General features: G+C 46.4%; 1 protein-coding gene across 5 annotated transcripts; it reads left to right on the top strand.

The window, feature by feature from the left end:
- Window positions 1-25,600: 25,600 nt before the first annotated feature.
- Window positions 25,601-123,035, top strand: LOC119164705 (saccharopine dehydrogenase-like oxidoreductase). 5 transcript variants are annotated; one of them, XM_075874037.1, is made up of 13 exons: window positions 25,610-26,050; window positions 44,466-44,572; window positions 52,030-52,110; window positions 52,569-52,698; window positions 57,962-58,011; window positions 59,309-59,451; window positions 61,139-61,256; window positions 65,471-65,590; window positions 67,841-67,897; window positions 85,899-86,022; window positions 103,122-103,203; window positions 104,362-104,480; window positions 122,180-122,311. In XM_075874037.1, exons 1-12 carry the CDS (start codon window positions 25,873-25,875, stop codon window positions 104,462-104,464), a joined length of 1,293 nt encoding a protein of 430 aa, XP_075730152.1. In that variant the 5' UTR covers window positions 25,610-25,872; the 3' UTR covers window positions 104,465-104,480; window positions 122,180-122,311. The 5 variants fall into 5 exon arrangements, with proteins under 5 accessions (XP_075730153.1, XP_075730150.1, XP_075730152.1 ...); XM_075874039.1 differs by lacking the exon at window positions 104,362-104,480 and having other exon boundaries at window positions 122,180-122,358; XM_075874036.1 differs by lacking the exon at window positions 122,180-122,311 and having other exon boundaries at window positions 104,362-104,768.
- The last annotated feature ends 21,144 nt before the right edge of the window (window positions 123,036-144,179 follow it).

The following is a 144,179-nucleotide window of genomic DNA, read 5'->3' as shown; positions in this document are numbered from 1 at the left end:
GTCTTAAGTTATGACATAATAATTATCATGAATGCATCCCTACACTTAGCACATCATTCACACTAGTGAATAATGTGCTCAGTGAAGGCATTTGACTTCATAGTTCATAATATACTATTAGGTCTGTATAATTTACTCGTCTGTATATTTTACTCCTTGTAACATCCTTTTATGACATGATAATAAACTGATTGATAGGTAAACTCAACTCAATAGGTGTCGCCGGTAGTGCGCAGGAGCTGGTTAATAGCTACTTATCTAATAGACAGCAAGCTGTTTGTGTTTCTAACATCCTCTCCACTTTTAAATTTATTGACAAAGGTGTCCCGCAAGGATCCATACTGGGCCAGCTATTATTCTTATTCTATATTAATGATCTAACCTCGGTTTTAACACACAGTCAACCTTTCTTGTACGAAGATGATACAACTATAGTTGCTAAAGACAAGTCCATCTATGCGCGAACTAATAAATTGTCCTCTGACTTCTGTAACTATCAGAACTGGTGCACAGCTAATGGTTTAACTATTAATGTCAATAAAACACACTTCATTGTTTTTCATTCTATAGTCATAACCCTCTTTCACCTACACCTGCTATTACTATCAACGGCCACAGTCATCTTAGTACTCCTAAGTGCACATTCTTGGGACTAGTTCTAGATGCTCATCTCAAGTACCATCAACACATTTCACTTATAAGACAGAGGATCGCTCATGGTATCAGAACATTAATTAAAGCACGACCATTCTTCAATTTGCAGACTTTGCTTAAACTGTACTACGCCTTCATCTACAGTCATATCACGTACTGTATCACGGCATGGGCGAATACCTATTCATCTCATATCCTTCCACTACAGCGTCTCCAAAACCAAGCCATTCGCATCCTAACATTCAGTTCACCAATTACCAGCGCATCCCCACTTTTTCACCAACATAATGTACTAACAGTGTGTAGTTTATTCAAATATAAATTGGGGATTCTTGTATTTAAGTGTCTCAACGATACCACAACAGTCAACGTTTTAGATAAATTTCAATTGTTGAACTCTAATTCTACCAGGTTTGCTTCAAACAACAACTTCTTACTACCACATGTACACACTAACTATGGCAAACATACTACCATATTTGCAGCTATCCAATTTTGCAATTCAGTACCAATAAGCACGAAACAATATTCATTAACTGCTTTCAAAAAAAAACTTAAACATTTTATCTTGGAATTATAACACATTTTCGTTTTTATATAGGCGTTCGCTTAGATTTACAGCTATTACTGTGTGCGTTATGTTCACATTTATTACCCATGCACAAAGGAGGTGTTTTAATAGCTGTATATCATTAGTTACGTGATTTCGTTCCCGATTCTACTGCCATTTTTATTGTGTGTTTTGTTGTTTTCTTAGCACAATTACTGAACATTGTTTTGTTACCATTTTTACTCGCATTTTTTATTGCATGTATGCGCTGTTTTTATTACTATCAATAATTACTTCATCGCTTTTTGTTGCCATTTTGTTTCACTTAGCAACATGTCATTTTTTAACAGGAGGTCCCCTTTCAGCCTTGTGCTATGGGACCTCCTTCTGTATATACTAACCCCAATGCGTGTATATTTTTTGCGACAAATAAAGATTTCATTTGATTTGCTTTGACTAGTGGAGCCAGCTCTGCCTATGAAGGCCCAAGAGCGTAGGGACGAACCATCAGTGAATCGCACCAGGCATGGCGGATGTTTTTGAGTGACCTTTGACACACGCCTGCCCTCACTCTAATATGCACTACAATAGCCACAGAACAGAAGCATGTCTCTGCCGGAAACACCTTTGCGTTCATTGCAATTAAGTTGAGGTGCACAAGCTGGCGAACTTGTAAACTGAGTAACAGCCCCAGCACCGCTAAACTCATTAGTTAAGACAAGAATAGCTAGGCTAATCCTTGCTTACCAGCGTTCTTGGATCATAAGTAAAGAGTTTCTCAAAAAGAAAGAAAGAAGGCTATCAATCTCTCCGAATTTGAAAGTAACGTGTAATCAAGTGTATTTCATTAAACAAAATTCAACCGATGCTCTTCCCGTACGCCTGTCTGTGGTGAGGCGACATACCAACGCTATGTCACACCTTGTGGATGAGAGCACTGTACGAGCTTCAAACTGCCCGAAAACACACGCCCGGCAGGGCCCGTGGGCCAGGCCGAAAGCGGGTATAGTAGGATTTACAGTGGACTCTGGCCGAGCTCGGGCCTGAAGCTCCGCGTTCAGGATCTGGGTTGTGTTTGAAGTGCCCGGCTTGGGTCGCGCTGGGCTCGGACATCGCTTAGTTTTTAGGATCACAATAAAGTAGAGCATTGAATTAGTTTAGACTAAAAACCTGTAATCTGAGAATGTCACATTGATAGTTGAGATGATCCAAGTGAAAGCTACATTTTATTATTTTGAGCTAAAATTACTGCTCATGACATCGCGGATTTTAAATTGTATTTGTCGCAGTTCAGGTGAAATTGGCGGTACAAAATTTTCTGAGACTTGTAGGGAAGTGTAAATGTATAGGCTCTTTTCCTTCGTTATAGGTACATAATAAATAAAACAAACAATAATGCCAGGGAATATATAGTGGGTGTTTTTAGAAGTAATCATAATGCAAATGTGAAGAAAGAAAAGTGGACCAAAATATAATTTGCCACCAGAAGGGACCGAATCTGCGACGTGCACGAGTGCCTGCACATATGCCACCCAAGCTCATTTGTGGCACTTTTCAGCTTTCTGATACTCCCGCACATGTTGTGTCAAGTCGGTCTATAATTCATGATAGCACATCGCCAAATTTGCGTGAACCCATCCGAGATAATGGAGAATGCCGGGTGATGGAAGGAGATGCGAGTAATGCAGTTGAGGCGTTTCCTGAACCCGATGCAGTACATCTCACCCAGAGCTAGTATGCCAGACATTGGTAACAATCTAATCTGCCTTAGTGGCTTAGCCGTTATTGCAGTCGACAACTCACCCGAAGGTCGCAGGATCAGCTCCTGACAACGACGGCAGCATGCCTATTGAGATTAAATGTTTGGGACCGATGTATTTGAATTTAGCTGCACATTTTAAATAAAAGATGGCCAAACTTTCGAAAGGTCTCCCATACGGCGTCCACCATAGTCATGTCGAGATTTAGGGGCGAAAAACCTCGACCATGATTATTGTCACCAGTAACGATGCGTAATTTCGCCAAGCTGTAGGTAAGCTCAAGTATGTTATTGTGTCACATATTGAACGAGCATTTTATTATTGGAAACATGGTAGGTATTATGCATGGTGAGCTGTATATTTTTTTTGTCATTTGTGACAATTGAATTTGCAGAAGAGACGTGGTATAGATATTTCTATCATTTACTGGAAGTTGTCACGTTTCTTAGTTGAAGGCATATGGTTACAAATATCTTATGTGATGCTATCAGATTTACATATCATAGTATTCTCCCGCGTCATTACTTCACGAAGAGCGAGTTTCGGCGTGAAATGGCGGAGTGGTGCTCTCCTTCCGCTGTGACGCCCATCAGTATTTGCTCAAGTCTTTGATCACTGGTTTCCCACACCAGCGAGTAGACTAGCGAAGTTCCTGCCAGGGCGACAGCGCTAAAGAACCAGCACAGCCGGAAAAGCCCACCGTTGCTTTCGTTCCGATCTGGGGGTGGGGGGCATATTTTCGATTGGGGTGGAAACGCTTGAGCGCCTTGTACCTTGATTTAGGTGCAGATTAGGAACCCTAGGTAGTCGATATTGACGGAGCCCTTCTCACGGTGCCCACCATAATGTCATCATAGTTTTAGAAGGCTGAACACACACTCATTATCGAAGTAGTTTTTAATGAACCATCGGCACTTTGATTATGAATGTCTGCATATTTATTGTTAAACCTGTCTTTGGCTCAGTGATTTTGTGGTAGTCTTCGCAACCTGATCTATACTTCAATTAACACACGAACCCGTGAAAACTACTATGGCACGATTGATTTTTGAGAAATTGAAAGAGATGTGTGTGCGCAACGTATGTCATGAATACCCTTTCAACCAGTCATGTGTGGCACCGGCACGAGATGGGTTGGGCAACACGGGGTGTGCGCCACAGGGTTTTTAACACGAAAGTGCTTTTGTGCCCGGATCTATCACGGCTCTGCTGATGTACTCCCGTCACGGAAGTGATGTTAAAAATATATTTGCTAAAAATTTCAGAGCAAAAAAAAAAAAAAAGACAGGAGGCAAGCGCATGTCTCTCAGGATCGAACCAGCGACCTCTCAATCCTCAACGCATGGCGCAAACCACAACGCCACGGAGTGTGCTATGTCAGGAATGCAAACGGCAAGCCATTGCCAGTCCTCAGAAATTCGAAACTTAAGTGCGTTTTTTGTTATCAGTGGCAAAATGGCATGCCGTGCTCTCGTTGGGTGCGCTAAGGGTCGTATCGTGCACGAAGAGCCGCCTCCATTGAGCGTGGTCTCTCCTGTGCGTGCGCTTATCCTCGTAATTCGGGAGAGGTGAAGGTCACTTATCACGCTGTCGCGGCTGCATTTACGAAGGGAGTGCTCTGCTGACACACGACGCATCAAGAATTGTGACAGGTGCTCGTGTTTGTTCTGTGTAAAACTGTGCGCTCATTTGGCACATCTTTCTTTCTGTGTGAACATGGCGATATGTGTCGAGTTGTGACAGTTGTTAGTCAGCGATTGCCCTGTGCATGCTTACTTCATGCGTGCTTTCTGCATGCTGTGTGCTCTGGAAGTTTCGTGCTGCTTGCCGTTCTTAATGTGACTTTGAAATTTGTTACTGTTAATGAAACAATGCACAGCAAATGTTCAACTTTCTCTTTAAAGTCGCTCTTCACTTTCTTGTTATAACAATTCCTATAATAGCGAAAGTTGGGCTAATTGGTGGTTTATACTTGGGAAGAAAAAACAGCGCAAAAATCTAGACAAGGACAGAGGAAGAGAGTTCAGCGTAGTGTCGTCTCTTCCTCAGTCGTTGTGTATATTTTTGCGTTGTTTTTTCTTCCCAAATATTCATTCCTGTATTTTGAGGATCAGCCACGTTTTTTAGTTCTTTTTCCAATCTCCCTAGCCATCTATTTATGCAGGCATGTCTATAATAAAGACTCAGACTAAAGAAATTTCAAGTTTATGCCAGTTCAGGATCAGGAAGAGCTAGAAGACTTCAAGAATATTTACCAAAAACTTAAAGGCCTTGGTAGGGCGGAAAATTTAGTGAGACTGGTACTATGGAAAACGAGTGCCAGGCTGAATCAGAAGCTGTCGGCAAAAAAGTATCGGTTTCGATGCAACATTGCGCATGCTTCTTCGTTTTTGAAGCGTAGAATAAAGCGTACTGTTTTCCTATGCCAAACGAAAAAACGTACATACCGTACTTACGCGCGTAATTTGCGCCCTCACATAATTTGCGCTCCCCTAATATTTTGCCAGCTTTCCGGAAAAAAAAATTACTCGCATATTTCGCGTTCCCCGACCCACCCGAGCCAGCTCGCCTCGCCGGCGCACGCACCTTTGTACCTTTTGATGCATCGGCCGGGTGCACGCCTCGCCGAGCAGACGAGCACAGTCGAACAGGCTGCTAGTGCGAAGTCCCTTCTTTCGCGGGCTTCCCCCTAACTAGGGTCCCTAGAATACCGCAGCCGAACACAAGCCTGTTGAAGGGTTACCGGAACTGCTCGAGCGTTTGCCCTCCCCCTATCTCCCAATATCTACCACTGCGACGCACGCTGGCGTCACCGCACGAAGGACTTTCTGCATCAAAGGCTTGCGAGGGCCTGTCGCGCCAACTGTTCCCTTCGTTCTGAGTCCGTGCTGCAACGCACGCTTGGTCGACCTCAGAAGTTTAGGTTTTGCAATCCGGCTGAAGCGTATTGACGCTTCCCTTGTGATGTGCTACAGTAATTATATATACAGCGAAATCAAAGGTTGCTGCCGCAAATTTTGCCAAAAAAAAAAAAGGGAAGCGTGCCGACGCAAAGCACTTCAAGGGGACGTACTTAAACGTGACAACCAGCACGATCGGTACGCGAGAAAGCAGAAGAGTGCGCGCACGCTAATGCAAGATTCCTGCCGTTGAAGGAGGCCTTTTCAATTATTTGCGGAAGCTTAGCTCTTCCGGTATCGCCATGTCTTGGGACGTATTTTTCCCAGAATTGCCGAAAGAGCTTCGAAAAAATAGGGTGTTTGGACGCGCTCGATGGGACCGAGGATGATGCGCTTTGGAAAGGTGGTGGCAGCGCCCGCGACGACGATTCCCAATCGCACTTCGCGATCAGTGATTCCCGCTGGACCGCGTGTGACCGAATCTGACAGGTTAAAGGACGCGCTAATTCGTTCAAAATGAACGAGTACGCTTCGTTTGTGCTCCAAGTTATTTCTTCTTTCTTTCAATGCATACATTGCGCGCGTTAGAACCGTGACAAAATATTTCTTATACGCCCGCGAAATCTCAGCGTAATTGGCGCACCCCCTTCTCGGGGCCTCAATATCGCGAAAAAAAAGTGCGCAAATTATGCTAGTAAATAAGGTAGACTAAACTACCTGGTGCATGAACACAAGACTTTAAGAGCACAACAGAACACTAACAAATAATGTTTACTCTCACACTTGATTCCATACATGAAAGAAAAAAAATAAGGCGGTATTGCTTAGAATGTGATGGCACGCCACTGTTTCCTGAGGCTGAAATACTTCTCAATTACAAGGGTCACCTGACCAAAGATGTTATCTAGGCCTGCCAATTCAAAACAAACTAGTAGCGAGTGCAGCGGCTCTCTTTTCTCTTTGCTTCCATTTGTTCCTTGTCTTTACGCGCTACATCACAAGTAAACATGTACCAAGTGGATGGTAAATCAATACAGAACGATTATCAATCAATATGCTGAGGAACGATGCAGAAGTGCAAAGGAAAGGCATAAATTCACACTAGTGTTCGTGAAGGGCGTGCCCAGTCTACAATAGTCGAGTTCACTTGGGGGACCACCACTCCACCATGATTTATTAATTCGCCTCTTAATGCATGGGGACAACATAACTTTGTTATTGTTGCGGCTGTTACACCATGAGCGTTTATTCTATTATCACTTACTCAGTGCCTCACATGAACTGTAGGGAATTTCGTAAACAAATAAGTTAGTATCAACACTGCGCAGTCACCCTGGTACTAAAGCCACAACACCTTCACCGCGACATTAAACACGCTGCTAACTTGTTTTGGGCAAAGAGCAAATAAACAGCCTGCTCATATTATTAACTGAAGCGTAAAACCAGCTAAACCAATTTTTTATTAATCCAACCCTTCATTAGCAAAACTCTATCTTGAAACGTAGAACAAAGTGCTAATGATGGCTAGAGTTCAAAGGTTTTTTTCTGCCTCATGACGTGCAAAAAAAAAAACATATCTTACAGTATATCATCACAGTGAATCAAACACAAATCAAATAGGAAGAGAAAAATAGGTTGCCTGCGCTCTTGCAATGAATAGCGTGCGCTGAAAATGCATCTTGTCAGAGTCGTTAGGACGTCGAAGCTTTCAAGCTCTCACATTTTATCTGTACAACTCATGGTGGCGCAATTTATCGCACACACTTTTTTTTTTGCGATACATATGCTCCCTGGTGGGCTTACTATAAAAGAACTGCGTAGCCAGATCCACGGTGACAGAGCAAAACTCAGTCTTCGCACCAGTTGCCAAGGCGGCAACAAAGTCTGTCTTAGCCACAATTCATCTTCAGGCAAGATGTCAGCTTTCGAATACACCCTGTCTGGTTTCGGCGACTTCTTGGAGCGCCGACAAGTCACCTTCACAGACGCACTGCCGAGTCGTCGAGTCTGTGGCACTTGCGGCATCGTGCCATCCCGCACGCTAATGGCGTCCTGCGGTCAAGTTTTGTGCGAACCTTGTAGAGCGCAGATAAAAGACGAAGAACGCTGTCCCTTCGACAACGAAGATTGCCTCGAACAGGACGCCATACCACTGAGTTTTACCTCATGTGAGCTCAATCAGCTGACAGTTCTCTGTCCCAACAGCTGCGGCTTCACCTGTAAAGTGTCCGAGCTAAAGGAGCACCTCGTGAACTGTTGCTCCGACCGAGTGAAGTGCCCCAAGTGTTGGAAAACTGTGAACCGCAACGTGGCAGTTAATCACAGACGACACTGTTCCGGAGTCTCTCAGAAAGTACGGACAGCGAGTGTTGGGGAAGCAAGCAGCAGCCCCATAGAAGAGCTACGGGTCATCAGAAATAGTCTAGAAGTTCTGTTTGGATTGTGCAGTCAAGAACTTCATAACGAAAACGAAAGCTCGGCAGCGCCACTCGTGCCGATTTCTGAGCGGGTCTGCAACAAGGACAAACAAGACGATTTAGTCGTGCGTCCAGACAGCAAGTCTATGACAACCACGGCGCGGGAGACTCGCGCAATGACACCTTACCGCGCTGCTTCTCGGCCGAATGTTTTCGTCACTCTCTGCTCGTTCTCGAGGGTCTACGAGACGCTTACGTCACTACGCAAAGACGCCGCCGACCGCATTAAGCATGCTACGATCGTGTTGGGTGGTTACTCTTTCGAAATTATGTGCGTTTTCGAAATGGACAACGACGGGAATGTCGACGTGCACTTCACACTTCGGCTTCGGAGTGGTCCCTGGGATAACCGCTTGTCCTGGCCGTTCGACAGAGAAGTAACTATCATCCTCTCGCACCCGACGCATCCTGGCAGAGACGTCAGGCTACCGGTACCACTTTCGTACCACACAATGTCGAGGAAGCCGGCACCTAGCTCAATGAATGACCATAACAGCACCGATGAAATTCCTTGGACGGACATTGAACGTGATGGATTCGTCGACGACGGCACTATATACGTGAATGTTGAGATTGCGTAAGTAACAAGTGTTAGCCCTCATCTGAGTGCTTTGTTCATTGACGACGTTTAGATGACGCAACCAACCGAGAAATACTTGGTTGCAAGTTGCGGAATGGAATTTTGCGTTATTCATGTTGTTTTAGCCGGTGGTTTTATCAAAGCTAGGGCGTAAATGTGCTCTTCATTAGGTTAATACTTCCGGCACTGCATATTCGAAAACATTCGCAGCGCACTTGGCGAGCACTTGTTTTAGTTTTCCATTTTGCCCTGACAAAGCAATTTGTTGCTGCTGTATAATCTAATAAAAGACACATGTTCATCACCTAAAAATCTGTGTTTTCCTTTTTTTTTTCAAACGAAGCAGCTTTAGATAATTATAGTGATGCCAGTTAGCGATGGCCGCAATAGTGTCCAAGCGTCAGCAGAATTACAATAAAATAGGTTTTGGGGCTTTTTGCTGCTTCCCAATAATTTGGGAAATGGGCCGATAATACTAGTAATGTCAGGTATAGCGTCCCAAAATCACCATGTGATTATGGGAGGCGCCGTAGTGGAGGGCTCCGGAAATTTTGACTACCTGTGGTGTTTTAACGTGCACCCAAATTTGAGCACACGAGCCTACAGCGTTTTCGCCTCTATCGAAAATAAAGCCGCCGTAGCCGGGATTTGATCCCGCGACCTGTCTGTCAGTAGCCGAGTACCTTAGCCACTAGACCACTGCGTCGGGGCGTATTCAATGTGGGGTGCCCAAGATAGGTTCGTCGTAATAAGAACACCCAAATGTTTATATGTTTATATATATGTTTATATATATGATCGAGCGGAACGTTGATTAAGTAGTATGTTAGCGGGGTGTTGGGCGATCTTGTTACGCGCATTACCTAACATTTGCCAATATTTAAGGCCATTCGTCATGTGCTGCACCAGGCTGCTACGGTGTTAAGATCAGATTGAAGGAAAGAAATGTCATTACCACTTGTTGTTTCACGAAAAATAACGCAATCATCTGTGAAAAGGTGAATGTTAGAAGAAATGGAAGATAATATAAATAAGGAACAGGAGTGGGCCAAGGACTGACCCTTGCGGTACTTTTGAGTGGACCGCAGCAGATGACGAATAGTGATTGTTAGCAGTAACTTATTGAATTCTGTTCTCTCGGCTTTTTATCCTACTCGGTTCAGCGTTCTAGGTCTGCAGGGCCTCTGAATAATAATATGCGCCCGTTGTTAAAGCAGTGTCCACTCATACAATATGAAAAAAAAATTGGCCACGTATTTGCAATTAATCTGCAAATGCCGTCGAAAGACGATAGTCTTGCATGTGGAAAGAGTGAACAAGATATTTATTTGATGTTCTGCGCAAGAAAATCGGTGAATGGTATTCTGGAGGCGCTGCGTTAGAGTGCCTTGAGCGTGCAATGGGGAGGCGAACCAGCGCATCCAGTCACGTCACACGTGAGACATGAGCGCCATCTGGCAGTCTTGACAACCAAACCATCACGTGTTGTCACAGTGCACAAGTGCAAGGCTGAAAAAGACACGCAAAGCAGGACTCGGATGAATTGTCGGGTCTGATTGGTTCCTGCGACCAACTTCTTGTGGACTGATGGAGGCGGAAATGCTTTAGGCCCGTGTGCTCAGATTTGAGTGCACGCTAAAGAACCCCAGGTGGTCGAAATTTCCGGAGTCCTCCACTACGGCGTCTCTTGTAATCATGTGATGGTTTTGGGACGTTAAACCCCACATATCATCATCCTTGTGGACTGTTTCGCTAGCATAAAACGATGATTAGTAATGCCACGCATGCGTTCATCTGTATTTTTCCGTGACCGGTCCCCCACTCGTTTAACAGCTGAATTTCGAAAGCCGCCGAGTCGTCTGCGATTCCGTCCGTCTGTTCATTTTTGCTTCCGTCCGCCCGTGCATCCGTCTGTGCGTTGGCCCATCCATCCGTCAGAACAGCCGTCCGTGCGTTCGTCCATGCGTCCATCCATGCGTCCATCCATGCGTCCGTCCATGCGTGTGTCCGTCTGTGCATGCATCCGTCCGTCCGTGGGTCATACAGACTGACTAACAGCCAGACGACGGACTGGTGTAGCCTGCGGAGGATTCACGGTTTGCCGATAAAACCCTCTGAAGCTTCGCCCCACTTATCATCACTCACTCCGCGGATATGCTGTGAGGTAGTTACCACATACACGCATACATAGAGGTGGTGACCGATCTACGCCTTAAGAAGCTTCGCCCTAAATATCACACCATCTCGCGCTGAAGGGAACCATGTCTAGATGGGAAGCAGTTGGCGCTAGCGCTTAGATTGGCGGCGACGTTGACGCTGCTGTTCGTTGCAGCGTTGCGCAGGAGAGAAACCTGCGGAGGCGCAAAGCATTCAGTGATGGACCGGCGTTTCCTACTGAAACATGCCGATCACTGCTAATGGGCAATGAGAGACAGTAGACTCCGATTGGACACAGAGACCCGCAGTTCGCTTTTAGTTAGCGCCCACGCTGCGATTTTTTATTGATCAACAACGTACAGAAAAAATTACACTGGCACTATCTTGGGGTAAACATCCAGTGAGCGCCATATTACAGGGTGGCCAGTGAACAATTGGCCAGCACGAGCAGTCAGTTTTATCAGTCGAAAAAATACCGCCTATTGACGATATACTCGTTAGTGTGGAGAGTGTCCTGACGTCACTTCTTAATTCAAATACCAAGAAATTTCCTGGTATTGATGAAATACCAGATGCTTTCCTTGTGCGATATGCTGAATGGTGCGCCAAGTATTTAACTTTGTTATATCCTAAATCACTCGTTCGTGCGGAACTTCCAGGTGACTGGAGATATGTTAAAATTGTCCCCATACCAAAATCAGGGGACCTCCACTTTCGTCATACAGGCCTATATGAATGTTATGTACTTTAGTGAAGCTGGTTGAACATATTATATTCAAGCACATATCTGCCTTTGTTGAGAGCAATAATTTATTTGATGATCGGCAACACGGAATCCGTGGAGGGGTGCCTACAGTTACTCAACTAGTCTTAACAATGCATTACCTTTCTTTAGCCTTAGACAGACATAATCAGGTAGATATAATATTTCTAGACTTTGAAAAGCCTTTGATCGAGTATCCGACTCTAAGCTCATACTAAGCAGTGTGGCCTGGATTACTGCATACCTGTCGTAAAGGTGGCAATGTGTAATCATTCATGGCACGACTTTTCCTTGAGCTCCGGTGGCATCTTGTGTTTCTCAGGACTCCATTCTCGGTCCCCTATTTTTTCTGCTATTCATCAACGATATTGTTCGGAACATAGGTGCACAAATTCAGCTGTTCGCAGGCGACTGCGTAATATACCAAGAAGTATCTAGTCCTAATGACCGGGTGCTACTAAATAGAGCATTAAGTACAATTGAGAACTGGTGTAGTACATGGCATATGAATATTAATAGCAACAAACACTAGCAATGACCATAACCCGCAAGAAGCAACCACTTGAACTCACGTATTTCAGCACTAACCAGCCTACATGTTTTGTGCACAGTTATAAGCATTTAGGAGTAATCATAGCCTCCGATTTGCGCCGGCATGAACATATAGTGTTTACTGCTAAAAAAACCTACAGACAATTAGGATACCTTCGGCACAAGCTGGGTCATTCAACACCAGCAATAAAATTATTAGCCTACAGGCCGTTTGTAAAGCCCATATTGGAGTATGCTACGGTGGCCTGGAATCCCTGGGCAGCCTCTAATAAACGGAAACTGGAGGGTGTCCATAGACAATCTGCAAGGTTCATATACAACAGTTATCGTTGGAAAACATTCCCGTCACACCATCTACAGAAAGCAGGACTAGAGGATCTTGAAACAAGGTGCTACCACGACAGGCTGAAGCTTTTTTATTTATTGTATAACAAAATGCTACAGGTTCATCCATCTTAATTCGTAGCACCTGCCATTGGCCTCTTAACTCGGTCTTATCACACAAAAAAAGTGGCTGAGCTGAAGTGGAGCACGAACACTTTTCTGCACTCTTTCTTTCCACAGACAATCGTCGAATAGAACGCCTTACCTTCTGATGTGATAGCACTGCATAACGTTGATTCTTTTATGCATGCGATAATCGATATGGCTCCGTAGGCGCTGCGGCTCTTGGTGAGCGTGATGTGACGTCGTGTATTCCCTTGTTTTGCCATGTTCGAATGAATGCTGAAACTTTTTTTCTGTGCTATGCGAGTACGGAATCAGTGCTTGTGTGGGCTCTATGCTATGTGGTTTATTGTAATGTGGGTCGTTTGGGCTTTGTGAGCGCATACTGTGACAAAGTTTGTTTGATCTTGTTGTTTTTGCATAGTTTTCGAGGTCACTTCTTCACAATATAATACTTAATGTACTTCTTTTTTATCCTATTTTCCCAACTTGTGTTGTGTTACTTATTTATGCTCCACAACTGCCCAAGGCCGTCATGAACAGCCAGCAGTATGTAACAATGTAAATAAACAAATGAATAAATAATTCTATAAACTCGGTAGCAGACGCTGCCTTCGTCGGCGTTGTGAGTCATGAGAGGGGAAACGCAGGCCAGAAGAGAGGAGGAAGCGCATGCGCAATGGCGATGTACATGCTGCATGTAGGAGTGCCTATAGAGGAGGCCCCACCGCGGTGGTCTAGTGGCTAAGATACTCGGCTGCTGACCCGCAGGTCGTGGGATCGAATCCCCGCTACGGCGGCTGCATTTACGATGGAGGCGGAAATGTTGTAGGCCCGTGTGCTCAGATTTGGGTGCACGTTAAAGAACCCAAGATGGTCGAAATTGCCAGAGCCCTCCACTGTGGCGTCTCTCATAATCATATGGTGGTTTTGGGATGTTGAATCCCACATATCAATCAATCAGTGCCTAGAGGAGAGAGAGGGGACGCGACGTTATGTTATCAGGTGCTCCCTGCGTCAGCGTTGCGAGGAGAGGGGGAAGCGTAACACAAGCGAGAGAGAGGAAGCAGATGGGAATGCGCAGTAAGGGTGGTCACGCCACCCGCCGGATTGAGCTGGACCCTAAGCAGCGTCACATGCAATATATCTTCTTGTTTATTACACAGATTTAAACAAACGGGTCTATGTTTTGGCACCAGCCTACATGAATCCTCACTTTAAATGATAAGACAGGAATGGTGGACTTGATCGCTAATGAGTACAGTAATAAATTTGGCCATATTCTTCGTTTCCTTAGTTTTGGCACTTCAAGCCAAGATGTTAGGCTTCAGTGGCGCTCATCACCAATCACCGTTGACGAAATGTCGAAGTTGAAAACGTGCTTGAATCGATAATTGTCGAGCAGAGCACCGCGTGGTGACAATATCGATCAATAAATTGCTATTGAGAGTTCGTGGCACAATATTTGGAAAACAAAAAAAAGGCTGAACCAAAGTAGCATCAAAATGTGAATGTTTTTTCGTAAAGCAGAGAATGCTGAGCTATGAAATTATATGGGCTCTTTTTTACGACCCCTGAACCTTAGGGAAGGTAAAATAGGGGGTGAGGAATACGCAAAGAGAGAATATATATTTGGGTAAGTATGGAATTGTGCGTAATAAAAGAAAAGCTCCCATGCCTTAAGTGGGTTCACCTATCATGACTCAAAATGTAAAGATAGCGGCGCGGCTAAAATGATGGGACAGTCTTACAACCCGTTTTAATAAAGCTATCTTCAAGCGCTCACTTCACCTACAGTTTCCAAATATACCAAATAGGCCACACACATAATGATTTCATGAAATAGCAAATTATTACTACGTGCCTCTTTAAGGTGCTGATGATGATGTAAAAATAAGTGAACATAGGGCGCAGGAGAGGAAGAGAAAGACGAGGGATGCGCGTGGCACGGTGGTTCTTGGAACGGGAATGTGTGCGCGGCCGTGCAAGATTTTGTTGTACAGTCTATGAGATTTACCTAATAACCTCAATACCAAAATGTTTTCAATTAACCCATGTAGGCCATTGAAAAATTTCCTTTGATATCAATCATTTATTGCTCAGTCAGTAGAAACTAATTCATAAAAAAATTTTGTCAACAATAATTTACAAACACAATATTTCTGTTAATTTTCTGTCGCCAGTATTTATTTAATACATTCGTTTTTTTCGGTAAGGTACCTGATTTTCGGCCGATTCCCCAGGGTGGGTGTGAGCCCCGAGTTTAGGATCCACATCTGCATCTACGCCGCCATAAACGAACGTCGAGACGCTCTTCTTTTCATATCCAGGTGTATTAGTCCTTTGAACCCGGTTTTTCACGAAAGAAGTCTTCAGATTTTACATTGGTGCCGAAACCCGACTCGATTTCAAGGAGGACCATAGAACGCCAGCGAAACACGAGAGCAGCTAGACGGTGACACAGCACGAAGATCATCAATGCCGTTGATGAGCTTCTAGCCTCAAATGAATTCGACTTGGCGGGGCTTCGCAGCATTCTTCAGCGCCTCGAGAAAAGCACCGACGAGCTGGCCAAGGCTAACGAAGCACTGCACGCCCACATATTGGATGACGAGGTGCTGGCGTACATGGACTTGGTGCTAGAGTACGAGGACCAAACTGCAGGGAGCGTTGGCCTTCTTAAACATCACATCCAGGAGCTGGCTGTCCGGACATCAGGGCCAGTCATGTCCAACGGTGAGTTGCCAACCGACTTATCTATGCCGCGTCAAGCAGCCCCGTCAGATATTTCCGCCGGCACAGGAGCAAGGCTTCCTAAGCTAGACCTAATAAGATTCGACGGCTCCCCCACGAAATGGCTACCATTTTGGGACCTCTTTCGACACTCCGTACACGAACACGCGCGTCTCAATAACGTCGATCCGTTTGACTACCTCCGATCTCTTCTCGGCGGCCCTGCGGCAAAGACTATTGTAGGCATAGTCACAACCGACAACAGTTATGAGGACGCCGTTTCTATACTTAAGGAGTGGCTTGGAGACGTGCGCATGATTGAGCAGAGGCATCTTGAAAATCTTCGCACTCAACGTCCCGTAACTACGTCGGCGAATGCTAGTGCACTGAGAAGCCTTTGCGACTTTGTTCAAATCAATATAAAAGGGCTCAAAGGCCCCAGCGTCTCAGAGTCCTGCTACTCTGCCATGTTGTGCGAGGTGCTAATGAAAGCGATCCCACAGGAAATAAGGGTGGAATACCACCGACTACGACAATATGAAGCGTCAAATGTGAACAACCCGCAGAGCTTGGAAGAAGAACTTAGACAGTTGCTCAAGTACCTTATGCATCGAGGTCGCGAGCAGAGAGCTGACCAGCTACCAGCGACGAGTTACTTCTACCATGGATCAGCCGACTTCCGGCAGCCGTAAGAATCAGCCGACACCATCAGTTGCAGTCCTCTACAACAGTGCCGTTACGAAGGACGAGGCTTTCCTTTTCCACTAGAAGTCTCACTCAACGCTGGACTGCGACGCGTAGCTTCCTGACTCGGAGAAAAAGCATCTTCTGTCGACGGCTGGGTGCTGCTTTAGATGTGCCACAAAAGGACATCGAGCAAGAGATTGTAGACGGAAGGTGAGCTGCTCACATTGTCAGGGAAGACACGATTCTTCGATGTGCTCTAGACAGGCTAGTAAAGATCTTCAAATAATGACGCCACCACAGCACACTACGAGCAGTACCTCCATGTACGCTGTGTCAGATAGCAATAGGAGCCCTGACACAATACGATTGCAAACATTCAGAGGATGGATAAATGGTGCGAATGGTTCGTGCTATATTAGAGGCATTCTAAGTAATGGTAGCCAGCGCTCTTTTATCAAAGAAGACGTTTCCAGAAAATTGAACCTAAAGTTGCTGGGAGGAATTGACTTTATTGTCGACGTGTTTAGAGCCAACCTTGGTGGTTGATGTACACGTGGAAGACTAGTTCAAGCTACTTTGCAAAGCCAGTACGATGATGTTCAGCGTTATTGAAGCCATTGAAATAGGACACATCTGTGAAGCCATTATTGAGGTACCCCAAAGTCATCAATTCATCAAAGGGTTTTAGGTCAACGAGTGGCTGATGCCCTTTGCTTTTCCCACATAGCTCAAGAACAAGGCATCTGCCTATCGATTGGCTCACACCAATTGTGGAATGTCCTTGGAAGAGACGTCAGTTTGCATGACGACCACAAAGGTCTCTTTTTCATTGAAACAACACTGGGTTGGACATTCCAAGGACCATTAAGCGATGAAATTATTCATCCACGCACAAATACAAACGTTCGTGTACTTCGGACGGATTGCTGTATGAACGATGAACAGATGCAGGAACATGTAGGCTCTAATCTGAGAAAGTTTTGGCAGCTATAAAGCTTAAAGACCACTAATTCAGATGTACCATCTCCTTACGATGAAACGGGTTGCAATGCTTTCAACGAAACCGTTGGCTTGTGCGATCAAAAATGCAAAGTGTACACACCTTTGAAGGTTCTACCAACAGACCTGCACAATTATCGCACGGAAGCGTTCGAACGGCTATACACTTGGAAGGAAAATGCTGCGGACATAGTTTCCTGAGACACGTAAATAAAGTCGCTTGCACACAGGGAGAATCGGTAGCAAAGACCAGTTTGGTTGGCAAAAGACGAAGAATGGTTCAAACACTTGACCCCCAATCCGAGTGATGTTGAAGACGATGCAAAAGAAAATGCGGTAGTAGACACCGTTACCCAAAAACAATCATTCGGCCTTGAATTGGCAGTCTTCCAGGTTGAGCGAGATCTACCCAAGGCGTCGACGATTCGGGATTTGCACCCATTTCTTGCAGAAGAGGATATATTGCTGAGAATTCAAACATTGTTCAGGAGCGTCGAGTACTACGAGGACATGAAATACCCAATTCTGCTTCCTGGTGACCACATCGCCATTGAACTCATCGACACCGGCTTATACCAGAGGCTTTCGCACGCAAGAGTACCAACAACTATCGCAGAACTTCTAGAGCACTTCTGGGTGACGAAATCATACATCGTGCTATTAACTTGCGCGGTAGTACGCGCTGTTCATCTAGAGCTCGTTTTACGCTCAACAGCAGACAGTTTCTTGGAAGCCTTTCGGGGTTTCACTGTACGTTGTGGATTCTCCTCAGTAATTGACTCTGACAATGCTTTGTACTTTAAACGTGAACGTTTAAAGCATGTTTCTCACGAACTTTGTTCTGTGTATGACACTATCAGAACAAGTGAGGTCGGCGATAATCTGTCTGCTCTTAGCATCACGTGGAAATTCTCTGCTGACCATTCTGCTTGGTGTGTCAGATTTTGGTTTGGGAGCGTATGGTGAGGTCAGCGAAAGACAATTTGAGAAAAGCTCTAGGAAGGTCTCTTCTAGACTATGGTCAAATGAGCACGGTCCTAGCAGAAATTGAAGCGATCATAAATAGCACACTGCTGACGTACTTGTATTCTGCACCAGAGGAACCAGAAGTCTTAAAACTTGTCCATTTTTTACATGGCAAGTGATTGACGGTGCTCCCCGACTTGCAAACTGCAAGCGTGATGCCCAGCTTCCATACGGGGCTTCTTAAATATTGGATACAGCGACAAAAGCTACAGAAAGACTTCTGAAGTTGCTGGATTAAAAAATATTGATTACTCTTTAGAAGCGCTCAGAATAGGCCAGTGATAAACATTACTAGTATTTCGTAAGGCAATATAGTGATAGTGCGCGATGATGCTCTGCCCATGTTGTGTTGGAAACTCGCACGCGTTCTGAAGAACATAACAGGACGTGACGGCATTGTTCGTGCATGTCGGCTAAAGCTAGCAGATAGCAAAATTGTAACGCGTCCTATTCAACATTTTTGTTTCCTAGAAATGCGCGCGCAGCAATTCGTGGGTCGGGAGTGTTAAAAAAATGGCAGCATATCCACGGAGTGAATGATGTAGAGGGGGCGAAGCATCCGTACGTCCATTCTTTCTTGCTTCCGTCCGTCCATGCGTCCGTCTGTGTGACCGCCCGTGCGTCCATTCGCCCGTCCATGCTTGCGTCTGTTCGTGCGTACGTACGTCCATCTGGCGTCAGTCCCGGCGTTCGTCCATGCATCCGCCCCTGCGTTCATTCATGCGTCCATCCGTCGGTGCAGCCATCCATGCATCTATCTGTGTGTCCGTTCATCCATCGATTCAACACTCCAAGTACTACCATCTCGCATCTTTTCATCATATAATCCGCATATGCACCGCCATCCAGCGGACATCCCAAGGACTAAATTAGAGGTGGCACACGCATACTTTGTTACGGCTTGGGCTTCGTGTCTACTTCCCACCAATAACCACCTCGAGTTCATGGTATATACTAGTTCACTGTATTCATGGCACTGCGGCCCAACACTCGCTAAACCTTTCTAAAACCAAGGAGGTTATGCCCAGCGAGTATAAAGTAGCAACCCTTTCTTGTCAGATAGTGCTCAATATACATGCCAATGGCTGCTTAGGGGGAATGAGAGACAGGAGAATTTGGCTTCAGTTAACGCGCACGCTGCGAATTTTTCATTGTTCAACAACGCACAGACGAAATCTCTCACCGACACCACCTTGGAAGTCAAAATGTAAGACTGGTTAATCACTACGACTACTACTATGACTACGAGGGACGAACAGGTGCCGCTATATATAAGGAGTTTCGCTCCTAAAGGTAGCCCAAAAATCATGTGCTGTGCCGGCCGCTTAAAAAAGGTGTGTGACCTAGTGACAAACAGCTCTTCTGATTCAAACACTGCTCGTCATTTACGTCAGCTGTCGAACAATCGTCACGATTCCTCGTGTGACGAAAAATGGCAGCATATCCACGGAGTCAATGATGGATAGTGGGGCGAAGCATCCATCCGTCCATTCGTTCTTGCTTCCGTTCATCCATGCGTGCGTCTGTGTGGCCGCCCGTGCGTGCATCTGTTCGTGCTTCCGCACGTTCATCTGTGCGTCCGTCCCTGCTTTCGTCCATGCATCTGCTCCTGCGTCCGTCCATGCGTCCATCCGTCCGTGCAGCCATCCGTGCATCTGTCCATGCATCTGTCTGTGCATCCTTTCGTCCATCTATTCAACACTCCAAGTAACACCATCTCGCATCTTTTCATCTTATATTCCCCATAAAGATGCACCGCTATCCAGCGGACCTTCCAAGGACTAAACTAGAGGTGGCACTAGTACACTTTCTTTCGGCTTGCGCTTCGTGTCTACTTCCCACATTTAACCAAAACGTGTTCACGGTATATACTAGTTCACTGTATTCATGGCACTGCGGCCCAACGGTCGCTAAATCTTTCTGAAACCTAGGAGGTTACGCCCAGCGAGTATAACGTAGCGACCCTTTCTCGTCTTCTGTGCGTTGTTGAACAATAAAAAATTCGCAGCGTGCGCGTTAACTAAAAGCCGTATTCTCCTGTCTCTCATTCCCTCTTAGCAGCCATTGGCATATACATTGAGCACTATCTTTCATTGTTCAACAACGCACAGAAGAAATCTTTCACCGGCACTACATTGAAAGTCAAAATGTTATACTTGTTACACACTATTACAACGGCTACGGGGACGATCTGGTACCGCTATAAAAAGCTTCGCCCCTAAAAACCTGTATTGCGACAGCCCTTCGAAAAGCGCGAGTACAAACCTGTGTATGAACAGATGGCGCCTGACAAAATGCCAACTTGAAACTACGCGTGTGAGCTCTTTGTACTGTGCACGACTTCCACATATGGCATGAGCTGTTCAAAGCAACTAATGCTTTATTCTGTGCAGCTTCGTAGTCCGGAAAATATACTCACACCTGAGCAACGTTGAGACGCGCAGCATACCGAACACTACATATGAAAGCTTTGTGAAACTAGTAGTTGATATTGGCACAAAACGAAGTGGTCCTATTGACTCATCAGACACTGATACCACTCACATAGAGGTGACTACGAATAGGCTTTTAAAACGCAGTAAGCTTCAACAAGCTCAGAAGACGTGGGTTCGTTAGCGGGGACGTTGAACACTTCCTTTATTCGCTGTCGCATTAAAAACTCATTTTCTACGTGCGTGATTGTACTGTAAAATATAATGACGTTTTAGAACAGCTCTGGGACTTCTGTGAAGGCTTGTTTTACAGTGTTTGGGAATTTATTTGCGGAGTAGTGCGATTAGAATTGCTGAAGACGTTTTTACTGAGCAGTCGGGTGTGTGTTTTAAGGTTGTCGAGTTTTAAGCGAAATCAATTGGAGCAGATTTGACAGAGAAATCGTATTAGACATAAAAGACAATGCAGTAAGTGCGTTTAGGTGTGCGAATGATAAACTTATTTTTGTTGATTCATGCAAATGTGTCAGCGCCAGATTAGATGATCTGAAACTTCAAAAAAAGGTGGAGGGGGGGGGGGGGCTGGACTAAATTTCATCTTCGAGGTTCCGGAAAGAAGCTGCCATGAAGTTTCTAGATCTGATTATTCGGTTGGATCTCTGGTCGTACCACTCCAAGTTAGTAAAAATTGCGTTGCTACTAGATTCTTCATTGACCGAAGCGTTGAAGAAAACATGCCCACACCTTCTTGCAGAGAGCATTACTATAAGCAGCTGTAGCGTCTTCGGGAGGCTCACTTTCGTGCCGCCATTCAGACTCGTCTAGGCGAAAGGACTCTGTGCAGCTGAAAATCTGAGTGGGAAGGTTCGGCTAGCGATGTTATGGAGCCTGATGAGAAGGTGCTCGTCAGCATTCCCTGTCTGCATGGTGTATTGTGCCTCCCAAAGAAGGTGTGAGCAAAGTACAACGCTCATATAGTTTTTTTTCTACCAGGAATAAGTTATGCAGAATATTCGGGGCTGTTGATAGAAAGATGGAGGGTAATGCGCAAGAATGCTTCAAGCGTAAAGGCAAACGCAGGGACGCCCTACCAGGCTGTCACAAGGGAACCATACACTGTGCCCTCCTTCTTGTGGCAACAATTATATTGGCCAGTGCGGTCGTCATGTCAGCGAAAGGTTTAACAATGTCAGATTATATATGAACGGAAAAGTTTCCACTAACCTGCCAATGCATTGTCGTAAGTTTAATTGTAGCCAAATTTCCGAGTAATCAGAGTCATTGCGAGGCACAAAAATTGTACCACTTGTGAAGTTGTTGAAGCCTATTTTATTTTAAAAGCCGAAGATACTTTTGTCACCAAGCCCTCCGTGGTATTGTAGGAATTACACATTGGTTATCTGGGTGCACAAATGTAGGAGTTTTGTGATTATGCGCGTGCAGGTTTTCTACATTTTCTATTATAATAACATTATAAATATGATATGATTTTGACAGACGCCCTAGTAGATCTCTTCGGAAATTTCGACCATCCGGTGTCCATTAGGCTGCACTGACAGTGCACACTACACGGAATTCTACCACTTGGCCTCCATCAGAATGTGAACCGCCATGACTGGGATCGAAGCCGCTACCTTCGGGTTAGCAGCCGAGAACCACGACCACTGCTCCACCACGGCGGACTTTTCATCCTTCGTAATCTTTGTGTTTTCAATAGAACTCTAAGGGTTTAGCATGGGCTTGCGCTCTTCCTTTCTCTCTTCTCTTCCTCGTTTGTGACACAATTTTCTTCAAAATGAAATACCAACTCACCCAATAGTTATTTTTTCTTGTCGTCTTGGTTGAATCCCCTGAGTTTGTTTTCTCAATTCGCAAGAGCAATGGCAACTTATTGGCACCATGTTAATTGCACATTCATCATGAGATACCCAGAAAAGTGTGGGACTTCATAACTTTTTTTTACATAATTCTCTACAGGCTCCCCATTTGTTTCTTTGGTATTGTTTAATGTAGCTTCGGCGCAATATTGCGACAACATTTCTTACCCCATACGCAACGATGAGTTTAAAATGCGAATGTCACCACGTGGAAGGAGACGTGGAGGGGTGGCTGAACGCGCCACAGTTAAAAAAAATAGAAATATCTAACAGTGTGGGGTTGTGTAGAGGCAAACTTGTAGTGTGCAGCTCAAACACAAAAGATGCAATGGCTATCACATTTTAAGTTCGAGCTTGATCTGCGTATATTTGTGCCTTCTTATCGGGTGTCCTACTTTGCGTGGGAGCAGCGTGTCACGTGCGTCCGGTTGTCAAAGTTCTCATAACTTGTCCTGTGTGTGTTCTTTTCCCATTTCTTCTGTGCCTGATTGTCGCGTTCCAAGAAGATTGAAACCGCTGGTCATTTTTTGTGCTTCTTATCCCACTCTTTGTTCTGCCACTGTGCCGCAGGTGTGGCTTTTTTTTTGCTAATTGTGAATGAACGTCTGCAAAATTTGGCACTTGTATGTAAGCCGTTGTGCACGTTTCAATATTTGTACGTAAGATATGTCGTACTTGAATATTTTTTTCAAATATTATATCATTTTTCCTAACTGAAACCAGTGTTTGGAGTTAATGATAATAGCGCGTCTTTAACTTTTCTCTTTTTTATTGCTGCCAAGTACGTAGAATTATTTCACTCTTTTGTCATTTCCATTTGCGATATGCGCATGTACTTGGTTTTATTGCTTCTTGATTTTTAATTTTATTCCCTAATTTTTCATATGCAAATCAACTTTACAGCCACTGCTTGCTGTCCATTTGTTCCAAATTAGGGAGAAGACCTGCTCATCAGTGTGCTGTTTCGCTAGTTCACAATCTCGGTCTTTGCATATTTCTTTCCTATTTCATTTCAGTCTTTGTTGCATAATCACTACATTATCATCGATTACTAGATGATTGCGCTTCACGATAACATTGTGTGAAAAATATCTCTAAATGAAACTGAACTGAGCGACACGAAGTCAACGACAATGCGCACAATGAACACTGATTGCGCCACGAAACTCTTCATAGTTGAACGGGCTGTGGCACAGGCAAGAGAAGAAGAATGGGACTGCTACGGCGTGCAATGCGTCGTCCCTTATCTGTTCCGTGCTGTGTATTCAAAGAAATATGCTGAGGAGCGCACTTCCCTAGTTATTCCCATAGACCAAAAGTTGGTTTACAATAGCTCACACAAGTCGTATAACTCTTAAACTAGACTGCTAGTTATTCTCATAGACCAAAAGTTGGTTCACAATAGCTCACACAGTCGTATAACTCTTAAACTAGACTACTTCGTTCTTCAGACAATCTGTCGCCATCGGAGTTTCAAACAGTTTGTTGGTTTCGCGTTTTTGTAACTCCAGAGCTTTGAATGCCTCATGAATTATTGGTGCATTTGTGTCCGGTGTTGCGGTTTCGTGTTGTTTCTCCGTATGTCGCATGATCTCAAATTTCATCGTATAAGCAAAACACACTGACTTTTTCAGTTTTCATAAACTCTAATGCTTTTATAGCCACCGTTTCAGTCCATTGTACAACGTGATTCGTGTGCAACATCACGCAGCTTTTCTACCAGGAATGTAATGTGTCCTCCGCACGCGTCATGATGGCTTTTCTATTCATCCACCCCTATTTTTAAATTTATGCTCGTGTTATTTGTGTGAGTGCACATGCGTCGCTAGAATTCGATAAAATAATATGAAAGCATGGGGCGTTATCAGGTGGGGGCCAACCGAAAGCGCCGTGGGGTCACTTGGCTTGCCCTGTAACGCAACCACTCTAGCTCCGCGCCCCGGAGCATGTGCGCCTACTCAAGAAACGAGCAAACTGCCAGGGCGCGAATAGTGAGCAGGTCAGGCGAAGGAAAAAGCGTGCGAGAAATGCCGCAACCTTGTTCTCTTTTTCTCCTTCCTTTCAGCCACCTCTGAAAGGTTCATCGGCCATTTCGTCGCGAGATGTCCCAATCTACTAAGCCTGCCAACCAACTGCGTATGTTTGAGAGGAAAAAAAAAAGAAAATACTCAAGGCCGCGGTGAATTATTAGCGTTCATGCCTTGGCCTTGTTGCGGCGTGGCGGAAACTCGATGATAGCTACCTCTTGCTGTTTTTATTTAAGGACGTGCAAATGCTTTTGCGGCATCGGTTCCGTGAAGCGATGTTTCTGAGCCGAGATTATTTCGTTCCTGCATGGCTCCAAAGCTGCTTCAACGCCGTTACCGCGGTGTTATCGCGCGACTGTAGTTAGATTACGGTAGCAGCCGCGTGAGCTCCGTTTCCCGCAAGAAACTCACGCCCATGCCAGCGATGTTGCCGTTTAGAACTTAGGCAGGTTTCAGAATTGCATATCATGCTGGCGCATTACGCGCGAAAACGTGCGTGACACGTGACATTGGGACACTGTGAATCGATTTCGACTGAGTGGCACTGCCTGATGGTAAGTTTTATCGAATCACAAAAGGATTTTCGGCCACATAATAGCATGGCATAATAGCCTGTTAGAATAGAAGCATAACAGGCACAATAGCCTGTTAGAATAGAAATGAACAGCGTAAATCCACTGTAGCTGAGGTGTTGCAGTGTCTCGGGCAAGAAATAAAAAATAAACATAAGAGACTCCAAGAAGAAAAGAAATGATAAAACTAACCAGTGAAAGCAACGAGATATTTACAAACGAAAGACACGAAATGTATTTCAAAATGCCTATCAAAAGAAAATATTTGTTACCCAGTAGTCTCTGAGTTTGCGGACGTTTTTCTTTATTGGCGATATTCCCATGTTAGTTCCTTTGGTCACATGATAGTGTTATGAACATCCGTGCGATAATTGAGCTCCCACGAGCTGTCGCTTCAAAACTGCTCAACAGCACTGGTCTCTACTCTGCGCAGACGCGTTAAGCCAATGATAGCCTCAGTGACGGAACTTTGCGAAATTGGCACACCTATACTACATACGTCGGCCGATTGCCTTCTTTGCGGGGTTCTACCCAAACATGCAACCGCTCAGACATTCTCGTGTGGAGCAACACTTGCGCAAGTGAAAGGTTGACGAGCGAAAAGTGGCGAGGACGTTTTCCGATCACAGGGAGTGACACGTGCCAAGAGCAGACGGTGTTGAGCGTGCGCAACGGCAGGATGTCTGCGTCGAGGGAGCTGGACATCGTCCTCTTCGGAGCCACCGGTGTGACGGGCACTTACGTGCTTCAGGAGCTGCACCGCTCGTGCGAGGGTCTTCGCTGGGGCGTGGCGGGACGCGACGCCGACAAACTTCGGCGCACCCTGCGCACGGCCGCCTCAGACCTCGACTTGAAAGGTGGGAGGCTAGTTCTACGCAGAGCTTCGCAGACTAGGCTGTTTTTTTGACGCAGCAGCGCACGCGCTAACATAACGGGACCGAACACTGAATGTTCCAAATACTGGTTACCAATGTATGCTGCCAATTACCCGCCATGGTGGTGTTGTAGTGTCGGTGCCTGAATGCTGAGTCGCAGGTCGCGGGATCGAATCCCAGCCGTGGCGTAGCCCCCTCCCCTCTCCCCCTCAGAAATTTCTTTCTGCCGCAGGTCACAGAGCATAAAACGCCACACGATCACCCTTGCCTGTCCGCCCTTCCATTCGGGACAATAACCACGTATTCCCCCCCTCTCCGCCTGCCATTCCTAAAGATGAAATTCAGTCCTACGCACTGTTTCAGTGAAGGCGGAATGATGAGGAGACCCCGCGCTTAGATTTAGATACGTTTATTGAACACCAGGTCGCCGAAATTTATCCTTTCAATTGTAGTTGTTAATATGTTTAAATCTTCAGTGCCTTAGATGAAAACAACTAGATTTATCTTAGTGCACCGAGGACTAAGCACAAGAACATGTACCGTATTAGGCTTGCGTATAGGACCAAAGGTGATCAAAATGAACCCAGATAGAGCCACTCCCACTATCCAAGTACGGTGTAACTTCGGCAAGTGAAACCCCACTGAATTATCCAAAGATGACTTCCTGCTTTAAACTGAACGCTCATCTTATAGCCGCTTGTTGGGCCCCAGAAAAAGGCAAAAAACAAAACCTTGGTTCAAATCCCCGTCATATAGGAATCGGTATATATATATGATGATATGTGAGGTTTAACGTCCCAAAACCACCATATGATTATGAGAGATGCCGTAGTGAAGGGCTGCGGAAATTTTGACCACCTGGGGTTCTTTAACGTGCGCCCAAATCTGAGCACACGGGCCTACACCATTTCCGCCTCCATCGGAAATGCAGCCGCCGCAGCCGGGATTCGAACCCGCGACCTGCGGGTCTGCAGCCGAGTACCTTAGCCACTAGACCACCGCGGTGAGGCGGTATATATATATATATATATATATATATATATATATATATATATATATATATATATATATATATATATATATATATATATATATATATATATATATATATATATATATATATATATATATGTGACGCTACGATGAGTGGGCGACGTGGCCTGGCGCATACCCCATGTTTATTCCGTTCTACTTCTTCCTCCTCGGCTTCTACCAACCATCGCTACCTTCATACGTCACATGATTCCCCCTTTCCCCGAAAGAAGGCATGAGTTACGGCTTACAAACAAGAAAAAGTAAACAAGGAGTGGCTTGGAAGTCACCAATGTCAAAATAACAAGGCAGTCTCACAAATTTTAAAATGCACGTGTTGTCTTCTTCGTCGCTAAGACTTGAGGGGAGAGTGTGGCAGTCCGGTGATATCAATAAGAAATAAGAGATCTGGCGGGCGAGGCTGATGGTTGCGTCCTGGATAACACAAGAATGCTTTGGACGTGGAGACTGATGAAATAGCTGGCATTATTGCAAAGAGTGGACGCTGTTTGAAAGCGTTGCAGTAGATCGGTCTTCGGCGTCGCTGTCTTTGCTGCGTGCGTGCTCGTTGTCGTAAACTAATGGGATGGTGTCTGAATCCTTGCGTGGTGGAACTGGGGACTTCTTGTCTTGTTCGGTGTTTCCTGAGGTTTCGGAGCTGTAATCTTAGGCGCAGTCTTGATTTTTTGTGCCAAATGCGTTTCTGGCGCCGATCCCTTATGCGAAGATGCCTGGCTTCTTGAATTTGTTTTAAGACGCTTGCTTTGCGTCGTCGTCCTTGTTGCTGTGCCCGTTGGATTGTCTGCGATTCACGGACTTGCTTTTGCTGGTGTTGCTGACGTTGCTGTGGATCGTATTGTGGTGGAAGCCCTTCTTGAAAATCGCGCTGGTTTTCATGACAACCTGATGGGGTCTCCAGTCGGCAGCTGGTAGTCTGTGAGCTGTTGTCATGCAATTCAGGCAGTGAAGATGATGCTTCAGAGTTGATTGAAAGTTCTTCAGTAGCTTTTTCTACACTGTTCACTACGAGAAGCTCTTGCGCATGGCAGCGTGTGGTGTTCGATGCGCCTGGCCCTTCGGTGTTGTTTCGAGTGTCGAGTTTGTATGCGCCGGACGGTGATGCATGAACCCGTGCGGAAGGAGCATGGCTTGACAGGGTATTTTTCCGATGCGTCAACTCGTCTATCGTGAACACGGTGTCCTCATGGGGCAAACGGTGAGCGTCAGGAGCGCTTGAAGAGCCGCGTGATGGAAAACCGGGTGGTGGACCACGTATGCGAGACGAAAAATGAAGTGCATGAGGTGGGTAAGCAACGTCTCGTGTCGTGTGCTGGAGCGACGACTTTGAAAATACCGGCTTTCGGGAAGGGAAACCTGGTGGAAAGCTACGTTCCTTGAGAAATAAGCGTGGACTGTGACGGCCGCGTGTGGTTGTATGCAGATGGCCGGTAATAAGGAAGTCCTTGTCGTAGTCGTTAAAACGGGCAATCATCTCTTCTCGGATCTTTTGCCATGATTCGTCGTTTTCGAATATGTGTATCAGGTAAAACTTAAATGCCTCACTGGAGATGTAGTCAGTGAAGTTGGTGATCATTTCCCGTTCCGACCAGGATGCAGCGGTGGCGTGGACCTCGAATAGGTTGAACCAGTCCTGTACGGGTCCGTCGTCCACTGATCCGGTGTACTTGGGGATGTCGAGGTCAGCCGATGGTTCTGTCATGGTGCTGGTCGTTGTCCTTCTTGGCGATGATTCGGTAGTCAATGTATGGTCAGGGTGTCTTCTGGGGAACTGCGTTGATGATGAGTGACTGATGAAAGGGCAGGCAGGTCTCCATCCTGTCGACTCGTGTGACGCTACGATGAGTGGGCGACGTGGCCTGGCGCATACCCCATGTTTATTCCGTTCTACTTCTTCCTCCTCGGCTTCTACCAACCATCGCTACCTTCATACGTCACATATATATATATATATATATATATATATATATATATATATATATATATATGGGAAAGAAGTGTATACCTAAGGGCTCGTTTTTGTGTGTTTTTTTGACACAATATTAATTAGACCTAACAAACAGTAATGCCAAGGATTGTACAGGGGAAGTTATTATAACCAATGAAATGTAAATAAGAAAGAAAAGTGGGTGAAAAAATAACCAGCCGTGAGCAGGACTCCTGCTCACGGCTGGTTATTTTTTCACCCGCTTTTCTTTCTTATTTACATTCCATTGGTTATAATAACTTCCCTTGTACAATCCATGGCATTACTGTCTGTTAGATCTCATATATATATATATATATATATATATATATATATATATATATATATATATATATATATATATATAACAACCACAAGAATATGAGAGACGCCGTAGTGGAGGGCTTCGGCGATTTCGACCATCTGGTGTTCTTTAACGTGCACCCAAATCTGAGCACACGGGACTACAAATTTTCCGCCTCCATCGGGAATGGGTATATGATGAAAGCGTGGGTGTATCTTCGCGGAAGTATAGCTGACTCTTCAATAAAATGCTAGCCTTATTGAGATCGTTTCGCAGCAGTTCCGGTGTCGGCGTCGTTGGTCGTGAGCGTTGTCCGTGAGGCAGAAATCCCAAATGGCGCAAATAAAATAATAAAATCGTTCAGTTCGTGTGAGAATCGAACTCGGAACTGCTCTATGCCAAGGAGGTGCTTTAGCCGCGACCTACTCTATAAACACGCGCTTAAAACACCACTCCAGGTGTCGCCAGTTTTTGTTCTGAAAACTCGCGCGGCCCACCCTGGCGCCACAATCGTCATCTATCCACACACCCTGTATGCCATTATAACAGCGCAGCAGAGGGAATGCAGTGAAAGTTCAATATATACGTTGACTGCGACGACGCCGTGAAGTTTCTTGGGCGGATGCCAAGCGCGGCCGGTGAACTCAAGCGCCAAGCGTATCTCTGACCTTGGCCAATTTTTCTTGTTTACGCGCCAAGCACGGGCGTCCCAGCAACCGTGCCCAAGTTTCGTCAGTCGCCTCATCGCTGCAGCATTGCCTCGTTTCTCTCGAGACGTTCTTGTTTAGGATATACAAGTTCGTATTGTAGAGGGGTCTTTCTTTATACGTATTTACTCGTGAACATTAAAATTATCTCTCAAACGATGCGTGCTACGTCGATACCTTGATCTCTTCGCCGGCTTGCGACACTTCAGGCTTCGCCCTTGGCTCCTGTTTGTGCTTATGTAGCTTGTTCGGTGCGTGTAATAGGTGCTCGCCTTTGTCGGATTAAGAGATAATCGTCATTATTGGCACTCGTTAACCTCGCAGTGACTGCACACTCAGCAGCATCGTTACGAAAACGTAGCAGTGCATTTCCCGCAACGGTGTGCATCTGTGTTTTGGATGTTCAAGGGATTTTTTACTCGTATTAGCTATTTCCGGTGAAAATAGCAATTGTATGGCTTCATTGAGCGTCCCAAAACCACCATATGATTATGAGAGACGCCGCAGTGGAGGGCTTCAAAATTTCAACCACCGCACATGCGTAGGGTGTCCTGTGTATCAATAAGCTACGTATAATTTTCATTTGTGTACATTTGTCCAGGATATTGCAAAAGCCGCGCCTGTGGTGAGAACTGGGATGTGCTGCTCTTTTATAAATGACTGCAGTGAATATGTCTTCTTGAAATTACGGTGTATCACAGCATATATATATATATATATATATATATATATATATATATATATATATATATATATATATATATATATATATATATATATATATCAAGATGCGTGAAGGCCTCTGCAGGCGTAGTCGAATAAGCATGGCGAGAGGCTTCGAAATGAAGCTCGTCGTTAAAGATCGCGTCATCAAGGAAGCAGTGTATACGGCCTCAAGGGCAGAGTGGCCAAGTTCCTCTCAGTCGTTGGGATGGAGGATGTCTTGCAGGGCTATACAAGGCACTCCGAGGGGACGGTACTCAGTGACCAGACGCTTCCGCGCATCACCGAGAGCACGGCAATCGAACACAAAAGATGGCACTCTGTTTCCACTGCAGCGTAGTTCGTTGCAGGCGCACCGCGGAGACGATTTTTATGTTTCGTGGGCCACTCGGAGCAGGTACTGAAGGCGAGACGCCGCGCGCGTTCACCGCTAGTGAAACCAGTTCCTGGCAGGGGGCCACAAGGTTGCTTCAAATAGGTCGCCAAGCATCAGGGGGAAAAAGTTGTTTGGAACCAGTGTCATCAGAAAGCGGAGTTAAAGATCCGGCGATAGAAGCATGTCGCGTGGCGGAGGAAACAAACACAAAGAGCGAACAAATAGGTTTATATAAGGGTGACGCAGTGTTTACCATTTACTTATGACAGTTCACCGATCAATATTATGGAGGTGCATTGTCCAAGTAGTTCATTGCAGTGTTTGATTTTAATGAAAAAAATATTTTTTAGCACAACTGTTCGACAGGCAGCAGCTATTATAATCAGTGCGGACCTTGTGGGGCATAGAAAGGCGCGCTCTAGAAGTTCGTGAACAGCGACACGCTCGCTAACGTGTTTTGGTCCTCTGCACCTGCATATATTTTGAAAACTGTGGCAGTAAGATCTTGCTGTGCGTGGAGCGGTGAGGGTCATTTTATCGTTGGTGAAAGTGTTGAGTACAGTGTCAAACGGGCAACGAGACGATGCCGTTAAGGAAGAGAAAGAGTGAAGCTTTATTCAAGGAAAAAAGGAAGGGAGAATTTTAGAGCTTCTATGGTTGGGGCCTTATGACCACTGGCCTTAGCCGCCCGCCGGACTTGATCTAGGAGTGCGAGCTGCATTCCTGGGTCCGAGCTAGCGAGGTGTGCCTCCCACTGCTCCATAATAGGTCTTAGAGGTTTGCCAAGAAAATTGCCAATGTCTCTTGGTTTACGATCGCCCCCCCCCCCCTCTCGATATGTGGTAGAGAGTCAGCCTACAGTCACTCCACGGACACAAGGCCGGGTAAAGAGTTAGATGTATCGCGTGTAGCTTCAGTAGATGCGGAAATACATCAGTCTGAATTTTGCTAAGGTGGGCGGCCACTTCCCCAATAAAGGATGTGAGGTGTTCCACATTTCTGCCACGTGAAACGCTGGTGAGCTAGAATCTTCCTAGGTAGAATTGGTGCGGTCAACGAAAAGTGTGGATTCCCCACTCGGTTACAAAACACGCGAGCTGAGAGCGTCTGCCCTTTCGTTGCCTTCGAGCCCTGCGTGTCCCCGGCACAAGATCAAGCGATGGTGGTGAGTGACTTTGGGTCCTAGCAGACTCAGCCCCATTGCTGGAAGGCGGCCAGTTAAAAAGAGCAGGCAGGCCTCCTGGGAGTCGGCTTGAATAACTGATGGCTCTCCTCTACACTCCTGAAGCCTTAAGGCTACGGCTATGGCCGTCGTCTCTGCCTTTGTATCTGAAGTCGTGCGCATGGAGGCACTCATCAGTAGCGTCATGTTGTTGTCGACAACAGCAATTATGTGTCTCTGCAAATCTAAACTGACCGCACCGACGTACGCGATGTTAGAAGCGGAGGCGAACTGCTTTCGGAGCCAGTAAAATCTCGCCGTACGTCGCTCAGCGTGAAAGTCGTGATGCATATTTTTCGGCACCGGTGCGATTGAGATTTGTCTGTGGACTTTTTGTGCTATGTCGACGAGCTCCTCATCAATTTTCTGTGGGTGGGGAGAGATTCCTATACGAAGTGTCACCCTGCCTGCAGTAGTTGCACTTAGACGATTCCTCTAATTGATATGCCGTTAAGAGCTAACGCCTAACATTGACATCTGTATCCGCGGGAATGATGTGCTGTCTCGTGTTTCGGCGCCATAAATATAAGAAAACTATTCGCTAAGACGAAAAATCAGACAAGCAGCCATCTTGCCCTTAACATCCTCAACTTCCTCGTCTTCTCTCGTAGACCAAAGCTGCGCACGTTTATTTTTTGTATTCAGTGTAATGGCAACACATGTACGCGTGGTGGCGCGTGCCTTCCAGATGAGAAAGCAATCCAATGATTCGTAGTAGTGCGCAGGCTAGATTTTCACGAATCAGTTATTCCCGTAGTCCACGTTCTGTTGCGAACACGCAGTGTCTGCCATCATTATTGTGTTCGGCGAGGAGACCACTATTTGTATTTCTTTTCTGTGTTTCCATCGTTATTTGCGCTGTGTGTTTCAGTACGCGAAGTAACTTATCGGACTGCAATCTGCATGGCTTTATGCATAACCCTAATCGGTGATTAAACTGATCATAAGGGTGAACAAACTGATCATAAGAGGGAACAAAACATAAAGCACGCAGTTTCCACACACTCTTTAAACTCTTAATGGCACTTGGTGCTCACTGTGTACAGTGTAATAACATTATGTTTTTGTGGCCAATGAATACAAATGGAATGTCATTTTGCCACGACTAGTCGTCATTTATTCTTAATAAAATTGAAGCTCACAAAGTATCTAACAATCTGCACGTCAAGCAACTTGCGTACGTGCAAAGCCAAAACTAATCGTTGGGGTTTATCGTTCCGAAATCACCATATGAATGTGAGAGACGCTGTAGTAGACAAATGCAGGAATTGCCACCCTTTGGTGTTGTTTTAAGTACACCTAAATCTAAACACACGGGCCTCAAGCATTTTATACTACATCAAAAATGCGGCCGGGAGTCGATTACACGACCTGCCAGTCAGGAGCCCATTGCGCTGTGTGTTTCGGATCACCGTGGCGAGTTTGCGAAGCTTAACGCAGCTCCGGAAGGTGCCACCAAAGCAGAATGAAAGTTCCAAAAACTAGTTTTCATGTATAAGCAAGGCGAATCATATGGCAGTAGACATAAATAGACACCACTGTCATGAGACCATAATATTTCAGCTGCCACTGTACTAAAGAAAATTTGTTAAGGGGGTGCTTAGCGCGAGTCGTTAGCAATGAGGGCCCTAGGAAACCAATATTTAGATGAAGTTTGACCATAGTGCCAACAAAATGACGTGACTTGTTTACCATACATTGCATCACAACTACTTTATGTAAAGCATTTATTTTCATAATGTAGTTACCTTGAGCTTCTATCTACGTATATACTTATCTATATAGCCGCTCACCTCTTGGTGCTCTCGAGGTCACCCCATTAACTTTTGATAAACTAAAATTAGTAAAGGAGAGTAGGACAGTTTGGCAACGATGACGAGCTGATGATCGCATGAATATTATCAAATTGTCATCGCGTACGTCGGCAGACCCTTTCCGCCAGACGTGTGACGCATAAACGGGGGTGGGTATGTGCCTCTAGTAGGCAGGTATGTACCACAGGTGACTGACAGTATGTCTACCTAGCTATGGTGTGAGCAGACATGGGTAATTTTAACGCGCTAGCATTAAGGAAAAATTTGGCCCCGTATCTGCATGTTACACTACAAATGTCATAGAAAAACGATAGTCTTACGTCTAGAGAGAGTGAAGAAAACGTTTATTTGATGTTCTGCGCAAGAAAATTGGTGAATGGTATTCTGGAGGCGCTGATTTAGAGTGCCTCGAGCGTGCAGCGGAGGTGAATGAGCGCATCAAGTCACGCCACACGTGATACATCAGTGCCAGCTGGCAGTTATCTTGAAAAACGAAGCGCGCGGCGTAAGCACCCGTATCAGTGGTGATAAGGTGTGGAACGCAAGGCGATGGGTAGGTGCCATAACCGTGTCATCTTAGGAAACCGTTGGAAACACTTGCCTTTTCGTGCAAGAGTTGGATCGTCAGCGCAGCGTGATAAACGATACGGTACTTAGAATTACTTATGTATGCGTTTCTAGTGAAAGACACACATACAGAATATTGACGGGTTGTTATGGTGCATCAGATATGGGCAATAGTTGCTTTTTAATTGACAATCGCCCATGTATCAACGCTGAATTTTGATTAATACTGGTGGGCGCTGCGGATGGTGTCGGCCGTTTGGAGTATGTTCTCTCGCCTCTTAGGATACCGTCAAGGGCGTACTGACAGACAGAACGTTTTACGTTGAAGGTCCCCGAAGAAAGGCTATCGTCTTTAAAAATCGCTGTATATTCACGGCGTGAATAATGATGACTGGGACGAAGCGTCCGTCCGTGCGCCTATACGTCCGTCCGAGGCATTATTCCGACAGAGACATTATTTTCCCGGGGCACCATCGCCGCCGACGGTGCCTCTTTCGGACGATTGCTGTGGCCTCGTGGAGTCATGTATTGCGTATCACCATTTGTCTCAATACAGCCATCTCTCTTTTCATTTTTGAGCAATCAAGCTCTATGGGGTCCATTACAGCTGCAACACTTCATATCATTAGTTTCACATCTGTCCGTGGGATGGGTTTCAGCGCAGCGAGAACATACTTGCTTGCCATCGCTTACGCTTCTCAAGTAACCATGCTTTATGCAGATACGACATGGCCGTGGCTTCGCCACAAATAGTCTAACAGGGTGTTGGAAGTGGCCCATCTCTACGTGCAAAGCTAGATTTGCTTTTAAAATTGTTTTCAAACAGCATGAAGTAACCAAACGAGCAAACTTGAAAATGATGGTAGCTTTTGGCTGGCTTCGATAGGTCAAACAAGTCAGAGCTAGGAAATGCAGCGTCAACGTCATAGATGACGCCGGTGACGGTGCTGGAGCTTATTTTGGCGGACAGTTTTACCAGCCATCTTTGTGACGTTACGTAGTATATATATTGTCACGGGGTCGTGACGGGGCCGAAGACAGGAAACATTGTGTTGGAACTGGTTATTTGGGCGAACATGTGCCCGGTAAACGGAAAGTCCGATTACAGTAGCAGTCTTGGACTGGTAGCGGCGAACAGATTGTTTGCCGTCGATCAACTACTGACAAGGGGCGAAGCGCGTCGGCATTTATACTCTTGCCGTCGAATGTTCTAACGTTATCGCTGGTGGTGGCATAGGTTCCAGAATAATCTGTACCGTTCGGAGAGTGGTCGTGATCTTATCGAAATCATCTACTATAGTCCGGAAGCTTCTCGAAAACTGCAGGCGCGGTTTGCGCTGAGAATCGTGTAGTGTTTTGGGACGATAACAAAACTTGGGAAATGGAACGTGGCATTGCCCCCCTCTGAAAAAGGCATCGTCCCGATGCTTCAACTAAAGATGAAGGTACAACAATAATGCAAGAAAGTACAATGAATAAGTTACGATACAATAATAATACAAAAAACACTGTTTCAGTTTGTTAACGCGCATGAAACGGCTTGAGGCGCGCGACATGCACGACTTCAGGTCGCGATCGGTGTCCTTGAGAGTTCGTGATGCCGTCGGGGACAACCTCGTAATCAAGTGGGCCGAGACGTCGAACCACCCTGTACGGTCCGAAGTACCGTCGCAGAAGCTTTTCACTTAGTCCACGTCGGTGTATCGGCGTCCACACCCAAACATGTTCACCGGGCTGGTATTCGACGAAGCGTCATCGAAGATTGTAACGGGGGCTGTCGGTCGTCTGTTGTTTCTTGATACGGAGAAGCGCGAGTTGTCGGGCTTCTTCGGCGCGTTGAAGGCACTCACTCACACCGAGGTTTTCTTCGTCGGTGACGTTGGGTAACATGGCATCGAGCGTCGTTGCCGGGCTCCTTCCGGAGACCAATTTCTATGGAGATATCTGCGTCGTCTTCTGCACCACCATGTTGTATTCGAAGGTCACGTACAGAAGAATGGCGTCCAACGTCTTGTGTTCGACATCGACGTACGTTGACGGCATGTCGGCGATCGTCTTGTTAAGCCGCTTGGTGAGGCCGTTGGTCTGTGGGTGGTACATGTCGTCTGGCGGTGGTTTGTCTGGCTGTATGCCAAGATCGCTTGAGTTTAGTCGGCAGTAAATGCCGTTCTTCTGTCGGTGATAAGGACCTCCGGGGCGCCGTGACGTAGGGCGATATTTTCGACGAAGAACTTAGCTACCTCGGATGCACTGCCTTTGGAAGGGCTTTTGTCTCGGCGTAGCGGGTGAGGTAGTCGGTAGCTATCCACGATACACTTGTTGCCGAAAGCTGACGTCAGGAACGGTCCCAGTAGGTCCACACCAATCTGTAGGAAAGGTCAGCAAGGTGGTTCAATTGGTGCTCCACCGACAAGGCCCGCTGGCCTTGTCGGCGGTGTCTTGCGTCGCTGACAGTCCCGGCATGTCCTCACATAACTAGTGACGTCGGTGGTAAGACGTGACCAGTAGTAGATTTCTTGTATCCTCGCGAGCATGCGAGAAACACCGAGGTGCCCTGCTGTCGGGTCGTCGTGCAGGGCCTGCAGGAGTTCTGGTCGCAGAGCTGAAGGCACCACATGAGGTACTTAGCTCGAAGCGGTGAAAAGTATTTCTTTTGTAGAAGACCGTTTCGCAGGAAGAAAGACGCAAGTGCGTGCTTGAATACCTTCGGGACTTCGGCGGTCCTGCCTTCGGAGGTATTCTATTAGGGCCTTAAGTCCCGGGTCGGCCCGCTGTCGTTCAGCGAAGTCATCTGTAGTTATCCTTCCTAAGAAGTAGTCGTCATCCGGGTCGTCGGGCGGTGGTTGGTCGACAGGCGCACGAGAGAGACAGTCGGCGTCGGAGTGTTTCTTGCCGGACTTGTCAATGACAGTAATGTCATATTCTTGAAGTCTCGGGCTCCATCGTGCGAGGCGACCTGAAGGGTCCTTCACCGTGGCTAGCCAACACAAGGCGTGGTGGTCGCTCACAACTTTGAAGGCCCTGCCATAGAGGTAGGGGCAAAATTTCGACGTAGCCCAGATGATGGCGAGGCACTCCTTTTTGGTTGTGGAATAATTGGCTTCTGATTTGGATAGCGATCGGCTGATGTAACTAATAACCCTTTCAAGTCCGTCAGCCCTCTGCACAAGAACGACGCCAAGACCTACGCTGCTTGCGTCAGTATGTATTTCTGTCTCAGCGAATTCGTCGAAATGGGCAAGTAACGGAGGCATCTGGAGGCGATGTTTAAGCTCCTGGAAAGCGTGTTCCTGTGGCGTTTCCCACTTGAACTCCACGTCGGCCTTGGTAAGGTTAGTGAGAGGATCGGCGATGCGGGCGAAGTTTTTCACGAACCGCCTATAGTAGGCGCACAGGCCCAGAAATCGGCGCATGGCCTTCTTGTCAGTGGGCGGCGGGACCTCGGCGATGGCGGCTGTTTTCCGTGGATCGGGACGAACTCCAGACTTGCTGATAACGTGCCCCAGAAACAAGAGCTACTCGTACGGAAATCTGCACTTTTCTGGCTTCAGTGTGAGTCCGGACGTCTTGATGGCTTGAAGTACAGCTTCAAGGCGCCGAAGATGCTCGTCGAAACTCGAGGAAAACACGACGACATCGTCCAAGTACACAAGGCAAGTCTGCCACTTCAATCCTGCCAGTACTGTATCCATAACGCGTTGAAAAGTTGCAGGCGCTGAGCAAAGACCGAAGGGCATCACCTTAAACTCGAAGTGGCCGTCCTGTGTTATAAACGCCGTTTTCTCTCGGTCTCTTTCGTCGACTTCATTTTGCCGATAGCCAGTCTTGAGGTCCATTGACGAAACGTACTTGGCGTTATGGAGCCGATCCAGTGCATCGAATATTCGTGGGAGAGGATACACGTCCTTTCTGGTGATTTTGTTCAGGCGGCGATTATCGACGCAGAAACGTAGGGCCCGATCCTTTTTCTTCACTAACATCACGGGGGATGCCCATGGACTCTTGGATGGCTGGATAATATCCTCCTGCAGCATTTCATCAACTTCTCTCTTGATGGCCTCACGTTCTCGCGTAGAACCGCTGCACGGACTCTGACGGAGTGGTCTGGCATTTTCTTCGGTTATGATGCGATGTTTCGTGATTGGGGTCTGCCGAATTTTTGATGACGACGAAAAGCACTCTTCGTATTACAGGAGCAGGACCTTGAGCTGTTCTTTCTTATGGTTCGGAAGTCTGGGATTGACATCGAAAGCTATGGGAGGGGCTTGGTTCCTCTGAGCAGGTACCGCAGAATCGGCGAAGGCGAAAGCACTGGTGGCTTCGAAAATTTCTTTGATGTATGCGACCGTTGTTTATTTGTTCACATGTATGCACTCATTGGTGAAATTCATGAGTATAACTATTGCTTTGCCTCCCCGCAGCTCTGCAATTCTCCCTCGACGCAAATATTTCGGGTGACCAACAGATGCTGACTGCCTTCAACGACGCCTTCCAAGCCAGGTGGTTTAGGAGCGCCGACTGAAATAATGACGCTTGAGCGAGGCGGAATGGTGACTTGTTCTTCCAGCACATTCAAGGCATGGTTTCCTGACGGCGTGCGCGGTGGTAGTGCTTCTTCTGTGGATAACGTTATCGACTTTGTTTTTAGGTTGATGACAGCACCATGGAGGCATAAGAAGTCCATGCCAAGGATGACATCTCTTGAGCAACGCTGTAGGACTACTGAGTCTGTAGGATAAATACGGCCGTTAATGGTGACTCACGCTGTGCAGATTCCTGCAGGCATTACGAGATGACCTCCAGCTGTGCGGATTTCGGGGCTTTGCCCTAGCCGTCCGAATTTTCTTTAACTTCGCGGTGAACGACCCACTGATGACGGAGTAGTCGGCTCCAGCATCGACGAGAGCGGTCACACTGTGGCCGTCGATAAGAACGTCGAGGTCGCTAGTTTGTCGTCTCGCATTACAGTTAGGGCGTGGCGTCGGGTCACGGCTGCGTCGGTTTGTTCCGCTGCTTCCGTTTTGCGTCGTCAGGTCACCTTCGGTAAGTGAGGTTTCGCCGTCAGGGCCTAGCCTGGTTGGCATTTTGTTCGGAAAGCTTCGTCGCGGCGTCGTCGTCGTCGGAGGATCTTCGGTAGTTTGTCGCACAGCAACCACACCTCCATCGGTTGCTGCCCTTAGTTTCCTGGATACGGGCTAAGAGACCGGCCCCGCGTTGGGCCAGAGTACTGCCGGTGGTGCGTTGACGTGCGGAGGCTGGGCGACGGCAAACGGGAAGGGCTTCGTGGTGACCTCTGAGTTCCTGTCAGGTAGTCGGCGATGTCACGTGGCCGTTGTCCTGGCTGTGGACGCGGTGCATTGACAACGAAGCCACGCAGTCCCATCTGTCGGTACTGGCAACGGTGGAATGTGTTTCCTGCCTCGCCGCAATGGTAGCAGAGCGGGCGGTGGTCAGGGGTGCGTCAGACGTCAGTCTTCCTCGGCGCACTGCTCTGGGCCGCTGGCGAACGGTAGGACGTCAGAGGGGGTGGTGGCAGCGGTGGCGTCTGGTGACGGAAGTGCGATGGGGCAGCGTTTTGGCATGCGCGCGGAGGAGGGGCGTGTCGGCAGGCTGCAGCAGCATAGCTCATGGCTTGCAGCTGAGGCTCTTGAGGCTGAGAAACGCCCAGTGATTGCTGGATCTCCTGGCGTACGACGTCCGCGATGGATTCCACGTGAGGCTGTGCTTAAGGAATTAGTTTTCGCAGCTCTTCTTGCACGATCGCTCGGATCGTCTCACGCAAGTCAGTGGTTCCAAGCGCTTGAATGCCGGCGTAGCTTGTACACGAGAAGCTACGGTTAAATTGCCACGTGCGCATCTCGAGCGTCTTCTCTATCATAGATGCTTCTGAAATGAATTCGATGACCGTCGTTGGTGGGTTTCTGGTCATCCCGGCGAAGAGTTCCTGCTTTACTCCTCGCATGAGCAGACGGACCTTCTTCTGTTGGAGTCAGCGTGGCGGAAAAGTTTAATCATATCTTTCGTGAATAGCGCCATGTTTTCGTTTGGCATCTGCATGCGGGTTTTGAGAAAAGCTGCGGACTTCTTCTTGCGGACCACACTTGCGAAAGTGGTGAGGAACCTGTGGCGAAAGACGTCCCAAGTTGTAAGGCTTCACTATTGATTCTCGAACCAGGTCTGAGCAGCATCTTCTAAGGCGAAATACACATGACGGAGCTTGTCATCGTCTGTGCAGTCATTGAAGGCGGCGACGCGGTCGAACCTTTCGATCCAGCTTTCCGGGCCTTCTAGTGGTGAACCGCGGAATGTTGACGGCTCTTTGGGTTGCCAGAGCAGTAGTGGTGCAGGCAGGCTGCACGGGGGCGGTCATGGTTGCAGTAGTTGGTGTTGGGATCCGGGTCTGCCTGGCTGCTTCAGGAAGGGGCCCGTACTGTGGTTGTAGTCCCCTCTGACTGCGGCTTTTTCGCTGTTCGGGGTTAGCGTCTGTGTCTTCTTTGCCGCTTGGACTGGGGTCGTGGCTTGAAGGGGGCGTCCGGAACATCAAAGAAGCAGCACTTCCACCAGATGTCACGGGGTCGTGACGTGGCCGAAGACAGGAAACTTTGTGTTGGAATTTAACTGTTTATTTGGGCGAACCTGTGCCCAGTAAACGGAAAGTCCGATTACAGTAGCAGTCTTGGACTGATAGCAGCGAACGGAGCGTCGGCCGTCGATCAACTACTGACAAGCGGCGAAGCGCGTCGGCATTTATACTCTTGCCGTCGAATGTTCTAACGTTATCGCTGGTGGTGGCATAGGTTCCAGAATAATCTGTACCGTTCGCAGAGTGGGCGTGATCTTATCGAAATGATCTACTACAGTCCGGAAGCTGCTTCTCGAAAACTGCAGGCGTGGTTTGCGCTGAGAATCGTGTAGTGTTTTGGGACAATAACAAAACTTGGGAAATGGAACGTGGCAATATGTTCAGCGTGGCTGCATGCGAACAAGAAATCGCTACGACATTCTTACGCAAGTTCAAGCTGATGTCGATGATTTCATCTTGCACGGGTCATTTTGCCTGTTATGACATAGACTGGTGAAAGATGAACAGACTGCCTGTTGAGGCCTGCCAAGTTGCCTTTTGGGTCATCCGGAACAAAAAAGATGGGGTTTCGCTCAGGCCTTCGTGGTGCTCTTTCGCTGTGTGTGTTCCGGGATCACGAAGCACTAGCGCTACGTCTCTTCGCCTTCCAGTTCACTACAAGGTCGAAAGCATCGTCAGATTGTCCCTCAGGGACGTTATCAGTGCCCTCGTTCTCGCATTAAGAGAGCGTTCGCTTTCTGGATGCGGCTGCTACGGACGGCGCAGGACCTGACAGATGTCTGAACTGGTCTACGTTCATCGTCTATGAAAGCATAAAAGGCTCCGCAAGGTTCACGCATTATTGGCCAAAACAGGCAAGATACTCGAATAGCATACTGATGATAATACCTCTAACATGACTTGTACCCACCCAGGTGTATCGACTAAGAAATGTTGTGAATTTGTAAGACCTTTTCAGAACTAAATATTGATACCTGAAGAATATTAGCACACGTAAATAAAAAGAGTTCAATGATTATTTTCACGCGTTCAGATAAGACAATATAGTCGTTATTTTGAACATAAATGAATAGATGAAAAAGACTTGTTTCCGTTTAGGTCATCACTGTAATGTGTACTTAAAGTCGTATTCGTTTGATTTTGTGAAAGTAATGGCAAACTGCAATGCAGGCACTTCGTCGTACTCTCACCTTGTTGTTGTTGATCTTCTGCTTGCTTGCGTTCTTGCTTGTCTGTACGTACGCAGTGACTACTACCCATTACTGGGTATCGACCATTAAACTTGCAGTTAGAACAATGAACCAGAAACTCAATTCAATTAGTTTACGCCTTGTCGTTTAGGTTGAATGTTTGTTCAAAGAATAGATCAGTGTCCAATTAATTCATTTTTACTGTCTTCCGTTTCAAGTATATCGCAATGGACGAAAAGACACTATGAAACTACACAACAAAAACTGAAAAGAAAACCGAGGCAGACAGGCAGGCACAGCAGGAGAAAAGCCGGCATATGACTCTTTGCATTACAAGTTTGCATTATAATGTTTTATCCTTAGTGAGTACTAACTCGTCCAAGGAAAAACATTTGTGCTGTTAATTCTCAATAAAAAGTTGGTAGTTTTCTGTCTGGAGGCGCTGCGTGACATATATCCTGGTGCACGATCCTTGGCTCATGCCCCTTTGCGGGTGAGTGCCATTCATACGACGTCTTCCTCCTCATCACCATCATCCCATGGCGCCATCTGGAAGTAACGGGAAGATACGAAAGTGCTTTTTAGACTGGAGAGCCACTGGTAGGTGGCAGCGATGAGTGACCTGGTGTGGCCAAGATAGCTTTTTTTTCTCACTAGATTAGGCTTTCGGGCGACAGTTTAGCTGTCAGAAGTGTGGTCTGGCTGCTAGTGGAACATTGGGATTCTAGGTTGTTCATATATTTTCTAGCAGGTTTTTAAGCTAGTTTCTAAAAAACTATTGATGTATCTATCTATGTAGTTAGTTTCTCAAAAATTATTCGTGTACCTAACTATGTATTTTCGAAATGAAATGACACACTCCTAACACTTCTTTATTGATGCTGCGCCTCAAATATGCATAATAGTTGCTTTTTGATTGGCAATGTTCACAAGTATGAACGCAGCCACCAGATCAAGATGGGTGGGCTTTACGGACACCGTAAACGTGTGCCGTAGCTGAATCGGTGGAGAGACCCCAACAGAAAGATGAAACTTCTTGCGTCGAAATATTCTGCCGTGCCATGCACCCTGATTTCACGTAACTGGGAAGGCTTTCTGTTCTGCCTTAGTAGAAAACCAAGTACTCTTATTCCTTATACACTTTGTCTATACACACAAGTATTCTAAGAAAGACTATCATCTGTAAAAATAACTTCGTCACATACGAAACAGACTCCGTGGATGCTGCCACGTCGGTTTCTTCGGTCCCTGTTGTTCACACAACGCTGGTTTAATGCACCGGTGTCAGCTTATTCAAAAAGCTGTAAGATTAGGCTCCACTGCGATGAGAAATAGCGTTTTTTAGTTACAATTATGAATTGCACCATTTAAATATGGCTGATTTAGATAACAAGAAAGAGAGATAAACGTGAGAAACACTAAGGTATGCTTTACTTTGCAATAAAATTTAGCCCAGTTATGTTTTATAGATTTGGCTCTTTTACAAAAAGATGTTACATATTCCCAAACATGAAAGTTCTCTTCTCGTTTGGCCCATTTGCTTGCTTCTTCATTTAGGGGATCGTTATAGCCGTCATTTTACAATCTTCATATTAGACAGGAGTGACATTTGTTACATATACCGTGTTATTACTTACAGAACACGCCTGCAGGCCAGCTTTTTTATCTGGAATCATGCAAGTTTTCTTAAAAAAAGGAATATAAAAAGGAGGGGAAGTGATGGCAATCATAGTACGCAAGCAGGTAGAAACTTCCCTTACAAGGATGTCATTACAGCTGTAAATCTAAGGTTTAGTCATGTTAGCTTGCAATGGCCGGCTTTGTGCTCGTACGTAGATGGCCGCTCAATGGTCAATCATTTCCTTATTTTAATATGGAAACACTGTGGTGCGCAGAGGATGCCCTGGACAGAGTGCCTATCATCGTGGCTAACGTGGAGGACAATGCCTCACTGCTTGCCATGGCCCAGAGAACGCGCCTGGTTCTCAACACTGTCGGACCGGTAAGTTCGGAAGAAGCAAGCCTGTAGAGTTGGCGCCTGCATTTGCCACCCACAATTGTCCGTACCGGCTAACATCCCTGCGATGTGACTCTACATGTGGCGTATACAGCGTGAAGTGCATTAGCTGCTTATTTATACTGAAATGTTTCTTTAGACAATCAAATGAAATTTTTATATTTTTGCACATTATTCTGACGAAAATATACTCGAAAATTTGAGCAGAAAACACGTGTTTTTATTGCGACAGCAACTATATGGACACTCTTGGCAGGCTTTGGCGTCACCATCGTCGTCATGTCCTAATCCTCTGTTGTTAAATTAAACTGGCTGTCACGTCAGAAATACCAATTATGAAGGCCGCAAGGGTGTTTTAGGAAATGTGTCTACAATTTTTGAAAAAATTACAAAACACGGCACCTGCATGCTGCCTGCGGCGTTCCCTTTACTGCGGCGATACTTTTCTTCAGTCAACACAAGCAATAATATGACAGAAAGCATAGAAATTAGGACGATTAACATTTTAACAAGCGCAAATAAGCCCTCTAGTTAAATGGGCGCATTTAAATACTTCGTTCGAATAATCCATAACCACTTTGAAATTCCCGCAAAGAGGCCTCCAGTAATGACGACAGGATGATGGAATGTGGCTAATTTAGCAGGTCAATACCGAAAGAAACGCACCAAGCAGTGCATCAACCATTAAGATAAAAAACGCCCTTAATGGCGACACCGCTTCCCCCTGTCTTATGAATCTACATGCTGTCAATATATAACCGTCAATCTACATGCTTTGTTTCGTCGCAGCGCTTTCATACCAAATAATTCCTTATAGATGCTCACTTATCCTTCTCACCCAATTTGAGAGAAATAGTGTCCTCATTGAAGTTGTTTCGAAGTGATTGGTAAATGCCATATTTCGGGGTGTAGGTTTTGGTTTAGCCTGCTAAACTGGCCAGATTTCATAGTCCTGCGGTGATTACCAGTGGTGGCGTTTGAGAAATTTTGAAGGGGCTATCTACTATTTCGAAGAAGGACTTGAATGCCTCCACTGAACTTGACCGTCTATTTACTCTGGTTTAAGTGTTCATTGTGTTAATTTGTGTATATACTGTCTGAAGTAATGTTTGCACGCACCTGGAGATGCTTACTACCACAGTAAATTGAACGCCCCTGATAGCGCGCTGATACCACCTCTCCGTAACTTTTCAATTATAGTGGACACATTTCTTGAGAAACGACGGACGAACGTGCTAAAATATTTATTACTTATAAAGTTTGGGCAGCAGGGCCTGCCTGCGCCAGGGAATAACTAACGAAGGGTATTCCCCGACGAAGGCGGGCCTTCCTGCCTAAACGTTGAATGTAATAAACGTTTTCGCACCTTGAACCATGGTTTCTCAATGCATAAAAAGCACTGAATCTGCAGAAGATTGATTGATATGTGGGCTTTTAACGTCCCAAAACCACTATATGATTATGAGAGACGCCGTAGTTGACGTCTCCGGAAATTTGGACCACCTAGGGTTCTTTAACGTGCACCCGAATCTGAGCACACGGGCCTACAACATTTCCACCTCCATCGGAAATGCAGCCGCCGCCAGCCGGGATTTGATCCCGCGACCTGCGGGTCAGTAGCCGAGTACCTTAGCCACTAGACCACCACGGCGGTGCAATCCACAGAAGAAATTCTTCACACGCACACACGCACGCACACACACGCACACACACGCACGCACACACGCACGCACACACACGCACGCACACACGCACGCGCACACGCACGCGCACACGCACGCACACACACGCGCACGCACACACATACATACACACACAAATATATATATATATATATATATATATATATATATATATATATATCATCTGTGCCTTTCAGTATGTGCCTCATTTTCTCAGACTCCACCATAGATGCATTCACGCACTTGACGTCCTCAATATAACTCGTAAAAGCCTCACCGTTCCTTTGGGCTCTGGCACGGCGGTGATGTTCCACGCGAAGCTTGCGCCATCCAGGCCGACTGAAGAATGAAGCGATGATTTGCTTGAATGCCTACCAGGTGGTGAACTCGGCTTCATGGTTGTAGTACCATAGCTTTGCCACATCGGTCAAATAGAAGCTGACGCGCGTCAACTTAGCAGGGTCATCCCGTTTGTTAGGACCACTAACACACTCAAACTCTAACGGCCAGTCTTTGACATCAAGTTTGTCGGTGCCGCTGAACATCGCAGGCTCATGTTGACGAAGCGTCCCAGCACACATGACAATAGGTGGTGCTTGGGAAAGAGCAGATATATATATATATATATATATATATATATATATATATATATATATATATATATATATATATATATATATATATATATATATATATTGTACCGGTCCACATCAGCGCTAGGTCTGTGCCAGGGAGAGAAAAGACGACGAAGTTCGTGTGTCGCGCTCTCAGCCTCCTGTTTTCTGTCTTGCTTGCCCTGGCGAGTTTCTTGCTGAAAATCCTCCGAAGAACACGCTTGTTACAATTGGTGGAGCGCAGCTGGGTCGTTCCCTTTTTCGTCCTGGAGCTCCGCAACCAGACTTTACCATCTGCCCGCGGAATGGCAGAGGATGCCGCTCTTTCCCAAGCACCACCTATTGTCATGTGTGCTGGGACGCTTCGTCAACATGAGCCTGCGATGTTCAGCGGCACCGACAAACTTGACGTCAAAGACTGGCTGTTAGAGTTCGAGTGTGTTAGTGGTCCTAACAAACGGGATGACCCTGCTAAGTTGACGCGCGTCAGCTTCTATTTGACCGATGTGGCAAAGCTATGGTACTACAACCATGAAGCCGAGTTCACCACCTGGTAGGCATTCAAGCAAATCATCGCTTCATTCTTCAGTCGGCCTGGATGGCGCAAGCTTCGCGTGGAACATCACCGCCGTGCCAGAGCCCAAAGGAACGGTGAGACTTTTACGAGTTATATCGAGGACGTCAAGTGCGTGAATGCATCTATGGTGGAGTCTGAGAAAATAAGGCACATACTGAAAGGCACAGATGACGATGCATTTCATACGCTGGTAGCCAAATGCCCTCAGACTGTAGCGCAAGTCATTGAAGTGTGCCAAAGCTGTGACGAGCTGTGCAAAGAGCTCCTTTCTACCCGTCGCACCGGAATTCCCACAGTGGAACTCTCGTCTTTGAAAGATGAGAGCACTGGCGCTGAATATTCTACCTTACTGCCGCAAATTAAGCAATACATCTATGAGGAAGTAGCTCGTCAGCTCTATATTGTCACGTCGGTCACCGTGTGTCCCACGGCACTGAACCACTATCTCCGTCGTGTCATTCAGGCTCAAGTTACTGAGGCGGTTCCACTTCCTGTACGTCCAACGCAGCCTGCAGTGCCTTTCACCTATGCTGAGGTCGTTATCCCTTCCTATGCTTGACCAACGCCAACATCATCTGCCCCAGACACCAACTTCTACTCGCCACCACGCCCTGTTCACCCAATACGCCCAGTTCTCGCGCAACCCCTCTCGCCTCCCGGACTACCTCACAACCCTTCGCGCACTCCAGACAACAGGCCCATCTGGTACGCCTGCGGCATTCCTGGCCATGTTGCGCGTTGCTGTCGTCGCCAGCGCAGTGTTTATGCCAATGAGTACATCCCCAATCTCGACTACATGCCACAGCAGCCAGCATTCCCTATTTCCGCCTACTTATCGGGCGCTTATTCGCGCTGTGCCAGTTCCCCCTCACATCGATCTCCTCCTTCTCGGCGCCGCTCCATTTCTCCTATGCTCCGTCGTACCAACCCCACGCAAGAGGAAAACTATGAGCCGCAGTTCCTGAGGCACGAACTGTGCCCTCGTCGAAAATTTCAAAGCCTCATCTTTCGCCTCCGAACGAGATCGCGGTTCTTATTGATGGTGTCGCGACAAACGCTCTTGTCGACACAAGAGCTGCTGTTTCTGTTTTAAGTGAACTTTTGTGCCGCAAACTGCAGAATGTGACGATACCCGTTTCTGGTCTTTTATTACACGACGAGCTCGCAGCACGTTAGGCCTGTGGCGGCGTGCACAGCACATCTTTTTATCAACGATGCATTTTACATTGTGGAATTCGTTTTCCTACCACATGCGTCCCATGACGTGATCCTTGGTTGGGACTTCCTTTCTACACATGATGCGGTCGTTGACTGCGCTGGAGCTCGACTCGCTTTGTCCCCTCTCAGTACCACAGTCGTCGACGTCCCGAGACCGGTGCCTAAATTGGTTGTCGCTGCTTACGCTATCATTTCTCCGCTCTCTGCCACCCTGGTGTCCACCTCCTCTGACTCTGTTTGTGATTTGACCACACTGTTTACACCGTCTGAAGACTGTGCAGGCCGACGAAGCTTCATGCTCCCATTTGCCGTCATTACCCTTGTGAATGGTGCCGGTGTGGTCGACGTCTGCAATCCCTTTTCTTGCTTGGCAACTCTGTTACGCGGCGAATGCATGTCTTGGACATTTCGACAGCTTTGAGGCCATCTTCCCTTTGGACGCAACGTGCGAAAAGACACCGTTGACGATAAATGTCGTCATCTTCGCCGCGGCTACCACCTCCCCTGTCCAAAAAATCCTCCTGCGTAGCATCGCTAATGCGCTTACGCCAGTCCAGCGCACGAAAGTTGTTCAACTGCTTGAACTTTTTCGTGCCTCTTTCGACGTTGGCCAGCCATTATCGGGGCGCACGTCTGCAGTGGTTCATCTTATTGACACCGGTCATCATGCTCCCCTGGGACAGCGTCTCGCAGGCCGAACACCGCGTTATTAGCGGCAACGTCGATGACATACTGCAACGTGGCGTGATTCAGGAATCGAACAGTTCCTGGGCCTCTCCTGTCGTGCTGGTGCGGAAAAAAGACGGTTCGATAAGATTTTGCGTTGACTACCGCCGCCTAAAAAGATTACGCGGAAGGATGTTTATCTTCTACCCCGCATCGACGACGCCCTGGATTGCCTTCAAGGAGCCGAATATTTCTCATCACGGGATCTGCTCTCAAACTACTGGCTATTGCCCACGGCTGAAGCCGACCGTCTGTAAACAGCGTTCGTCACCCCTGACGGTTTATACGAATTTAACGTAATGCCTTTCGGCCTTTGCAACGTGCCTGCTACCTTCGAAAGGATGGTGGACACCATTCTCAGAGGCCTCAAATGGCAGACCTGTTTATGCTACTTTGATGACATAGTGTTTTTTCTGCAGATTTCCCATCTCATATCGCTCGTTTTGAACAAATTCTCAAGTGCCTCACTAACGCCGGCTTGCAGTTAAACCAAAAGAAATGTCTTTTTGGCGCCTGTCAGCTTACCATCCTAGGCCACGTCGTCTCCAAAAAAGGAATTTCGCCAGATAATGCCAAACTTCGAGCGGTTGCCGAATATTCCTAGCCCAGCACTCTAAAGGAAGTCGAAAGCTTTATTGGGCTATGTTCATATTTTCGGCGCTTCATCCGCAATTTCACCTCCATTATATCCCCCTTGACACAGCTTATGGCCGGCAGCAATGACCTCTAAGCTTTGAATGCCGATTACAATGAGTCATTTACGACGCTTCGCCTACTTTTCACGTCTCCTCCAATTCTGCGCCACTATGACACCAACGCACCTTCAGAAATACTCAGGACGCTAGCGGTGTCAGCCTTGGCGCGGTACTCGCCCAGCGAAAACCAGACTTTGGCGAGTACGTTCTAGCATATGCCAGTCGTACCCTCACAAAGGCGAAGTCAAATTACTCCGTCACAGAAAAGGAGTGTTTAGCAATTATTTAGGCAATCGGTAAATTTCGCAAATACCTCTATGGGCGTCAGTTTGATGTTGTTACCGACCACCACGCGCTATGCTGGTTGTCGTCCTTGAAAGAACCGACTGGACGCCTGGCTCGCTTGGCTTTAGGATTACAGGAGTGTGATATACGTGTGATTTATCGCTCTGGACGAAAACACTCAAACGCTGACGCCCTATCTCGATCCCCAATGCCTGCCCCGCCGCGGTGGTCTAGTGGCTAAGGTACTCGGCTGCTCACCCGCAGGTCGCGGGTTCAAATCCCGGCTACGGCGGCTGCATTTCCGATGGAGGCGGAAATGTCGTAGGCCCGTGTACTCAGATTTGGGTGCACGTTAAAGAACCCCAGGTGATCAAAATTTCCGGAGCCCTCCACTACGGCGTCTCTCATAATCATATGTTGGTTTTGGGACGTTAAACCCCACAAATCAATCAAATCGTTGTTTAGGGGAAGTATAGTGGAAACTGACTTCCAACAGTGTATATGATTCTGCATGCAGTTCGGCGCACTTTTGAAATAAAAAAATAAACACAATGTTCACTTAGGATGAATTCCTTAATCGAGTTATCAGTGTCTCTACAATAGAGATGTGTTTAGAGCGGTTAACATTTAGCTTGCAAAGAAATAATTGATGAAGTGATTTCAATTGAGCTAGCGTAGCGCGAATTTCAAATATCAGTATATCGGCCGATTTGAATAAAGCACTTGGAGAGTATGTGAGTGGATACTCATTGAAAATTAACCCAATTGGTTTCCTTTGCACTCCCTCTGTCATGGTTAATAATTTGTAAGTAGATGGAAATCAAGCCGGAGTAGCATATTATAATACTGATCTATGTTTGAAGCTATGTTAGAGTTATGTCAGAAGTTTGAAAGAGCAGTAGGTGACCGTCATTGGCTGTGAAAATGAAATCAAACTACTTATTCAGTACGTTAGCTCTGTTTCCATCTTTCAGCGCTGACTCAGCACTGGGGTTGGGCTGTGGAAAAATGTAATACCAGAATTTTCGCTGAGAAAACTTCTCAAAGGTGTCGAGGGTGTTACGAAAGGGATTATTGTTAGCTCTTTTCACTTTTGCCTTCATAATTTTTTTATTGCTAACGTGAGCGCGTTCTTGCTATTTGGCTGGGAATTCGTTATCAAGTGTTCTCTTATCCTATTAACCTGTTTTGTGGATGATATTATGTGTAACCCAAGGATTACGTCCATTTGTATTCTTTGTACGAGAGGCCCCGCCACGGTGGTCAAGTGGCTAAAGTACTCAGCTGCTGACCCGCAAGTGGCGGGATCGAATCCCGGCTGCGGCGGCTGCATTTCCGATGGAGGCGGAAATGTTGTAGGCTCGTGTGCTCAGATTTGGGTACACGTTAAAGAACCCCAGGAGGTCAAAATATCCGGAGCCCTCAACTACGGTCTCTCATAATCATATGGTGGTTTTGGGACGTTAAACCCCACATATCAATCAATCTTTGTACGAGAGGGTACGCATGTATGAATGCATATATATATAATATATATAAGCGTGTGTGTGTGTGTGTGTGTGTGTGCGTGTGTGTGTGTGTGTGCGTGTAGCTGTTCATTGTTCCTTTCACAATCAATGTTTGATATTTTTATTTTTTATTTCAGTACCGCTTTTTTGGACGTCCGGTAGTGGCAGCCTGTGTCAACAGCGGTACACATCACATCGATGTCAGTGCAGAAGTGCAAGTGAGCGATAGTGCTTTCCCATTTTGTGCCAAGATTAGCACCATATTTCAGGCAATCGACTCTCTCTCACGCCAGAATGGATCGTACGAAGTGCATACGCCAAAGCTGAGATCCCAGACCGCCGCAAAGGCGGAATTAATGGCTCAGTTAAGGTCGAGTCACTGCGGTCGTCATATTGCGTGACAAACCTTGGTGTTGTGGCGACTGGCCTATGATGGCACTAGAACCTCGGGAGAAAGATGCAGAGGCATCTACAAAACTAGACAAAAAGAAACAGCAGAATTTTACATGCACGGCTTTAATGACAAAGCTGCTTTATGGACAGCGACCTTAACGGCTCTTTTAGGGAGTTAACTATTGGACTGCAACACTGTATGAAGCAATACTTTATTTCTGCTTAGTACTTAGTATCCGCCGAATGGAACTGGCTAACTTTTTTGTATTGTTTCCCCTTTCAGTACATGGAGCAAATGCTGCTTGAATTCTATGACGAGGCTCGAAAGAAGAATACATTGGTCCTGATGGCATGTGGATTTGGCAGCGTTCCCGCCGAAATGTGTCTATGCTTCATGCGAGAAAATTTCCGAGGTGATTTATTGCATCGCACTTTCACTTCGCTCATTTGAACTCACTCCTAGTAAGCTATATAGGAAAGTTGCTGTTGTGACAAATAAAGGAAAAGAAAGTTTATTAGTTTCATGATACTTAACGAGCTCCTCGTTCTCAAACCCGTCGTACACAGGCCAGATGCGTCTCGCGGACATCTCGCTCGCGGCCCAGGCCGGCCACGATGGTCTTCGTCCAGTGTGTTAACGCGATAGCGTCAAGGAGCTCGTTTCGCGGCTAATAAAGAGCTCATTTTGTGGCCTGGACGGACCTTCGTTGTGAGCAAGAAACGTATCTTCTTGTGTGTCATCAAAACTATAGAAAGCTGCTAATAAAGTAAATAATCAAAATTCTCTGAACCGGGCGAGGATTGACCCCAGGACGTTTGCGTAACAAGCAGGTATTCTATCACACAGCCGGGCGTTTGCTTGGAAGTGTAGTTAAAATACCTTCCTCTGCTTGGAAATTAAGCGAATATAACCTTAACGCTTTACCAACACGCACGTTTTGCATACATGGCTCACAGTACGTCAAACAATATCACAGTATTATTGTGTGGTACAAGCATCTGGCGTACGGACATGTGATTATGATAACGACTTGATAGTTTAAAGCCGGCGACCTTATTAAAAAGAACTACACACGTTGCGGCGCATATTCCTTTAATGCCACGTAGTGGGTTCTCTGTAAGTTTGGGAAGATATGAAGCGTATTGCTCGTATACCATAATTAAACATGCAACCAACGAAATGCCGCCATATGCGAAAGTTTCACTGACAGAAGCCACTTTCAACTTCAACGAGTGCATTGTAGTGATTCACAATTCGTACTTCTCGAGTAACACTATGCAATAAAAAGTATACCATAAGTGGTTGAAGAATGCTTTAGGGTCAGGATATCGCTATCGGGTTCAGCTCTTAAAGGTGAAATTTAAAGGTCCTCCAATTTCTTTTTCTTTGGTAAGTATATGGTATCTGCACAAGTTTCCGAACCGACTTTGAAGATGTTTTCACTAGCGTAGTGGACATTGGAATGGCTGTGACATTACTCGGGATGAGGGTGCAGTTCCCCAATTAGTCTGATTTCACCCCAATGACCATAAGATGGCCACAGAAAAGAAAGTCAGTTTCCTCATGCAAGGAGAAAAAGAAGAGCTCTTTATTTGTCTGATGCGATTCAACATAGCGTGTTCAGGAATTTTTTGTGGAACTGACGATTGCAAAGACAATATTCTATGGTGTCACATAAAAAAAACAACAACTCGGACACGTTGCGAGGGCCTGTAAACTAGCATGAACTAAGCGAACAGTTTTCTCGGCGATAATTGTGGTCATTCGAGTTCCTTCAACGTCTCGGCATCTGAACTACGTGGTTGTCACGGACGGCAATAAAAACTTTCAAGGCCTTCGCAAATGAGCTCGATGTCGCATGCGTTAAGGTATTTCATACGTGTGAGGAAAAAAAGTATTTATTTATTTTATTTCATTTATTCAATACTGCCAGCCACCCTTTGGCAGCCAGGGCAGGAGTGATACAGTGCAGAGTTTGACCACAAAGTTTACACGCGACCAGTAACACGGTCCGCGGTACACAGGGAAGCAATAATGCAGTAAGCTTACAGATTGTCACGACACACAAGCGCGTGCAATCAGTAACACAGCCCACGATTCGCAAAGCAGCAGTAATTGTCATTACAAATAGCTACTTGAATATACAATAAAACCGGCGGAATATACTAAACGTCTTAATTAATAATTTATTTTTTTGTGCCTGCATATTTTGCATTTTCATATTTTGTTTTAACGCATAGTGTCTATGCTTTTTCATAGAGGGGGGCAATGCCACGCTCTCCTATTTTTGTATTTTCCTATCACCAACCCGTCACGCTTGTAAGCACTGCTTGACGCGCACTGCTCCGGGCGGGGTGTCCAATATTTTCGTTTTGATTGCTTAATTGTTGTGATATTTTTTTATTATTTCGATTTGTCTGATAAGCTTCAGTACCTAATGCGAACAATTGGGAATTTCCTGAAACTGTAGGCTTCAGTACCTAGCAAGAACAATTGGGATTATTCTGAAGCTAACAGGGCCACCAACGTTAAGGCTGGTATTTTTGTTCTAGACAGCGTCTGGGCAAGTATGGTTCTTGCTGTGATAGTCGTCTTTTCCATCGCAGTTTAACGCTAAGGTCCGCCTTACGTACAAAACCTTGACAAGAACGTACTTCTGAAAATTTTGGAGCTGCTACTCGAGCGACGGCCGTGGCAAATTTCCACGGTTCAACGCACACAATAAGCATGCGCACGCTTTGTTAAAAATTGTTTCACATGTTTACTGTTTTCCTACGTCTTCAGTGAACGCTACCACATTTACAGTTTACCGCGTCTTCTGAATTATGGAAGCTACCATGCTTTTTCTTATGTTGCTAGTGATAAATTACGACGCCTTATTTAGAGTACGATATTGTTATAAAGAAGCGTACTTACAAGTGGAAACCGAGGAAAGCTGCAGCAGCGGATAACGACGATGCGGCTCCGGCGACCACCACGGCCTTTCATCCCTCCGCTTTCATTACGCTTTTCCTTTTAACTTTTATTTAGCGCATAACACATTGGTGGAAGGTGCTGGGTACGACGAACCCGACGACGGAAGCACTACTACCCGGACTTCGCCGCAGCCGCCGCCTTGCAAGACTCCCGCCATCGCCTGTCGAGATGTCACAGGACCAGGACCCCGGTGCTTCGAAGGCGATACTGATGGATTCCCTGCCATACAACCGGATTACACCGAACTTTTGTGGGACGTCTGTCAAAGATGTGGACGCCTGGCTGTAGAAATATAAGATGGTAAGCAAAGAATGCCTGGGGCACGTTAGAAAAGCTCAGCCATGGTGAGTTTTCACTAACTGACACAGACCTCGTGTGCTATGAGAACCGCGAAGATATGTTCACATCTTGGGGTCATTTTGCTGAAGAATTAAAACAGTGCTTGCGAGATTACACCGCGAAAAAGAAGCGGGTGGAGCAGACATTGGCTCAGAGGGCACAGCTGCCAGGAGAGACATGTACCACGTGCATTGAATAAATATTGAAGCTCTGCACTACAGTGAATGCCAAGATAGCTGAAGAGCATGAAGTTGGACACGTTTTGAAAGGTATGGCAAAAAATGTTAATATTTTCCTAATTCGAAAATAGGTCATGACCTCTGTGTCCAACGTGGTGAAGCATCGTCACACATTCGAAATGCTGAAAATGCGACAAATAGCGCCGAAACTCGGCCACCTCTTTTACGTCCCTACGGTGGCTAGTGCCGACACCATATCGGCAGTTGACCTCGCGTCGACAATCCGGATGATTGTAAGAGAATTTCTCCGATGTCAGCAAATCTCCCACGTCTCTAGAGGCCCCAGTGGCTTTAAGGACGGCTACGTACGAGGCCCACAACCCGCACGAACTCCAGCTTCTCTAGCTCCATGGCAGCCATTGGTTAACCGGCACATCCTGATGAATTCTGCGGAGACTCACGGCAATCTGGTTTTTCGTACCGGCTGCCCTTCAATGATATGAAAGACGTTTGCATCTACCTCTTTTCCCTCAGTGGGTATCGGCTAGCTACGGTGCCCGTGAAGAGCGCCACTACCGTCCTAAGCCTACTAAGATGACTGGGCCCCGCTACGGTGATCTAGTGGCTAAGGTACTCGGCTGCTGACCCGCAGGTCGCGGGTTCGATTCCCGGCTGCGGCTCCTGCATTTCCGATGGAGGCGGAAATGTCGTAGGCCCGTGTGCTCAGATTTGGGTGCACGTTAAAGAACCCCAGGTGGTCGAAATTTCCGGAGCCCTCCACTACGGCGTCTCTCATAATCAAATGGTGGTTTTGGGACGTTAAAACCCACAAATTAATCAATCAACTAAGATGACTGGTTACTCTGAGCAGGCACAAGCGTCTCGACCTCTGCCCGTATGCTACAGCTGTGATGTCTTGGGCCATATATCACGTTTTTGCAACTGTCGTCCTTCATACAAGCGAGATCCGCTGCCCATGGCTACCCAGCCTTTTCACCACAGATACTCTATGCCAGGACCATCACGCACGCCAGCCGGTTTACGCTACCCGTCACCGGCCTCCGATCGAAGCGTGCCTTCGCAACTAACTCCACGTGCTCTACAATCCCCATCACCGCGGTGTCGCACTCAATCAGCACCGCCGAAAACTAGTTGGTGTAGCCAATGGGGGTGAGGCTGCAGGTCTCCGGGCACTATAAACTGGTATTCCTCCGTCAGTGTGTTCACGTGCTTGTTGATGACGTATTTACCATGGTCCTTGTAGATGCAGGAGTGACGATTTGTGTGATGAGTTTAAATTTTAAAAACATTATTGGGGCAAAGGTGACGTGTTCTCTCGAGAGTGGTGTGACATTCCATGGTGTGAGTGGTGACGCGTAGTGTCCTGTGGGAGTTTGCACTGCAGCAAAGTGTTTCCCACAAAATTTGATTTTATTGTGCTATTCACGCATGATGTTATTTTGGGGATAGACTTTTTGCGGTAGTATGTAGCAACAGTCGACTGCAAACGAAATCGCTTCAGTGGCACGAACAAACAAGACGACATAAACACAGTGCGCCTAGAAAACGTTAATAACGACTAGAGTACTCGGTATATTTCGTGCTGCATTTTAAACTATGAAATAAAAAGACCTGATTTTAGTCAAAGAAAGAAAGATTTCAGGGACGTCTTCAAGAATGTCAGCATTGGAGGTGTTCCGTTAATCAATCTGCATTTTTCGTTGATGCACATCGAGCCGAATGCTGAAATCGTCTTGCATCTCATAACGTAATTGTATAGCTGCCCTACTAACCCATGCTGCCCGCAAAATTCTGTGAATACCTTACAAGTAGAGTAATTGCCGTACGGTTGGTGGCACTGCATTGGGTTTCATATGGCCCAATTTTCCTTGATGACGAGTGTAGTCTTCATGAGTCTTTTGGTACAAAATATAATGATAAATATACCCGCCAATGGGAGAGGAAGGTTTAATATTGCACGCAAATGAATTAAGTGCTTACAGAGCCGTTGAAGTGGACAATTTCCAGGGCGCTATCAGCTAACTAATGTGTTCATGTGCGAATGTTGAGCGGCTGTTTTTGTTTTTTTTTCATATTTTACGTCATGACCATTTGCATAGCACAGCGTGTTTATGATTTAGATCGATTCCAATAGTTAGTCATGTGTATGTTTTCCTGCAGGTGACTTGGAAGAGGTTGAGTCCTACATGAAGATAAAGCAAGGCCCATTGGTGAGTAAAACAAAAAATTGTAGCTTTTTTGTAAAGCTTCCAAAACACAGTATTATCTGCCTGCCTCTCATACATTGAGTGCCGCTCAAACGTAGCGCATGTGCAAACCAGAGCAGTTTGAGAAATTGAAGCATTGCGCAATGTCCAGCATGGCGGCATCTGCCAACGGGTCAGCTGTCACAAGACGAGCCTTCAGGCAAGATGTTGCTCATTCTCAAGATTTTCTTCCATTGTGCACGGTTTTATCTCATCGGACAATTCAGAACTTGGCCTCAAATGAAAATAAGTGAATGCAGACAACGGGACTGTCAGCCAGTGCAGGTGGTTGAAGGGCAACACTGTGAAATAAATGACGGGAGTCAGCCCATCTCCAAGCACGTTGCCATGTAGCTAGCCTTCTACGGAAGGGCAGCCCCGACAAGCCTTTCAGTCAACGTGCGCCCTGTGTTTCCGGAAGAACTGTTTTGAAAAAGTGACGCAATATTACGCTGTGGACTGTACCGCGAACTAGACAGGTGAATATAAGTGGTTCTTAAGTACCCTAAAATATTGTGTTGGAAATATGGAGTTTGTATACGTAGTAATAGTAAATTAACGTTCCAAGTTCTATCAAACGCAAGTTAGCTTCATTTTTACTTTAACAATCTAGTGTGCGTGCCACTATGCGCATGCTAAGTGTTTGTTCCTGCCCGAGTTATAAAATACGTTTGTTGTCCGTCAACTCAGAGTTGTGACTCTGTCTTTGGATGACAACCCGCGCTTGTTGGTGCGCCAAACGACCAGGTTTCCAGTTAATTGTGATTTTGCTGTACGTTCCAGGACATGGATGCTTCACTCCGTGGAGTCCATGCGGTGGCCGCCATCATATACTGGTTGTGATGACTAACGCGTTTCGCGGCTAAATCTTAGGATTCGGGTTGATTTCTTGGTCCTGGTGGTACATCCGGCTGACACGAAAAGGAAAAAAACTAACATTAGGAGCATGACAAAGCTTCGGTGTTTGTCAAGCTTCACCAGCCATTTCGCTTTCAGGCGTGCCTCATAATTGAACGGGGCATGCAAAGTACAATAACTGAGAAATAAAGTATGTGGTACCACTCCACAGCTTCAACCACAACTATTGAAGCACCATTGTAGACACACTCACTTGATTTGTGGCAGACGTAACCAATTCTAACACTAGTGGGTGATAGAATGTAGAGATACGCAAATTACTAAGATAATTTAGCCATTCAATCTTCGATAGTGCCAGCAGCTGAAATTTCCTGATGATGATGGTACGCAAATATGTGTGCAGGGCATGAATTTGAACTACGGCACTTGGGAGAGCATTATCCACATGGTGGCGCATGCGTCAGAGCTTGTACCACTTCGGCAGCAGAACCGCGAGAGGGTGTTTACCAAACCACTTCCCGAACGCCAATCTCGCTTGGCTCGAAGGTAAGTAAGATTGAAGGCAGCCGACCCTCGGATGCACATAGTGCATAAGCCGGAGTAGTGAAGTGTTTGGCTAACAAACACCTTATTACGAAACTGTCATGATTTTACATCCACTCGATTCATTACATGCCAGTGCCAGGTGGGTTTCGCAGACTCTGTGCTTCATCTTTGCAGGGTTCAGAGGATGACTCGTACCTTTGAACGTATTGACGTCTTACTTAGACGTCTTCCTTATGATCGCGCGTTCGTTCACCGAGGTCCTGGGTGTCGATCGACAACTTTCTATCGCAGTGTTTGGGAAAAATAAACGAGTTAGCTTGTCTGTTCGCTGGTGAGGTCGTTTGAATGGTGCTTTTTACGCGGTAGCTTGAACGAGGTAGGTCGCTTCCTGCAATGAGCTTATTTCATAACCACGGTGCCCTGAGTAGGTTCTAGTAACCGTGAGATCTGGAGTTTCGTCTGTGGCTACGCAACTTTCTATCGTTTTTATGTCGCATATTTTAATTACTGTAGGGAGACTTTTAACTTTCTATAGTTTGCTAGAAGGCTGTGGCTTTCAATTGCACTTCTGTGTGTCTTGTTGAAGGCACGCCACCTTATCGATAACGAGGCTTTCTTGGTGAGCTTGAACATTTTTTGGAAGGCCTGATACAGCGCTGGTTCATTCGCTTTGTCGAGCATATGCGTCAATAAAAAGGCGTCTCCATAACTTTTTTCTTGTGGTGGAATCTCTATAGTCATAGTGCATGCGTGATACCGACTTGTGATGAAATACATACTGTATGGTAAGAATATTTCGCTTGACCAGATTTACCGCCACCAGACGACAGCCTCTCGTTGGATCTGCATAGACTGACAAATAATCTTCGACGTTCACCGCTATGGTGTTCACACATGCACAATCTTCATACACAGAAAACCACCTCGTACGATATGCTTGATATCTTTTTCGCACAAGGTAACCGAATCTTGCAGACGCGCACGTAAGTAAGGGCGGATATGCTACGAGCTTCTATATTTAACTTAGTCTTATTCTGTATAACAACGTTCCTGATTTGATTTGTGGGGTTTAACGTCCCAAAACCACTACATGATTATGAGAGACGCCGTAGTGGAGGACTCCGGAAATTTCGACCACCTGGGGTTCTTTAACGTGCACCCAAATCTGAGTACACGGGCCTACAACATTTCCGCCTCCATCGGAAGTGCAGCCGCCACAGCCGGGATTTGATCCCGCGACCTGCGGGTCAGCAGCCGAGTACCTTAGCCACTAGACCACCGTGGCGGGGCATATATAACAACGTTCCTGAATGTTACTTTGCAGCTGCATGTAAAACATCTTTGTACCGGGTGTCGTTCGATGTTCGTCCCGTTTGTCCATGTCCTTCACTTCACTGCAACGATGTTTCGATAATAAACTACCCGACAAGCCCCTGTTGCCAAACTTAGAAGCATCCACCTCGTTTCCCACACTGCTCTTATCAGCCAAGTTACACATAGAGGAATCGATGTCTTCGAGTTTGTCCACTGTAAAGTGGTAAACAGAGGAAACAAAAAGATGCAAATAATAGAACTGCAGTGGACGTACCTTCTTTAGAAGAGTTGTCCGAAAGCGACGTGCACTTTTTGAAAGACCTTGGCGAAGTTGTTTCGTAGGTGCTTTAACTTTAAGTGATTTTATTTTCAGGTACGCATTGTTCTGGAATGATGCGGCTGAGAGCTGGTGTGTGCCGTACTTGGGCTGTGATCGGCCGGTGATGGCTCGCAGCGAAATGTTTCGGCATCAGCTATGTGGCTTAAAGCCGGTGAGCAGTGAACTGGTCCTTACCTTTTTTAGGGGTGAAGCTCTTTAAGGCGTGAGTCCGTACATCATATAACATATGGTAGTAGTAGGTAGCCACCTCTAGTTTAGTCTTGAAGTGTTCACTAGATGGCGGTACTTGTAGTTGATTGAAAGATCTTATAAAACTGCATGGCGGCACTTCCGTTTTTCTGTCCCTCTGCAAGTCTGTCTGTCCGTCCGTGCATCCGTCCACCCTACCGGACGCTTCGTCCCACTCATTATCATTCACTCCGTGAATATGCTGTGATTTTTTTCTGGAATGCTCTTCAAACTTTTTTCTAGCATATTGTTCTGATGTCTGCCACGTTACAACCACTTAAATTTTCAGCATTCAGTTTTAAATCCTTCCTTGGAATTCGCTTGAAGAATCTGAGTGATAGAAGGCAGTAAAAATTTGAGCGAAATACAGCCGGGAAAAGAATTCGTGATAGCGTTCAACTGGTGTCACAGGCAATGGTACAATTAATCAGTCTTCGGATGGTTCTGGTTCCACTAGCGGCAACAGTGCTAGTCGCCTCAACATCTCGTACAGAAATCTACGTTCTGTCTCAAGGTATCAGCTTCTGACCCACTTATAGTGGGCATAATGAATATGATCAAGCTCGTCAAAAAATGTCGATAAGTTCGCTCGGAAAATACGATTACGTAAAATCAATCATGGTACACCAGCGTAAAGAAAAAATTAACCATCTTGTCCACGTTGAACGGCACCACATCAACTATACAAGTATTTAGATCTGTATATTTTGGTTGAGCTTGTGACCAGAGCATTTCCTTGAGGCGCAACCTGTCCGTGGAAAAACGAGAATATATTAGGAAGTTACATGCCTCTCAGACATCAGCGAGCAGACAAAGGGTGCACGTTAGTAATATTGAGCACCTCCGACTGAATTGCCGGAGCTATGAGAGTTTGGTGATAGCCCTCGGCATAAATGTCCAGACTATGACCAAACTGATGAACAGCAACGCATTCTTGCCTACACACACGGGGACGTTACTGCGGATGGCTGCATAAGCAAAAGTATACAGTCACTGATACCTCTATATCCTGTTGCAGGTAGGGTTTTTTGCTACACATGATACATTAGGCGAACATTCGTGGCCGTCGATTAGTGTCGACCATTGGCACTGTGACCGAACTGCTTTCTAGCTATGTTGATAATTTTATAGCCGTATTCCTACCTGCTTTTCATCCCATCTTAAGGATACTAACAATGTTTTAACGGACATCGTGGTCCTCGAAGTGGCTAGCTGACAACTCGATACTTGTCGCATTGGCTGTGGCTACCCTCTACACCAACATTACTCGTGATGATGGCCTTTGATAAGTAATTGACACTTATGATGAATCAGGCTTTATTGAACCTCTTGACTGCTGAACACTTGACACCCTAGTTGATATAGTCAGGAAACTGAAGAGCGCTGAATATAACGGTACACAATACATACAGTTGAGCGTTACTTCGAAGCGCACGAAGATAGGCCCAAACTACGCAAACATATTCAATGCTCAACTAGACAAGTTTTCGGCAGATGTGCACTAAGTCACTGTACTGCAATGTCTTCGTATATATTTAATATGGCATCATAGAAAGGCAGAACATTTCAGAACCGTGCGGCCAGATTCATCTTCTCCGATTATTCATACCACACAAGCGTAACACTTCTTAAACGTAAAGCTAAATTGCCAAGTCTCAAAACACGACGTACAGTAGCACGATTTTGCCTCTTCCACAAATTCTACAACTCGTTATCATGCGAAAGCCTCCACATAAAAACTGCTCACCACCAATCGAACCGCCTCAACCACCCAAAAGCAGTATACCCACCTCGTGCACGCACGACCGCCTATCTAAATTCATTTCCTGTTCTGACAGCCATCGAATGGAACAGCCTTCCTGAAAGTGTCGTCACCAAAACAAACCCGACTCAGTTCAAAGCTGCCGTTGAAAAATTTATGTACTGATTATTTTTGTGTCATGTATGCGATTATCCTTAGTGGTGTTATCTACTTCGCTGGTTGGCATTGTATGCTTTTTATGCTTCGGTTGTATGCTTCGTTGGTTGGCATTGTATGCTTTTTATTAACAGAGCGTGCTTGATACCCTTTCGTGATACGCTCGTGCAGTTTTTGTTTTCTTTTTTCTATGTTTGTTGATCAGTTGTGTAATTTTCGTGCTTCAACACCCCTCATGTAAAACCCCACTCATTGGGGTCTTTGAGGTACCTGTAAATAAATAAATAAATAAGTATTCGATTGCTGATTTCAATAACCTTCATCTATTGATTTCCTTCTTGCTAGCCTCTGCACACTCCACCATAAGCTTTCTCAAGATCCCGATGCGCCACCTGACAACTAACTAACAACGAAGTGTCACAGTCAAGCGCCGCGATCTTCATTTCAAAAGCAGCCACGTCAAGCATAACAAAACAAAGCACCCCATACAGTCAAGCTCTTCGATTTACGAGGTTGTGCTTCCAAGATGTCGACTTCTGCTTTACCTGCGACAAGAACAGCGATGCGCTTGCTGGACAGAAATACACGCCTAATGTATTTGATGGTGCTAATATGCCGTGCAACTAAAGCAGACCAGCACGAGCTCCTTAATTCAAGAAAACCAGCGGCAAAGTACCCATCTGCTAGCATGGTTTTAACTCATGTTAAAATTAACAATAATTGAATCAACACCAAACGTTAACTGCACCTCAAAGAAGCATGGCGAAATGCTCATGCAGGCGGATCACCCGAAGAACATTTTTCATGATCCACCACACATAGCATACCACCGGTGAAGGACTTGCGGACGTCATCCAAAACAATGGTCCCAATCGTTCATTCTGGCGGCCCTCACTGCCGCAAGCCACGCTGCAGAGTGTGCATCCACATGATGACCACAGTATCGGTTAATAGCACAGAGTGAAGTCTTACAACGAGAAAAAAAGGAAACTTTGACTGTGGCACCAGTAACTTCACATATCTGCTTGAGTTATCAGCTTGTAAACTTCAGTTTATGGGTCAGACTGAAACCCCATTAGGATTACAACCCAAAGTGGGCGTTACCACAACTCCCGACCTGCCCCTATCCGAACACGTCAGTATACCAGGAAATTCACTTGATAAACTAACGACTGCAATATTAGAATGTGGTTTTCCATCTCACTATAAAATAGAAATGGTAAAATCATTTTTAATCGACAAATTATGTCAGTACTACCTGGTATAGACGAAAATGCAGGTATGCTTACATTAAAAACGTAAAGAATAATTCGTTTGAAGTTGCAGTGTTTCGTTTCGGGGATTATGACTTGTCTGTAGCGTGTATTTTTCGTAATACAGATGTCTCACTGCAGTTACCACTTTCTCTCCTTTTTCAATGCTTGCTGCCTGTTGTTATGCCCTTGTTCACCCCTTTTTGTACGTGTTGGTGTAGACATTCATTGAAAATTTTCACTGTTTCTAGTTAGTCTACACCTGTTCATGTCAGCCTTTTTTGACGCAATGTATTTGCTCTTTATTTTCGCCGTACATCCTCACCGCTGTTACTATTTTTGGTAATCTATTCTGTAAATGCACCTACGCCGGAAACGCCATCTTGTTCTGGTGCATACTCTTTGTTTTGGCAAAGTATCCCTTATGCACAAGTTGTGTAACAGCGTCATGCCACAATCACATCAAGCGAATCCCTATATGCTTACGTCTAGTTACGTATCTTGTACAGTCGGCCAAAACTTCAACTAATGTGCGCAGTGGCCCCGTTTTTGTCTAATAGCGCCATATTATGGAACGAAGTTACGGAAAATTACATCGTTGACATGTGAGATGTGGCATACACTTGTCCACATCTTTTTTTTTCTGAAACTTAATTTAGTCATACGGCAAATAAACAGAAAGAACTGCCACTCATGTTTGAAAGCTAAAGATTTCACCGAGTGTGCATTTGGTATCTGAGGTGATAGAGTTAAGCACGTATTGTGGGTCCTCCTGTCATAGCCGGGTATATAAATAGTGTAATTATAGTAAGCCCTCTATTGTCCGACAAAAAGAAGCTCTCAACCATACTAACCCATAAACAAAGTGACAAAATAAGCTTTACCCATACTGCTTTGGAAATACTGCCGCATTTTTTGCAGCCCATCGACGTTGCAATTACCTAGAGGTAATATTTCGCAATGCAGGTTCAAGTTCAGACGTACTTTTGTGTGCCAGGCGTCTTAAAGGGCATAGGACTCGCTCTACTGGCCCTTGTGTTTCTCCTCTTCAGCTGGTGCAGATGCGGCCGCTGGCTGCTCATGCGGGTGAGTACGGCAAATATGGTATTGGTAAAGCATGTCTACAAAGGCAATACTGTTCATTTAGCGGCGGGAGCATGACCAGAAATCTCAGAAACTGTTGGTTCGATTTTATCGTTTTGCCACAATGCAGCCCGCCAAGAACATTGCTTCCAGTAATAAAGATGCTGCTGAACAAGTGGAGTATATTGTGGAATGTAAAACTGAATACAATGGCAATGGTCCTTTACCAAACTATCAGTGTTTATTATTGTACCCAATCATGTGAACTAAGCAGCATGGGAATGTTTTGAAGGCCCACCTATGACAAAACGATCGTATTTACTCATCGGCAGCAGGACCAGCAGTCAAGTGAACGGGGGCGCAGGTTCCCGTGTTGCCCTACAGACGCATTGCAAACTTTTCACTAATTCGCAAAAACAAAACATGGCTTAGTGGGTACTTCCAAGTCTATCTTTCCTCAGAATTGTCTGCCCAGAGGCTTTTGCCTCTGCTTGTCTTGATTGGGGTGAGGTTAGTGACTTGGAACATAAGCTCTGGCGGTGCTTCTCGTTACGTAGCCCAAGCCGGCTCACAGAAGAAGATTGGGACTCAGCCTTACGAAGTTAAGATTTGCTACCACAGATACTGGCTGCCCAGAGAGCACACGATGTTGTGGTGAGGCAAGGCCTTCCCGTTCCTACGTGGGAGCGGCCCGCCACATTGCTTTATAGGAGTAACGTTTCTCAGGGCCCAATAAAGCTCTGTGTGAGTGTTTGTGTGTAGGGGGCACCTAAAAACTTTGCTTGGAGTTGAAATGCAATGATAGTTGACATACTTGATACATATAATGATGCAAATGCCAATGTTAAGCGCAAAGTTGTTTCTTTCTCCATGGCACGGTTCAGGCCATAGTTTCCTAATTTACACTTGAGGAAACTCTGGCGCTAGTGTCTATGGGAGCTGCAACGTACGGCACTTCAGCGAGCATGGGATTGATGGGTAGTACACACATTTGTCTAATCTTCGTACTTTTGGCCTGCTTTCGGCTTCATGTGTGTTCATGTGGCTTGGAGCTGTTTTCTCAGAAAACAAAAAGCAGCAAATGTTCAGCGGTTGCGCTTCACCACCTTGTTCTTTTAGACTTAACTTTACAAAGCGGGTCACGAAGCGGGTCACAAGGGTTGAATCTTTTTTTAAAAACAAAACTGAAACACAGCAATAAACGAAGCCGCAAGTACGATTCACTGTTCGCGAGTACGAAGACTAGGCAAATGTTTTTACTACCCATCATTCCCATGGTCGCTGAATGATCGCAGCGACAGTGTCTTTTCTAGTTAATTTTAAGAAACTCTGTGGTTCAGGCCACTGCCCCGAAAAATAAAGTGGACTAGTAGTTGAGAAGCTGATACACACGAGGCCCGATTACAACATTGCGTTCTACCCCATGAGGCGAAGCTGAAGCATCGGTCCATTTTTTTCAACTCTAATATGGTACGCGTAGTAGGCGCTTTGCAAATAGAAAGTATTTAGCATCAACTGTGTCTCTATCAAAGTATATCGCGCTCGCGTATGCTCATCCTGATCGGAAGCTCTTCTATGTTCTACTCGATCACAATGCGTTCTTTTCTGTTTGTTGTCTTTGAGTCAGAGGGCAAGTATGATGCGTATCTTCAGTTCTTCAGTGCCTACAATTGCCAGTAAAAACGATATCCCGTTTCATGATTATTGTTCTGTGGACGACACTCTGGTCATTTCAAAAGTTTTATCTGTTTGACAAAAATGTTTCGGCGCGTGCAGCATTTCGGACGGAGTGCGAAGTGTCGTCGCCTGTATTCACTGCTATCTCCAAATGTTCTTTTTCAGTTTCTTAATGCTCTTTTTTATTTGTTTACAGTGTGTCAGGCTAATGCTTCTGGACACATAGAATGTACCAGTGTAGCTGGCACTGGTTGAATTACAAAGATATCGACTGTAAAAATCTCTTATGTCAACTTTTTTGCTAGCTTTGATCACAAGTCGAGTTTCATGTGTGAGAAATAAGGGGTCGTTTCGTTAATACTGAAAAAAAAGGTGAACCTACACTCAAATATTTTCAGGTATCTAGAGCAATGCTTGAATTCAGCAAGTTTTGTCTTGATATCAAAAGGTTGGTTCGGACCCACTGTTTTCTTGAGGTGTGTAGCAGCTCCGCTAGACATAACGAGTGAAAATATGCTGAGGGTATGCTGCATAGTTGCAGCGACGTCAAGCGTGGTGTTACTTTCTTTGCTGCAGTTTCCTGGAATATTTACTGCTGGCTGCGTGAAACGAGGCGGACACTCCAAGGAACAGGTATGTAAAATACTAAACCGTCGTTTGAACATTTCTACCATTGCTGTTTGAGCCGATGTCTCTGTTTTTGTGTACTATCAAGCTTGTTAATTATATACAACCTTGTGATGCCAAGCGACAATGAAGCCAAAGAAATTGCAATAGCAATATTTGTGGCCTTGAGTTGTAATACGGTAGTTGTGGTATAAACTTTAGTAAAATAGCATGCATGAAAGGACAGGTTGGCGTTGGCAAAAAGTGAACCTCCAACTTTCAGATAACCATAAAATGATCCGAAAGTTGCAGCGAGTAATGCGAACCGAAGAACATTAACGTAATCAGATTACGTTATGCTATGTGTTTAGAGCGGTAGAAATATAAAAGGACAGTTTGGTATATTACAAAGGAAATCGGGTAAGCAATGAGTGTTCTAAAGGTTCCCACCCAGTTCGAATGACTCCTTGCACATGGTGGCTTCTGAGTAGCGGGTACCTGCTTTGTTCGTGGAATTACAAATGATGGCATAGTGGTTATTTCCATAAGTCCTAGAATTAGAAAAATTTACAGAGTAGCAAATACATTGCAGCTGCGGCTGTAGGATCGCCCTAGGGGAGTTTACACATAGCTCTTTTGAATATTTTTAGCTGTGTGGTTGAAGAAAGAAGAGAACGTGAGCATGAGAGGAGAAGACACCCATTGTGCAAAACTTTTTCTTAGGATGCACGCGTTTTGCATTTGCCTGAATCAATAAAGCTTTGTATTGCTCCACTCAACCAGCGAATACACCTTTATGCTACATTTTATGGTGCCGACAAATCCGGGACTCTGCGATCGAAGCAAGACTACAAAAAGAGTTCACCCGCAAAGAAGATGGAGCGCATCCAAGGCAAGAGGGTGACTCAGTGAGCTCTGCACATGCGTTTGTTAAACGAAGCATGACGGCACATCGACTACAGCCATGTCACCTCATAGGATCTTCGTGTGGTCCTCGGCGGGCTAAAGGCATTCGACAAATTCCCGCAGGCGCTCAACTTAGCGCTTGAAGCACAGCTCACCGACAACCAAGTCACCGAAGGTTATGCTTCCGTAGCAGAATACGAGGAGAAAGCTGCTGCTTCGCTGTCATTGCTCTGTCACCACGTGGGCTAGCACAAGGCGTCAGCGCCAAGAATATCCGACAGTGCTTCAACTAACAACATTGAGAACGAAGGTACCACCACTGCAGAAAGCCGTGTCTTTGGAGATCAAACGAGACATGGGCTCGGCGGCTCTCGTCTCTCTAAACTTCAGATGCTTCACTTCAACGGATGCCCAACGCAGTGGCAACCTTTCCGAGACATGTTTACGCACGCTGATCACAAAAACCCGAGTCTGATGAACATCAAACGGTTCCACTATTTGAAGAACGTAGTAACTGGACAGGCATCGAAGGCCATCGACGCATTAAAGCCATGGAGGGGTTCTACGAAGACACCATCACCCTTCTCAGAAACCGATTTAAAAACAAGAAGATAATTGAACAACGATACCTGGCTATCCTCCGAATGTTCAAGCCAGTAAAGTCATCCAGCGAAGTGGCTTCGCTGCGCAACTCATTGGACACCATCCACGTCAACATGACAGAACTTAAAGCGCTAGGATGCCCGGAGCTCTCCTATGCCACCATTCTCGTCGAGGTGTTCACAATAGCGGTCCTCGGTGATAACTCGCTAGAGTACTTCAAGCAACCAAGCCGCCATACGACCATCCAGACGCTTGAAGAATGACGGATCTTCAGAGGTTTCTTCATTACGTCCGCATAGTGGTGGAGGCTTGTGGGAGAAGTGCCATTGTGGACACCAATAGCCATGTTTCTGATATTATCGGCAAGGCACGCTCCCCAACACTTTACATACAGCATACGCTCTGAGCAGCCACGCCAAGAATCAGAAGGGTACTTGTTTTAAATGCGAAGCATTTTTTAGCGAACTTCGGCGACTTTGAGCGTGTCTATCTAGCCGCCTACGACTTTTAGCTGTCCTGGCCGTTTCGATAATGAGATCGATACCAAACTTGGTATGGCATAACATGTCTATGAAGAACATATTTGACTAGTCATAACTAAATATTATGACATGTATGTCATGAATGGCATGACTTACATGTCAAACAGTCACACCATTTCATGGTCCTGCAGCTCTTGCGGTGACTTCGTTCACATGACCTGTTGCAAAACTGGTATGGTATGACATTATTGCATGGCGAACAGAAGCGACAGACCCTAACATGAAAATCATGACATGCGTGTCATGTAACATCACTACATGCCACGCTCATGATTCGCTGGCGACCGTTTTGCTAGCTTCACTTATGTCATATTTGGTATTACGGAACGTGATTGGATGACGAAGGTATGATACTGGTGCAAACATGATAAAGATGAGATGCATGTCATGAAGCAGGACTGATAGTTGGGCTAGTTGGTGATACATTATGGGCAGTACCAGCGCCAGACTCACGGGACGAAGAAAAGCGACACAAACAAGCGCTGACTCTCAACTGAAAAATTTATTGAAATATACAATTTATCTGAACACATAAGATAAAAACGCACAGAACATGCGCAGAGGGCGAGCGAAGGATCGTGTCGACGTCATTAACAATTTTGTGCTACGGGTAACTGCGCAGGCGCGGCATATTCAATTCAAACAAACATGCCGCTGATTAAAATTTCTTCTTTTTCATGTAAAGATATTGAAGTCTGACTGACGCAAGACTACCCTTCTTTTTTGATGTGTAATGCTTCCACTAGTTCTCTTGCGATCTGATCGCTATGTTTGAAGAGCACTGTCGTTTCATTGAACAAGGGCCTCCATCCACACGTGTGGCAGTGCGAAGGCAAATTCGCGTACGTGAGTTTGTGCGCTGGTTTGTTCCTTGAGTTTGTGCGCTGGTACTGCCCATAATGCGTGTCATGTAACGACATGACTGCATGCTATGCTCATGATGCGCTCGAGGCCATTTCGATAGCTTCACATGCACGAAACTCGGTATTACGCGTCGCGAACGGACGACAAAGGTAAACGACACATACAAACGTGATAATCATGACATGCATGTCATGCGACATGACTACATGCCACACTCATGATGCGCTGGCCGTTTCGCTAGCTTCACATATGCCCAATTCAGTATTACGTGACGCCAATGAATGACGAAGGTATTGTGACTGGTGCAAACATGATAATGGTGAGATGCGTGTCATGTGAGAACATGACTACATGCCACAGTCAAGGCGCCGATACGTTTCGACGTGACGCGGTGCGCGTGATCGCCGGCATTGCCACGCCAGGCGCCGGTTCTGCCATATACTCGCAGGCGCGCGCCGCGCTGCGTTGCTTTGACGCATGCATGTTTCAGGGCGTCCGGCGTCCCTCCGTCACTAAAAGAGGGGGAGGTAGTGTTGTCTAGGTAATGCATCGGCATAGAGTAATGTCACTTCGTGGCATCGGCACGAAATGCAGCATGTCGCATTTCACGCCCGTGGCCATCGGGCCGTGCCGACTGACGCTGGTCGCGACTGGCATCAGACAATAGAGTGCGCGCGTTTTGCTAACGTAGCTTCGCTGTGCCCAGCGTGTGCGTGCGTCAGCGCTACATTGGAGTATAATGGGCCCTTCATGATGCGCTCGTGGCCGTTTTGCTAGCTCCGTATATACCAAACTTGGTGTTACGTGATGTCAATGGATGACGAAAGTATATGACTGGTGCAAACATGATAATCTTGACATGCGTGTCATGTAAGAACATGATAACATACCACGCTCATAGCGTGCTCGTGGCCGTTTTGACAGCTCCACTTATAGTAAATTTGGTATCACGTAATGTGAATAGATGACGAAGGTAAACGACTCATCCAAACATGATAATCATGACATGGAAGTCATGTACGGCATCATTACTTCCACCTCATAACGTTTTGCTGATTTTAAAGTGACATATCAATATTTCTCATTCATGCTTCGCATATCATAAAATCCAACTGTACGTCAGATCTGCCAATTTTTTTTCTTCAAACCACTCTGCGAAGTCATGCTCTTCCGACCTTGCCATACACGAGAAAAAGAGCCGCTTAGCCAAATCCCTGAGATTTTTAAAATGTAAAGCAAGGGACTTCGCTCTAAAGAACGCCATCGTCGTGTAACTTCATTCAAAATTTACCGGAAGGCACGCAACAGTTGTTTGCAACGCTGAATATGCTAAAAAATGCACTCCAACGAAACAAGGGCCCTTAACTTGAATGTTAAAAAGAATAAGTCGTCATCGCAACGTAAAGAAAACGAGGTCATTCCCTGCACAGTTTTGGAGGAAATGCGACCCTAGCTTTATTTGAGGGCTACTTGGCAATGGAAGTCGACAAGCTTTCATTTGTTAAGACGCGTCTAAGGGACTACAATTGCCAACATTGCGCACCATTGAAGTGAGCGCAATAGTATTTGGAGGAGATAGATAGATAGATAGATAGATAGATAGATAGATAGATATGTGGGGTTTAACGTTCCAAAACCACCATATGATTATGAGAGACGCCGTAGTGGAGGGATTTGGAAATTTCGACTACCTGGGGTTCTTCAACGTGCACCCAAATCTGATAAATTTGTGGGGTTTAACGTCCCAAAACCACCATATGGTTATGAGAGACGCCGTAGTGGAGGGCTCCGGAAATTTTGACCACCTGGGGTTCTTTAACGTGCACCCAAATCTGAGTACACGGGCCTACAACATTTCCGCCTCCATCGAAAATGCAGCCGCCGCAGCCGGGATTTGAACCCGCGACCTGCGGGTCAGCAGCCGAGTACCTTAGCCACTAGACCACCGTGGCGGGGGTGCACCCAAATCTGAGCACACGGGGCACGTTGTAAAGGTGACGTTGATGAACCAACTATTATGACCATTTCGGACATGACGTAGAAGCCATGGACGTTCTATTCATTTGTGAGCAGCTGACGAAACTTCCGTCAACAAAGAAGCTTGCAGAAAAGTTAATATATCAAAAGAAGTTTATCACCGATCTGACGGCGATTTCTTTGTTGAAAGCAGAGGCTGGCATAAGCTTGGTTGTTGGGGCGTATCAGATATGCAAATTTATGCTTAACAAAGTCAGCCAATACGAGTAGAATTCAACCTTAGTTCCGACTAACACTAAACGTGGATGGACGATTCAAGGCCCGATATTATGCGAACAGAATTCTACAGGGGCTGTTACGCACGTCTGCATTCTTTGCGCGAGTGGCGATGACTCGTAGGTGTCTTTATCATTGCGACCATTCTCTCATCTCGAAGTTGGCAGCTGTTAAACAGGTAAAAACAACGACAACGAGAATGACACACTCCAACAATTCAACGAGAAAATACATCACAAGGATCAGCAATTTGGACCAGGTCCCGGAAACTCAGTGGCAGTTTCGGTTTCAAGCAACATTCACGCTCGTATACCGGTTGCTGGGCATCTTAAGTTCCGGTTGAACGGAGTGAGGTTGATGTGAATGTTCGCATTTATTGGCTTGCGCACGTTTTTACAAAAAAAAGTTTGATACCACTGCAAAGAACTTCTCTTTTGTTTACATGTCTTTTGTTGTTCTTTACTTTGTTATTTTTAAATCAGGCGAAGCGCGGAAAGTGATTGGCTTGCGTTCGTAGTGCTTGCCTCCACTCGTTCTCTCCCCTCGCTCAGTGATATTAGAAGTTCGATCGCACTCAGTTATCTCGCTCGTTGGTGGTGCGGCCAGCGTGATAACTATGGGAAAGATAAGACAACAAGTTGGGGCGGGCAGAGAACGGAAGCCGAAGTGAGCTACACCGAACAAGTCTACCTTGCATTCAACGAAGATGGCTAAATCTGGCAAGGCATGTTTTCCGTGGTGGTGTGATGCGCTATCCCGGGGATTTCTAGTTCCACGAAGGTTCCTCAACGTTCCCTAAAGGCAACGGGTGAGCACAAGAATTAGGACCTATTAATTGAGCAGGTATTAATTTTGCATGAGCACATGAGTAAAGCCAGTTGTCTACAAGCCTGGCTGTACTGAGAGAAGCGCAGTGTCGCTTGACTAATGGGTCAAGCCAACCTGCTTTGGAAAAAAAATTGTTTATTGAAAAGCTTGCAAAGAATTCGACTTGGCTCGGCTACACAGTTTTAGCTTTTCAGCATCTTCAACATTTAGCGTGCAGTTAAAATGGTGTCAAATGATAATAAGCTGTTTTAATTTTTGTATTGTGACTTAGACTTGCCTTCGGCGTAAATGTTTTTTGCGTGTATGAGTAATAAATGCGCACTGGCAGGCCGCTTCCTCCTCATAAAATTCTTGCAGCTGCGGATTGAAAATTTGTGAGTGTTTACTTTTAATACTTTCGCTCTAATACACCGATGAACCAAAAGCTTATAAAAATCAGTGCAGAGAATGTCGATGAATCCAACGTTTTGACAAGTGAACTTTTCTTCGTCAAGGCAACGCTGTTGCCCTGACGAAGGCAATTCCGCTTGCCGAAACACTGTTTTCAGCAACGTTCTTTCTCAAAAAACATCTGATCGCTTCAAGCCTCTCTGTGCCTCTGAACTTCAGTCTCGTTCAATGCTCAAGTTCTGTTAGAAAACTATGCGTGCCATCAGAACCAAGGTGACCAAGATAAATGCGACTTCTCCTACTCGCCATTGTTGATAATTTTTGCATTGGCTTAGATATTTTGGGCTCAATTTGCTGATTATGTGCCTACATCATTTGTAAGATAAGCTGATTTTATAAATATACATTTTTGCACTACGTGTATGTCCGTTTTTTAAACAGAACGTGTAGTAAAAAAGCTCATTTTACTCACAGAAGAGTTGTTGGCTGGGAATGTGTGTGGAGCAGCAACAGAAAGGTGTACTTGAGCGTCAATGAGATGCTAAACCAATACTGTGCATTGTATCAACGTCGGACGTAGATCGCATGTTTACTACAAATTCTATGTCCCGGCAGCGGCGGGTGCATTTCCGATGCAGGCGGAAATGCTGTAGGCCCATATGCTTGTGACGTATCAAGTTATGGTTAGTAGAGGTAGAGCAAGAAGAAGTCAGAGTATGGAATAAACATGGGGTATGAGCCAGGCCACGTTGCCCATTCATCGTAGCGTCACACGAGTCGACAGGATGAAGACTTGGCGGCCACTTCATCAACCAGCCACCATCTCCGAACGTCTCAGCAAGACGCAGTGACCGAACGTGGACCACGAAAGTACATCCCAACACTACACCAAGACCAGCATTATGACAGCACCATCAGACGACCTTCCCATCCCCAAGTACACCGGAGCAGCGGACGATGGACCTGTACAGGACTGGTTCGACCTGTTTGAGCACCACGCAACCGCTGCATCATGGTCGGAACGGGAGATGATCATCAACTTCACTGACTACATCTCAGGTGAGGCATTCAAATTTTACCTCACCAACATATTCGAGAACGACGAGTCATGGCGAAAAATCAAAGAGGAGATGATTACCTGTTTTAATGACTATGACCAAGACTTACTCATTGCCAACCATCTAGAGACAACTGCACACTATCATCAATTTCCTAAGCAGTCCTCAGGCATTCGAAAGTCCAGCGCGAATCGACAAGTGCCTCAAGACGAAGTGGCACATGCGTTTACTTACAGAAGGCCATGCGTATATTGGGAAAAACCCAACCGTCAAACGCAGCTTTCTTGTGCACGAAAGTCGGCATTTCCAAAGTCGTGGCACCAACATACGACACGAGACGTCGCTCACCCTACTGATGCCTTTCATGCTTCGTCTCGCATACATGGTCCACCACCTGGTTTTCTACGACGCAGCTCTTCAAAGGCTCCTAACGGTCGCTATTCGTGTCATAAGGACGCCTTGTTCATGGTAGACCAGCTTACACATGGGGAAAATACCAAACAACGCCAAGATGACTCAAAGAGTGAAAATCAGTCTTCACGCATTGGAGCAGCTTACTCCCCATCTCGCAGACTTGGCCCGCCTCCTGGTTTTTCATCGCTTGGCTCTTTCGTGACTCACAATGTCCATCTCACATCTAGCACGCTCACAATGGTCGGGATAGAGCTGCGGAGTTCGGACGATGCTACGCCAAGCCCTGTACTTACCACCCAAATTCATGCGCCAGAACAGCTCGCATCGTTAGTTGCACAGAAATAGGGCCATTCACAACTCAAACCTCACCAAACTACCCCTGTTGCAAGGTTTCCGTCCAGTGCGCAGCCACCAGAAACTCCAAACACAGAAGGCTCAGACGCATCGAACGTCGCATGCTACCAGGCGCAAGAACCACTCATAGTGAGCCGCGAAGAAGAAGCCCCTGATGAACTATCTGTCAACTCTGAATGTTTTTTGTCGCAAGAGTTCATTTCCACGGCACCGCAGACTTGCCAAAATTTGCATTTTCAGCCTGGTGATGCGACGTCACATGTGGTACCCTCATGCAGTGGTCACCAATCCAAGAATTGAACAAATTCAGAAGTGCATGATACACCAAACCTTGTACACAGTTTTCTTTCGGAAGCGCCCTTAATGAACCCCGTCACTGAAGCCTCTGAAGAGCATGCTAGCAATGATGACGCATTGCCAACTATGCCCGACAAGCAAGACACCAGTTCACCATTCATCAGCTGTCTACAGGACGCGTCAAAAACCGAACGAAATGAATGCCCCATTCCGGAACGGGTGCCACTACAGCCATCTCCTGAGCAGCACCAGCAAAGCAAGCAAAACGAAGTTCACAAACTCAGAAAACAACGAGAGAGACTGCAACGAGGGCATTGGCGAACGCCAAATTCAATGGAAGCGCGTTCACCAGCTGAATAACATCGAAAAATAAGATCTCCAAACCAACAAGACGTCAGGCACTTTCGGACAAAGAAAAGTCGCCAGAAACGCTCCCAGCACCTGCTATTCCGCCGGCTGCAACACCACAGGAAGCGCCGAGAAAGACGCGGAAGCACTGCTTGCAAACCGCAAGCACTCCATGACAGTCTGTCGAGAAGCACGCAAGCAAGAAGCATCGGGATTGCACCATTCACGGCGAAAAATACAACCCCGACGACATCCGAGCTGCCGACGCAACAAGGCGTTTCAACCTTGGTCAGCCCGAACAAGAGTTCTAGCAGTACTGTCAGTATCCACGTGTATCCCGCTCTGTCCGGAACGCAACAGTCAGCCTCGCCCACCAGAGTTGTTATAGAGTTCACCGGACTGCTCCCTCGGCCTTGAAGATTTAAAGAGGCTGTGGAACTCCGTCGGGACATGATACTGCGAATTTGGACATTGTCTGTTTATTGGCTTCAATTTTTTGTAGGTAATAAACGGTGCCATCTTTTGGGGGGAGGGGGAATCGTGTGACGTATGAAGTTATGGTTAGTAGAGGTAGAGGAAGAAGAAGTCAGAGTATGGAATAAACATGGGGTATGAGCCAGGCCACGTCGCCCATTCATCGTAGCGTCACATGCTTATATTTGGGTGCACGTTAAAGAACCCCAGGAGGTAGAAATTTCCGGAGCCCTCCACTACGGCGTCCCTCATATTCACATGGTGGTTTTGGAACGTTGAACCCCCATATCAATCAATCAATTACTCGTGTCGATTAACTTTTGTCGTACTGACAAATACATCAGCTAATTATTCGTCTCTTCAGAACACAGGAACAAAATTTAAAAAGATAATTAACAAAATTATACTAGAGGCAGCATCACCCAAGCGGCCAGTGGTTTGAAAGAAGGCACGAGCGCATTACGCTTGCGTGCGAAGTGGGAAAGGTGGCCTTCCGCGCAACCCTCTTCCTTTCAATTTTTCAATCAATCAATCAATCATGATTTATTTCAGCTTCAAAGACATTCAGTGGAGCTTGGTGGGTACGGACAAAAAGCCATAGATGAGGCTTGACAGGGTCCGTACCCCCGGGCTTGGCAAACGTGGCGTACAGAGTGGCGTACAATCGTGACGTACAAAGGCAAAAACGGGCACATAACAGTTATCTTCATTGCAACAACATAAGCGAGCTAGTGGAACTGAAAAATGTACACAATAAAGAGAAAAGGCACTGGTACAGTATACAGAGAAAAGGCACTGGTATACGAGAAAAGGCACTGGTACAGTATACAGAGATGCACTCGTTCAAAATGAAGGGGGAGAGAGAGATTCACAGGTACATTTTATCATCATACACATGCGAATTGAGTACGCGGAAGTGTTACTTATGTTTTTCGGATATGTTAAGTAGTAGCGGTAGCTGATATTTCAACATCTGTGTTGCGTAATTGGTTCGTGGTCTTGGTAATCTCCAGACTTCACGAGTCCTCAAAATTCGCACATGTTCAGCGCGAGTTAGCGCCGACAATTCTGTGAAAAATGTGTCGTTATTTTTTATAGCCGACTTATAGCGATTGTTTAAAATTGTGTGATATAGCTCATGTACTGGGAATAAGTGCAGAGCCTTGAAAATCGGTTCCGTGTGGGCATCGTATGCGGCACTAACGATGTTACGAATGGCTTTCTTTTGAAGTTTGTGTAATTTCTGAACGTTGGTTTTGGTGGTCGTGCCCCAGACTAAGTGACAATAAGATAAGTTAGACAAAAATAGTGATTTATAAATTAACAATTTTATGTTTTGAGGCAGGACGTAACGAAACTTTGACAATATACCTACAGTTTTTGAAAGTTTATTTAAGGTGGCATTCACTTGATCTGTCCACGTCATATGCTCTTCAAAAATGACTCCCAGGCTTTTAGCAACGCGTGATAATTCTATAGTTGATGTACCTAACTTTAGACTGTTTGTGATGCCCAGTGTTTTGTTTTGAGGCCGAAATATAACAGCTTTCGTTTTAGCCGCGTTTAGGTTCAAAGAGTTGGCGATACTCCAAGTGTGAATTTTATTTAGGACGACGTTGCCTTTTTCAATGAGGTTTGAAGGGTCACGTCCTGTAATAAAAACACTTGTATCATCTGCGTAAATGATAAATTTAGTATTAGCACAAATATTTACTATATCATTCACATATAAATTAAAGAGCAATGGGCCCAAAATGCTACCCTGAGGTACACCAGCCTTAATTGGTTTGAATTCGGATACAAAACCATTAATAGTGACTTGCTGGTGGCGATGTTTAAAGTAAGAAATTATAAGTTTTAAGAAAGTGCCTCTAAAGCCATAATGCTGCAGTTTCTCAAACAAGGAATCGTGGTTAATTGAGTCAAATGCTTTTGAGTAGTCAATGAATATGCCTAGTGTACAGAGATGATCTTCGAAAGATTGTAAGATAAGCTCCTTTTGGCGTAATAGAGCCATCTCAGTGGAGCATCCCTTCCGGAAGCCAAACTGGCAAGGCGTAATAATGCTATGCTTCGTTGAAAAACTGGACATGCGTTTATATATCAATTTCTCAATGCATTTAGAAAAGACTGGAATAATTGAAATTGGCCTGTAATTGGAGAAATTATTGATGTCACCACCCTTGAATATTACAGTTACCTTTGACATCTGTAGTTGTTTGGGAAATGTGCCAACAGAAAACATGAGGTTAATAACATGTTCCAGAATTGGTGCGATAATATCGATTACAAATTTTATAGGTCTGATTTGGAAGTCATGAACATCCGTACACATACTGTTTTTTAGTGACAAAACAGATGTTATAATTTCATGCACAGTAGTCGGACACAAGAATGCGCTTTTCTGTATCGGTGCTGTTAAATATTGAATGCAATTCGGATCGTGCTTACTATTCACAAGTGATGTGAAAAAGTCGTTGAAGGAATTCGCCAAGCGTGCATTCGTTAATTCTTCGCCGTTACTATTAATTGATAAAGTGGATTGTTCTTGGGGGTCACCGTGTAGCACAGTGTTCAATCGTTTCCACATAAGGTGTGGCTTTTTAAGGACTTCTGGGGTGAAAAGATTGCTTAAGTAAATTTGTTTCGCTTCTCGGAGCTGTTTGTTCAGTTGGTTCCTGAAGCGCTTAAAAGCGTGTAAATCTGTTAAAGCTCTTGTTTTCATAAAGATCTGATACAGTTTGTCTTTTTCTTTCATGCTCTTGAGGTGTTCCCCGGTGACCCATGGCTTACGGGCTTTCCGAGCTCGTTTCGCTAATTTACGTGGAAAACATTGTTCATACGCTGCCTTAAAAACATTTATGAACTCATTGTACGCTGTCTCGGGTTCATCAACTTCTAATACTTTGCCCCAATCTGTTACACGCAAATGAGAGCGAAAGTTATTCAGCGTGAAAGAGTTTATCTGTCTGTAAGATTTAGTGGACGGGTGTCGTGACGCAGTGGAGGGTTTTGTTTGCGCCGATAGTAGATAAATGGGTAGGTGGTCGCTCACAGAAGAACTGATGACGCCAGAACTAAGATGCTCGGGTGAAATATTTGTAATAAAGACGTCTAGTAGTGTCGAAGAAGTTGGTTGTATTCGTGTAGGTAGACTGATTGCATTAATATAACTGTTCGCGTCCAAGATCCTAGAAAGTTCATCATGACTTGTTGATTGTTGCAAGCAGTCTATGTTTATGTCACCTCCTAGAATGACAGTGCTGGCATCATCATTAAAATAACTAAGGTAACTATCTAAAAATGTGAAGAAATTTGACACACTCGCATGAGGTGGACGGTACATAACGCTGTACACTTTAGCACCATTTTTGACAGTGAGAACCTCAAAATCAGCAGTGACTCTTGAAAATTCTTCCACAATAACACAATTCATGCCATTTTTCACTAACATCATGACCCCGCCTCCTTTTTTAAAGCTGCGGTTTACGAAGAAAGAAGTATATCCTGGAATTTTGATCACTTCTGTAGCATCGCGATACCATGTCTCGGTAAACATCACGATCTCGAACTGAAAATCCATGCGCGATAACAAACATTGTATTTCTTCCTCTTTATTTCTAGCAGACTGTGTGTTAATATGCAGTGCAGAAAATGAATATTTGTTTTGTGACAACCTGCAAATTTCCGAGACCGACAAAACTCGGTTTTCCATATTTCATATCGGAAACGGTATGTACGTACTCGACTTACTCTATCTTATCAAGGTCGCTGAGCTTCGTGACGCGTAGGACACGTGACGACTCATTTTTCCTTGCAAAGATTTTGCCCTCTTTCGTCCAGCAGAAACGCCAGTTTTTGTCGTTTTTCTTGCAAATTGTTTTTCCGAGAAGCACTTTCAATGCGGGACACAGGTGCTCGTTTATGAAGATAGGATGGCGTTCCTGGTGTCCGATGTCGGCCGTGGTCAAACGTTTCTGTCGTGTTTTTTCAAGCAAGGCATTTCGTTTTGAGCGGCTATGAAACTGCACTACAATATTTTGTCGTGAAGCGTCCCGTGTTGGTACACGGTGGCAAGCCTCAATGTCACTTTCGGAAACAGGTTCATTTACTGAATTTCCAATAGCTGCAAGTACGCTTTTCAGGTTTTCGTTTTGTGTCATGGGAACACCCTTAATCTCAATGTTCCTATTTCTAGAGTACTGTTCTAGTTGAGTGATCCTAAGTTCATTCTCAGTCACTTTGTTTCTTAGAAGCGCGCATTCATCCGTGAGGGAGCTGTTGGCTGCCTTCAATTCGGCATTTTCAGTTTCAATTTTTTTCAGCTGGTTTGCCATATCCTCAAAAGCATTATTCATGAAATCAAGGGAAGTTTTGATCTCACGATGCTCCTTCCGCAGCTCCCTCTCGAGCGACTGACGCATCTCAGTCAGGTCATGTCTTAAATCCTTCACAAGTTTGTACACCTCTGAGCGGGATAAGGTCATGGCAAAAGACAGTACAATACACTTGGATGGCAGCAGCAGCGACAGTAAAAAAAAAAAAAAAAAAAAAAAAAAAAAAATTACAAAAAGAATTTCAGACCTGCGATCAGTAGAAAGGTAGGTATAAGCGACGTTCCAAGACTGCCGCCGCTGCTGCCAAGTGAAGGACGTCGGCCGATGATCCTCTTGAAATACTTGTGAGCCCTGGCGGCACAGTCGCTCCCTGAAGTGACGTCACAGACGATTGTGACCGACGCCGCCCTTCCGGAAAAGAGCGAAAGATGTTGCCACCAAGACAAGCTTCACGTGCGTGTCGACGATAGTATCTGCGATCAGTAGAAAGGTAGGTATAAGCGACGTTCCAAGACTGCCGCCGCTGCTGCCAAGTGAAGGACGTCGGCCGATGATCCTCTTGAAATACTTGTGAGCCCTGGCGGCACAGTCGCTCCCTGAAGTGACGTCACAGACGATTGTGACCGACGCCGCCCTTCCGGAAAAGAGCGAAAGATGTTGCCACCAAGACAAGCTTCACGTGCGTGTCGACGATAGTATCTGCGATCAGTAGAAAGGTAGGTATAAGCGACGTTCCAAGACTGCCGCCGCTGCTGCCAAGTGAAGGACGTCGGCCGATGATCCTCTTGAAATACTTGTGAGCCCTGGCGGCACAGTCGCTCCCTGAAGTGACGTCACAGACGATTGTGACCGACGCCGCCCTTCCGGAAAAGAGCGAAAGATGTTGCCACCAAGACAAGCTTCACGTGCGTGTCGACGATAGTATCTGCGATCAGTAGAAAGGTAGGTATAAGCGACGTTCCAAGACTGCGGCCGCTGCTGCCAAGTTTTCGTACTTTCATTCTATTTGATTACCTCACCAGTGATGCCATGAAATAAATTTTGTGTTTGTGAATTTTTTAGTAGGATGCACGGCAACTGACAGTCGTAAATGCGGCGCTGCCGCTGCGGATGAGCTTGCGAGAGTGAATACATGATAAGAGAGAGTACCCAGCTGACGGACATACCGGAAAAGTTTCTCTCGAGCAAGAGAGCACATGCATCGACGACAAGCGCACTATGATGATACGGACACGCCTTGAAGAAGCCCAGCTCATGCATATGCGCCAATGAAATACCAGTGCTACTGCCAAACCAGTACCTCACCGCATATTTGTGTGTGGTCACTGAAAAGTGTGCTTCATGGAAGGTGCAGCGTAAGCCACGATTCATGCTGATCGGGGAAGTGATAGCCGAGTAAGCAGAGGAACGTGCGATTGTCGAGTGTTTTACGTGTGCTTGGTTTCGAGCGAAAGTGCAAAGGGCACCACAGGCTCTTCAGCCATGTGATCGGGCGCATAGCCAACGCCTCCTCTATTTTATCAATGCCGTCCAAATGCGCCCGGTCGAGCTGGTCGCCATCCTCTCCTTTTTATAGCCTTTCCCCGCACTCTCCCATTGCCTAGCCTTCAGGTGCGCTTTGCGTTTCTGGGGGAGATTGATTGATATGTGGTGCTTAACGTCCCAAAACCACTATATGATTATGAGAGACGCCGTAGTGGAGGGCTCCGGAAATTTAGACCACCTGGGGTGTTTTCGTTTCTGGGGGAGAGTAGCCCCTCATGCAGTGCCTCATGAAGGACATCATACGAAGTAATTTTTTATCAAGCTGTGTACATATCCGAGGGGCGGCGTCTTGCGTTCTTTGTATTTACAGTATTAGTCACACTGGCTTTGTGAAATATACAATGTTTTAAGATAGGGTGTTGCCGTCGGGGGCGCTATCCGGGCAACTAATGCGGAAGCCTCACTGCAACGTTTATCCATGCGCTGCTCTGTGATGCGGCGGTGTCTCGAGCCAGAAAGAAGCAGCGAATCTGATAGACATATGATATTGGTGCGGGAAAAACGTCTATCGCACCTTCGGGGGAAAGAAGCTCGGACGCGCGTGTGAGCGAGCTGCGCGACATCTCATATAGCATTGCATCACGACCACTCCCTAAATTAAAGGGCCACTCACCAGGTTTGACAATTTCGCGCTGACAAGCGCAATGCGTAGACGAGGCGTTCATGATCAGGTCTGCCAAATTCGCAACGCTACGCGTTGCGGTAATGGGTCAAATTTCAAGATGAACGCAGCTCCCCCTCCCTTCTGCCGGCGTGCGTCCAGAGAACGAGGGCATGACGTGCGCGTATAAATGGCCCTACGTACACGACAAAGCAGTGACGTTGGTCCTCTACGTAGATGACTCTGCTCTGATGTTGCAAACAGTGGCACGTGACATGGCAAAAATTATTTAACACAACATGCATAGTTTATATATTTGTTGCTTTAAGAGATTAATAAAACTTGAAATAAATGATAAGACGCAATAAAAATTTTGTGCGCGTTTGTCTTTCATTTTTCCTCGTGAAAGGCTACGAGATGCGGGGCTAATGAGTCAGCGTTTCACATGCGTTCGTGTCCCCATGGTCAGCGCATTGAACAGACGACCACCGTGGAACGCTCCTACGCGTTCGCGCACTCATTGTGCTCATCTATTCTACCATGTCTAAGCCAGCGTTTCCAAACCATCCCGCAGAAACAGGCAGAAGACCACAAAAAAACTCCCAAGCATTTCCCCGAGGGTGAACATGGTTAAGTGCGAATGCACGGGGTGATGCTATGAGGGGTATTTATTAATTCGCACTATTATAATTATTAATCACACTATGGTGCCCTTATGGTGTAATGGTTCCTGGGAATCGCATTTTGATCACACGGGGGAGTTTACGTTAACTCACTGGCGAATGCCAACGGATTTTAACTTTACTCCCCCTCACGACCCGCTCTCGACGGGAGACTGAGAGAGAAGGCGGGCGCGCGCGAGAGAGGGGTGCGCGCGCAGCAGCAGCGAGCGAGGAGAGCGGAGGAGCGAGCGAAGGGGGACGGGGTATAAGGCGCGTTACTGACACCGATATCAGCGTCGCGTCCGTGGCTTATTCGGTAGAGCGTCACGCTGCGGCCCGCCAAGTCCTCTTTTAAAGATAGAGAGAAGACTGCGGACGCCGCCGACGGCGGTGGATGGTTTGGGGTCGCTTATAAAGTGTATTCACGCTTAATAACGCCGGTAAACAAAGCAACGCCGCTCGCGTGCTCGGGGGTTCCACTTTTTTGGGCACGTCATGTGCACGTGACCTCTTTGTCAGATGCCTGAGAGGGTGAAGAAGAGATTTGGCTTGCGAGGGCTACGCGGTGGAGCGGCAAGGGTTTCGAGCTCGCCTCCTTTCATCCTCGTTTCGCGCCACTTCAGAAAACCCCTTTTCTCTGCTCGTAATGAACAAAAAATTTTTGTGGCAAAATGTTCCTCATCGAACACCCAACAACTTCCACTGTCTAACTAAAATTTGGTATGGGGCCTGCTGAGTGTACCTTTAAGGCAGACCGACGGCTCCCGTTGAGAAGCGCGCGTTTGCACTGGCGTTGGCATAACTCTAGGCAAATTGAAATTTTGAAAGGGAATTATGCTTCGTCTGTGCTTTAAAAGACTATGAACGTGTTTAGCAAGTGTATAGACAAATTCTACTAGACTTGTGGTGGTGCTGTCGTCGCGCGTTTGTTTTCGCGTGGTAGGCAAAAGCCACGGCGCATACAGGTGCTGCTGCGTTTTCGCTGGTGCGTGCGCTCTTTGTCCCCGTGCAAACAAAAAGAAAACGTGGTCTACCGACGAGCTTTAATAAAGATTTGCGCACGAATTGCACAAAAAATGGGCCAGGTCTTTTTTTTCTTTTTTAATGTTTTGTTTACGATCGCCGTTGCGAGAAGATTAGCGGCAAGAGAACATATAGAAAAGAAGTGTACACTTAAGGGCTAGTTTTTTTCTTTTTAGACACAATATTGATGAGATCTCATAGAAAATAATGCAAGAAAGGTATAAGGAAAGTTGATAGACCTAATTCCAATGCATATGTGAATAAATAAAGTGGATGAATTGATAACTTGCCGCGGGCCAACCGGCACCCTTCGTCGGTTGCAGGAAACTTGCCGGTTGGATGCAGGAACCAAACCTGCACTGCAACCTTCGTCGCAGGTTATATATATATATATATATATATATATATATATATATATATATATATTTAATATATATATACCAGCGCATAACAACTTCTTGTGTTTTCCCGGCGTTTCGACGGGAGCCTTGTCTTTTTCAAGGCGCATTGACTAATAATCATGCTGCAGGCATTGGGCTGTTCTTTCACTTTGACGGCACGTGGCCGCGGATGGAAGGAAAAGTTGGCTCATCCTGGGGACCATCCCAAGGGAAGGATGGACCATTCCGTCACCATCCGGATGGAAGGGCCAGGTAAGATTTTCTTTAACAGGATTACACTGCAGCGCTCAAGTTCAGTACCGAAGAGCTGCAGTTGTGTTTAGAAATATACTGAACAGCTGCGATGATCTCCCATAAAGAATAGTTACAGGTATGTGATGCTTTACCCTTGAATTGTTTAACTACTGTATACTGTACCCTTCAATTTTGGAGGTGTTTGTGTTTGCTCTGAGAAGAATCTGCTCCAGGTTTTTATGCCTGCGGTACGCCACGTGAGATGGCTTCGCGAAAATTTAAGCAAACCCCTCCGAAATTCAATCAGGGTGCCATCCCTGCGGAAAAGCTCGGTGCAAGGTATGCCCACAGATGGTCACAACACGTGAATCAAAAGCGAACTTCTCGGATTTCAAATTCTGCATAACTCAAAGCCTTATTTGGGACTCTAGTAACGTATTATACATGCTACATTCCAACATCTGCGGACAAGAATATACCGGCCAAACAGACACGCCATTTTGGCTGTGGTTCAATAATCACCAGTACCACGCCACTTCACTGCCGAAGCTGCCTTTATCTAGACATCTGTGTTTGCCAAACCACAGTTCTGAAAATATCAGCGTAACTCTCTTACAGTCAAGTTTCTCAAACATGTGCGAGCGCGAACAGCGTGAGGCATACTTTGTTCTCCAACTTAGAACATTAGTAGCCGGCATCAACGAAGACCCCGGAAGACTCTCCTGCCTCCGAGAAGTAAGCCTGGAGGAAATTGGTGACAGATTCATAGCTGGAGACAATGCTTGTTTTTTTCTGACTCGTACGTGTACACTGCCCTTTCTTGTTTTTTTTTCTTCTTTTTATATTTTTTTTTCGTGTATATACTGTGGGGTCTCGGCGCGGCGAACGCGCGCACCGCCACGCCACGCTCTTGGAGTGACGGACACGGTGAAACGGTCGGAACAAAGCACACCACATACATACATTTATTAACTAATTTAGACGACGATATCGTCCGCCGAATGATACAATTTCAATTAACACTAAACCATACAAACAACATAATGCAGGGACACACTAAACACACAATAACATGATAAACCCACACTAACACACCCAACACACTAGCACATACCCAAGGCGGCGTCGCCAACGCCTGACCTTACACGCGGGACCCCGGCGCGAAGCCCGCGGTGCCGAGCACCGGGCACCCGCGCTACAGACAACCGTTCGCGGCAGCCGCCACGCGCAGAAGAGGCTCGCTCAACGCTCGCCCACCACCAAGGCCCGCCTTCCGCCAGGGGCCACCACCGGCGTTGCCACTCTACCAACAGTGGTACTCGGAGCGAACACAACGCCATCTATCGCCCGGTGGTGGTCACCACCGAAATAACGCCCTGGGACGAGACACGTGCGCCACGCGGCGCAGACAACTTTACAGGGGGGGTGTCAGCACCCCCACAATAAAAAGTGTTTACGCTCGCCTACCACTTGACAGCCATTGAGGGGAAACGGGCGAAGATGAAAGGTAAAGAGCCAACCAACCCATTAAGGGGAAACTCTTTCCTTACGCACTTCGTCGCGAGCCCCTCCCGCCACCGCGGCGACAATCTTAGGTGACCCGACACACGTCTAGAGCTGTCCAGCACAGGATAAGAAGCGTATGTGGACTTACACCGACATTTGGATGTGCACAGTCTGGTTTCGTGCTCAGTGTTCACAGTGTTTTTTTTTAGTTCTCTCTCACTCTCGCAAACATGTTTCAAGGCGAGAGGGACGCGGCAGCAACGTAGTTTGAACGTCTATTTAGTATAACTCATTCTATGACGAAGAGAGGACCCCTCCCGAGACTGTTGGGATTTATCCTTGTTGATAACGCTCCCGTTGTGCCATATTCCTTCACGAAGACTAACTGGCCCATTGAACCATTGAAATAATACTTTCTGTATATATATATATATATATATATATATATATATATATATATATATATATATATATATATATAGAGAGAGAGAGAGAGAGAGAGAGTGAGTGAGTGAGGATGGACTGAAAGTGTGTGGTGTGTGCCGGCCCTGCTCGTTGTTCTCACTTATTGTTCTGTTGTTGTCGCTATTGTTGGTTCAGAAGATTGAGCCCACTATAACCATATGTTTATTCTGTAATATACAACGGCTGAACGCTTTTAACGCTTAGACAGGCAAGGGGGAGGGAGGCGTGAGCCATTGCTCATCAGTAGAAAATTTTTAGGGTGCATGCAATAAATTGACGCTTATTCTTTGACTAATTTCTTTGGACGAGGAGGTTACCTTATTAGCAACAGACACAGATACGCAGGGGTGATTAGATGAAATACAAATTGTGCAGGTTCTACATCATTGGGTGTTTCGTCTCTCTTCTGAAATGGTTGTTGCGTGATAGCAGCGAAAATTCAATGGATTCATTTATATTATAATCATGAACGTCCCTAGTATCATATTATTGCTACCAAGGCTGGATCTAGATAAAATTAACGCGCCACTCTGTCCACATTTTGTTACCCCCCCCTCCATGTAAATAGTAGTTAACTGATCCTGTGCCCTGGTTCGCAATCATGAAGTCGTGTGACCTTTTAGCATACAGTGACTGTACAAAAAAAAAACATGTAGTAAGGAGCACAGATGCGAAATCCTGTGTCGAGCCTGCGTGACGTCTGTATTTCTGCCTCGCCGATGATTCGCATACACAACATTCTTTTTAAAAATGAAAACCATAATTCGTAGCAATATATTTGAAAAAACCGCAACTGCGTCTGGCAAACCTGACACGGCACTACTAATTACTGCAGGTAAGTAGAAGATGTACACTAATGCATTCATACATATATGTGACATTAACAGGCAAATTACACAAAACAGTGGAATTGAAATCGTGGCGCCACGCAGTGAAAGCAGATACGTATAAATTGCAACACAGCACCGCCACCCGAAAGCTCATCTTTCGGGGTTATACATCAACCAAAATGTTGACCGATGCGTGAAGCGTTCAACTTCTGTTCTTGCGCCATATTCATAGGTCTGAGTGCGCATTGGGTCAGCAAACAGTTTGCGGAGCTTCGCGAACTCGAGACAGCCGTGGAAATACTCTCGGACTTTGGTTCGTGGAGTGACACGCCACCAGACCGATTAACTGGTATCATTAGAGCCCTTCTCGGTACACCGCGGGTGTTTCGCTTCCAAAAAATTTGGAGATATCAGCTTGTCAGAGATATGTTCAGGCCCCCAAAACCACGTACGTTTCTCCCATGTCCTTGCGCTGTGAGTGATTTCAGTTATTTCTGTAATGAGGTGCACGCATTTCAGTGACTGCTACCCGTCCTGAGCTGTTCGAAAAGCATGTGCATTCGCCCGCTAACGTTACATGGGTATTTCAACGTGCCTATGCTAGCATTTATATTTTGTTAGTGTGAACTGTCGCCAGCTGCGCGCTCGGGCAGCAGCACCTGTTAGCAGTTTAATATAATCGATTTTACCAATCAGAACTTATGCACGCTACTTCGCAATATACAATGATTCCTACTCATCTTAGTCGTTAACTAATTTTACACATGGAGACTGGCTGCTATTAACTTTATTGAACACTACACTGTTGTTCAAGTGAATGCAAACGGGCACCAAGATTAAGTATGCTACCCATTAGTTTGCGATAGAGAGATCTGCCTCCAGGAAATAGTGAATGATTTTGCACATCTTTTTCACGTGTAGTTAGGGTAAAGAGATAATGGGAAACAAACTTAGAAAGGTTCATTGCTACTCGAGAGCTTAGTAACACAGCTGCTCTTTAGAAAATGAGGATTTCTTATATGTGGTAGCGGTGTACATTATTGCCCCAGCAGTACACAGGTAGGATTTATTTTGTTACAATGTAAGAAACACGGTGCTGGAATATGAGAACTGTAGCATATATTCAAAACAGTGCATGAATGTCGTCGACATGTGCTTTCCTTGAGCTCCATGTACTTAATTTTCAAGTTCAGTATGCAATTACAGAATGTATATTAAAACATCAATCTAACAATTTTCAATATTTTTGGATCACTTTATATCTCGCTGCCTTCCATTTATTTCTTCTCTCTAATATTTTCCGAAAATAATATTCTGAAGTTCTTCTACAGAACGCTACCATTAACACAAGTACTCTTCTTTAATGTATAGCAAATGTCAAACCTCGATAAATGATAAAAAAGATTTCGTTTGTACCCTTTATTGCAATCCAAACATTAACACTGGGATCGCCCCCTCTTAGTTCTTAGTCATTTTTCATTGTTTTGCATGTACCAGCGCTTCAGGTATATAAAAAAATGGCAGATCACGTACAGTGGAAATCAATTATATGCGAAGCACGAGTGAGGAAGGTTGATATGTCACTCTAGAGAGAGAGAAAGAGAGAGAAGAAATGTAGGAAAGGTAGGGAGGTTAACTAGACTATGCGTCCCGTTTGCTACCCTGCACATGGGAGGGGGAGAGGGAAGTAAAAAAGAGAGAGAAGGATAGACACATGTCACATCACACACACAATGCCGAGTTTCACAGGTGGTCCCTCAATGAAGTTGCTGTCATGTATCTCAGGAGGGCTCGTGTGGATTTTTGTGCTGATGTGTTGCGCGACCAGGCTCCTAAGATCTTTGCTTCATTGAATGGCCGGTCATCGAGTCTATTCAAGGCACACTGGAGAGTTCGGCGATCTTCATCAAATTGGGCACAGTGGCACAAGAGATGTTCCATAGCCTCTATACAGTTGCAGCTTTCACACATGGATGAATCTGCCATGCCAATGCGATGGCTGAATGACTTAGTAAACGCTACCCCAGTCCACAGCCGGCACAGCATTGTAGCGTCACGTCGAGAAATCTTGGGTGGCAGTTGTTTCTGGAGTAATGACTTAGGGTTCTTAGGGCGATGATTGGAGTTAAGTGAAAAATTCCAGTGCGCAAGCGTGGCATTATGCACGATGTGACGAAGTTCTCTAGCTGCGTCTACTCTTGACAAGGGTATTAACAGTGTGGGCACTCCATCGTGGGCACATCGGGCAGCGTCGTCGGTGAGGTTGTTACCACTGATGCCACAGTGGCCCGGCAACAATTGTAAAACAATGTCAAGTCCTTGATCAGCGGCGCAATGACAAATTTAATTAATACGATACACCACCTCGTGGTAGTTTTCATGTCGTAGACTTCGCGCGCATTGAAGAGCTGCCTTGGAGTCACAGAATATGGCCCATCTACCAGAGGATTCTTGCGTAACAAACTCTACAGCGGCTCGAAGAGCGGGGAGCTCGCATCCCGTAGATGTCGTGACGTGTGATGTCTTGAAGTTGATAGTGATTGATCGAGATGGTATGACAAAAACACCTGTAGAACTTCCCGAGACCGAACCGTCCGTGTAAACATGAATTCAGTTAGCATAGGACAAATGTAAAAGGTCCAGTGAGATCTGCTTGAGGGCTGCAGATGACTGGCTTGCCTTTTTAGATATCCCCGGCACTTCAAGGTGCACAGTGGGTTTTTTCATGCACCACTCTGGCGATAGTGGTATGGTTGCGGGCGAGAATTTCCACGAGATGGAATTCTGGTTAGCCGCAACAACTTTGAAAAAAACGCTGCCTTTGGTCTTTCTAGTGGCAAGCTAGCAAGGTGGTGGTTAGGCACTCAGGATATGTGACGGATATGTGTCCGGAGTGTGTCGACAGTTATATATGTCGTGATCGGATGGTCTTTAGCAATACCAATTGTTGCTAACGTATTAGCGCACCGAGGTAGCCCCAAGCATGTGCGGAGGACTCGGCCTTGCATGCTTTGCAGGACCCTGATGTTAGTTTTTCCGGCGTTGAAAAGCACGGGCGTGCAATACCGCAAATATCTCAAGAAGAGCGCTTTGTACAGCTGAAGCATAGATGACACTCATGTGCCCCACGTTTTACCAGTGAGAAACCTCATCACGTGTGTGATAGAGCTGAGCCTCTTCTTCAAGTGCGAGATGTGAGCACTCCTCGAGAGATTTCTATCGATAATGACGCCCAGGAATTGATGACGTCTCGTATACGAAAGAATCACGTTGTCGATGGAAACAGGATAATAGATCATGGGCTTGCGGGTAAAAGGGACTAAGGCGCACTTCTCGGTGGAAATTGAGGCCTTGAGCATGGAGGTACGTCGACGTTATTCTCGCAGCTTTTTGGAGCCGTGCGCGTACCTGGGGTCATGTCACTGCTGAAGCCCAGATACATATATCATCAGCGTATGCAGAGAGATTGACTGATCGAGGTAGACTTTGTACAAGGCCGATGATCGTGAGGTTTAACAGCATAGGGCTAAGAGCCCCGCCTTGTGGAACGCCACGAGCGGTGTAATGATCAACAGTGCGGCCTTCCGCAGTAAGCACGAAGAAGGATCTTCTCTGTAGGTAGCTCCAAATCCATCGAAACATTTCTACACCGATTCCAATGTTCGCCAAGTTATCTAGGGTGACATCGTGCGTTGCGTTGTCATATGCACCTTTCACATCTAGGAACATTGCAACCGAGATGCGCTTGAGGTATTTCTGTTGTTGCACAGAGGTTACGAGGTCGATGACATTATCAATAGAAGAGCGGCCTCTTCGAAAACCAGCCATGGCCTCTGGGTGTATATTATAGTGTTCAAGGTACCACTCGAGGCGTGTCAGAACCATTATTTCTATTATTTTCCCCACGCAGCTGGATAGCGCAACGGGTCGATATGATGTCAGATCAAGCGGTAACTTCCCAGGTTTGAGGATTGGTACCAAGCGGCTGGGTTTTTACCTTTCTGGAACGACGCCATCGTTCCATGACTGGTTGTAGCATTTTAGTAGCTGGTCTCGGCCGCGACTTCCAAGATGGCATAAAGCAGCGTATGTAATACCGCCCAGCCCAGGTGACGATGAACGTCTGCAGGTGGCTAGAGCTGCATCGAGTTCCTCGAGTGAGAAAAGCATATTCAGTTCAGAAACTCGTGCTACAGGAACATCCCCGAGAACTTCGTCACTCATGGTAACCACAGTGCCCGCAATCTTCACGCAGAAATCTTCAGCAACGTCAACCTGCAGGCGGCCTTGGTGGAGAGCCAATGTGCTGAATGGAAGTTGTTGTGAAGTCAAGCCAAGGCCACGCACCGTCCTCCATATATGAAACATAGGCTCGCGAGGATCGAGTGATTCACAAAATTTCTTCCACCGTTGGTCCTCCAGCTTGTCCATTTGACGTTGGATTTTCCTTTGTAGACGTCGAGCGTCTCTGAGGTCATGAATCGAATTAGTGTGCCTGTACCTCCTCTCAGCCCGCCTACGAATCGTTCGTAGTCGTTCAAGTTTTATATCAAAATCTGTACGCTTTGATGTGTATTTAAAGGCGCAAGTTACCTCTTCTATCACATTTTTCATTCCTTCCCGAGGTCGCACGCGCTATCAACGCATGCCTCTTCCACTCTTTTTTTTGTACATTGTTCAATTAACTCTTCTGTTGAAGAGGAGGAATTTGCAAAACCTGTGACCTTCAGATACGTTGTATTATGATCACTGCCGTGAGTCTCAGTATCGGCGAACCATCGCACTTGTTGGGTGAATCACCGTGACACCAATGCAAGATCCAAGCAACTGCTATATCTCGAACCACGCAAATACGTCCGACTGCCATCATTCATAACGTTAACTTGGAGGCGTGAGGCAAATTCAGCAAGTTTCCGGTCTCTGGAATCAATCTTTGTGCTTCCCCAAAGCAAGTGTTGAGCATTGTAATCACCAATAACAATCCAGGGTCCAGGTGTAGTGGTCAAGATGTCATGTAGTTTTTCACCGTCAAACTGACCAGATGGTGAGATGTTAGCGCCGATAAGCGCGAAGGCTACCTTCTTTGCAACGTGGAGGCATACGTTATGGGGTTTCCGTTTCCGTTATGAAGTTGCACCAAATGTGGAATGTAGGTTCAATGTGTGCGAATATATATATAATTACTTTGCTGGGCTCACCACAAGTCGATGAAGTGAAGGCTTCGTAGCCAGAAAGCTTTATCGCTTTTGACTAATTTGGTTCACATATTACTAATATAGGATATCTGTTGCGGAAAACGAAGTGTCGAAAACGTAAGATCCGTGATTTAAGTCCCCTGGAATTCCACTGTAAAACTGTCGCACTACGTACTTTGTCTCGGAATCTTCGAAGGCAGTGAACGAGCCATTTTTTCTATGCAAAGTTGGCAAGCACTAGACTCAGGGCATCCAATACTTGCACAGCGCATCGTGCTGTAGGCGTGTTCGTGTTGCCTATAAGCATGTGAACGGCATTGATGAGAGACTTGATCATCGTCAAAATTTCTCGGTCACGCTCTGTCGCCTCATCTTGGCGAGATGCTGAAAGTGGTGCTACCGGTGCACGTTTCAGTTTTTCTGCAGGGGTTATCCTTGGAAGGGATAGCCATGCCTCTTCCAGAGCCTCCTTTTTAGGGGCAGCATTCTCAGTGCACGTGTTCCTTCTGTCCGGCGGTGGTGGTGGGGCCGATTCAACGAAAGGACGCTTTACAGAAGGCTTGATACTGTGGGCAGGCTTTCTAGACGAGCGTCTGCGACGAGAACAATGTCGCCTGACGACAGCGACCACTTCTCGGTGAGTCGAACGGTCCCTCACCATTTTCTTCAAAACCAAAATCTCCTGCCTTATTTTCGGACACTCTTTTGATGTGGCGTCGTGGGGCCCTTGGCAATTCGGGCAATTATAGGAATTAGCCTTACAGTTGTCCGCAGAATGGGGTGCACCACAACGAGAACATGTTGTAGGATTTCCACAGATGGCGCTCACATGACCAAATTTCTGACATTTTCGGTACTGAAGCGGCTTAGGGACAAATGGCCGCACAGCATGTCGGAAATGACCCGCCCTAACATGTGTCGGAAGGCAATCACTCTTAAAGTCTATCTTCACACATCACGACTTTCCTAGACGGCACACCTGTAGTATTTGGGGCCCATCATAAGCAGGCTTAATAAGAATCGGCAGATCTTTGTTCGAGATAGTCACATCGATGTCATATATGACACCCGTAGTTGCCTAATTTCCTAGCGGAATGATAGTTTGAACATTCATGCCGCCAAGGAAGGTGACTTTGCTCAGTGAATCTAACGCGGACGCTTCAGCGACGTCCACTGGTACAACATTTTTCCGGACATTTACAATGATATTGTAGCGATGCTGAGGCAGACAGGCCACAAAAACAAGCAACTTTATTAGGGCGAACTTGTGCCCACAAGTCTAATGACTATGGTCGTCGAGTCCAAGTAGCCGAGAGGCACAGAGTCAACTAACTTCCTCTTCCTCGTTGTTGGAGCGCACGAACGCGTGACGCATGCCAGCCAGGTCTTGCTGGTGCTCTTGCCATGATGATTGCGGCGGCTACTTGAACGTGGCCAACCTGTCGCGGCATTATCCCCCCCTCAGACGCATCGTCCCGATGCTTGAGAGAGTAAAATGATACATGCGCCCTCTCACTCGTTTTCCGACGATCTGTCATGATAGGGCTTCATGCGGACTACGTGTACCACTTCCGTGGTATTGCGGCGTCTTGAGCTCACGTGTCCCGCGGATCTGACCTCATAAGTGACGTCGCTGATACGGTTGACTACTTCATAAGGGCCGAAGTATCGACAAAGAAGCTTTTCAGAGAGTCCGCGGCGGCGCACTGGAATCCATATCCACACTTTGTCACCGGGATGATAAAGTGCGTCACTGCGTCGCTTGTTGTACCGACTAGAGTCGACACGCTGTTGACGGCGTATTCGGTATCTTGCCATTTGTCGTGCTTCTTCGGCTCGTTGCAAGAAGTCATCTAAGTCAGGTGGATAGCTGTTTTCGTCCTGTAGCGGTAACATGGCATCCAGTGGGGTGGTCACTCTTCGGCCGAATACTAGTTCGAAAGGGGCAACGTGGGTTGTTTCTTGAACGGCTGTATTATATGCGAATGTTACGTAGGGTAATATTTCATCCCACTGTTTGTGTTCAACATCGACATACATTGATAGCATGTCGGTCAGAGTTCTGTTGAGGCGTTCGGTTAAGCCATTTGACTGAGGGTGATACGCCGTTGTTCTTCTGTGATCGGTATTTGTCATGCGCATCAGACATTGCATAAGGTCTGCAGTAAATGCTGTGCCGCGATCCGTAATAACGACGATGGGCGCACCATGTCTGAGCACTATGTTGTTCACAAAGAACTTGGCGACTTTGCAGCTGTCGCACTGTACAAAGAGTCAGTCTCAGCATAACGGGTCAGATAGTCTGTAGCTACGACAATCCATTTCTTGCCTGCACATGATGTCGGGAAAGGTCCTAGGAAGTCCATGCCGACTTGTTGGAATGGGGCATCCGGAGGGTCTATTGGATGGAGAAGGCCGGCTGGTTTTACGGCTGGAGTTTTGCGCCGTTGACATTGACGACACGTTTTCACGTAGCGCTGCACTGATGCGAGCAACTTAGGCCAATAGTACTTCAGGCGAATCCTGGCGAATGTTCGGCTCACACCCATGTGGCCGGACGTTGGCTCATCGTGGCATGCATGCAGAATTTCCTGTCGCATGGCTGTGGGCACGACTAGTAAAAACGTCTCGCCATTAGGTTCAAAGTTCCTCCTGTAAAGGACACTTCCTCGAAAACAGAACGTGGAGAGCCCTCTGGAGAATATGCGAGGTACTTGAACGTCGAGACCCTGCAGGTGTTGTATAAGCGCCAGCAAATCCGGGTCATCTCGTTGTTGTTGAGCGATTTCGGATGCGTCGACAACGCCTAGAAACGGGAAGTCTTCCTCTTCAGGTACACTTGGATCGACGGGAGAGCGTGACAAGCAGTCGGCATCACTGTGTTTCCTTCCAGATTTGTATACGACCGTAATGTCATACTCCTGCAGCCTAAGGCTCCATCTGGCTAGTCGACCTGACGGATCCTTGAGATTTGCTAGCCAGCATAGAGCATGGTGGTCACTGACAGCTCTGAACGGTCTACCATAAAGGTAGGGTCGAAACTTATTTATTGCCCAGATGACTGCGAGGCACTCTTTTTCAGTAGCAGAGTAGTTTGCCTCAGCTTTTGAGAGTTTGTGGCTGGCATAGGCTAACACTCTCTCTTGACCATTTTGCCACTGGACCAGGATGGCGCCGAGGCCGACATTGCTGGCATCGGTGTGGACCTCAGTGTCGGCTGTCTCATCAAAATGGGCAAGTATTGGTGAACCCTGTAGCCGTTTTCTTAATTCATCAAAAGCTTTCTGTTGTTCATTTTTCCATGTGAAGGGCACGTCGTCTTTCGTTAGTTTTGTAAGAGGTTCCGCAATCGTTGAAAAGTTTTCCACAAATCGCCTATAGTAGGCACATAAACCCAAAAATCGGCGCACTGACTTTTTGTCTTTGGGTGTAGGGAACCTCTGAACAGCGGCTGTTTTTTCTGGATCTGGACGAACACCGTCAGAACTAATGACATGTCCAAGGAATCTCAGCTCTTCGAAGCAGAAGTGCCATTTTTCGGGTTTGATTGTCAAGTTTGCTGACCGGATGGCTTGTAATACAGTGCGAAGTCGCTCTAGATGTTTGTCGAACGTTGCAGAGAATACCACCACGTCATCTAAATACACCAGGCATGACTGCCATTTCAATCCCGCGAGGACAGTGTCCATCATTCGCTGGAACGTCGCTGGCGCGGAACAGAGGCCGAATGGAAGCGCTTTGAATTCGTAGAGGCCATCTGGTGTTACGAATGCCGTTTTTTCACGGTCCCGCTCGTCTACCTCTATTTGCCAATATCCGCTTTTCAGATCCAAGGAGGAGAAAAACTTTGCGGATCGCAGCCGATCTAGTGTATCGTCAATACGTGGCAAGGGGTATACATCTCGTTTAGTTACACTGTTGAGTTTTCGGTAGTCGACACAGAATCTAAGCGTGTTGTCTTTCTTCTTAACGAGCACTACGGGGGACGCCCATGGACTATTTGAAGGCTGGATGACATCATCCGAAAGCATTTCCTCCACTTGCTTCTTAATGATTTCCCGATCTTTCTGTGACACTCGATATGGATGCTGGCATATAGGCCTCGTGTCGTCTTGCGTTATAATTCTGTGTTTCGTAATTGACGTGCGCTGGACCTTCGAGGCAATTGAAAAGCAATCAGAGAATTCTTTTACTAAGGCGTAAATCTGTTTCTTTTGACTGTCCGGAAGGCTCTGGTTGACGGTCACGGATGTGTCGATGTTGCAGGCCACTGGTCGAGTGGTTGACGTGGTTAAGCTGCATAGATCTGTCGCCATACAGAAGTAGTGTAAATAGGCAATAGCCGTGCCTTGAGCGATGTGTTGAAGCTCATTGGAGAAATTTGTGAGTAGGACATCTGCACGGCCATTCGTCAAGTGAACAAGACCCCTAGCTACGCAGACACCTTTGTTCAAAAACAGCCCTACATTTGTATCCGCTATGCCTTCGCGGTTGTAAGATGCGTCATTCTCTACGAGCACCATTATGCTGCAGCGTGGTGGCACAGTTACGTCATCATGAACAACGCGTAGAGCAGTTAGGCGTCCCTCAGATTCCTCTACAGGTATAGCTCGTTCAGTCGAAAACGACACGCTGGACCTACGCAGGTTAATTACGGCGCCATTAGCTCGCAAAAAATCCATTCCTATAAGGAGGTCTCTTGAACATTCTGGTAGCACAATGAAATCGGCAACGTAAATAAAGCCCCGTATTTCAAGTCTTGCGGTGCATCTGCCAAGGGGCGTAATAATGCGACCACCTGCCGTGCGTATCTGCGATCCACTCCACTGTGTCACAACTTTGTTTAGCTTCTTCACCATCTTGTGACTTATCACTGAATAATCAGCACCGGTGTCGACTAAAGCATTCAGCTCCCATCCTTCTATTCTCAACCGCAAATCTGAAGTAACGCTTTCGTGGTTGCACCCGTTTACCGGAAATACACCGTCGTCGCCCTCAAGCCATATTGGAGGATCTTCGTAATTGATGTTATCAGCGGCCTCACCTCCACAGGTCGCTTGCTTCAGTTTTCCGGGAGTGGACTTGGAGAGCGATGACCAGGCTGCCTTGAAGGTGCACGTGGGCTGGATGACCGGTAGCGCATAGGCGATGGTGACCGTGACCGACGTTGGCGTAGAGGTGGCGAGTTCTGGCGCGTAGACAAGTACTCCTCAATTTCCGCTGGTCGTTCGCCGTTTCGGGGGCACGGTGCATACGACGGGAAGCCTCTTAATCCAGCCTGTCGGTAAGGGCAGAATCTGTACAAATGACCCGCTTCGCCACAATGGAAACAAAGAGGCCTGCGCTCGTGATCACGCCAGACGTCACTTTTTCTGGGCCTAGGCTCCACATAGCGATGCGTGCTACGTGCTCCTGGGGGCAGATAGGTAGCCGTTGGTTCCCGTGGACGAGGTACGCTGCGTGCTGTAGATGGGAGAAGAGTCGGCGCCATCGCAACTGCTGCATTGCTGTGTACCGTTGGTTGTCGGAGAACTTCAGAGTACGTTCGGATAGGTCGAACTGGCTGCAGCTCACGCTCTGGTTCTCGTATGACCTGCCTCAGTTCGTCACGAACAACGTCTGTAACAGATAGTGCAGTTGAAGTCTGGGGCATTTGCAGTCTGCTCAGTTCTTCCCGAATAACTGATCTAATGAGCTCTCGCGGGGCTTCAACGTCGTTTCGCACGCCTCCAGAAAATAGCTGTGCAGATGCGCAGTTAACATTCCGGCTGTACTGCCGAGCGCGCTGTTCTAGTGTTTTTTCGATGGCCGTCGCTTCCGAATAAAACTCAGCAACAGTGCTTGGAGGGTTGCGGACGAGAACGGCGAACAGCTCTTGCTTCACTCCGCGCATTAGATGGCGCACCTTCTTATCTTCAGCCATGTTGTGATCCGCACGCTTGAACAGACGGACCATGTCCTCAATGTACATGGCAGCACTCTCGTTTGTGAGCTGGTTCCTGGATTGAAGAGCAGCTTCCGCTTTTTCCTTTCGGTCTACGTTCGCGAACGTAGCCACTGCTTGTCGTCGAAATACCTCCCAGGTAGACAACGAGGTTTCATGGTTCTCAAACCATGTCTTTGCGAAGTCGTCCTGGGCGAAGTATACGCGACGGAGCTTCTCTCTTTCGTCTCAACCATTCAAGCGCGCCACTCTCTCGAACAGGTCCAGCCAATCTTCAACATCCTCGTACGAGTCGCCGTGGAATACTGGCGGCTGGTGCGGTTGGCTTATGAACACTTGTGCCGGTGTTACCTGGGTAGTCATAGTGGTGGCATCCATAGTTTGAATTCCCCTTGGTGTGAAGTGAAGAGGACCGAACTCAGGTGAGTCACCTCGAAGACGGCGACTTGCCCTCTGGTGTACAGGAGTCACTTCCACGGGGTTGATACGCTGGTCGTCGGGGCTACGCTGTCTTGAGCTCGCGGGGCTTCGATTCATAACCCAGCAACTCCACCAGAAATGTAGCGATGCTGAGGCAGACAGGCCAAAAAAACAAGCAACTTTATTAGGGCGAACTTGTGCCCACAAGTCTAATGACTATGGTCGTCGAGTCCAAGTAGCCGAGAGGCACAGAGTCAACTAACTTCCTCTTCCTCGTTGTTGGAGCGCACGAACGCGTGACGCATGCCAGCCGGGTCTTGCTGGTGCTCTTGCCATGATGATTGCGGCGGCTACTTGAACGTGGCCAACCTGTCGCGGCAATATCCTTAATACTGTTCGGCAAAAGTGCCTCGAGCTCTGAAGATACAGCTTGCCTGTTCAGTAGTCTCATGTTGATGAATGGTTGCGTAGGCAAGAATAGGACGGTGTACCTCGGCGGGCTTTGCGGGGCCCTCACAGCAAATGCGTCCAGGGATGCCCTGAGCATCCTCCGCTTTGCTTTCTGGCTCATGACGGTCACGTTATCGTCGTCGGAGCTGTCGGCGCTCGTGGCAGTGTTACTGAGGGTAGCCTCGCTGTCACTGGAAAGGCAGTTTCGCTTCCTTGAGGCTGCCAGCGCCGTCGCCGGCAAATCGGGAGGATGTGCAGATGAGTCTACTTCCATCGCCGCCGAATAGGGAACTATGTTCCCAGTATAAATGTGAAAATAGGAGAAAAGTCTAACGATGAACGGCAAACACTCAGCTACAGCAACACTTCGTCTTCCATATGTCACTCTAAAATCATCAAAATGTTACGGGGTGGAAGTAAATGATGCCGTTCATGGCTTACGTGTCATGATTTTCATGTTTGGATGTGTCGTTCACCTTCGTCATCTATTCACGTCACGTGATACCAAGTATAGTATATGTTGCAGCTAGCAAAACGGCCGCGAGCATGCTATGAGCGTGGTATGTTGTCATTTTCCTAATTGAGACGCTTTTCTGCATTATCAAGTTTGCACCAGTCATATAACTTCGTCATCCATTGACGTAACGTAACACCAAACTTCGTATATGTGCAGCTAGCAAAACGGCCGCGAGTGCATCATCAGTGTGGCATGTAGTAATGTTGTTACATGACACGCATGTCGTGATTATCTCGTTTGGATGCGTCATTTACCTATGTCGTCCATTTGCGTCACGTAATACCGAGTTTGGTACATGTGAAGCTAGCGAAATAGCCGCGAGCGCATCATGAGCATAGCATGTAGTCATGTTGTTACATGACACACATCTCATCTTTATCGTGTTTGCACCAGTATTATGCTTTCGTCATCCATTCACGTACTGTAACACCAAATTTGGTATATGTGACGCTAGCGAAACGGCTGCCAGCGCATGAGCGTGGCATGTAGTCATGTTGTTACATGACACGCATGTCATGATTTTCATGTTAGGGTCGGTCGCTTGCGTACGACATGCAATCATGTCATACCATAGCAGTTTTGCAACATGCTATGTGAACGAAACCACTGCAAGAGCTGCAAGACCATGAAATGTAAATTATGGAATTCATGATTGTCATGTTATGACTAGCCAAATATATTCTTCATACAGTCATGTTATGCCATACCGAGTTTGGTATTGCTGGCATTAACTAAACGGCCCGGAGAGCTAAAGTCGTAGGCGGCTAGATAGATTGATAGATAGATACGCTCAAAGTCGCCGAAGTTCGCTAAGAAATGCTTCGCATTGAAAACCAGCACGCGTACCAGCGGTGGCGGTATATAAAAAACCAGCACCCGCCTTTAAAAACGTGTGCTGGTAGTAGTATAGTAGCACGTTGTGCCAGACAGGGGTGCATCCCTAGTCTGTCTGACGTCACTCTCCTAAAGCTCCATCGTTGAAGGCGCGCACGGGAAATTTTCCAGGCTTTTGCCGTCCACGAAAGGAACATTCAATGTGTAAGCACTCTGCCACTTGATTTGTTTGAAGAATAAACCACCATTTGATGTCACACAAGTTACTAAATATTGTAATCTAATGTATTTTCAGTTTCTTGAAAGCCTATACATCCTTGCCTTTGTCGATAAACATTTAATTTCGCAATCAGCGGCCGTCTTCGTTCCCTTTCCATTCGTACCGTCCTTGTGCGGTCTTCTTAGGTTCAATGAATGACACTTGTCTAAAGAGTATTTCCTAAAGCGCTTACGAAATATGGCTGGATGTTTCACTCTTACATGCGACTCAAAATCTCCTGATAACATCAACGATAGCGTAATGACCACACACTCTCCCTTGTAATCTCAGTATTCGAAGGTATTGAAGTGCTCTGACAATACTAGTGAACGTTTGCGTTCTACGTTCATCGAAAAGCGAACGGAAATGACCAGCCGAATTGGACCATGCGGCAATCAGAAAATAACTTTTTAGTGGACTGCCCGGAACGGCACTGCATCTTTGATAACGTACCATATTACACGAAGACTACTTGTTTGCTTCGGAATCTGCTTCCACGTCTTTAGAAACCGTGCATGACTTTCTTTTTTTAAAGGCGTAGTCACTCTTTTGTTTTTATACTTTTATAAAATACTTTACTTGAATGCAGCCTCACGGCTTTCTCTGAGCAGCTCTACGGTCAAGCGTTTGATGCCGCAGTGCAATGACGTTTTCACGAAAAGCAGGTGTAACTTCATGCTTTTTCATAAAATTGCAGATCCGGCGTACCTGACAACAGCTGTGTGCATGGTGCAAGCCGCAGTGGTTGTGCTCAAGGAGAAAGACAAGATGATAGTGAAGTGAGTGACTTAAGGTGCATTCTTTACTGCAATTAAGGCTTGCATTCATCGTCTCAAGCTAAAGCTTCTTACGTGATACTTTAGCTTTTGTTAATATAGCTGACATGCTTACGCTGGAACTATTCATAATTAAGCCACTACAGTACCAACTTTCGAAGCTGAGCGTGTGTCTTCACACTTGATGTTTTCACCATACGTTTACACCATAAATTCACACCTGGCCGTGTGCCTGATAATCAAGCCAAAGTTGTAGCACTAGTCTATTGAATTTTCAATGTTATGTTTATTTAAAATGTGTAAACATTTTTCTGCCTATTTACTAGAAAACTGTCCATCCGTTCATCTGGCTCTCAAGTCGATCGCTGCAATATGTATATATAAACTCCCAGGGTTCATTGTGCATTCACCTAAGATGGCTGGATCAATTTTCATTCAATACGTTGCTTACACAAACTGCGGAAGCACAATGCAAGAATATGAGGAGAAAGCTCCTGAGCCTCAGCCGCACTCAAGCTACATTTTTGTAGCTTTTGGTCTGCATTCTGTTCTTTTATTTTGTATGAGGAAGAAGGCAATTATTATTTATTATTCTCGTTGTTTCCAAAGTATACGTCGACTCCTACGTTGTTTTGGACTTTGTAAGAGCTTACTCACGGGGCTGACAATATCTTCGAGGACAATGCTTGGGAGCACGTGTGGGAGATTGACATGAAGACGAGGTGCTTCAATGCCTCAATGAGTTCAACTCGAGACTGGCGCGGGAAGCACAGGCTTAACATTAGCTTCTGTAGTGGCATCTTGTGGCTGCTTTTTCAATACGCCCATGTCCGCGATTACAGACTAGCCATTTTCGTCAAGCGCTACATGTCCTGTTCAGCAACTTGTGAAGTTAATTGTCTTGTTGTCTAGATATTTTAACGCCGTTAGTGGCTTCGGAATCTACTGCACATCACCGTGTGTTTCGTGAGGGGCTCTCAAAAAGTGTGACAGCCGTTACTAAACCAGTCAGAGGTGCCGCCATGGTTTTATCTAGTCTCTCATGCCTCTCATGCTCTTGTAAGGTAATTCGATTTGTGCTCTGACAAGACTATTAGCCTGCCGCTTGCGGCAGAAAATGAATTCCTGCGGTTCTCATATAAACACTCATGTGGTGCGCAGGGGCGGAGTGCTGAGCCCAGGCGTCGCCCTGGACCGAACATCATACTTGGAGCGGGTCCAAAGACGTGGTTTCAATATATCTGTGCTATCCGAGGAACGCTGAAAACATCACAACGCTAGTACCACGAATGCTCCACTTGTCATTTTTGTGTTGATCACCACAGTGGGATGATTTTGACTTTCAGTCAATGCCCGTGAAAGTACCTTGGTAATGTAGGCAAATTTACATTGATAGGTGTGAACGTAGAGCGTACGAAGTAGGCGTATGTGACTAAAACGAGTTTCTGCAGTTTTTTCTCTTACAACTTTCTTCTGTGAAGCACCTCGATACGCTTGTAATGTCCAATAAGGTCACAGAACTAGACTTTTGGTTGTGCAATGCGCTGTTGACGTCAAATGAATCCGAACAGCAGCAAGCCTTTGCAGTGGTATAGTGCACTACCTTCGGTTGTGTCGTGCACCACACACACACACACACACACACACACACACACACACACACACACACACACACACACACACACACACACACACACACACACACACACACACACACACACACACACACACACACACACACACACACACACACACACACACACACACACACACACACACACACACACACACACACACACACACACACACACACACACACACACACACACACACACACACACACACACACACACACACACACACACACACACACACACACACACACACACACACACACACACACACACACACACACACACACACACACACACACACACACACACACACACACACACACACACACACACACACACACACACACACACACACACACGCGCGCACACACGCGCACACACGCGCACACACGCGCACACACGCGCACACACGCGCACACACACACACACACACACACACACGCGCGCGCACTCACTCACTCACTCACTCACTCACTCACTCACTCACTCACTCACTCACTCACTCACTCTCAAAAATCACCGCCTAAGCACCCCGTACCAACGGTTAACCAGCAAAGCTGAAATTAGTGGCCACAGATGGTTGCAGGCGTCCCAGCCGAAGTCCCTCGAGAAACACCAGCTAAAGGTAGGGGTCGGCCCCGGTGAACTTATTTCCGTCATCGCCTCGTATATAGGTGCTGCTCTGCCCAAAATGCCACTTATTCGACTAACATTGAAGCTTCCATTCGGCTTTGAAAGCTGCCGCATACTTGGTGTGTTTTTTGCTGCTTGCGCATCGCCCTCCGGTCCTGTTCTTGTAACCGCACTGCTGCATATGCGCGGTGAACACGAGTTCTCTCGGTAAATAGCCGTCGGCGCTGCTGTTGGAAAGTTTTTTGCTGTTCAGGCGTTCGTAGCTTGGACTTGGCTGCGACCCTGAACTCTACATGAGCCCGTGAGCCTGTCACGTGGTGTTGCCTGCTATATGTTTATGGTGCAGGCTCACGATTTCTCTTTCTTACGTCACAACGAAGAATATGTCACATGATAAACCTCAAAATTTCACTTGGTTTTGCCATACTAATTTTTCTTTTCTAATTGGCATTGCCTGCTATATGGTGCAGGCCGAGGATTTGTTTTTCATACTTCAAAGTAAAGAATGTCACGTGATGTTTCTTTAGATCCATTCTTTGCCTTTCCGATCCATTCTTTGCCTTTCCTAGACGGCTTTGTTTAATTGGCAGAGAGTTGATGCACGCGCGCGAATAGGTAGGGATGCTTCCTTTTTATTTATTTTTCTTCTCCCATACTTTCTTTCCTCTCTCGCCCCCATCCCTCTGCAGCACTTTGGAGGTAACCTCCATTGAGCGAGACAGTAAAAGCCCGACCACACGTACGCAGGGCAACGCTTTCCCACAGAACACCTATACTACCATTCAAAGAAGAGAAACTGTATCTTTGACAGTGCGACGGAAATAATGGTAGTGATGGTCTTGTGAACTAAAGCATCTGACGCTGAGACGGCACTACTTAAGCTATCGTCATCATTGCACGGAGTTATATGGCCGCTGCGTTCCTGGCGGGGTGAGGGTGGTCGCAGTGCTCGCCCGCAGGTTATGGGCGCTTATTCACTGCTGTTGCGAGGTGGTATTTGCACACAAGGCAGCGTAACGGTACTATAAATATTTCCGCAACGTCGCCAGGTGACCGAGAGGCTTCAAATGGCAAAAAAGAAAAACAGCAACAAAGTAAGTTTACACTGCATATTGACAAACGTGACTTTAGCAGTAGACATGTAAACAAGGAACACTGTCTGTCACAGAGTTGAACCATACATATGAAAAAACAGTGACAGCCACATGTTTAATGAGATTACCCACTGAAATTGTGCAGCTTGCTCTCTTGTCTCATTCAGTAAAACAAGTTACGCTCGGCGCCCGTTGAACAGTATTTAGTACCGTGCGCACTCGTATTTTTTCTCACTACACATGCCCATAAAACACGCTTTAGTTTTTCGCAGGTACGACCGCTTCTTCTCACCGTCGTTAGCATTACGTGAGCTGGAACCTGCTTTGGAACCTCCGTCAGTACGTCGTGATGTAGAATCAAAAATTTTTGCACAACACAGTTAACCGTGCTTATCGCATTTCAAACACAGCCTTTCCTTGGTTTGCCAAGCGTTTTTCTACCCGTAACTTCCATGAGCTCAATCTTGCTACGTTTTTTATTCCATGCACATATGTTTTTAGGTATAGTTGGTTCCCCCGCAAAACGAAAATATGAAATCTCTTAGGTACTCACTTCAGAATCACTCGCCCTGTATGATTCTGTGACAATTCCTGTTAAAAATCATTGAGTAACAAAAGCTTAACTTCTTTATTGCTATAAATATTTTTATTGTTATCTTGTTGTTACTCCTCATGTACCTGTTCTGTTGCAATTTTTTTCGGCACTGTAAATTTCAATTCCTGCAATAGCCCTCTCAAAGGGCAGCAATTTCTAAAATAAATAAATATCAATTTATCTAGCCACCAACGTCAGGGTGCTCTCGTTACGGCTCACCTGTCACGGCATGAATCACGTCATAACGCCATCTCGTACGCCGTCAAACAGTTACCGCCAGACAGTGTCACGTACCTGCAGGTGGGTATGTGCCACGCGAATGCTGGTATGTGCCGCACATTATACAAACTTCATAACTACACAGGAACGGCAATAAAACGCGTGGGTAATGCGTTAGTGAAAGCTGGCATTGACTGCGTTCACGCAACGATTGTAAAAAAAAAATATATCAAGGTCCCAGGGGCAATCCAATCCTAGGATTCTGCTTGCAAATCCCGAGTCATGCCAGGTCTCGCAGCTGCCTTTCAAATAGACTGTAATGTTTATGAAGCGTCAATTCAGGATGCAGGGATGGCTATCCATTTTTATAAACATTACATATGTGCTCCTAGGATACAGCTGTCACGTCGGGTTAAGATTTGACGGTTGATATGTGGGGTTTAACGTCCCAAAATCACCATATGATTATGAGAGACGCCGTAGTGGAGGGCTCCGGAAATTTCGACGACCTGAGTGTCTTTAACGTGCACCCAAATCTGAGCACAGGGGCCTACAACACTTTCGCCTCAATGGGAAATGCAGCCGCTGCAACCGGGATTCAATCCCGCGACCTGCAGGTGAGCAGCCGAGTACATTAGCCACTAGACCACCGCAGCGGGGCCATCGGGTTAAGATAAATTGTAGTTAAGGGCCAATTTATGACAATATATATGAACCAAGCAAGGGCACGAGCAGGCATTGGTAATTATAAAGTATGGTTCAGTAGCGCAATTTTTAAGGGATTAACAGGCACATAAAGAACGTGACACCATGGCTACACTCGCAACTGAATTCATTTCAGAAACAAAAGTTCATATATATGCCCCAGGCTCCGCCGAGCGTGAAATCATTAACGGTAATCGCATGTGCATGTACCAAAGTACGACAGGATTATTAGGCACATCATACTCGAATACTCCTGTTTAGTTTGAATACCTGGGGTGAGATAAAAGATAATTAGGCTTGTTGCAGTATAATACGATTCATGCAGCACTCAAAGACGCATTTGTGAAGTGAAGTGAACTTTAATATGAAATAGACACAAGACATGTTTAAACAGCAAAGATGGCGCTACGAAAGCTGCATATAGGCAGCTTGGCTGGGGCCACCTTCCGAAGAATTATGGCAGCAGCAATATTGGCAAGAATTTTCACTGGTCGCAATATTGAAATAGGCATACAGAAAGCAAAGGATAAAAAATTCAGTAAAAAACACATTTATAAAAAAAGAAACACTAAAGCTAGGTTGATAATAAAAAAATTCGACGCATTTTCGTTTTGAAAGGTAACGTATTTTGTCATTGCATAAGTTATATTTGTTTAGTGCTGAAGGAAGACAGTAGGAGAGTGTCTGAAAACCGTAGTTTGTGCGTGTTCACCGAACTGCCAACTGTAAAAGTAAGAAGTGTACTAGCAGTGCACTCAACCTGTGCTTTGTGATTCTACGTCTTCCAGCTCTGCATCGACCATGTGACCGCTGTTGTTCAACGTGCACATAATTATAAGGATACGTAGGCGAGCATAGAAGAGTGCGGAGTACCTGCAACCAAAGGCGAGTGATTTAGATATCAGAAAGTCTGCGCTTGAAAAACAGCCAAGAGCTGCGTGTTTAGAACAAATGCTCGAAGATTTAGGGTACGTCAAACAGCAAAGTGGTTTAAAAAGAAATTTATTTCTGATCGAACCTTGCATACAAAAATTTAATCGTTTGATAATATTTTGTACACAAGAAACAAGAAAATCATTATTTACCTTAGTATACATACATTTGTACAATGAAAACTGTTTGTACTTGCAAAAGAAGTTTCTAGCGTGCACGAAACGACTACGCGGAGATGTACGTACACTTCATGAACAGGAACAAAAAAGATACATATACTATACAAAATGGAAGTTTTAGTGAAATAGGACTAACTCTAACAAGAAAACATCACGTTCACCAGAACAGGAGGAACGCTTCTTCCACCGAAGTGACTAGCTCTTCGTTCAGATGTGTTAACATGAAGGTTAAGTGATGTAGCAGAAAAAAACATCAACCTCTGCAGGCGTCTCCGCAGGTGCGCCATTCTCCTACGTTTCCACAATAAAAAAGCACCAGTAAATATTATGAACTCAACGAACAATATCTCGACGACGTGACTGTCATTTTATCATAACTTCAATCTAGTTGATCACCAAACGTCAGAAATCGTTGGCCACAGAACATTCGTGATGAACATGACTGAGGGTTTCCGTCCGGACGCATTACGGACATGAGGCGGAGGGCGCCACATCCCATGCCTTTCGTGTTCCACCTTGACGAAAGGGCACGATCAATGCCGCAGAAACTCTTGCTCCCCGAGGAAGAAAAGCTCCTCGGAGAGGAACGCGAGGATCTCTCGTCTCATTCTCCCAAGTATCGGCAACAAAGCACGCCGGCGGCAATTGGCACCTACGGCCTCACATCGGTTTCTCCAAAGGCTGAACAGCCCCGCAACTTTTAACAGAGCGAAGAAGCGGCTACGCGGAAATCGGCCGTTGGACACGAAAGTTCGCACACCCTGTTTCCGAAAACCAGCATTAACCGCACGCCAAAAAAGGCGGGAAACCACGCATTCAAACATCGTATGTCGATTGGTCTCTACCATGGCGCAGTTAGGGCAAGTGGAAGTGCGAACCACCTGCCATCACTGCAACCGATCTCGCGTGGGGAGCAAGCCCCAGCCCAACCTCCAGACAAAGTCTCTGAAATGCCCTGGCAACACTGCGGCAGTTATTGGTTTCCAAGCGTGGTTCATTACAGATTGACGATGCTGGGGCACCAAGGGTCGTAGAAGGGCGGCCATTGTGTCCACCACTTAAGAATCGGCCACCTCTATCTCTGGGCACGTAGCTTCCAAACGTCGGTGAAATGCCAGAAGGGCTCGATACAAAGATGGTAATTCAGTTGATTAGGGACCTTGGTTTATTTGGCTATCCGGCAAGAAGACACGTAGTGATGGCCTCAGATGGTAGCGAGCCAGTGTCTGAGCGGGCATGCCATCATTGCTTAGCATTCGCAATAGAGTGCGGAGGCACAATGTAGAAGCCGTGACGGAAACGTCGGGGAATGCAAAACCGCCTTGATCTCGCGGTTGAGCTAACGCTGGGCGCGATAACAATTCTGTGCCACCAGACCAAAAAAATGAACTGTTGAAGCTTTGCACTTTCCTGCAGACGTGGAGCGGTGGTTTAACAGAATGGCAAAGGTACCAAAATTTTCCTAGGTACACCGTTTGAGTTAAGTATCGGCGTTCCAAGAGGGGGAATTCGAAGTACCTGGCTGCTTTGATATCACTTAGAAGAGTTTGTATAACGGATGAACAGATGCTATCCTGTATACCAAAGGCAGTGAAAGTAACTCCGAGTATTGAAATCTCGGGAGATTACTGTAAAGGCGACGTGATGTTCATACGACCGCTGGGGTTGCCAATGAAAAAATACTAGCTTTTAGAAAAGTTTAACCTTGCACCGGAGATAATACCGAAATCATGGAATGTATCAAGAGCATACTGCAGCGACTGTTCATTATGTACATATAGAGTAATATCATCTGCATATGCAGTGACCTTTATTTGAGTGTTACTGGGTAGAGGTAAGCCACGAATTTGCGGGTGATGTTCAACGGCCCTTAAGAAGGGTTCTAATGCAAGGATAAATAACACTGGGGAGAGGGGACACCCTTGACGGACCTCACTCGTGACTCTGAATGCGTGACTCTCACTGGAATCTAAGTAAAGGGTACTTTCTGAATTAGTGTACATCGCGTGGATGAGGTCAATGAACTTATCCGGGAATCCGTATGCGTGTAAACATTTAGTATGTAGCCATGTTATATGAAATCAAAAGCTTTCTCTTGATCTAATGAAACCAACAGTCCTTGCGCACATCGGCTAGTGGTGTATTGAATGATGTCACGCGTTAACCACGTATGGGCGTGTATTTCTCGGCCCGGAACAGAGCAGACCTGGTGGGGAGCAATTAATGTAGGAAGAAATGGACTGATTCTGCGCACCAAAACGTTGGCCAAGAGCTTGTAATCTACATTGAACAGGGTAATAGGGCGCCAATCTTCTGGTCGCGTGGACATTGGGTCTTTCATAGGAACTAGTGTTATACGGCCTTTGTGGAAAGAGGTTGGAAGTGTAATAGCAAATGCCTAATGTTTAAAAATCCATCATCGGTGGCCGGAGCGTTAGTGGTCAATGGAGGCAGCCTGAACGGCCTATTAATTGTGCCTGCAGAACTGGCTCAACTTTTATTATCACTTCTTTGTAAGATCTCAGCCCAAAGCTTATCATAAACACTGCTTTTAGAAACAATAGGAAAACAACATTGCAACAAACATTGAATTAAATAACGCAGATTTGATTACGTCATGCTAAAATAACTTTCGGTCTGATGATGACACTTGAAAGAACGTCACTATATCTCCAAGTAAGAGGGTAGGCAAGCTATGAGCTGTTTTGCATCAGCATTGCTGAAAAAAAAATGGCAGCATATCCAAGGAGTGAATGATAGAGAGTGGGGCGAAGCATCCATCCGTCCATTCGTTCCTGCTTCCGTCCGTCCATGCGTGCGTCCTTGTGGCCGCCCGTGCGTTCATCCGCCCGTCCGTGCGTGCATCTGTTCGTGCGTCTGTTCGTGCGACCACACATCCATCTGTGCGTCCATCCCTGCGTTCGTCCATGGATCTGCTTCTGCGTCCGTCCACGTGTCCATCCGTCCATGCAGCCATCCGTGGGTCAATCCATGCATCTGTCTGTGTGTCCATTCATCCACCTCTTCAACACTCCAAGTACCACCATCTTGCATCTTTTCATCATACAGTGCTCATATAGAAGCACCGCCATCCAGCGGACATTCCAAGGACTGAACGAGAGTAGGCACATGCACACTTTCTTACAGCTTGCGCTTCTTGTCTACTTCCCACCTTTAAACACCTCAAGTTCATGGTATATACTAGTTCACTGTGTATACCATGTATATACCATAGTATAGTAAGACATGAAGGATTGTCGGCAAAAGTACTGGAGTACTGCCAATGAAGTTATCAACCTACCAATTCTGAGTGCCCGTTACACGTTCAGCAAACATAATGGCCTCTTAGTATGGCTTAAAATGTCACGCCTGAAGCGCTATATTCGTGTTTGAGCGCTGTCATTTCAATCAGTAAGGAATTAAGATATAAAACTTTTGGTTACCCAATTCACAGTTGATTACAACTACGTCGCTGACGTTGCTACTCAGAGAGCGAAGAAGCATTTCTTGTAAACTCCAAATTCTTCCCAGGGCGACTGCCGAGGTTTTCAAGAAAAGACTGTTTTGTTGCGCTTTGTTGGCTTTCTGAAAACGAGGATTGTTCATTATTATCTGGGCCAGCCAGCGACCTTTATTTTTTTAAGGACATCATCAAATGCCAGGCCTCGCACAGTAGAGTGCCAAGTTCTCTAAACCATTACCAACAATATTTACATATTCCGAGGTTGTGACCTGTTCATGACGGGACAGCTGATTGATCCCCTACAATGGGACGGCTCCCATCGTAGAGTACCGACTCTAAAGGCTGGTGCACACCGGCGACCAGCAGCAGTCGCGCGATCTTTCGCGACTAGTGGCCAAAAAGCGACTGATGTTCACACCGGCAGAGGCTGCATGCGAGCAACTGGAAGTCGCAAAACTGGAGGGTCACGTCCAGATCTCGTTAACAGCGAGAACTCTGAAGACCGCCGGCTGATCGCCGCCAGCTGAGTGAGCGGGCAAACTGAGCGCACCGGATTTGTTGTTTTCGTCTGTTAACGCACAGCGTTCCCAAGAACGTCAAGGAGTTCGATTCGAGAAAAGAACAAGAGATTGTCATGATGCTTGTGCGCTGTGCCATGGTGTCAGCGCTGGCAGCATAGATGCCTCAAAAGAAAAAAAAGGCAGATCCTACGTACAGTTGGAATGGATGATATGCGAAGCATGAATAAGAAATGTTGATATGTCACTTTAAAATTAGCACAACGTTACGAGGTGGAGGTAAATGATGCCGTACATGACTTCCATGTCATGATTATCATGACATGCTTGGATCATCATTATGCTTGGACTATCATCATGCTTGCATGTGTCGTTTACCTTCGTCATCTATTTACGTCACGTGATACTAACATAAGTGTATGAGGAGCTGGTGAAACGCCCGCGAGTACGCTATGAGCTTAGCATTTTGCCATGTTCTTACATGACATGCGTATCAGGATTATCATGTTTGCACCAGTCATATATTTCATCGTCCTTTGACGTCACGTAACACCAAGTTTGGTATATGTGGAGCTAGCAAAACGGCCACGAGCGCATGAAGGGCCCAGTATACTCCAACGTAGCATTGACGCGCGCACACGCTGGGGACAGCGATGCTACGTAAGCAAAACGCGAGCACTGTATAGTCTGACGCCAGACGCGACCAGCGTCCGTCGGCGTGGCCCGACAACAACTGGTGCAAAATGCGATATGCTGCATTTCGTGCCGATGCGTTACCCAGACAACACTGCATCTTCATCTTTTCGTGAGAGAGGGACGCCGGACGAGCAAAAACGCGCATGCGTTGACGCAACAAAGCGTGGCGCGCACCTGCGAGTATATGGCAGGACCGGTGCCTGGAGTGGCAACGCCGACGTGACGCAGCGAAATGAACGCCGGCGAGCACACGCACCGCGTCACGTCGAAATGTATTGGCGCCATGACTGTGGCATGTAGTCATCTTCTTATATGACACGCATCTCATGATTATCATGTTCGCTCCAGTGACATAGCTTCATCATTCATTGATGTCACGCAATACCGAATTTGGCATATCTGAAGCTAGCGAAACGGCCGACAGCGCATCATGAGCGTGGCATGTAGTCATGTTGTTACATGATAAGGAATCTCATGATTATCTTGTTTGAACCAGTCGCGTACCTTCCTCATCAATTCACGTATTATAATACCAAATTGGTGTATGTGAGGCTAGCGAAACGGCCGCGAGCGCATCATGAGCGTCGCTTGTGGTCATGTTGTTACATGACACGCAGGTTATGTCTCATGTTAGGGTCTGTCACATACGTTCGCCATGCAATCATGTCATACGGTAATAGTTTTGAAGCATGCCTTGTGAACGAAACCACCGCAAGAGCTGCAGGACCATGAAATGTAAATCATGACATTCATGACATACATGCCATAATTTTCGTGTTATGACTAGTAAGATATGTTCTTCGTCCAGTCATGTTATGCCATACCAAGTTTGGTATCGACACCATTATCGAAACAGCCAGGAAAGCTAAAAGTCGTTGGCAGCTAGATAGATAGATAGATAGATAGATAGATAGATAGATAGATAGATAGATAGATACGCTCAAAGTTGCCGAAGTGGGCCAAGAATTGCTTCGCATAAAAAAATGGCAGCATATTGACGGAGTGAATGATGCAGAGTGGGGCGAAGCATCTGCCCGCCAATTATTCGTTCTTGCTTCCGTCCGTCCATGTGTCCGTCTGTGTGACCATCCGTGCGTGCGTCTGTTCGCGCGTCCACACATCCATCTGTGCATCCGTCTCTGCGTTCGTCCATGCATCCACCCCTGCACCCGTCCATGCGTCCATCCGTCCGTGCAGTCATCCGTGCGTCCGTCCATGCATCTGTCTGTGTGTTCGTTCGTCCATCTATTCAATACTCCCAAGTACCACCAACCCGCATCTTTTACACATATATTCCCCTTATAGAAGCACCGCCATCCAGCGGATATTCCAAGGACTAAACGAGAGGCGGCACACGCACACTTTCTTGCTTGCGCTTTGTCTCTACTTTCCACTTTTAACCACCTCGAGTTCATGGTATATACTAGTTCACTGTATTCATGACACTGAGGCTCAACGTTCGCTAAACCTTTCTAAAACCAAGGAGCTTACGCCCAGCGAGTATAACGTAGTAACCCTTTCTTGCCAGGTAGTGCTCAATGTACATGCCAATGTCTGCTAATGGAGAATGAGAGACAGGAGAATGCGGCTTTTACTTTATTACGGCTTGCGCTTCGCATCTATATCCCACCTTTACCCCCTGGAGTTCATGGCATAGTTCACTGTGTTTATGGCACTGCGGCTCAACGCTCGCTAAACCTTTCTAAAACCAAGGAGGTTACGCTCAGCGAGTATAACGTAGCAACCCTTTCTTGTCAGATAGTGCTCAATGTACATACCAATGGCTGCTAATTGGGAATGAGAGACAGGAGAACTCAGCTGTTAGTTAACGCGCATGCTGCGGTATTCTTACTGTTCAACAACGCACAGAAGAAATCTCCCACCGGCACCACCTTGGAGGTCAAAACATAAGACTGGGTACACACTACTACCACTGAACACCTACCAGTTTAGAGAACGCAAATTCTATCTTTGGGCTGTTGTATCAAAATAACATTCAAATACGTAGCGGCGGCGTGCTGAACTGCAATAACGCGAGGCGAGATGGCGCTGGTTGTACTATCATCATCAATAAACACGCATTTTTTTCGGTGCAAGTGGTGAGGGGGCGCGGCTGGTTCGTGTTGCTCACTTCCTCTGTTTTTTTTTTTCGTTGCTAAATCGCGCTTCGCGTCTCTCATTATCGCCAGGTGACCTAGCTGGTTTCGACTGGCGAAAACAACGTTAATCAAGTAAGGTTTGCATTGTTTATTGCGAGTTTTCAAGCCGGTACAATCAATGTATATGGTTGGGTCCAAACAAAACAAGTCACTCATACATACCGAAAGCTTTCCACCTATGTGTAAAGACTCTTGAAAGCTAACAAGCAAATGCATATAACTGAACATGAAGATCGCAGAATGAACGTCGCTCTCATTGTGTTTGGGGCGCTCGAGTTTAATAGCGGGGCTTCAGAACAAGGGTCTAATTCTGCCGTCAAATGCGGCGCATGCCCTGTTGTGTTGATCTTGAAGTGAAGTGAATGTAGAATGTGGAATCGGAAAGGAAACTTGAATATTGCCGATAGATAGCTCGCGCAGTGAGAGCAATGTAGTTTTGTTAACTTTGTTAAATGAGCAATTGCGGATGCGTGCACTTCTCAATTTTTTTTCGCTCTGCAATGCTACATTGAACACTTCAGAATTGTGCAACGTCGTGTCGTGTCGACAGGGTAGGCACTAGTTTTAATTTTCAGCCGTGAGCCCATATTATAGGTAATATGTATTTAAGTGATGGGCCTGAAAATATTTCGGGCTTGCTACATTTATTGTAATAGTTAAGTTGCACAGTATCTACAGCTAGATTTCTCGTCGCAGGTAATGACCGGTCTGTTGCGTATGCAGCGAACATGCATGCTAAAAAAGCAGAGTTATGAGGTGTGTGCTTACAGATCGAAAATGGCTAATTCTAAGAAAATAAGCTTTAGGTATGCATTGCACATTTTTGTTTGTACATCTTTGTTGGTGCTCTCACAGTACCCTATCTGCTCAGTTCTGAGCAGAAGATGTGTCTGAGAGCTCAGCTCTCAGACATATCGATAGAACTTGAGCACTCTCTTGCAAGCAATCACACCTAAAATCAACTGAACGTACATTGTGTGAATCTGTCCAAATACTGGATCAGTAAAGGTCACATTTAATACGCCCTTGTTATTGTGTTTACTTTTTCAGTATACTTGTGCTTGAAAGCTGAAGTTGTTTTCTCCTGCTACTTTTAGAGGTTAGGACTTGAAATACGTACTCTCTTGCCTTGTGATTGTGAAATATTCAAGATTATGTATGTTTCAACTACCTGTATGATTTCTTTGATTTTTTTCATGACCGAAGTGCACAGAATTTCACTTCGCAGTGGTAGACACTATAGTTACGACAACCTAATTTAAACAAAAGCAGATGTGCTCAAAGAAATCTGGGACGTTTCTCTGTTATATGAAAAAAAAAAAACAGTACCACATGCAATGAACGCAATCTTGCTCTTCACCACAGCATTCACGTTCTTGAGGAAGCTGTGCTGCAAGTGCTCATCACCTTTATGATTTATATTTTAGGAGCCCATTGAACATATGTGCAAAGCTAAAGCAATTGAGTGCAGCCTTATGAGCTTTGGCACATCTTTTTGTAAACTTCTATGAGCTAAATACAGTTAAGACAAAACAGTTCCGGGTGTTGTTCGTAAACCATCACAAGGCACAAATAAATGACCGAAAGCTTTTTAATGCCCCTCACTGCGGGGTTGATCATTTTACAAATAATATCTGACGATTCACATGCCAGCTATGAAGTGATCGTGAGTCGTACAGTAGTGGGTAAATTTAGATTGATTCTGGCTACCAGTGGTTCAAACAAAATACATTGTAGCCTCACAGGAGACAAGACTACTTGTCGAAACCTTTGCTCTGACGCCTTATGTAAAAGATTTTTTCATATTTCAAGCTTCCATCTTTTAAGCGTCAGTTTAGTTCACCTGCACCAATCAGAACTGATTGACAGTTGTGCACGAGAAGTTCAGAACTTTTGCAGCACGAGTTTCGCAGTGAGGCATCACAAGTGAATGACAAGGTGCCGACAATGTGGAATCCTTATTTTTGTTCGCTTAATTTAATGAGGTGCAACCATCTTGGCAAAACAAGCCGCATTTGTAGAGGTGGGTACAGTACCTACGTCTAATGCTATGTTGTTTGTTAAGCTGTGCGTGCGGCTGCACCAAACCAGCACCGTCAGAGCAGAAGGTACAGGAAAGTCATGAACTAGTTTTGGTGCTGTACCTCTCCTGCGCTTTTTGAAAGGAATGGAACGATTTAGAAGATGTCATTGCTGCGCCGCTGAAGTGAATGGCGAGGCGCAGCACTTTGTAAAATGGATCATGTGGTGCAGACGAATCGAACAAACCCTTAAGCACACAAGCGTCTTAGCGTTTCACCCCCATCAAAATATGGCCACTGTGGCCACAGTGTGTTGTTTATCTCAGCAGTGCGACACAATCTAACTAATAGTGTTACAGTTTGAACATTAATAAAGTGTAGATTCCATGCCATGGTAGACAGCCAATGCTTGTGGCCAATGTAAAGCACCCTCCACGATATGTGCGGTAAAACATTCACAAGTGCAGCATTACATGTGTGAGGTTCGAGATGACCTGTTGTAGTGGACATTCAGATGTTTCAACGTGCTTGCAGAGTAGACAATCGTGGGTAGTCATCCTGTCGTTGCATGACAGTCTGGAAAAACAAGTAACATCACCAGATATGAATGCATGAAATCAAGGCATAATCATTGCATGACATTTTCTAAAGTAAACAAATAAACTCAGTTAACGAGTAAACAGCAGTATTTTATACATATATGTATATAATAGTACCTCATAACACGTGTATCACTCAGGGCTACTTTTTCACAAGGCATGCCATGCAGCAGGTTCCTTTCCCCTTGTACACAGCTGCTTCCATGTCTGGTGGGTCCGGAGGCTGTGGCAGTAAAAGAAGTATTTCTCATTTATGTGACGCTTTCTTTGTCACACTATAGCAAAACCAGACCCATAAATATGTGATGTTTCTCAAACACGACTGCGGTAAACTATTAACTAGTAGGTTTTTTGCCCTAATATATGGGCTAGCTACGAAGACACATGCGAGACAACAGTGATTTCATTTATTTCCTTCTTTCATCGCACCGGCCTGGTTGGTGTTATCTGGTGATATAATTACAGAATTAAACATTGAGTCAGAGACTCGTTGCCACGTGAAACCACGCCGCAAGTAACGCATGTTTTTCCGGTTACAGATTAAGACGTTAAACAGTTTTAAAATTTATTACTGCAATGTGCTGCCACCGTGTGACGCCTACGTAGTCATTGGCAAAAGAACTACATACGTTGAAATGAACCAACTAGCCTTGCAAGCACCCATCGTTTAAAAGCTGATGTGGTTTCTACTCACCAGCCTGGGCTTGAAACGGGTGTTCATCCGATGAAAGCTTCAATGGTCGCTCCGTTTCCAAGAAGTCACTTGAATTCTCTTCGAGCAAGCATTTGAACGAGTCAAAATAAATAGAACGAGAAAGAGTGCGTCAGTCGACAGAGGCTCGAAATATTTACGGCGAAACGAAACAGTCCGAGACACCTCCGAACGTACCGCGAGCCGTTACCTGCCGTCGCAACCGTTGGCCGCCGCAAACTTTGAATTGAGGATAAGGATGTCAATAGGCTGCTGCTGACTTCGAGTCAGCTGGAGCGAAAACTATTACAAAAATTGATTACGCAGCGCTTGTTTAAGAAAAACTGCTTGCTAGAAGGCCAAGTTGATTTTTATGTGTAGCGGTATGCAGAGATGTAGTATTTGATTGTTTAAAAATTAAAACTTGGCCCCGACGAAGACGCCTCTACAAGAAAGTGCAATAGCGCGAGTGGCGAGAGAGGTTAGTAAATCCACTCTGGGTGTTTGAAGCAGAAACACGCCATGGTTGATTTTTTCGCCCCCTATAGGTGAGCCCTTGAACTTGAGAGTTTCCGGGGCTTGCTACTACGACTACGACTACTACGAGGAACAAACGGGTGCCGCCTTAAGGAGCTTCGCCCCTAAAAGTGGCTGATCCCACGTACAGTGGGAGTTGAATATGTGCGAAGCACGAATAAGAAAGGTTGATATTTCACTTTAAAATTAGCCCAATGTTACGAGGTGGAGGCAAATGATGCCGTGTATGACTTCCGTGTCATAATTATCAGGTTTGGATGTGTCTTTTACCTTTGTCATCTATTCACGTCACGTGATGCCAAATTTAGTATACGTGGAGCTAACGAAAAGGCCGCGAGCCCGCTATATATTATGTTTGCACCAGTCATATATTTCGTCATCCAATGACGTTACGTAACACGTGATTTCGTATATGTGGAGCACGACCTACTGTATTCTACTGACCTGCCCAGCGAGTGAAGCACCAGCACGCCCTTTCTGGTACTGGCGCCTGCCGCTGCGTGCTTTGGGGCGCTACAACTTACCCCATCCGCACCGGTTGCTGACGGCCAAAACATAGGTCACCACGCTTTTTTTTTTGTCGTCTACTCGCGCGACACAAAAAGCAGCAATGTTTACGCGTGCATACACTCTGGACGATTGTAAAAAAATCAATAAAAGCCTCTTTTTGAATAAACTTAAAAGTATATAGAAGATCTTTTGCTACCGTCTCCTCGTGCCGAGCTGCGATAGAAGCGTGCAGGTAGGTGCAGTTTGTACACCAGCGAAGCGAGGTTTCTTGTTGTAAGTAAATCATCACGATGGTGTGTGCTGCGTGCCTTTCTGCGAATAAAGGCAAGGGAACACTTCTGATGTGACTATTCATGAGTTTGCAGTGATCGAGGTAGGTGAAAAATGGATCAAGGTGATTTCTAGAAAGGGTAAGTCTGCTCAATTAGGCGTTGTCTGGCATGCTGAAAATGTAATATGGGTTGCAAATGACTACGTGTCTTTAAAAGAGGGAGTTGCTGGGCTGGTTGGTGGTGAATGACAGGCTGAGATGCATATTAGCGCAAAAAATGAACCAACAACCTCAAGAAAGTAAATGACGACGTGCTATACTCACAACTGTTTACTAGGAAAAAAAAGAAAAGATGACAAGAGTCCACATATGGAAACCATGTAACTACATGTGGTTACGCAACTAGATTTTCAAACACACCCATTGTAGGAAGAAGCAGCTTCTTCGAGATTGCTTTGGTAGTTTAATTGCGCTACCAAAAAGAGCAGAGAGCGTTGCGTAAGTGAATATTTATCCTCTGTCACTTAATTAGTTCGACCTCGAACTTGAATTTATTTGCTACCGCGTGTGATATAAACGTGTCAGTTTACCCGTCTACGCGCATGCATGACAAAAGGACATATACGTGAAAACATTTTTCCTAATGAAAAGTTCTGAGTAGCGTGTATCCTTGTCTTCTTTCTTTTGGTCATCCGTTTTATTTAGTGCTAATGTATATCAGCCAGTTACGTGTGTCACATGGCTAACGAAGTGAAGTCATACGCTGACTTTATAACTGTGTCTTATTCACTTCGCCACCATGGTATAAACCTCTAATTGCATGATACACTCCTTAGAAAAGAACAAGAAATTTTGTATTTTAGTCACAATATTTCACTGAATGTTCATCTTCTTTCTTTCAAGGTACTGCCAATGAAGTTTGGCTCCCAAATGACAGGTCGAAGGTGTGCAGTGTGCACTTTGCTCCAACCGACTATAAGCCGGGACTAAAGATAAAAAGACTGAAAGTGAATGCTGTGCCGTCAGTGTTTCCACATTGGATGGATGGATGGATGGATATGGCTGTACCCTTTAGATCGGGCGGTGGCTAGCGCCACCAGGCCGTAACACCTAATGAACCAAAAACTATATTTAATTTTTTTTCCTTAAAAAGTGAGTTTGAGGATTCGTACTTTGCAGTGAAGAGTTTAATTTTCACTCGTGTCTTGACTTTAGCCACCAATCAGATAACCTCCTTCTGGTTAAGTCTACCCGCTTAAAGTTTATTTTGCCCTCCCGGTCCCTAAACCCCAGTGCTTTGAAAAACTCTGCGCCTATTCAAAGTACATGGTGCCGCCCGTGGCGAAAGTCTGCCGCACCTTGAAACGTTCAAATGTTTAGAAACACGCACCCTGCCCAAAGAAAAAAAGTGACTAACAATGTTTAATGCTTGACGTCTCCCCACGGCTCTTGCATACGAATTGGACCAATGAAAACGAATTTCAAGGAAAGGCGTATAACGGAACACAATTTTTTAATGCAGGAACAAAACACGTTCAGCTCCGGCATGCAGCAGAGCTTGACATCGAGCGACATATGTCATCAGTACCATCCGCAAACACAACTTCGGGACCATCCTCAGACTTTATGCACCCTCTCACCGAATTTGAAGGCACAGAAGTACCTGAAAATGCACCTGGCGACAAAGTAAAAAAAAAGATTGACCGATGCTCATTGACCACGCAAACAACTATAACCAGCCAGATGATTCGCCGTGTGATGACTTCCACAAAATCATCGCACCGGAAATGCCAAACCATGACAAAGAATAATGCTGAATTAAAAGCGCAAATAGCCAAGCTGAACCGTGAAGTTGCAGAGGTTAATCTGCTCTCCAAAAGAGCAAACGCTGCAGTCTTGCAGGTAAAGTTGTTTGCTGTAGTTGTTTGCTGTTTCGTTTCAAAACAGTTGCAGAGCGTTTTTTATTGATTATTCATGTACCTGCGTTCTACATTTGCCATTTGAGACGAAGGTATTTATGCGCAAAATTGTCTGTATTGGGTTGTTTTCTATGCGCGCTGCATGCTGCGGCCAGTGTCAAATGTCATAGTCCTTGCACTTTCTTGTCCAGACAGTAAATTCAATCCAGCTGAGTGTGCTACAAAAAGTCTACCATTGTATACACGTATAGCTGGTATCATTAGTGAAGTAAACATTTGGAGGGCCAGCAATTTTTACAACCTGTCTCTGTCATCGTTCTTTCTTGTTTTGCACGCTGATACATGTGTTTGTATCTGATTTGCGGTTATAATTGAAAAATAATGCACTGAAATGTCAACTAAAATGCAAAAGAACATTGTCAAAGTCACATGAAATAAAATGATTCAAGATACCCGCCATATTTACTCAATGCGTGATGAAACTCTCCTCGAACTGGTGGTAACCCATGCATTTACATGCATTCACCAGCACTCAGCTGGGGTAACTCGAGCGCCCCCTAGGCGGTGAAGTTCGGCATCCGAGCCAGCGCAGGCAGCTCCGTGACCGCCGCCAGCTGGGCAGGTCAAGAGTACAGTAGGTCATGAGGTGGAGCTAGCAAAACGGGCGCGAGCACAATATGAAGGGTCCAATATACTCTAATGCAGCGGTGACGCGCGCGCACGCTGGGCACAGTGACGCTACGTTAGCATAGCGCGAGCACTCTATAGTTTGACGCCAGGCGCGACAGGCGCGACCAGCGTCCGTCGGCGCGACCCGACGGCAACCGGTTCGTGCCAATGCGTTACGCAGACAACACTGCGTCTCACTCTTTTCGTTACGGAGGGTTGCCGTCACAAAATATGATATGAGGAAAATATAATATATTCGATATGGCAAGATACGTTCTACATACAGTCATGTTATGCCATACCAAGTTTGGTGTTGATACAATAATTGAAACGGCCAGGAGAGCTAAAAGCAGTAGGCGGCTAGATAGATAGATAGATAGATAGATAGATAGATAGATAGATAGATAGATAGATAGATAGATAGATACGCTCAATGTCGCCGAAGTGCGCTAAGAAATGCTTCGCATTTAAAAGCGGATCAGATTTGAGTGCACGTTAAAGAACCCCAGGTGGTCGAAATTTCCGGAGCCCTCCACTTATGGTGTCTCTCGTACATATGGTGGTTTTGGGACATTAAACCCCACATATAAATCAATCATTTAAAAGCGGACGCACGACCCACTGCATAAGGAGCTTCGCCCTTGAAAACAAGTGCTCGCGCTGCACAACTGTCACTGGTTCCCGTATATCTAACAAGCATTCCGTAACCATACTGAATTACGCAACATTCACGTGATGCTCCTATTACTCTGCGGTGCTATAGACGCATTTAGCTTAGCGATCTTGCGCTCCGTTCCCCGTTCCGCTCAAAAGCTCAACGTTACCGTATGGGAATGCGCGTTTTCTGTTCTAGCCAAAGAGTTTATTTATCACAAAAATACATTGAGGAAAGTTTGGCACCGCTATCTATGCAAATTTTTAAGGCGCCCCGTTGGAGCGCTGGGATTGACGGTATATGTGTCTGCGAGAATTGTGTTGGCAGGCGTTGAGTGAGGCTTCGGCTCAAAAAGAGATACGACTGCGTAAATAAAGCTTCTCTACAACAGAATGTTAATATGTGGTTCTCACTTACACGTATTTTATTTTAAAATAAAAGTACACATACCTTGACGGCATGACCAGGCGGTGGAAGAAACAGATGACATAAAAGTGGGGGAGGGAATGCTTGCTTTGTCGTCTGGCTGCCAAGTTTAGCGGCCACTGGTTACTTGTTACGCTCCATAAAATTGTACATCGACGCAGAATATTCTAGTGTTAAATAGAACACGTTTCTGTGCAATGAGAAAAATAAATAGCTTATTACGTGCTTTTTTTAGTAAGAAATCAATCATTTTAACGTCAATACACTTACACGTTACCGGCGCACGTGCGCGCCGGCATTGGTTTCGTCGCGTCACGCCAGCGTTGCCACGCCAGGCGCCAGTCCTGCCATATACTCGCAGGCGCGCGCCACGCTGCACTGCTTTGATGTATGCGCGTTTTAGCGCGTCCGGCGTCCCTCCTTCACGAAAAGAGGCAGACGCAGTGCTGTCTGGTTAAGTAGTAGTAGTACAAAACTTTATTATATACATAATCCAAACAGGCTTGAACTCCAGTGCCCCGAAGAATATACGGGGTGGAGAGCGAAGTCTGTCCGGCAGGGTGGTGCCCCTATTCCAGGGCCCCACTGGCGCGAGCCATCCGTTCAGCTCTTTGGATCAGTCGCAGCTGATCCACTAGGGCTGGGCTAGACAGCAGCGCCTCCCATTCCTCCCACGTGCCAGTGGTGTCGTGCTCTTCGTCGTGCTCTGCACATTCCCACGTGATGTGAAAGAGTGTTGGGGTGGCTTCACACCACGGGCACATATCTTTGTACGCCATGGGGTAGATCAGGTGAAGAGCGTGCAGATTTATGTAGGTGTTAGTCTGTATTTTTCTTAGCGCTGTTGCCTCCGCAGCGCTGAGCTTGCTGTGAGGACGTGGATACAGCTGCCTATTTTCTCTGTAGTACTTTAAAATTGTTGCGAAGCAAGGGTCCAGGGGTGTAGGGTCATCACTTGCATTGGCTTGAGTGGCTCGGTGATTTGTGAAGCCTCGAGCCGCCTCGTCCACGCGCAGGTTCCCTGTCACGCCTTCGTACCCCGGTGCCCAAGTCACAGCCTGTATGTATTTCACTGTGGGGTCCAATCTTGTTCTAACCAATATACGGAGCGCTTGTGCTCCAATTTTGCCGTTCAGATAGTTTCTGCAAGCTTTTTGCGAATCTGAAGTGATTGTTAATGGAGCGTTTCGCGTCCATCCCTCTTTTATTGCGAGTGCTATGGCAACTTCTGCTTGTGTTGTCGACGCCTGATCTATTGAAGCGCAGGCTGTAATTTTCCCTCTATGGTCAGTGGCTACACACACATATCTCTTTGCATTGGTCTGATAAGGCGCGGCGTCAGTGAATCTGGCCGTGTTCAAAAATCTTGTCTTTTTGTCTATGTAGTCAGCCCTTGCCTTTTTTCCTCCAGCATGCAGAGTAGGATCCATGTTGCTTGGTATTGGCAATACGGTGTACCATTCTTTGAATTCGCTTGGTACTTCTTTAGTTTCTTGGTGTGTTTGTAATAAAGTATCGCGCCCTAGATTTTTTGGGACTGCTCTGCCCGTTGGGGTCTGGAGAAGGCGATTTTATTGCGCTAGTAACTGGGCCTCGGATAATTCTTCAATTGTGTTATGAAGACCAAGCGCCAGCAGCTTGTCGTTTGAAGTATTCCGCGGTAATCTCAGAGCTGTCTTGTAGGCCATTCAAATTATTTGGTTTGCTTTTTCCTTCTCTTCCCTGTTCATAGTTTGATACGGAAGCGAGTATGTAATGCGACTGATGACGAGGCTTTTGACCAATTATAGGGTATCTTGTTCTCTCATGCCTTTATGGTTGTTCGTTATTCGCGAGATCATGCGTGAGATGTGCTGTACTGATGTTTTGAGTTGATTTAGTGTGTGCCGACATCTCTATTAGCTTGAAGCCACATTCATAGTATGCGTACGGTATCTTTCTCCGGAATGACATTTCCGTTGAGCTTGACTTCTAGCTTTAGATTCGAGTCGATCCTCCGTGCTTTTCTCTTCGTGAAACGAATGAGCTCTAACTTTTCGGCTGAGCACTGAAGACCCCGTATCCTTGCGTACTCTTCTACGGTGCTAGCTGCCTGTTGTAACCTATCTTCTTTCTCTGCTAGGCTGCCTATGGTTGCCCGTACCGTAATATCGTCTGCATATATCGCATGTTGTAGACCGGCAATATCTTTGAGTTTTCCTGCAAGGCCTGTCATGGCAACATTGAAAAGTGTCGGTGAAATGACCGCTCCTTGGGGTGTTCCTTTGTTTGGAGGTTTAATGATGTCGGATTCGTAATCTCCCAGCTTGATTGTTGCAGTCCTGTTACTAAGAAAACTTTTGACGTAGTCGAACATTCGTTCTCCACAGTTAGCTTTCTCCAGACCTTCTAGTATTGCTTTGTGACTGATGTCATCAAAGGCTCCCTTCATGTCAACTGCCGTAACGACGTTTTCCCCAACCTTAGAGATGTCCATTAATACTTGTTCTTTTAAAAGTAGTAGGACATCTTGCGTAGAAAGGTGTGAGCGAAAGCCAAACATAGTTTCGGGCATGAGGTTGTTCTTCTCGAGATGGTTGAGGAGCCCAGTGTTCACCAGTTTTTCAAAGATTCTTCCTAAGCAGGACGTGAGCGAGATAGGTCTCATGTTCTCAATGGCAAGTTTTTTTCCTGGTTTAGGCACCATGACCACAATCGCATGTTTTCATTCTGGTGGGACCGTTCCAGCCAGCCAATGTTTGTTTATGTATCTAGTGAGAGCTTCACTGGCTTCGTCATTTAGGTTCTTGATCATACCATTGGTGATTTTATCTGCACCCGCGCCTGTGTTCTTCTTGTTACTAAATATAGCTGCTCTTATCTCAGCGTCCGTAAAAGGCTTGTCTGAATCAGGTTGCCGTAATACTTTATACCTTCCTTGATATGAAGGCGTCGCTCCGTCTTCCCCAAAGCATTTTTTATGCATGACTTGAATGAGGTCCTCTTTTGTACCTGGTTATAAATACAGCAATCGTTTAACCGCTTTACTGTTTTCATTTTTTGTCTTCGTGGGGTCTATCATGGCTTTCAGTATGTTCCATGTTTTGGCCGTACTCAGCGTTCCATTGAGTGAATCACAGAAATTGAGTGAATCGCAGTTGCAGCTAGTTGATTGGCGTAAACCTCTGCGCGCTGGGTGATATCTTTGATTTTTCTTTCAATTCGCGGAGGCGCCAAGCTGTGAAGACATGTTCACACTGCGCTCCGCTTTCCCGAAGTTTTTGTAAGAGCAATTTCGCGCAAACTCATCTAACAATCTTATAGTCTGCTTTGTGAAGTTCTCCTGATTCCACGGATACTCAAAGCTTGGGCCAGGATCAACTTTATGAGAAGAAACCATCGCAGGCAGATTGGATGACCTTGTTGAGACGCTCAACTTAACGACCACGGCCGGCGTCGCGCGTCCCGGAAGGTATACTTCGACGTGCGGAACACGACGGTGTTGTGTGTTTGTGGGAGCACGGACTAGCAGATAGTGAACTTTGGACACTTGCTTTGCTGCCACGGGACAGAGATTGAAGGTGAGCGATGTTTACCTCACTTTCTTGACCTGTTTGGTGACACGACAAAATGCCGGCGGGAAAGCTCTGTCAGCCTAAGCGCTCCGACTAACTTGGCAGGAGCGGCGGTCACTTTTCCTTTGTTCTGCCAAGCATGGCTGGCCGGGGCTGATCGCCTTTTCTCGCCATATGGAAGTTGACGAAGCTTATCCCGGCCCATCTCGGCCACCGGAATCACTCACCGCTGACACGGACGCGAGTGGCGTCTCGTCTCGGCAGGCAAAGGATGACGAACCAGCGTCTGTTGACGCGACTCTCGGAAACGAGACTGGCGACGCGACTTGTTCGGAACGCCATGGATGGACTGAGGATTCCTGGCATACCGTTTTATTGCGCAGGCAAAAGAAAAACCAGTTAAAAAAGCAGCGATCCCAGATGGAGAAGGCTGTGAAAGCGAACGAGAAATTTGAAAGCGATCCGCCCGCCGAAAAACAAAAACTTGAAGCCACGCAGGGTTTCAGACGGAAAAAGCGACGCGGCCCACCTCCACTACCGAAAGAGGACATCAAGATTATTCTGAGGCCGCATAAGGGTCTCTGGGTTAAAAACATATTGGGACTGGAACTCTCCAGGGCTGTGATAGATGCCTGCCAACGAAGTTTCAATGACAATGACTTTCTGTTGCGGGTTCACCCAGGATCGAACATTGTAATCCTATCTACGCCAAGCATGGAGGTAGCGAGTAGGCTGCGAGGTATCAGTCAACTAAAGATCAGGGGACAAATCCACGCTTTCAATGCATACGTGGCCGACCCCGAAGGCGTCTTGCGGGAAATTGTACATGAAATACCGGCCGGGACTTCGCAAGATGAACTAAAGGAGAACCTACGTGTTCGGACTCAAGGGGTGAATATTGAGAGAGCAAAAATGTTGGGCTCGTCTAAAACAGCGATTATCACATTCACGGGCGATGTGCTACCGAGGAGCGTATACATAATGGGTGCCGAGTTAATATGCTACCCATACAAGCCAACAGTACAGGTGTGCAAGATATGCCTCCAAACCGGACACCGTACGGGCGTCTGTCCAACTCCAAATGTCAATGTATGCCTCAAGTGTGGGCCAAGGGAACCAATGCAAGGACACGACTGCATCCCCAAGTGTGTCATCTGTGACGGTGAACACCCCACAGGAGATAGTCTGTGCAAGAAAAAACTTAAGAACGTCGCTCCTCCCAAGAAATTGAGGACAGATCAGCCAAAAGACTGGGTTAGCCAACCTGAATATACCGGCGATGCCAAGTCGTCAGAAGAATTCCCTCCACTAAAGATGAACATGACTCGATGGTTCAGCTCGGACCGGATGGAACAGCGCCATTCTAGGTCACGTTCACGATCCCGATCAAGATCCCAGTGAAGGTCGAGATCGAGATCTCGTTCAAGGAGGGACAGACATTACACTAACACGGCACCACCGGCCCCTGGGAAACCCAGCTTAAAGAACCAACGAAAGCATCGCGGACCTCCGGCTGAGATGGGTTCCTGCGAGGAATCACAAGACGCCCTAGCCGCCGGCCGTACAAACATAAATCAGGTGAGCTTTGCGGGGTCAGTGTCTTCCAATGCTCCTATAACAGAAAATCTACAATACAAGAAAATATTGGAAGAAAATAAGAGATTGACTCAAGAAGTCAAACAGCTAAAAAAACAAATGACCGAAGAGCGAAATAACTTACAGGCAGCAATATCTTCATTAGAGAGACGGCTAGAGGCTAAACTACGACCACAAAATCAGACAGGAATAGCAGGAGGATGTAGTCAGAAAACGACATATCAACAGTCAATAAAACCCACCCTTTCGGGGGGCAGCGCGGCGTCGGCTGAAGTTGAGGAAGGGATGGTGTACGCAGGTACAACCACCCTTACCCCAAGCACGACAGTAAAAAACCACGACCAAATAACGCAGCAAATACAGGCACAGTTAGACAAAAACAGGGAAGGTATAGCTAACGTAATAAACTGCTAGTCGATTTCGTGAATGAGATGAAATCTTTTGTCTGCGAGGAATTAAAAACTCAAAGGCAGTACGTGAATGACGCTGTTAGCAGCTTGCAAAGGGCGATAAACAAGCGCTCTCGCTCGACCTCCGCTAGAAATAGCAAAAAATCTAAGGGGAATCGCGACGACGCGGAAGCACCTGTGCATCATGGCCAAAAATAACCTGAGAAGTGTGGAACAATCAGAGATCTGGCCATGAAATCGCCGCACTTTTCACAAATGCGCCGCAGCACTCCAGAGTTATATCGATGTGGCACCAATTAAACCCGACGTTTTATGCTTGCAAGAAATTTGTACCGGAATAGTGAAGGTTCAGGAATATTATATTTTTCAGAACCTAAATTATCCCCGCGAAGCGACGCTGGTGAGCAAGATGGTTGCGGCAACAGATGAGTACATAGGAACGCTACAGATCAATCACCAAATTATCAGTTTATTCCCCCAAAAGAGAGGCAAAGCGAAGACTATAATAGTGAACTTATACAGTCCTCCAAAAGACAAAGGCGAAGACTTCAATGAGCTCCTTGCTGAGACGGTTAAAATCGCAGGCACCAAGGACCGCCTATTGGTTTTGGGTGATTTTAATGCACCCAGCACCACATGGGGTTACCCAAAAGAATCGCCGAAGGGAACGCGTCTCGAACATGCTGCGTCTAGGCTGGGTCTGAGTTTATAACTCTCCCAATTGCGCCCACGAGAGTGGGCAACAGCGTATGTAGAGACACGTTCCCGGACCTCACTTTCACCTTCAACCTCAAAGACGCATCCTGGACAAACCTGGAGGAAAATCTAGGAAGCGACCATTACATTATAAGCGTCTCCATATCGACACCCAAAATGCGTAGATTGATAGGCGACGCGGCGATCACAGATTGGACTGAGTTCAGGAAACGAGATCCTCCACCCGACTCTGTACCGAACTCAATAGAGGCATGGTAGGAGTACATAAAGTCGGTACACGCCATCACTACGAAGAAAATAGCCAGAACCGTAGAGACGCCAGCAGTAGAAAGCAGTCTGCTACACCTATGGGAGAGCAGGCGCAGCCTACTAAAGCGTTGGAAACGTCAACGCCTGAATAGGACACTACTGCGTAGGATTGCTGCTCTTGCAGAGGAAGCCAACAACTATGCCAGCAAATTGGCTACCGAGGGATGGGTCAAGTTCTGCAGTTCGCTTCAGAACACACTGAGCACCGCGAAAACTTGGTCTATTCTAAGAAATATTCTTGATCCAGACAAGTCTAAATCCACGACAAGCAGAACACTGACGAAAATCGCAGAAACATTTCCGGGCACGGACGATGATCTCGTGATAGCCCTCATGTAGAGATATTTTGGCGATTGTTCACCAAGTAACTCGGCTAATCACATGAGTTACAGTGGAGCTAGAAATGAGAAACTGGACGAGCCGATAACAAAGAAGGAGGTCTTTGCGGCAGCTCAGGCAGCCAAGAGGAACACAGCCCCCGGTGAAGACCAAATTACGAATGCTATGATAAAAAACCTTAGTGACAAAACCATCGAAGGCATGACAAAACAATTCAATGAACACTATTGGCTCAAAGGAAAGGTCCCTGCAGAATGGAAAACCGCGAAAATTATAACCATTCCGAAACCCGGAAAAAAGCCCTCCTTGCAGGCGCTCAGACCTATATCACTTACGTCATGTATGGGGAAGCTTTTCGGACGAGTCGTTCAGACTAGACTTCAGAATTTCATAGAGGACAGGGGGCTGTTTCCGGCCACCATGCTGGGCTTCCGCAGTGGTCTCTCAACACAGGACGCTTTACTCCTGATACAAGAAGAGGTACTCAAGGGTGTTCCCAAAGGTGGAGAGCATTTGCTGCTTGCTCTAGTCTTAAAGGGAGCTTTTGACAATATCTCTCATGAAGCTATACTCTCAGAGCTAAATATAATTGGTTGCGGGGAAAAGATATATAACTATATAAAAGATTTTCTCACCGATCGGGAGGCGACAATTGGTATCTCAAGCGTTAGGTCTGAGCCATTCCGAATGCCAAACAAGGGAACGCCTGAAGGAGCCATAATATCTCCTCTGTTGTTTAATACCGCCATGCGTCGACTCGCTCAGGCCTTGGATTGTGTACCACACCTAGGTTATACCCTCTACGCGGACGACATTACTCTGTGGGCCACACGGGGGTGCCTGGCCAGCAAAGAGCAGACTCTGCAAGAGGCGGCACTGGCTGTCGAAAACTTTGCCAGAACGAGTGGTCTCAGCTGCGCACCCGAAAAATCGGAGGTGATCAGAATACACAGCAAACGCTACAAAAGTAACGGAAGAATAGAAATGGAAATCGAAAAGCAGTAAATTAAAAAAGTCACCGTCGCCCGGATCCTGGGTTTCTGGGTTCAAAGCAACGGTAGGGCAAATCACACTATTGGTCTTCTTAAATCAGCAACTAAACAAGTGGCTAGAATGATTCAGAGGATCACCTTCCACAAAAAAGGCATGAAAGAGAGTGATACTGTCCGATTAGTGCAGGCGCTCGTAATGAGCAAATTGACATACAGCTTGCCTTTCCACACGCTGAACAAGAGCGAGGAAGAGCAAGTAGATTCTATCATCAGAGGGGCTTACAAGGCAGCATCAGGCTTACCGATAAGCACTCCGACACAGAGGCTTTTCGAGATCAGCCTGCATAACACGTACGCTGAACTGAAAGCAGCAACATTGATCTCTCAGCGCAACCGCCTCAGCCAGACGAAGTCGGGAAGAGAGATACTGATGAGGGCGGGTATTACACCGCGACCCCAAAACTTAGACGAGGAGCTGGTGGACGTACCAGACCCAGTCCGACGACATATTTCGATCGCCCCTATCCCCAGGAACATGACCAAGGAGCGGCATCACGAAAGGCGAGTGGAGCGTGTAAAATGGATCAGAAAATTAGTTAGAGGCAATGAGAACGTGCTATACGTTGACGCTTCCAGGTATAACTGGAAGTGCTGCGTCGTCACAATGGTAAGCAGTGACACGAGAAGCATGGGGTGCAGCGCATCACTGTACACTACATCGATCACCAAGGCCGAGTGTTTCGCCATCGCATTGGTGATTAAAAGTCGAGAGCGCAGCGACGGCCAGACGTACATCACCATACGCTCAGATTCGCAAGAGGCGTGCTGGCTATTCAGGAAAGGCCGCCTCCCATTAAACAATTGCAAATTTTTAGGCGGCGAATTGAGCAACACTTATAGGTTGGTCTGGTGCCCTGGACATGCAAGCCTAGAGGGTAACGAGAGGGTGGACGCTATAGCTCGAGCGCTCATGAACCGAGTGGAGCAGCAGCCTTTCTCGCTGTTACCACCACCCAGCAACGACGGCTTTCGCGAGGAGGAGGATAACGACCCGGCTCGGATGGCTCCGCGAGAGCTTCTTGCTCACCAGCGATACACGCGGCAGAAATATGGCGCCCCCCACAAATCTCTTAAAGGGACAGACGCCATAGACCTCCGTAAAATTCAAACGGGAGTTTATTCAAATTTATTACGACTGCACAAAAATCATCCAACTTTGTATGGGCGCGATTGTCCGTGGTGTCGCGACTCGCCACCGACCCTTTACCATATCTCGTGGAGTTGTGCTAAACGGCCAAATCAACTTGCTCGCTTACAGCGTATGTATAGAATGGAAAACTCTTGGGAGCAATGGGAGGCACTCCTCGCTAGCTCGGACCCGGAGGTGCAACTAGCACTCCTGGACCACGTCCGGCAGGCGGCGCAAGCCAGTGGAGCCTTGGACATGGGGCCCTACCTATCTAGCTCCTAAACTCCTTCTTTTTCAACCTAATAAAGTTATTTCTCTCTCTCTCTCTCTTTCAATTCACGGTTACGTTTCTGTCTTTTCCATCTTTTCGTAAGGCTTCTTCTTGCTTTCCAAAGATGTAGTAGGTGTGAGTCGACCTCAGGGGCATTGCTTGATAGCGTTATTTCTTTACTGTACCTTTCTTTTTGACGCCTTATTTCGTCACACCAACCACTCAAGTTTGTTATATCTGAGGAAGTCAACCTTTGTTCTATTGATTTTTTGAACGCATGCCAATTAGTTATTTTGGCAACGCCAATCTTTTTACGTATCTGATCTGTGTGTATAGTGGTGCATAATATGTAATGATCACTGCCCAGATTTTCTAGAGTGTTGTGCCATTCCACCTCTTGACAATTTTTGCACATAGTTAGATCCGGTGTCGTGTCTCTGGAGTTACTGTGTTCTAGTCTTGTTGGCATTGCTGGATCCGTCAGGAGTGTCATACCTGTAATTTCAATTTGCTGGGCTATGTTTCTGCCTTTGGCATCCTGAGTGAGGTATCCCCAGCTTGGGTATTTTGCATTGTAGTCCCCCACCACTATGAGCGTGTTCTGCTTCGCTAGTTTTGCTGAATCTTCAAATAGTTTGTCGAAAGTTGCCTTTCTTTGTCGAGGTGGGCTATAAATGTTCAGGATGAAAATGCTTTTCTTTTTCTTCTCCTTATATAGGGTTTCCGTAATGATATGTGGGATTTCGATTCCTTCTATTGGTTTATGCTGTATTGCGGTTATGGATTTGTGGACTAATGTCGCCACTCTCCATTCGTTGTTATTATTCACAGCTTCACCATGATTGTCATAGCTCTGCATGCTTGGCCTTATTCCCACCTCTTGGAGAGCTATTACAGCAGGTGGCCTTGGCTGCATGGCCACCAGCCGTGAAAGCTGTTCCTTTTTTCGTCGGAATTCCCGGCAGTTCCACTGTCATATGTCACACTCTTCTGTAGTTTTTCTTAGTCGCTTATGCATTGTCTGTATCTTCTTGTGTCATATTAAGTAGGCCCAGCCTGTTGTATGCCTTATCTGCTTTTTCCCTTATGTGGCTGCCATTGGTATGCTTTCTCAACGTCTTCATGAGTTCTATCTGTTGCGCTTGAATTTTTCTTTTCAACACGTCGAGTTTTCTGTCTACCTGCCCCATGACCTGTTCAAAGATGGAGGGAACTATTTCTTTCACGGCTTCTTTCAAACTAGCTATTGTCACCACAGTGTCGCCGTTCAATATTGATACGCTTTGTGGCTGTTGCTGTCCTGCCAAGGAAGATTGAGTGGGTTTCTCTTGTGGTTGTTGCTGCTGCTGCTTTTGTTGGCTTCTAAGTTGCCTATTTTTTCTTTCTAAATCTCCCATTCTCTCACGCATTAACTCTAGTTCTCACTCGAGTCGCGCGAGCTGTGCGTGTGTTGATTGCGCTTGGTTTGGAGGAGGGTGGGAGGCTGCCGCTGCCCAGCTTACCCTGAATTTCTGCTGGTGGTGGTGGTGGTGCTGCTGTTGTTGTTGTTGTTGTTGTTGTTGTTGTTGTTGTTGTTGTTGTTGTTGTTGTTGTTGTTGTTGCTGCTGCTGCTGCTGTTGGTGGTAGTGCTGCTGCTGTTGCTGCGATGTCTTCTTGAGCTTTTGTTCTTGTTCGTCCTGCTTTCTTCTTGCCGATTGCCTTTGGGGCTGAAGTGGTCTCGGGAGTTCGATCTGCACCTTGACCTCGAGCGGGAACTGGATCGAGATCCGGAGCGTGATCCCGCGTCGGACCCCTCCGTTAAATCCATATCTTGCCTTTTGGTGCTGAACCACCGATGCTTCAGTATTCCTGGAGATCGTTGTCCATTTTCGTGTCTAAGCTGCTGTATCTGTTCTTTTCCCCATTGGGGGACTTTCTTAAGCCTTTTAGTGCATTTTTTTGCCGCCGTTGGATGACCCCCGCCACATAGTGCACACTCGGGAACGCACTCATGGTCGTTTGGAGGGTCTTTAAGCCTGCAGCCGCCACACACATTCACAGTGGGTGTCGGACAGACGTCCGTCCTGAGGCCTTGGCTTTTACAAAGTTTACAGTATTGTCTTGTGGGTTGGTATGGTAGACTTGGCATCTCACCACCAAAGTAATACACAAAACGCGGCACAATGGGTCCATCAAAGGTTATCAATGCCGTCTCAGATTTTCCCAACATGCGTGCTTGCACGATTGTTGCGCCCTGTATGCGTACTCTAAGGTTGTTGAGAAGTTCTTCTTCCGGTGTTTCACGTTCCAGTCCGTGCACAACTCTCTTGAGAAACCCCTCGGGTGTAGAAATGTAGGTATTCACGAGATGTCTGGTGTTCTTGAGGTCGAGCGCCTTGATTTTCAAAATTTGCTCGGCGACGTGTTCGTGCGGAGTACTTGCAATGATAATGTTGGATCCATTCCGGAGGCGCAGCAGGAATTTGTCACCTCTGCATATTTCCGCGTCTCCACATGCACGTGCGATCGCTCGTGCCACTTCATATGTTTTTATGTCTCTCACCACAAGCCCTGGTTGGGGTTGTATAATAATTTTCATATCATTCTTGGGTAGAGGCGTCGCACGTGAGCGTCGGTGGCCTCTCATGGCACCCGACGCGTCGCGTCTACTGCCGTGCGCCCGCTCAGGCGTTCCGTAACTGCCACCCCCGTTCCTCTCGCTGTCTCTGAAGCTGCTGTCTGCCAGAGACGCTAAGTCATTAGTTGTTCTTTTTGTAAGATTTAGTGATAAAGTTTGCCGAAAATCACCAATTTGCCTGGGATCTTCCATGGCCCGTGCTTGCTTCCTTAGTCTCTTACGTTCGCGTAATGAAAGAGTAAGCTGCCACTGACCGTCTTTCGCCTCGTCGTCAGCTCTCTTTGATGCTTCATGGTGCTCGCGGGCGTCGCCGCTGGCTGACTCCACTTGTAACACCTCGTCAGACGATGGGGAGTATTTGACGAAATCGTCTGCAGAGCCCAGTTCTGTGCTCAAATCTTGATCGTCCGTGTCCATGGCCTCCTTTGCCGTTACCTGGTCGTCGTCCGTTGGGTTATTGGCTGCTGCATTGGCACGCCCAGGAGAGTTGCTGGTAGTCGATGCACTGCTCCCTGGTCCGTCGCTAGTCCTAGCCTGGCGGCCGGGCATGCCAGGTTCTTGGTCACTTCAGAAGGGAAGAAATCGGTGTCGTTGTCCCGATAACTTGGTGTCAAAATGATCACGTCATACTTCCAGACACATTCTACGTGTGCTTAAAGAAGCCTCGAAGTTTAACACAAAAACAGGCAAAATTTTGAGGAGCCGAGACGAACGCGTCCGATCCGCTCGAAGCCACCTAGAGTCTCCGTCTGGTTAACGCATCGGCGCCAAATGCCGCATGTAGCATTTCGCAACGGTTGCCGTTGGGTCGCGCCAACGGACACTGGTCGCGCTGGTCGCGCCTGGCGTCAGACTGTAGAATGCTCGCATTTCGCTAGCGTAGCGTCGCTGTGGCCAGCGTGCACGTGCGCCAACGTTGCGTTGGAGTATAGTAGGCCCTTTATAATGCACTCGAGGCCGTTTCGCAAACTCCATTTATACCAAATTCTAAATGCGAATAATTTCTTTGCGAACTTGGGCGACTTTGAGCGTATCTATCTATCTAAGCTGAGATCATTTTACTTGATGACAGCGAATGGCCCAACACCTGATTATTACAGCAGCCGAGGAGTTCCTCAGAGAGGAGTGCTAAGCCCTACACTTTTCAATCTAACTCTCATTGCTCTAGTCGAGCCGCTACCTAGCCCTGTGGAACTCTCTGTCTACGCTGATAACATCTGCATTCGGACATCGGGTGTGACAAGGCCTCAGCTTTGCGCCCGCCTTCAGAAGGCTGCTAAAACGCCGTCATGCTACCTTCGTAAACAAGGCTTCGAGGTTTCCTGCGGAAAATGTGCAGTGGTAGCGTTCACGCGGAAACCGATGTCTGCTTACAGCATATCAATTAATGAAAAATACATATCGTTCAGTAGAAGGCACAGGTTCTTGGAAGTCATAATAGACAGAAACCTGTCGTGGACTCCACACGTGAACTATGTGAAGAAGCGGCTGATCGCAACATGCCACACGTTCAAATTCCTTGCAGGAAAGAATTGGGGAGTGCCCATACCATTCATGCTACAACTGTACAAAGTGCTGTTTATCGGATTCTTACGGTACAGCTTACCTGCAATATCTAACACCGGCGAGACCAATCTACGCACAAATCAGAGCATTCAAGCCCAAGCACTTAAGATATGCCTTAGATTACCCCGCAGTGCTTCAACGGCTGAAACCATTGCCATCGCTCAAGATCACTCAATAAAGACGCATATTATTACCGAGACAATGTGCATGCAACTCAGGCATTATGCCAGGACCCTTGCTCACCACCTGTCGAGCCTAGCTGCTGACAGGCCCCGCACGACATATGGCACTACTGTCTACAAGCATCGTTTATCGTTTACTGAGACGTACGCACCTGCATCAAAGCCACTGCTTCCTCCTTGGAACTTGAGCCAGCTGCGAGTTCGCTTAATGATTCCAGGAATGAGGAGAAAATCGGACTTACCGACACATGCCCTGAAACAACTGAGTCTATTCCTACTGGAACAAAACTACAGTAACCACGTGCACATTTACACGGATGGCTCTACTTCTCTGTCTTGTTCTGGTGGAGCAGTGGTTATACTATCACAAGGGGTAACTCGGTGTTTTAAGACTTCACATGTGACAACCTCAACGACGGCAGAACTCGAGGCTCTGCACAATGCACTGGAACTCATCACTTCAGAAGAAAGACCAGGTAATTGGGCTGTGTTTTCTGACTCTAAACCAGCGTTACAGTGCCTGATATCAGTTCTCCGACGCGGATGTCACGACCAGTTGACCTACCAAACCGTGAAACTTCACCACCTTTTAATACAAAAGGGCCACGACATCGTCTTTCGGTGGTTAACTGGGCATTGTCGTATAGGCGGCAATGATTCTGCAGATAACGCTGCTCGCACATCACATAAAGAAGCGAACAGCATTCCGATTCCACTTTCAAGAGAGGATGCGGCGAGGCAGATTCGTCAACTGGCCCACAGTATCACACTGACTGAGTGGAACACACCAAGCATACGACGTATAAGACAGCACGAGCTCGACCCTTCACTACAACTCTGGCCTCCACCCGGCCTATATCGACGTGCAGCTTCGCTTCTCTATCACCTTTGGCTGGGAGTTGCTTTCACAAAAGCTTATACCACGTTAATCGGAATTACTGACAGTGCGGCGTGCGATGTTTGCGGCACCAACGAAAATATCGAACACCTGCTGTGCCATTGTCCTAGATTTGCTTTAGATAGACAAGTACTTGCCAACGCAATGCGGCGACTGGATGATCGGCCTCTTCCTGTGCAGGTCCTGTTGCAGCAACGTTCACATTCCTCGACTGCCCACAAGGCAGTGAAAGCCCTGCTGTGTTTTTTGAGAAAGACAGGCTTGTGTGAACGCCTCTGACATGCGGTAGAGTTCTACACGCTGCAGTGAAGTTATTGTCAGCCTCTCCCCCCTTTTCTTCTTTCCCCTCTGTTCCCCCTTTCTCGTGTTTCTTGTCCCCTTCCCTAATCTCCCAGTGTAGGGTAGCCAACCGGATGTCTTTCTGGTTAACCTCACTGCCTTCTCCCTTTTGTTGCTTCCTCCATCTATATATCTAGTCGCCAACGACTTTCAGCTCTCCTAGCCGTTTCGATTATGGTATCAATACCAAACTTGGTACGGCATAACATGACTGTATGAAGAACATATTTGACTAGTCATAACTTGAAAATCATGGCATGTATGTTATCATTTACATTTCATGTTCCTGCAGCTCTAGAGGTGGTTCCGTTAACATGGCATGCTGCAAAACTGGTATGGTATGACATGACTGTATGGCAAACACAAGCGACAGCCCTCAACATAGATACCCTGACATGCGTGTCATGTAACAACATGACTACATGCCACACTCATGATTCGCTCGCGGCTGTTTCGCTAGCGTCACATATACCAAATTTGGTATTACGGTACGGGAATGGATGACGAAGGTATATGACTGGTGCAAACATGATAAACATGACATGCGCGTCATGTCACAACACGACTACATGGTACACTCATAATGCGCTCGCGGCCGTTTCGCTAACGTCACATATACCAAATTGGGTATTACGGTACGTTAATGAATGAAGGTGACTTGTTAATGAATGAAGGTGGTGAATGAATGTGACTTGCCCCACCATGATGGTCTAGTGGCTAAGGTATTCGGCTGCTGATCCGCAGGTCGCGGGATCAAACCCCTGCTGCGGCGGCTGCATTTCCGATGGAGGCGGAAATGCTGTAGGCCCGTGTACTGAGATTTGGGTGCATGTTAGAAACCCCAGGTGGTCGAAATTTCCAGAGCCCTCCACTACGGCGCCTCTCACCTCACATATCAATGACTCAATCAAGGTATGTGACTGGTGCAAACATGATAATCATGAGATGCGTGTCATGTAACAACGTGAATACATGCTACGCTCATGATGCGCTCGCAGCCGTTTCGCTAGCTTCACATGTAGAAAACTCGGTATTAAGTGACGCGAACGGACAACATAGGTAAATGACACAAACATGATAATCATGACATGCGTATCATGTAACAACATGACTACATGCCACACTGATGATGCGCTCGCGGGCATTTCGCTAGCTTCACATATGCAAAATTTTGTAGTACGTGACGTCAATGGATGACGGAGGTATGCGACTGGAGCAAACATGATATTCATGAGATGCTTGTCATGTGAGAACATAACTATGTACCACAGTCAAGACGCCAATACATTTCGACGTGACCGGTGCGCGTTCTCGCCGGCGTTCATTTCGTCGTGTCACACCGGCGTGGCCACGTCGGGCACTGGTCATCCCATATACTCGCAGGCGCGCGCCGCGTTGCGTTGCTTTGGCGCATGCGCGTCCAACCTCCCTTTGTTACGAAGAGAGGCAGACGCAGTGATGTCTGGGTAACGCATCGGGGCGAAATGCAGCATATTGCATTTCGCGCCAGTTGCCTTCGGGCCACGCGGATGGACGCTGGTCGTGCCTTGAGTTCAACTATAGAGTGCGCGCGTTTCGAACGTAGCGTCGCTGTGCCCAGCGCGCGCGCGCGTCAACGCTCCATAGGAGTATATTGGGCCCTTCAAGATGCGCTCGCGGCTGTTTGGATAGCTCCACATATACCAAACTTGGTGTTAATTGATGTCAATGGGTGACGTAAGTATATGACTGGTGCAAACACGTTAATGCTGACAAGCGTGTCATTTAAGAAAAGGACAACATATCATGCTCATAGCCTGCTCGGAGCCGTTTCGCTAGCTTCTCATATACTAAACTTGGTATCACGTGATGTCAATATGTGATAAAGGTAAATGACACATACAAACACAATAATCATGACACGTAAGTTATGTACGGCTTCATTTACCGCCACTTCGTAACATTTTGCTGATTTTAGAGTGACGTATCAACCTTCCTCATTCACGCTTCGCATATCATCGATTGCCACTGTACGTGGGATCTGCCAATTTTTTTAAAGATGATTGTCTTTCTTGGGGACCTTCGACGCAAAAATTTTGGTCTGTCTGTCTGTCTGTCTGTCTGTCTGTCTGTCTGTCTGTCTGTCTGTCTGTCTGTCTGTCTGTCTGTCTGTCTCCATGCTCCTACCATGGTCCACACAGATGCCAGCAACGTGGGTTTAGGCGCTGTACTCGTCCAGTGGCTAGACTCAGCCGAGCGTGCGATCGCATATGCTAGGAGGACGCTTTCCCGCGCTGAGTACAACTACTCCACAACAGAAAAAGAGTGTCTTGCTGTCGTATGGGCGGTTATGAAGTTTCGTCCGTACCTCTATGGTCGTTCCGTCCACGTAGTCAGCGACCATCATTCCCTCTGCTGGCTGACCAACTTGAAAGACCCGTCTGGTCGGCTCGCACGGTGGAGCTTACGCCTTCAAGAGTTTGACATGACGGTCGTGTATAAGTCCAGACGGCAGCACGCCGACGCTGATTGCTTATCAAGGTCACTGATAAAGCGCGACGATGACACAGAAGATGACAGCATGGTGTTTGTAGGAGTCGTCGACACCACTACGATTCCGTGCAAGCAGAAAGAAGACAGTGGGTTGCTTCCCCTTATTGAATTTCTGAATGGCCGGACAACAACCGTCCCTAGAAGATTTGCAAGGAGCCTGCCGTGATTCTGCGTACGTATTGGTGTTCTCTATAAGAAGAACTTTTCCCCCAGAGGAAGCACCCACCTACTTGTCGTTCCGACGTCACTCCGTGAGGAGATACTTTGTGCTTGCCACGATGAGCCAACGTCTGGTCATCTCGAATGCACACGCACATTGGCCAGAATCCAACAGAAATACTACTGGCCAAGACTTCCAGCTATTGTGAAGCATTATGTGCGCACGTGCCTCGATCGCCAAGGACGAAAATCGCCACCGTTAAAACCAGCTGGACTAATACAACCAATTCAATTGCCCACGGTAACTTTTGCCCAAACAGGAATGGATCTCCTTGGCCCATATCCGACTTCCCATGCTGGCAACAAGTGGGTAATAGTCGCCACTGATTATCTTACGCGCTACGCGGAAACAAAGGCATTGTCAAGTGGCTTCGCCGTTGAAACTGCACGATTCTTCGTAGAAAATATCGCCCTGAGGCACGGTGCTCCGACAATCATAATAACGAATCGAGGTGCCGCTTTCACGGCCACGCTCCTGAAGACAGTGCTTGAGCTTAGTTGAACAGCCCATCGGAAAACCACTTCCTATCATCCACACACCAACGACTTAACAGAACGCCTCAACAGGACTATTGCCGACATGTTGAGTATGTACGTTGACGTGGATCACAAGAACTGGGACGACATTCTACCGTACATCACGTTCGCCTATAATACAGCGCAGCAAGAAACTACTCGAAGAACACCGTTCAGTCTTCTTCATGGCTGTGAAGTGACAACGATGCTTGAAGCCATGTTACTGCACGACTGCAATGACATCGATTCGGACGCTGTATCTTTTACCCAACGAGCAGAAGAAGCGAGGCAGCTTGCGCGCGTCTGAATCACCCAGCAGCAAAATTACGACGCCCAACGTTATACTCTGCGACACCAACATGTCTATCGGGCCGGCGACAAAGTCTGGATATGGAGTCCTATCCGCCGCCGGGGACTGTCTGAAAAATTGTTGAAGAAGTATTTTGGCCTCTACACAGTTTTACAACGCCTGGGCGACGTTAATTACGTCGTCGTTCCCGACAGCCCCTCGGACAACTCGCCAGCAAAAAAAATTGCCCGCAGCTTCCCTCGGGGGAACACTGAGGAGGATGCGGAGCATATAATTGGTTAACGGGGTGTTAAAGTGCGACTTACTTGGGTCGATGGCTAAATTGGTTAACGTGGTTGTGAAATGGGGTGTTAAATTGCGACTTACTTGGGTCGATGGCTAAATTGGTTAACGTGGTTGTAGGAGGGGGTGTTAAATGAGTGAACACGTACACACGTATGCGAAAGGGCGGCGCTGGTCGAAGGGACGTCGATCATTGTGTTTGTGGATTCGTTGGAATTCATTTCACCGCGACCTTGGACGTCGACGCGTCGTACAAACCAACCGACGAGCGGCAACTGAGCAAGCGAGCGCCGACCTTGAGTATATATACAGCTCGACAGCGCATGCACTGTCAGCTGTTGAATGTTCTCGAAGCGCGACGCCACATGCGCGTCCACTGGAGAATCAGGAGAATTGTAGATGTCGAACGCGGTGTGTAGAGGAGGAAGGGTGCACAGATGGTGGAGGAGTGAAGCGCGCGCGGTGTGTAGAGGAGGAAGGGATGCACAGATGGTGGAAGAGTGGGCGACGGCGCGACGGCGCATGCGCGCGCGTCAGCTGTCGAATGTTCGAGAAGCGGTGCGGACGGCGCGGACGGCGCACTACAAGGCGCGAGTATAAGATGCTTCCGCATCTAAAACCAGAAATCGGGCATGTTGTGCGAATAAAGCCTTACTTTTTGGACTGAATTACACCATACATCTACTACACTGTCTTTTGCAGAAGAGCATCGGGACGCTGCTCTCTGGAGGGGGGAAAATGCCACATTGAATATGCAGCACCAACAGAACAACGAAGAACGCGCGCAGCGAGAGAAGAAGACGAGGTTCTCTTCCGATCAGTTTGCCAGTGTTCTGGTACAATTAAAGCGAGTTTCCTGTATTCGACTGCTGCTGTTTCTGCATTGTGACAGAGGCGTATCTCATCAACAAAGCTGGTGATTCATGTGTCACGTAACTCTCGGCTATGTTGCTTGCTAATGAGGTAGCTTTTCTGGAAGCACATCATTTATACAATCTGTCTGCTCATGTAATCA

Source organism: Rhipicephalus microplus, chromosome 9 (genome assembly GCF_043290135.1).
Source record: "Rhipicephalus microplus isolate Deutch F79 chromosome 9, USDA_Rmic, whole genome shotgun sequence".
Classification (NCBI taxonomy): Eukaryota; Metazoa; Arthropoda; class Arachnida; order Ixodida; family Ixodidae; genus Rhipicephalus; species Rhipicephalus microplus.
The sequence above is the reverse complement of the archived record's forward strand: the minus strand, read 5'-3'. Positions and strand labels throughout refer to the sequence as shown.

Coding starts and splice junctions, on each gene's coding strand:
- LOC119164705 (XM_075874035.1), top strand. CDS start 25,873: ATGTCTGCGTCGAGGGAGCTGGACATCGTCCTCTTCGGAGCCACCGGT. Junction 52,699..57,961: donor CATGCGAGAAAATTTCCGAG/GTGATTTATTGC, acceptor GTTTTCCTGCAG/GTGACTTGGAAGAGGTTGAG. Junction 61,257..65,470: donor AGCTATGTGGCTTAAAGCCG/GTGAGCAGTGAA, acceptor TTCGCAATGCAG/GTTCAAGTTCAGACGTACTT.